This window comes from Rhinolophus hipposideros (genome assembly GCF_964194185.1).
Source record: "Rhinolophus hipposideros genome assembly, chromosome: 17".
NCBI classification, from domain to species: domain Eukaryota; kingdom Metazoa; phylum Chordata; class Mammalia; order Chiroptera; family Rhinolophidae; genus Rhinolophus; species Rhinolophus hipposideros.
Genome location: NC_138063.1, coordinates 10,986,015 through 11,130,193, shown reverse-complemented (window position 1 = coordinate 11,130,193; position 144,179 = coordinate 10,986,015). Strand labels below are relative to the sequence as shown.

Here is a 144,179-nt window from a genome sequence, read left to right as displayed (position 1 = left end):
GGTAGGAGACTGTGCTCAACAAGGCAGCTCTAAATGACCACAAAGGACCTGTTGTTTCACATGCTAAGAGTCACCAAGTGTCAACAGTGACAGTTCCAACGAAAATATGTTCTGTGGCTTTGGTTTCCCATTTCTTTCCCTTGATGCATGGAAAACCCTTTGACCCAAACTAAGCTGTAGGGCAGAAGGGCCCTTTTGTTTCTTACTGGGGGAACATTTAAGGGTAAGACAGAAGGCTCCAAACAGAGGGAGAATGCAAGGAGGTCTGCAAACTAAAGAGTAAGCTCTAGGGACACGCTGGAATCCTGTAAAGAATTACCCTCGGATTTGGGGAAGAGGCTGACGTGGGTGGACAGAGAAGTGGTGCCCCTCTCATGGGCAGAGCCCACGTCAGCACCCGTCTTCGTCCGTTCAGACTGCTGTCACAGAACCCCACCGACTGGGAGGCTGATAAACAACAGAAACCTCTTTCTCACCATTCTAGAGGATGGGAGTCTGAGATCAGGCTACCAGCATGGTCGGGCGAGGGCCCTCTTCCAGGTTGCAGACTTCTGGTGTCCTTACACGGTAGAAGGGACAAGATTGCTCTCCAAAGTCTCTTTTCTTAAGGTACCAATTACATTCATGAGGGCTCCATCGTCAGGATCTAATCACCTCCCAAAGGCCCCACCTCTTAATACCATCACTTTTGGGGTTAGGATTTTCAACATGTGAATTCTGGGAGGTCACAAACATTCAGACCATAGCGGCACCCATCACATGTGGGAAAGGCCCCACCTGTGAGGGACCAATCCATCCTCCATCTGAGGGCAGCTACCCCACCATCTTTCGCAGTCTGCTTCCTTCCCCTGCTCCTCTTTCCCTTGATATCAAGGCTGTTTGTTTTCTTTCCCAACCTCCCATTCCTCCCAGTGCTCCAGCCTCAAAACCTTTGAGTTGATGAGGTAGAATGAAAAGAGAAATTGACCTGGTATTTGAAAACCTCAGTCTGGATCTCAAGACTGTGACTTCTTGGTCATGTGACTTTGGGCAAGTCATGGGCACTTTGACACTCTGTGCCTCAGTTTCTAATCACTGCCCAATCCACCCCTCTGGGGTGTTGGGAGGACCAAATGAGCTATATAAGATGTACTTTGTATATCCCTATGTACATATGGTTTTGTTTTTGACATACCTTCTCACTGGCCACCATATTCCATCAGTCACCAAATCTTGCTGATTCTGATCTCCTTTAGGTCCCTCCTATACGTTTTTGCTTTTCTCTTTTCATCACTAACACTGGCCTCCTAAACTACACATTCAAGTCAACCTGAACCAATGGTCACTCCCTATTGTGATGTCACATTCTTAGCCTTCTGGCAACCTTCCGTGGTTAGAGAGAGTGAGGGTCGGAAGTCTCTTCTCCCACCACCTCTCCACCAGGTTGCCTGTTACCATGAAAGCAAGTCTCAGACGGAATTGTGACACACAGAGATGCTTCTCAGCCAGCAGGAACACGTCAGACAACCTGGTTTGTAAGCTCAGCAAAGTCCCAGCTCTCTAGCCTTTCACTCGAAGCAGATGTCACAAGACGCTCGCAGCAAGATTCGGTTAACTGGTCGGATGACAGAATCCTCCTTAAGTAGGTGGACACAAGATCTACTGGAATTATAAGACCTGGAGGCCATTCCAAAGGAGATGAGCCTCTTATACCCTGCTCAGGAAAGGCGAGGATGCCTACACTTGTCTAACCAGTCTAACAAACATCAATGATTCCACCGATGAGAAACTAAACTCAAACACCCAGTATGCTAATTAATACACCTTCTGAAGTTCACTGGAAATAAATTTACCTGACATGTTAGTGTCAGGTATATATAATATATATTATGTATTCCTAAACAATTCCTAAATAACCCAAGAGTACTAGGAAACGTCAAATGTTAAATAACTACTCCTCGGGTAGCAATTAAACAAACTTAAATACACATCACCATCATTTGTTTAAACAGAGTTCTTTTCTAAAAAAAAAAATTATACATAATATAACAACGCCATGCATAGACTGCTACTTGTCAAATGGTCCTTCCTTCCCCCCTTTGAACATATCCCTTAAGCGTTACTGCATTTCCCCTCTTCCTCTGACTGTACGTAAGGCCCTATTATCTGTAACAACCCTTTATCTCCTAAATGATGCAAACATAACTTTTCCATTCACTTGTTCAGTACATACTCGAACACTTAGCACAACAAAAAAATCATGCAAGCCAGAGGGGAGGGGCTAAGTCAAACAGTGCCCTGACTTCTGGGAGCTCTCTGACGGAGAGACAGACACTGGACCTGACAATAATAATACAAGGCAGCAAACGCAAGGACATGATGAGCACAGGTTTCAGTGGAAGCACGGAGGAGGCCCTCAGGAGAGGGAAGGTATCTGAGGAAGCTTCCTTCCAGAGGAGAATTGTAATAACTGAACTAGAGAAAGAGTGGATGGAGAGTTAGGCTGTGCATTCTAGGCCAAGCTACTAATAGCTAAATTCAAACTCCTGCTCTATTCAACTCCAAGCACTTTTCTAGGTATATTGCCTTCGTCATTTCATTTCCTCCTCACCACTAACTCAAAGATGGACACTATTCCCATCTCCACTGTACAGATGAAAAGCCAAGGCTTAGAGCTTTTAAATCACTTACCTAAGGTCAGTAAGTGGCAGAGCCAGGATTTGAACCAGGGCTTTCTGACTCCTAGGACATTACACTGTATTTGATACAAGCAACTGAGGGTGCCTGAAACTTAAGTTCAAGACAGAATGGGGTAACCAAGTTAGAGAAGTAAGTCAGCCAGAACCTGGGTTCATGGTTCATTTTCTCACCAAGAACGGTAACTACCTGAGTGAGTTACATTTCTCTCTTTCTATCACAGAGTTAAACACACAGTAGGGGCTCAGTAGCACTGAGTGACTGAATTTAGAGGGAAAGAATTTCCAGACTAGATTGCTGCACCAACCACTGGGTAGTGAGTCACTCCTTCTTTACAAAATGAGCTATTTTTTTTTTTCAAATAGGGCTTCCAACACGCCCAGCATCAAGAGATATTTGAGTGCCTTTCATGAGGCATGCACTGAAATAAGCAGTGGGGATTCAGAAGGGAATAAAATAGACAAGGTCCCTTCTGTTAGAGAGTTTAAAACAACTTCCTTCTAATTTGAACTCTGGTTGGTGAAAAATGCCACGGAAATACCATCCAGTAGCCATAGCAGCTCTGACAGCGGGCATCTCCAGAGGCAGGCCCTCCCCTTGCCTGGCCCCAGCATCCTGACCCCACACTCAGGCCCATCTGACCCCTGCCTGGCCCTCAACACCTCTCAGCACTGCTAGACCCCCATTCCCAAGGGGCTTAGCCGTCACTTATCTGGCTTATCCCCTTGTCCAGGGGACATCCTGGACAAGGTGGCCCTGCCAGCCAGCACCTGCTGATTCAACACTGCTGCCCAGAACACTGTGTGCTTTGGCCTAAGAGCTCAGCCTTAGGCAAGGCAGTGGGATTGTTCCCCTAAGAAGAATGCACCTCTATTTGAACCCCACTCTGCAGAAATGCCCACGATGCCAGAAAGGGGGGCAAGGGGAGGAGGAGGGCAGATTCAAAACAGCACTGTGATGTGGATTCTAGTTGTCAGATCTCACTGTCTTTCTTACTCTGAACCCCAAACAGGCTGAATGTAGAGACTAGAAACATTCCCCTTGTTGTGTGTAAACAAATGTGGGTCAGGCCCAGGGAAGGAAGGAGTCTGGAGACTGGAGGTTCTCTCTTCCTTCCCAGCAGCCTGTGGCAAGGACAAGTGAGGAGGCCTCAGCCAGAAGGCAGGGTGGTGGCCATTTGTGTGGGACCTTGCGTGGTGTGTCATAGGATCTACTGACCCAAAGCTCAGGTCTCGGTAGGAAGTGGCCTGTCTTCTAGGCCCATCCTGTGCTATCAGTTTGCTGAGCTGCCTGAGGCCTCCTTCCCCACATCAGTCTCCCCTCAAAGTCCTCTCCCACCTCCAGCCCTGCTTCCCATCTCTCACAGCACTTACAGATGGTGACCTTATCCCCAAGTGCCCTACTCCTGCTTCTCCCTCCTGTCCCTGCCAGGGATCCCTCCTGAGGCTTCTGGGGGCAGAAGAGGTTGCATGCCTGCAACACCAGCATCTCTCAGCCTCAGCCCTGAGACCAGGGCTCCTTTCCTTCCCTGGATCCTGCTCTGTGGGGCCATGGTGAGGATGGCTTGATCCTGAGGCCTGGCTTGGACCAGACACATTGCCGGGTTAGGAGCACAACTGCGTCTCTGCACCCAAAACTGCTAGGATGTTTGTGACACCCTCTCCAGGCTCCCTCTGTCCTCCCAGGTAGTGGGGTCTGCCAGTATACTTTCTGTAAATGGTCTGAGAGCCGATATTTTAGGCTTTGCTGGCCTCATACAATCTCTGTCACATATCCCTTGGCTTTTGAGGTTTGTTTTTGGTTGTTGTTTTTTTTAAATCTTCAAAAACATATGAACCATTCTTAGCAGGGCCACAGGACAGATTTGGCCCATAGTCAGCCAACACTTTTGTGATACTACATAAGTCTTTCTCAAATCCAGTGCAAGTAGGAGAATGATCTCCTCGGGAAGTTCCCTGACATTCCACAAGCTGCTCCCAGGTGGTGGCCTCGCCTGGGTTATGGCGATGCCGTGATCCAACAAAGCAAACATCTATGATCACAACTAAGAGAGACGTTTAACCAAAAGGGAGTGGGATTTCTCATCCAACTCCTCTTTATGAAAAATGGAATTTCTGATCAAAACAGACAAGCCTGGCAATTTAAAGAATAACAGTACTCAAGAACAACCACCACACTAATCATAGTTACCAATCACTGAGGACATACTAAGTGCCAGATTCCATGGGCTGTGATTTACATGTGCGTTCTGCTTTGATTCCTGCATCCGCCTTCCACGTAGATACAAACGCATCCAGGGGTTGGCTGAAGTCATTGTATCATTTGAGGCTGAAATAAAATTGGCTTAATGTCTCTATCTTCAATTCTGTGGGAAGGCCAAGATTCTGGCAAGTTCTCGGGCAAGTTCCCGTGAGTTCCCAAGGCACTTCTGTCTCCATGCTTCTACTCTGTTTCTCTCTGTCCCTTTGCACAGCTCTCGTCTTTCCCCCATCAGCTGTGGCTCAAGACCTGCAACATGGTTCTTTGCTGTGATTTCTTTCCAAATACATTCAAGCAGTCGCTTTGTTTCAAAGTTGACTTTACTGAAAGTTTAAGACAATGGAGAGACCTGGCCTTGAAGCAGCACAATGTCAAATTACCAGTATCTAAAATTGAGCATGAGTCACCCATTTTCCAAATCTTTTGGTCAGCCCATCAAATATCAGCGGGTTCCCATGGCCACATTTCTCCAGAGCCTTCCTCCTTTGCCTGATACTCTTCATTCCACTCTATCTCTCATCTTCTAAGCTTACCTAAATCCTTCCTCCCAAACTCAATGCAGCTCTTAACCCTACTTTGGGCTCTTCTTGTCTATCCATGAGTATCGCCAGGAGCGAAAGTACCACTCCAGGTATCTGAACTGGTTTACCCTCGAAATTTCAGTCTTTTCTTTCTTTTCTCCAGCCATGGTCAACGAGATGGAGCAGTTTAGAAAATATTTTTGCCTTTGATATGAATGATAATACCTGCTTTAGAAAGCAGATGTGGTGAACGGCAGTTTTCAGTCTATTCTTATACCTTTTCTCTCTGTTCAGCTCACACCCCCATTTACCAACGAGAAAATTGAGGCTGATACTCAGGAACTTACTCAGGCTAAAAAGTGGCAGAGCTGCAGTTAAAATCCAGGCCTGCCTAACTCTGGTCCCCTCCATCCGTGATTCTCAAACGTGTGCGTTCCTGAGAATCACCTAGCAGGCTTGTTAAAATAAAGGCTGCTGGGCCCCCTCCTCTTGGAGTCTCTGATTCAGTAGGACAAAGGTGGAGCCTGAGAACGCGCATTGCTAACAGGTGGTACTGGTCCAGGGACCAGACTTTAAGAAACACGGCAGTCGACCATCCACGTTCTTAAGCCACGATGTGTGTTGGGGAAGGGGATTTGGCTATAAGTGGAAATGCTTGCATTTTCCTCCTTAAAGTCTGCACTCGTTATCTCTAAAGAAGAATTTCATCTTGGAGTCTTGTGGTCTGGTGGCCTATGTTGCTTCTTACCCGTTTATTGTCACACCAGGGGTTGACAAACTACCACCCAGTCCAAGGCACTGCCCGTGGTTGTACGTCCCATGAGCTAAGAAAAACTGGTTTTACATTTTTAAAGGGGTGAGGGGAAAAAGAGAAGAATAGTGTTTGTGATACACAAAAATAATATGAAATTCAAATTTCAGTGTCCGTCAAATTCTACTGGGATAGTCACATCCATTCCCTGACATATTGTCTCTGGCTGCTTTCCTGCTCCTATAATAGAGCTGAAGAGTGGAGACAGACACCCTGCGACCCACCAAGGCTAAAATGTTTCGTATTACCTGGGGTTCCCTTACAGAAACTGATCTCTGGTCTATATACTCTTCTTTCTATGCTATGATTTCCCTAGTAAGCTAAATTTAATTCTCTGAGGTTTTGTACAGTCATATGACTCTGTGTTTTTCTATTTACCTTCTATTCATTAGAGTAGCTGCTTGGTTGTTCTCTAGCCACATTGGGACATTGCTTTTGACCCTGGAATGTCACTTGTAGGCATTAGGGTACATTTACCTGTCTTTTCCTCACTCAAACTTGCGTGTCCCTGAGAAGCTACCTTGCCTGTATACAAGTTTGGGAAGCAGACCTTTCAGTTACCTTGTTTCTGTACAATCTGAAATTGAATACAACCATTTCTTTGGCAACCAGAGACCTTTGACCCAGAGCCTCGCATCAGAAACAATCTCCTCAAAAGCACCTGCATCTCTTCCTGTAGAAAAAAATTTAACCCATAAATGTGAATACACACACACACACACACACACACACACACAATCAATGTCTCCAAATAGACGTTTAGAGGGCCTTTCAGGCATTCATACCTCTTCCTACAGATTAATAGAATTTCAAAACAGAATAATAAAACTTTCTAGGAAGCTTAGAACATCTACAGGAAATGTTCAGAGTTCATGTTCTTCTATTTCCTACTCAAGAAAGCACGTCCACCAATACGTCTCCTCACTCAATAAGATGCTGGAGCCCAGCTAGAACTCAGAAAGCTTCCTCGGCCTTCTGGGCAGATTATCTCATAGGTTTTATCTAGGGCCACTTAACAACCAGTGCAAAGGCACAGACTTTTGCAGAACCCTGACAAGAATCAGTCATTCTTTTCTCTGAATAGAAGACAAATTACTTTGCCTAATAATTTTCTAGCTGCTGTGTGAATTCCTGGGGCCATTGTTACTCTTTTCTGGGAGGCCCCATGCATAGGCATTCCCCAGCAAAAGAGAACAATAGGAGGCAGGTAATAAGTTGGAGCTTGTAATAAGAGGAAATAAGTGAGCATTCAAAACCCTCTCCTTTGAATAACCAACTACAGCTGTACAATCCCAGGGCCAGGATATGTGGAAGGTTGGGATATAGGAAATCTGGCCATTGTCTTATGGTGGGGAACTGCAGTGTTTATATAAAGACTACTCTATCATGTGCTCTCAGAATGGATGGTTTTGGCTCATGTGGAAGTTATACGAGCTATATTTAAAGGGGCAACTGTTTTCCCACTAGGGGAAAGAAGAGAACAAATTTCCGTGGGAAAGCAATGGGCAGAAAGGACAGCTTTGGAATAAATGCTTTAGAGAAGCGAGATCCTCAGGGGCAGGTGTCTGCAAATAATTGGTTTAGTACCTTGGTAATTAGCTACTACAGAAAAACTGCCACAGAGAATGGCATTGCACAGCACATGAGTGGTATAGTTCTTAGGTGACAGTTCTATTTCCCTTGAAGCCTATAAACCCACTGTATTTCTTGACAGCCAGGGTCCCAGCAGGGAGGAGACGAAGCATCTCCTCCCAGTAGTCTTTGGAGTTCTCAGAAATCAGCCTGGACTTGGTTTTCATTTTCTTTGAGATTTATCTGTCTGTTTTTTTCCTGATGCAGCCAAGGTTGATCATGGAGTGGATTCATGAATATAGACAAAAGTTCACAGCAAGCCCATCCCATCTGCTGTAACCCTGATTCAAACCCCAGCCAGGGTATCAGGCACGGTTATGGAGTGCCACCCCTGCCACCTGGTGAGGCAATTTCCTCAAAGAGAAATTGGCAAAGAGCAAATTCACTGTCTGAGGCCATAGTTCTGGAGCATGGACCACTAATTCAACGCCTCTTTGCTTTGCTGATCTAGTGGCTTATTTTACTTGTGAAATCTTATCGTGTGCATTTCCTTCCTAAGCCTCGCTCATTGACTGTCCGTGTAAAACAATTGTCCTTATTGCAGTCATTATTACCGTGGGGCAGGGGCAGGGAGCCTTACCACAGCTGTAGTAATATAGCTCGGGCTGGTAAACAGGTCAGAAGAGCAAAGAATGGGAACATATCTCTATGGAGCATTAGAATGTGCCAGGCTGTCACTTTATGAGCATGATGTCATTGAGTCCTCAGCACCTCCTTCCGCCCCCCCTCCAACCCAGGCACAAGTTCAAGGACACTCAGGAACAAAGATTCAGGATACAGAGTCCCCTTTCTATGTCCCTGCCAAATAAAAAAGATGCACCTTTACCAAATTTACTGTAAAAGCAATTATCAGTCCCTCCATTCTCAGAAAGGTTATAATGGAGCAAAAGGTACTTAGGAGGAAGAACAAATATTTTGCAGACATTCACAAAAAAAATTTCCTTCAGCAGTGTTTTGCACATGTGGAAATTGGGGGCTGCGGATCAAACCACAGTTTGTTACGCCGACAATGATGCCTTCTCCTGCTACTTGCCGATAGTGGCTTTAAAAGCAGGAAGAAATGGCAAATACTTGTAAAGCATGAACTGAAATAAACCCAAGTCACCTTAAGTGCGTACGATGTGGTCCTCACAACTCTATACACTTCATGCTCTCATTTAAGGTTAAAAACTCATTTAACCTTCACAAAAACCCTGTAAGTAATATTAGCAGTCCTATTTTATAGATGAGGAAACTAAGGCACAGAGAGGATCAGCCAGCTGCCAAAGGTCATAAGGCCAGTGAGCAGCATAGCCAGGATTCGAACCCAGTCTGGCTGCAGGGTCCACGCTCTTAATAACTATACTATTTTGCCCTCAATTAAACCATAAAGAAATACAAAGCTCCCAACAGTCCAAACTGAACAAAATAGGGCAGCTTCTGCCTTGTTCACCTTCCCATGTCATGGCCAAGAAAACCCAGAGGAACTACTGTCAGCACCAGGCGACATGTGAGACAAGTACCTAATTACTAGAACAAAATGTATTGTTTAAGTCCAGCATACAATTCTCTTTGCAGGTTCTATTAACTTAATAGGAAGCCATTAGATCGTGATGGCCCTAATACTTTGTATCTACATAAGCAAACTGAAACCTAAGCCTGTAAATATAGCTAACCCGAACTATATTAGGTTAAGGAATTGAAGCCTGAGGATACCCAATCACAGCCAAAGAGGCCTTAAGCTACAGCCAATCACATAATTACCTTTCTTTATTTCTGCACCTTCTCTCTCTGTCTCCCCTGGCTCCTGGAAGTGGGCAGCTCCTAACTCACAGTTTGGTGCTACCCGAGTCTAATAGATTTTTGCTCAAATAAATTCTTAAAAGTTTTCATATGCCTCAGTTTACCTTTTAACTGTTCTAAATATAGCTGGCTAAAGGTTCATATTTTAGTTGGAAATGACCAGAGGCAAAGCAACTATTAAAAATAACTTGAATGGGGCCAGTGTTGAAACACTTTAAATTTCACTGGATTTCCTTTTTTAGAGGAATACAGGAGCTACTGCTGAGGTCAAGTAGTTGAATAAATGTTTGACGTTTGCTCACCCGCCCTGTGAAGGGGACGATACCTGAGTGAAACGTAGAGCATTCTTAGTTATACTCCAAGCACCCAGCAATATCCAGTGGCATCCCGTCGAGCTTTGTTCCAGAAATGGAGTCTTGCTCTCCAGCCACCACACTGACCGGGAGTCTGGACATGCGTGTGAAGAGGTGATGGGCAATCAGACACACAGAGGGACTTGCAAAATGTGCCAAGAGCACTGCTACTGCATCCCCACTCCAACACCCTTGTAATATGGAATGATCTCGCCCATTTTCCTTCTTGAGCAGGGAAGTGGATTTGAGGGAGCAGGGCAGGATATACTCAGAGCAGGTAGGTGGGACTGTTGGAATTGTTCATTCCTTCCTTGTTGCTGTAGACTAAATGTTTGTACCCCTGCCAGAATTCAAATGTTGAAACCTAATCCCCGATGTGATGCTCTTTGGAGGTGGGGCCTTTGGGGGGTGATGGGGTCATGAAGATGGAGCCCTCATAAATGGAATCTGTGCCCTTATAATAGAGACCCCAGTGAGCTCCCTCACCCTTCCCCCCTGTGAGGACACAGAGAGAAGCCCGCTGGCCCTGCACCAGGAGCTGGGCTGTCATCAGACACCGAACCTGCTGGCCTTTGATCTTGGACGTCTAGGCTTCAGCACTGTGAGAAATGAATGTTCGTTGTTTTAGCCACCCAGTCTTTGTGTTGTAGTAGCCCACTGGGGGATATTATTTAACCCATGATGTCTGGATAACTAGGAAAGTGGTGTGGAGTGCGTTTTGCATGCAGACTCAACTAGCTGCCCTGTCATTTAACCTCCCTGGACTGCAGTTTCTTACTTATAAAAGAAGGAGTTAAATTAGACAGTGTCTTCCAAGCCTAAAGGTTTGGAATCTGTTTTGTCCTCTGATGTTTCCTCTGCGTTTTCCTTTGGTTCAAGACCCGGGGCTGCTGCCCACAACTGCCCGCCTTCCTTTTCAGTCTGCTTGCGAGTCTTATAGTTGGCAGGGATTTTTGTTTGGTATTCCAGGTCCTTCCCTCAATTTCTGGTATAACGACAGAATAAACAGCCTCTGTGTGCACGCAAATCTCCACAGCTCTGTCCTGGCCTGGCAGCCACGTACCAGGTAACTCATCTCATGCCTTTCATCAGATTTCTGCCCTGACCAGCCTGTCTCCCTGCTCCTTTGATTTATTTCTTGTCCCATTCTCTGGTCTCACCTACACACCTGGCTTCCAGTCTCTCTTTTCCATCCATTGTTTAGCTGCCAGTCGGCTTAAGCACTCTATTTTCTGCCTGTCTCCCCACAAAACCTGTTTACATAACACACACAGAGTTTGGCATCTTGTCTACAGACAAACAGTCTGCAGGCTGCAGGTGGGGTGGCGTGGGCTCCAGGCTGAAACACGAAGACAACGTTTTTACCACGAGGGGATGCTGCTGGTGTGACAACCACTGCCCTGGTGCCTCAGTTTCTCCTGCAGACAATAAAGGACTGGGACGCGATGGGAGTAACAGGCACCAAATAAGCAAACAAGGGTGAGCCGGGGGTGTTTGATATACCCTCCGCCAACCTCATGTTAACCCACTCACTCCAAACTAACAGGCATAGCTTCACATTTGTGGTTCCTGGGATGGGGCGAAGGGGAGGGCTGGGCTTACTTCTGATTATCCAACACATTCCCCACGCATCCAAATAAAAGCTACTCAGTATGCCTGCCTCCTCCCGCCCACCACCCCCAATCAGGGTTTTCAGAATCCTAGGGCTCAAACCCCGAGGCTGCAGGGGCTCTGACTCATCAGTGCAGACCCCTGCATTGAAACAGAACTTAGGCCACCCATCCTGACTCTAAATTGTGGAGGACTTCTGTGAGCTGCTGTGTAAACTGCACGAAATAATGCTGCGTCATATAAAGCGGTGCAGGCAACATCTCTAGGCAGAGGCAGTGTTTACCCTTGTCACATGGGCAGAAGGTCAACACAAATGGAAGTCCCTGCAGAGCCTGACAAGCAAGGTGAGAACAAGGGAGGAGAGGCGGTGGGTTCTGACCACTTTCCCAGCAAACTTATCCAGGAAAGGAGGGAACCATGGTTACCTCGGTGCCCAGGTCTTATGCTGGGCCCTCACGCGCATGATGTCAGTTCAGCCTCATAACTCTTGCAGGCATTCTTATCACTGTTTTTTGTTTCTGTCGTTGCTGACAGAAGAGAGAGTGAATCACAGCGAAAGAGACCGCGAAGATTTGAACGTGACTTCAGCTCATGCTTTTCCTAACGTGCTTTGCTCTCTGTGCAGTGTGAGGGGAAGGACAGCAGTGTGCTCATCTCCAAGGAGCAACACGGTGGAGCAAACGATTCTGTTTTTATGTCAGGAGAGAATGTGTTTGTTGGGGAGGAAAAGGAGCTGGAGGAAGAGGAAGAAAAGGGAGAGGAAGAGGAAGTGCCCTGCACTTGGACCTTGCCACCGCCTCAGACTGGCCAGTGAGATTTCTCCGGCCTCCTTGCTGAGTCATGGCCAAGTCTGCCTAGAAAAGCTCAGATACGTATTACTGACTCAATGTTCATGCCTTTCTCCCTCACCACCCGCCTTTGCTACCCCAGGTGAAGTGTCCGTAAGAAAACAGGGAGATCAACAACATGCAAACAGAAAGAGGGCATAACCTGGACCAATTTTAGTATGAAAAAGTTGGGAAGATATTCCACTTTGGGTTTTGATTTCTCTGCCATCAGTGGTTCTTGGTCATCTGTCATGCAGGGTGTCAGGCAGGTTCTCAGCTCCCGCTCCCCGCACGAGAACGCAGGACATGGTGAGGCCAAAAAGGAACACCCACGGAGCCATAGATAGGGGAGTCATACCACAATAGTCTCGCTGGCGGCTGGATTGGAGACACAGGGAGCAGGAGCCACACGATCTGCAACCTCCGTCTGCTTCTCTCTGTCAACCAACCTCACTTGCTAACTGCAATCCGCCTCTCTGCAATCTGCAATCTGCAATCTGCAATCTGCAATCTGCAATCTGCAATCTGCAATCTGCAATCTGCAATCCACACTCCATACTCTGCCGCTTGCTCGCTCAGCCACAGCAGTTATATCAGTGGCTAATGGCTAACCAGTAACAGCTGATGGCCACCTAGCCACAGGTGACGGCCATTTACTACCCGAGCCAACACCTTTCCACGTGAGGCAGAGAGCCTGGAAACTGCTCTCCTGACTCTGTCCCCACATCATCCTTACAGAACGTTAAAGCCCCAAAATGACCCCTTTTATTACTAAGTCTCCTACACACAATGCTAGATATTATTAGTTCCACTTCAGAGGAAAGGAAACTGAGTCAGGGAGAGCAAGCACCAGACCTGTCTGAGCTCAGTGGAGACAAACAGGCAGAGTTAAATAAGAGCCTCAGAGAAAGGCTGAAGTTCAGTTTTCCAGCAATGGGCTAAGGTATATTATTTTGTCTAGGGTAATAAAAATCAAGATTTTAAAGTGTATTCCCTTACTTACCCTGGAGGGTTCAAGAATTCTTTCTTCTTGCTTTTTATGACTCTGGTTTTGCCTATAGAAGTAAGTGGCACTATAAATCCCAAATAGCTTCCTACCTGTGGTTCCTCCCCACTGAGATTTGAAGTGATTACTAGATATGGTTTCAGGCTCTGTAGAATGACAGGAAACTTTAGAGAGCTTTTTTTCTGCTCAGGTTTACCAGGGAGAGAGAGTAATTTAAATGGCATTTTATTATCTCAAAAGTGGTGGCAGTAAATATATTGTTACCAAGAACAGATACTTAACTAATTTCAACATTACTGGAGATCTTTCTATTGGTATTAGGGTAAAACTCCCAAGTTCAAACAATTTGCCTTTCCTGATTACACAATCATGTACTACATTGTCACTCTTTAAGACCAGTAGCAGTTGGAAACCGTCAATGCTTTGAACAATGGGTGGAGGCAGAGAAGAAAGGAGTTCAGCACCTTATTGCCCTAATTCCTATACTGCCCGACTTATGCTGGACTAAGGAGGGCCGCCTACCCCTTTTAGACGAGAAAGAATTGGTTGACAGTCTGCAAGTTGTCTTTGTTGGGAGGAGGAGGGTTAATATTGCTTTATCACATCATATAAGTTTCAGGTATACAACACTGTAACTCAGCATCTGTATACAGCCTAGTGTGCTCACCACCAAAAGTCTAGTTTTCACCTGTCACCTTGACACCTTCTACCCATTTCATCCTCCCTCTACCCCACTTTCCCTCTGGTAACCACCAATCTGCCATCTGTATTTATTAGTTTGTTTTTGTTTTATTTTGTTCTGTTTTGTTTCTTTGTTTTATATTCCATATATGAGTAAAATCATACAATTTTTGTCCTTTTCCACCTAACTTCTTTCATTTAGCATAATACCCTCAAAGTCCATCCATGTTGTCGCAAATGGCAATTTAATCTTTTTAATGGCCAAATAGTAGTCCATTCCATATAGAAATACATATATACATGTAAATACATATATCTAATGTTATCTACTTCCCTATATATGTATATGGAATGGAATATATGTTACATCTTCTTTGTCCATTCATCTAGCGATGGACATGCTTAAGTTGTTTCCATATCTTGGCTATTGTAAATAATGCCACAACTAACACAGAGATGCTGTGGGGACAGAGCCAGGAGTGCAGTTTCCAGGCTCTTGGCCTCACGTGCAAAGGTGCTGGCTCAGGTAGTAAATGGCCATCAACTGTGATTGGATGGCCATCAGCTGTGGCTAGTTGGCCGTCAGCTGTAACCAGTGAGCCATTGGCCACTAATATAACTGCTGTGGCTATGCTAGCAGAAAATGGGGGCTAGCAAGAGCGAATTGCAGAGAGGCTGATGCTGCCGGTGAGAATATAGTGGTATGACTTCCCTACCTATGGCTCCGTGGGTGTTCCTTTTTGGCCTCACCGTGTCCTGCGTTCTTATGTGGGGGCGGGAGCTGAGACCCACGTGACTCCCTGCACGACAGGTACATATATGTATCTTTTCAAATTAGTGCTTTCATATTCTCCGGATAAACACCCAGCATGGAAAAGCTGGATCATATGGTCGTAGGTTATTCTCAACATTTTGAGGAAGCTCCACACTGTTTTCCGTAGTGGCTGCACCACTTTACAATCCCACAAGCAGTGTTTAAGGCTTCCCTTTGCTCCCACATCCTCTCCAACAGTCACATCATCTTTTCAAGAGAACACCACCTGCTCCAGGCCCCAAGTTACTGAGAAGTACACATTAAGCCAGAATCCCGTTAAAGCTGTCTGACTTACAATGACTGACAGCTGGAAAGTCTCATTATGCACTTCTGCAGGATGGCAGCAAAGCTTTGATTAGCATTTAGGCATTCACATTTGCAGACACAGCATGTTTCTTTCTCGTAAAGAATATTTGGTAACGCTGAGGCCCAGCGTTGGAACTCTATAATGTGCTGAGGACGAGGCCAGTAGCAGACAACACTAAGGTGTGTTTTGGTTTGTTTCTCCTTAATTTCATCCTGTCTAGGTCAACTCTGGTTTTCCTTCTCTTGGACAAAGAAGGAACTGAACAGAAGTTATTCAGCCTGCAATTCGTGCCAGGATATCACAGATTTGGTCTTGACCTCTGAAAAACCTTTCCAAATTCTTACATGTAATAGGAATGAATGAGGAAGCAGGCAGTTTTAAGATAAATAAAAGTGCCATCTTTACTTGCACCCAAGAAAGCTCATATGTATATATTTGGCTAAATAAAATTCCATAGTTGCAAGAAAATTAGCATGTAGTTAGTAAGGGTATTTTCACAGAATCTTGACTTGATGTTTAAAGTCATTGGTGACTAATGGTGACAGATGAGATTTTCCCCCCAAAACTATTACTATAGCAGAACATATGGTGCTATTGTATTATAAGGGCCATGAGTTCCACTCATTAGAATAGTCTTTGGAAATAGTGATTGTGCTGGTTATTAAGCTGTTGCTTTTCTGCTCCAAACCCATTATTCTATATTCTCCTTGGTGGTTCTGGGGCTGGGTGCTGCAAACCCCATTTGTACTTTGTTCTACTCTCTTAAAATAGCCTTTAACTAATACAGCATTTTCTTTTACTAATATCTATTTCAAATTTTAAAATATAAAATATTTTTGTAATCTATTATCGGGAGTGTTCATTCCCATCAAAATTCTTCCAAATGGGGCATTTGATAGAAATGAAATGTGTACGGAAGCCTCTAGGATCAAGGGTCGCACTCTGGGTCAGGCTCCATCAGTGATACAGAGCACGAAGTAGACGAAAAGGCAGCAGTTCCATTGGAGAAAAAGTCCTGCTCTTTCTACCAGTATCTTGTGGAAGATAGATCATTACAGAAAATTATTGCAAACCTCCACAACTACATGAAACTACCTATCCCCAGCAATACCCACCTGCTATGGTCTGAATACCTGTGTCCCCCCCCCAAATTCAGATATTGAACTCCAAACCCCCAAAGACAATGGTGTAAGTGGTAGGGCCTTTGGGAGGTGCCTAGCTCATTAAGCAAGAATGGAGCCCTCATAAATGGGATTCATGTCCTTTATCAGAGAGACTTCGGAGAGAGCTGTGGACCCCTCCACCACGTGAAGACACAGGAGAAGGTGCCAGCTCTGAACCAGAAAGGAGACTCTCACCAAAGAAATCACCAAAACGTGGTCACACTGACCTCTTGATCTTGGACTCCCAGCTCCCAGAACTGTAGGAAATATGTTTCTGTTGTTTATAAGCTACCCAGTGTGTAGCATTTTTGTTATAGCTGCCTCAATGAACTCAGACACTACTCCAGCTAACCATTCTGAGTTAGGAAGAAGGAACCACTGGGAAATGTAGAGGCCTGCAGGGCCCTGAGGAATCTTTATGAAAGTTTTGCACGATGGAGCAAGTTCCCAGGTCACTTTTGTGACCCAAACCAGAGCCCTCTGCATATTCCTAAACAGGAGAGAGGGCAGTCCAAGAGGCTCTGCTGAGTCAAATGGCCGAGAAGATGTGAACAACCAGGAGATCAATTCCATCTTCCAATCCTCCAACTGAAGTTGTTCATTCCCATGTTAGCAACTTCTAATGTATTGCCATTTATGACAGACACTTTCTGAGACTTTCTCTTGAAGTTCCAATATTCATAAATACTACCGATAATTGGCAGGCCACTGAAGCATATGCCCTATAAAACACATAAGAGAAAACACAAAGAAACGGAGCCACACTGAGACTCAGATGCTTGGTAAGCCACTCTGAATGTGGAGACGGGTCCCACTCCCCAGCCTCCCAGGTAAGAGATTCAGATCCTGTGTCTGCAGTTTAAATCCCTGAGTCATGGCTCTTCCAGGGCACTTGTTAATGGTGTCCAAGAATAGTCTAGCATAGTCAAAGCCAAGTTAAATCCTCAAATGCCAAGGGTCTAGTCTGTATATTGACCTTAGCTAGTCTCTTTTGATTAAAATCTAGTAACTAAAGTTCATATAAAGTGAGAATACAGCATAATGTATTAGAAACAGAATGAAATTTGGAGGGTAGGTTTTCCATTTAAGTCCTCGGGCACAGCATTTGACCTCTCTGAGCCTCAGTTTCTTCATCAGTAAAATGGAGCTAATAATGATATCTACTTCCCTGTATTGTTGTGAGGATAATTGCAACATTTCATGTCAAAACACTCTAACACAAGGACAACTTCTGATCCCAGAAACCACTTTAGAGCTCTTGATAACCCCCATGGCTAACACAGTATTTGGCATGTAATGGGTGTTCAAGAAATGTTTGTTGACTGACTGAATGAACGACTGCATTCCATGATTTATTGAAATGTCCTGATAGTACCTCTGTGCTATGAAGAAGTTTATATAGCTCTTAAAGCAGCCTATGTCAGGGGAGAAGCAACCCTGAAATTGAAAGGATCTGGACCATTTAAAGTCTTAGATTGCGTTGTAATTCATTTAAATGTGATCCTTCTTCTGAGAAGCTTTAAGAACTTTCTAAAAATTATATCATTAATCACAAATCCTCCTGATAAAAAAGAATGCAAGAAAAAAGCATATGCCAGCTACAACATCTGTATGACAGCCGAAGAAACTGACACACAACCAATTTACCCTGATCAGCTATCCTGGGCCCTGTGACTTCTAGTACTCATAGATTGACTCTTTACAGAAATCAAGGATAAAAAAGAGCAAAAACCTGTCTTTTGGTTATAAGTAACCTACGTACATTCTTGCTGGCAGGCCATATTCTAATTTCTTCTCTCCTCTTCTGGAAAGGAGAAAAGAAACTGATGTTCTCCACTGACTCCTGGTATGACTAACCTGGCAGTAGAATTTGCTCAGTAAATACAGATGCACGTTCTGGATTTTCTGTAAAACATCTTCAATATTTAGATAAAATAGGGCATGGAAATCATCTGACCAAGAACCACTTAATTCTCTTATTAACATCCATGGCCTCAGTTCCATGCTTCTAATGAAAACAAGACCCCACTGCTTAGAACCTGCAGGGCAAAGGGAAAATGTCTATTTGGTGCTGACTCCCCCCGAACCCCAGCTCTCTTTTACTACCACTCACGAATCCATTACAGGCCAGATGGATTTCCCAAGTGCTATTAGTGAAAATGTCCAGGAATCCAAAGATTCTTTTTATGTTGCTGAAAGCACTGGGTATTACACTTAAACGCAAAGCTATACACAAAACTCAAGCTTACTTATATGTGACGTTATTCTTTCTGAATCTTCTTCCTAAAACACCAAACTCCACCAAGCCTCTCACAGCGCCAGGAAAGGATGGTCCAAGTCCTACCAGCATGAAATGACATATCAAGATGATTTGTTGTTGGAAATAGAAGGTAGTAAGTAATCTGTGATAAAGGAATTGCAAAAAAGATGAATGTTTTCTCTGACCAGCCAGAATGCAATCAAGGATGCTAAAAATAATAGTTTGGGGTTCTGTCCTATAGTCAAGAGAGATTCTACTGGTTCCTAATAATAGAGATTCAGCGGTTCCTAATAATACACGAGTACTACATCTGTGACTGAACATACCATCGTAAGTGAATTACAGTGAGTTGTGCAGGTGCCTGTCACTTTCTCTTGACCATGAGCTTCTTGAGGACCTAACATAGAATAGATGCAGGGAGAATAAAAGGAAAATTTAAGTAACTAAGAGTCATGGTAGGGAAGACCCTGGAAGTCTCTATAGGAAACCCTCTGCTGAGGGTACAAAGGACCATCTAACAAATGGAGGAGAGGACTCTGGGAGGGGCAGAGAGAAGCAACATTCGGGGTACATTATCAAAGGTGACCAGCCCCTTTGAAAAAAGAGCTCAGAAGTCTGCTTGGGACAGGGCAATAAATGACAGAAAATTATGTTTATGTTCAATGAATATTTATGACCACCATTGTCTTAGTTCGTTCGGGCTGCCATTACAAAAGTACCACCGACTGGGTGGCTGAAATCCAAGATCAAAGCACTAGCAAACACATTGGGTGTCTGGTGAGAGCCCGCTTCCTGGTCTGCAGATGGCCTTCTTCTCGCTGTGTCCTCTTGTGGCAGAAGGAGTGAGAGAGCTCTCTGCCTTCTGTCACATATGGCCATTCATCGCGTATGTGAGGGCTCCACCTTCACAATCTAACCACCTCCCAAAGGCCTTACCTCCTAATACCATCACACTGCAGGTTAGAATTTCAACATACACATTTTGTGGGGGGACACAATCATTTGGCCCATAATAACCATCTGTTCCCTTGGCCGTTCTAGACCTGGATGCTTTCTTTCACGTCTTCTTAAGCAGAGCAGTGACCGGAATCTGGGGAGACCAGGGAATCCCAGATCTGCCATTTGCTCCCTGTGGGAATGTAAAGAAGTTACCTCATCTCCTTGAACTTTATTTTGTCACCTGAAAATAAGGATAATAACAACTACCTAGGAATTCTATGAACCTTAAGTGTCCAAGGAATTCACTATCATAGTTTGTGGCACTCAGGAACTCAATTAAAAAAACCACACACAACAAAAAACTATTGTTCCTGTGCCGTATTCTAGCAATCTCCTACTGCTGTGGGGCTGACAGCTGTCAGGTTCTGTAACATGACGTGTGCGCAGAAGAGTTGAAAAATAGGGATCACTGAAGTAGAGTATATATATCATCTAAATACCCACACTGCACCATACTTATCACTCAGCGAGTATTAGTTTTTTCCTTCCTCAAATACAATAAATGATTATAGCTCACTATGACTTTTTAGGGTCACAGAGTGGTGATTTAATGGAGCAAAAGACCCACGAGTACACAAAAGCCCTGTTCCTCCTGTGAAAATTCAGATCAAAATCTGGCCGTTTCATGTAGAATAGACAAATAAAGATGCAAAAGAAGCTTCTCTAATCTATATGCTCATCACTTAATCAAATGATCGCAATGGTCCGTTTAGAAGCACTGGGGAAGAACCGCAAGGGTCTGACGAGAATCCTTCTGTGGGAAGCACCAAGCAACAGTGTGGACGGGAGACCAGAGCCACAGGTTCCCAATCTAGCCCTGCTTTTACTGGCCATAGAACTGTAGGCAGCCTCCTAACCTTGCCTCAGTTTCTATCTCTGTAGAATGGGGTCATTCATATTACTTTGCAAGGCTGTAAGGAGACTTCAATGAGATGAGGCCCATCAAGCCCCCTCTTGAATCCTTCTTATAATGGCATAACACAGGTTTATGCCATATCATCAACGATTAGCTTATTCCATGCATTCTTATATAAGCTGATCATGTGCCTTTTACGGAGGGGCAATGCACATCATTAGACAGTACGCAATTTGTCTAAGAGAATTAAAGAGATCTGGCAATGGTCTCAACAGACCTTCTATGAGATAAGCTACTAGAGCACAAGGAAAATGTGTTACGCATCTTTACACCCCCGCCCCCCCGCAGTGTCAAACACAGTGCTGGTCACGTGGCAGTGCTCAATAAGTGTTTGTGGGAACTGGTCAGTTTGTCTCAAAACATTCAGATCTTCCATTTCATTAGTTCTACATGGCATCCCCAAAAGAAATCATAGAGCGTCTCAGTATTTATAAGACACAACTTGTTCAGTGGTTCCCACCTTGAGCTTTTCAACTCTTGGATTTCCAAAGGAATCTATAGAGGCGAGAAATGTGGGAACCATGATGTCAGCTGTTTGTTCAATTTACTTGTTCTTTCCCCCGCGTTGGGCAAGGCAGTGAGTATAATCACCAGGTAGTGTCACAGGATCCCAGGTCTGCCGTTTTCTCTCTGGGGAACTATGCACACGCATCATCATCTCTTCCAACTCAGATTATTATTCTGATCTTATCCAAACTTATTGTATTGAAACAAAAGGGCTGGATCTATCATTCCAGGGATAAATGTAGTAGTTTCTGCTTCTGGTTGTACTCAGTCTGGCAGAACCGTTTTTAAGTGTAGATTAAAAAGGTCAGTGAATATAGGTCTTTGAAGTGTTCCCTCCAGCCCAACTCACAAAGGAATAATTCCTTATTCTCACTAGCTTGTCCAGGCTTCCAAAATTCCCGGTACTAGAGAGAGATTCATTCTGCAAGGTTAAAGCATTGCCCAACTATCATCCTTTCATTCGATGTCAACAGTCAGTCTCTTGTCTTACAAATTTCCAGAACCAAGTAACAGATACATCTTCCTTCAAGTTTTTGGAGGCACTGGGCACTTTTAGATCTACCAGACTTTGAATTTCTTTCTCCCTACCTGAAAAACTGTTTCCTACCCATCATAACTGCTGTTGTCACCCCCTCTCCACTTTGCCCCATCACTCCTACTTCTTACCCTACAGGTCCACTTTGCCCCAGAAAGCCCTCCCTGCCTTCTGTGTTCTCATAGCACCTGTTTGTTTTCCTATCATAGTCAATTACTAGCCAATGAAACAGGAGCTATTTACGACTATGCAGGCCCTATTACACTAGAAGCCTCAAGTGACCAGGGATATATCTGTCTTATTAGTTATTGTTTCTCCAGAGTCAGAGAGTTTAGGTCTCTATTTACAATCGTATCAAGGTGCTGCCACCGGAAACTATGGGTGCCAAGTATTTTCAGACTTTTTCTCATTCCCCTCAAAATGTAAACTCCAGGATAGCTTGGTCCATGATCCCAGCTAGGGGAAGACAGGACATGTTGAGTAACAGCCTTACCAAACTCCATTAAATGGGGAGGAAATAATTCCCCCAAGGGAACTGAAGTACTATTACTAAAATAGGTACTGCATGCTAGATAGCTAAAAGTATTCTTACTTTCCTAAAACCTGCAGGGTTACCACACCCAGTCAATTAAGTTAGAATCAGAAGCAAATATATTTAACAGGTTTTTTTAGCCTGAATAAACTTATGATGGATAATTGTCTTGAAACAAAACCTTATTTTAATGTACTTTAAGTCTTGAAAATGAGTGACTGGAAAAGAAAAGAAAAAAGACTAACTCAAAAGGATACTAGCAGAAAACAACTCTATTGTTTCCATTTGAGCTGTTTCTATCCCATAAGCTCTTGGATGAACCCTTAAGGGGCTTGTTCCCATATCTGTATCAGGAACGCTTGGATAAGAAAAAGTTCTCCAATCACTTTTAGGACCAAGGACAGCCTCCATTCAGTAGCTAGAATTCTTCTCTGATGTAATAAATAAAACTGAGCTCCATTGAAAGTCCTCACCTCCACAAATTCCCTCTGCTCCTGGCTGAAAGCCTGAGGGGGACAGTGGTTGCAGGACTGAGCTCTTCCCAGTTCCCCTGTGTTTCCCTTCCTCTCCCATAGCTGGGCAGCCTAGATATATAAATCCTTCAGGGTTGAAGGTAGAATCCTTCAGCTTGAAGGTAGAACTTGGGGGCCAGCCACTGGGGAAAAGGAGAAGCCCCGGAAAAGCTTACTTTGCTGCTACCTTGAAGAGTTGCTCAAGTGTTGTGTGACTATGGATGGTTCCTTGCTGACTTCCTCATGGGGCACCTAGTACAAAAACCCACCTGCAGCTCTCTTGACTGAAAAGACAAAGGCTCCCCAGAGCTGTCTTCCTGTGACATTCCTATCAGCTTCTGCATCCAAAAGAGCACCTCCTGCTTCATCTTGGGTGAGCTCTCCCCTCAGTGGCCTATGTTTAGTCTATAGGGTACCTCTGCCTTGCCATCAGCAGAAACCCAGCCTTCTCACAACAGTAGCACTTCAGCAAAGGGAAAACGCCACAGCATGTCAACAAACTCATCCAAAGAATTCTCCCAATGTCTTCAACCCCAATCCTTTTATACACTTAAGGGAACAAGATAGGCTTATAGAGACCTCACTTCCAAGTCCTGCAAAGGTGGTCTAGCACCCCACTTTGAAACATGAGGGTACTTCCTATCTATTATGTTGTTCTGAGTCTTTGAGAGAGTCCCATTTTTAAATGGTGATGTACAAAGACCTATTACATTTTTTGAATGTTGATCATGCACTAGGCACTGCTAGTTTAATGGGAATCCAAAGATAAATTAAGCTTCCTGCTCTCTAGCAGGTCTTAAGATATACTTTAAGGTGTATGTAAAAAACATAATTATGGTAATCAAACCTTCTTAGTAACTATGATCTTGACAAAACAATTGGTCTTTTCCAATCCTTTAAAATCCTTTAAAAATGAGGGGCGGGTTCCTCAAAAGGTTAAACATAGAATCACCATCCGATGCAGCAATTACGCTCCTAAGTATAAACCCCAAAAAACTGAAAGTAGAGACTCAAACATATCTGTACACCAATTATTCACAAGAGCCAAAGAGTAGAAACAATCTAAGTGCCCATCAATAGATGAATGGATAAACAAAATGTGGTATATATGTACAATGGATCATTATTCATCCATAAAAGGAATGAAATTTTGACACATATGATCACATGGATGAACCTTGAAAACATTGTGCTAATTGAAATATTCCAGACAGAGAAGGACAAATATTATGATTCCACTTATGTGAGGTATTTAGAATAGTCAAATTCATAGAGACAGAAAATAGAATGGTGATTACCCGGGACTAATAGGAGAGAGTAGTGGAGAATTATTGCTTAATGGGTATAGAGTTTCTGTTTGGAATGAAGAAAAAGTTCTGGAAATAGATACTGGTGATGGTTGAAAAACACTATACATGTACATAATGCCACAGAATTATATGCTTAGAAATAACTGAAGTAATTAAATTTTTTAACTTAAATTATTAAAATAATTTTTAAAAATTGAAAAATTTATGTTATGTATATTTTATCAAACACAAAAAATGAAGGTCTGGAAATGAGAAACCCCCACATTTCAGTTGGATTGTAACTTTAAATTCTCTAAGTATGGAAATTGCGACTATGAGGAAATTATTTTTGGTTGATTACATATAAAGATAAATGTTCAAATTCTAATAGGAAAAAAGGAAACTATCCATCAAATTCACCTCAACCTGAAAATGGAGAGGTGGGAAATGGAGTCAGATGATGAGGCAACATAATTCTTATTCTCAGAAACCACAGCTGTCAGGGAGCTGTTTAATTTATTCATTTATTGACTGTGAAAACCTCGGCTAAATGTCTGAGGTGCAACTGCTCATCCAGAAAGTTCAATTACATGGTGTGAAGAATAAAGTGAAGCAATGTTTTCTGCTGGAGGATCATGGTAAGGGAACCAAGTTTTAAATGGATTTTTGGAAGGCAGCAGGACTTGGACAGTGAGACTTATAAGCTGAAAAACTGAGAATGTCACCGAGCTGCCACCTCGGGTCTGGAGGATTAATTGGCTATTTTATTTTCAAGGAAATTCCAGCAGACAGTAGATGTGAGAGCCCAGGAATTCGGCTAACCATAATAAAGCCTGAGGTTTTACCACCGGGCATAACGTCCACAACTGGCTGCTTGGCAGACTTAACTGACACTGAATATTTCACAAGTCTCATTTCAAAACATACATGTGTTCAGGCCACAATTTTGTGAAATGTCACACCTCCAACTCCTCAGCATCAGAGTCAGTTTAAAAAAGGCGGTAATTGGAAGCAAAATGGGCCACAGAGAGAAAGGAAAGTGGAAAATGCAGACTTCTGACAACAATACAGAATAAGTCCTGCCCAAAGAAAAAAGCATTTGCCAAGTTTCTAGCAAAGCCTGCCACATCAGAAATCTCTGCTTCTTGCTGAATTCTTATGCCCTAAATCATCTCTGCTAAATTGTTTTTATCCCAGCTCACTATTGAGAGATTAAATTCTGAAGACAGGTTTTCTTCTAAATGAGTAATGTTAATTATCCTTGTCTGAGAGTGGGGGGACGCAGGAATGCCTGCATTGATGAACAGCCTTATCTGTGGAAAGCAGCCTTTCAGGACAGCAAGCAGGATTTGTAGTCTGTCCCTTTGCAGTGTCAGCTGGGTTTTGCTGGGGACTGGCTCTGCCACCTCATACCATATTAACAGCATTAACCCACCAATGTCACTCACCTTGGAACTCTTGCATGACCCTTTTGTTGTATGTCCACTTCCTCACTCCCAGACCATGCTCTATTCTATCCGTTTTGGCCACAGGTTCTCCTCTTGTTGAGGCTGCACATGTCTTTTTGGACTGAAAGTGGCCACCATTTTCCTTAACCCTGTTTTCTCTCCCTTGGTAATGTGCCCTGTGCAGTGGCTGCAGTGACAGAGTCTATACGTCACTGGTGGAAAAGAGGTCTCTGTCTGAAGGACAACTGTATTTCAATTTTCTCCCCCTCAGTTAGCCTTTAACACAATTTTGGAACACAAGTGTGAAACAAGAGAGTTCGGTTTGAATTCCTATTCCATCATTTGCTACTTAACTTGATCAAGTTACTTAACCTCTCTAAGATTTAATATTCATGTTCTAGAAAATACAGTAATAAGACATATCTCAAAGGATCACTGAAAGAATTTAATAAAATGATGTATGTGTCAAATGCCAACAACAGATTAATACATAAATGGTACATCAATCTCCTTATCAGTCAAGGCTTTTCAATATATTGCTAGCCTTGGCGATTATTTGAAAGATTTTATTTTTGTTTGCTTGGCTTTTTTTTTTTTTTTTTAGGATTGTGGCTAACTTTTTTTTTCTTTTCAACACCTTCTGTATTTTTCCAATATTCAAGAGTCAGCATGTATGATTCTGTTATCAGAGATAAATTTTAACATAATAATGGTTAACCTTTAGATTTAGTATACGGACGTAGGACAAATGATCAATATGGAAGTTAAGAGATTCACCATAGTTTAATGCTTTAGTCTGCTTTGCTTTTTTGAATAAACATTGAAACCATCTTATACTCCCACTAGCAATTCCAGTTGCCCCACATTTTTGTCCACATAGCGATTGTGTTTTTTTTAATTTTAGCCATTCTAGTGGACATGCAGTGGGATCTCATTTTGGTTTTAATTTGCATTTCATTGATGACTGATGTAGGCAGCCTCTAAGATGGCCTTCAATGTCCCCCACCTCCTGGTAGTCACACCCTTGTGGAAGGGACTGGACTTAATGACTTGCTTCTAATGAATCCACTACTGCAAAATTGATAGGATATCACTTTTGCAACCAGGTTACAAAAAAACTGTGGCTTCCATCTTGGGCTGCTCCTCTCTTAAAAGCAATCTGCCATGGAATATTCTCAGGCATTATTGTTTTATATATTTCCTCTGTTCCCCCGCCCCTCCTATTTTTTTCACCTCCCTTTCTGGAATTTGGAGGAAATATTATCACTTCTCACTTTAGCTTCCATGTATCTCAACTTCTTTTAAATATTTTCAATCTCTTTGTTTCTCTCTGCTGTATTCTAGATCATTTCTTTGAATGTTTCTTCCAGTTCATAATTCCCTCTTCAGTTATGATTACTCTGCTTTGAAACTTATGAATTTCTCGATTACAAGGAATTTCATGTCTAAAGTTCTACGGGTTCTTTTTTATTTTAAATTTCTTGCTGCTTGTGCATGTTTTCAGTCCATTCTTTTATGTCTTTAAACATTCAGTCAATTTATTTTCTGTATCTGATCATTCTAACCTCAAAAGTAGTTTTATACCTGCTTCTACTATCTGTTATTTCTGCTAGCTTGCATTTACTGGGCTTTGTTTCCTTGTCATATTGTAATTTTTGAACATTTACTCATATTCCTTAGAACTGTGGCTTAACCAACAGAAATTTACTTCTCAAAGTTCAGGAGGCTGGGAAGTCCAAGATCAAGGTGCCAGCAGATCTTGTGTCTGGCGAAGGCCCTCTACCTGGTGTGCAGATGGCTATCTTCTCGCTGTGTCCTCATGTGGCAGAGAGCAGACAATGATCACCTCTCTCAAGTCTCTTCTCATAAGGGTACTAATCCCATTCATGAGGGCACCACCCTCATGACCCTGTCACCTCCCAAAAGTCCCACCTCCTAATATCACCACCTTGGGTACTGGGCTTCAGTGTATGCCTTTTGGAGGAACACAAAATCAGTCCATAGATGGCTTATGGTTTTCCAGTGACATTTATGTGGTTTGATCTTAAGCAGTTGTACACGTAGCTCTAAATCGAGAAGATGCAAAAGGTAAAGGGGAGGTAGATTGTGGTTCCTTGCTCATCTTAAGTAAACCTTTCAGGAAGATACTACTTATACTCCTCAACCTCTTCCCATATCCATTCCCACACAAATAGACTATTAGAATATTCTCAGACATCCCTACTCTGGATAGAATGACCTTTGATCCCTTTGCTTTGCTAAATATGAATCTACCTAGGAAAATATATATGGTATTAGTCTAAATATCTTTAGACAGCTTTACAAGAAACCTGGCTACGCAAATCCTCAAAAGCTCTTTTAGGTTATGGAATCAGAGAGGTTTAGTGCTGGAGGTCATTACTCCAACATCTCATTCATTAGTTAAAGGAGTTGAGGTCTCAAGACCTCAGCTGGGAGTAAACCTGCACACTGTACATTATCTAACTCACAGGAAGCAACTGGGATTGATCAAATGGCTTGAATCCCAGTCCTGTTCTCTTCCCATCTAGCCCTACTGTGAATAGCACTATTCACACAAACTGAGACTCACTCTCTGAAATAACCTTAGGAATTTTGTAATGGAAACATTCCCTCAGAGAGACTTCTTTCCATAGCCTAATAACACACATAGAAATATTGTTAATTTATGATTTAAAATGAACTTCTGCCTCTATTTTAGGTCACATCTTTGATTTGGCCATTTATAATTTTTATGTGCTATTTGTGCATTTTATAGCCCATTGGAAGCCTGTTGTATAAAATGCACAGTGCATTTATGTTCAATTTATAGGCATTACTATTTTAATTAATTGAAGAGGTTAATAGTTTTGTATATTTGATTTTAAAGCACATATTTCACATATCCATTGTTTACTTGATATCACATTTTGGATCAGAAATGTAATCCCCGATTATAATATGGTTCCCATGGGAAAATATAGCTTGCTTTATGACAGTCACTTTATGACAACAATTTCTATAAATGAATTATTGTCTACCTATAATTTATAGCATCAAATTTATGGGTAAAAAAATCAGAACATGTGGCTATAATTTGAGGGGCAGTGTCATCAACAGCAGAATTTTGATACTTTTGCATGGGAAAACCAAGATTTTATGGTAATTTGGTGGAGAGGGGATTGGAAATAAAGCATTCAAAGAAAGATTACACATTATTAACTAATGCAAGATAAAATTATTTCATCCCTCTAATAAAGAATGCTGACTTTGTTACCTTATAGCAGGGAGTCTTTTTCCTAGGGAATAGCAGTATTGGTAGTTTTTTTTCATGGGAGAGGGGACTGGAAAACTTCGCTTAATTATACAATTTACAAAAGGAATAATAATGACTCAGAGGTGGATCTGTTTTAAAGTTGAGAAGGTACATTCAAGATTTAGGATGTTGGAAAATGTCAAGCGTGAGTTATGGAAAAGGACGCAATATAAAAATAAGCAGAATCATAATTCAAAGGAATTAAGTCAAATGCTGACATAGCATTAAATACTTCCAGAAGTTTGTATTTGATTTTGCTTCTTTTCTTGTATCTATAATTCTAACAAAGGCTTCTATCACCATCTAATATTAACAAATCATTGAGCAAACATAATGACCTGTTATGGTCGCCTATGTTTGCTTAGTCAGCTGCAAAATTCTTAACACACAGCATCTGTAAGAGGAGGTGGTGATAGATGAGCTCTATGTTCCTTGAGCAGCAACTTGGCCTCAAACAGTGGTAAGCTTAACCTGGAAATATTGACAACTGGTCATCATCACATGAATAATTAAAACCCATTCTGACCATCTAGTTATCTCTTAATCTGACTAGTACTGCTCACCACATTCCTAAAATAAGTCCCGTGAGACTTTCTCAGTTAAGCCTAGTTGATAACTAACGTAACATTATTAATATGGTGGCCGAGCAGGTTTATCTGTTTCTTTGGGTTCATGAGCAGCCCAGTGATGGACGTGTCCAAGAAGAAGATGGAGGATCTCTAGGGTCCCTTTCAATACTACGCTTCTCGTTCTCTGAAGGAAGTTGTACATGACAATAAGCTAGAGTTGGAGATGCTCAGATGGCTGGAGAGTGTAGGACACACAGAGCAATCGGAGTTGCGGATTGCCACTTTACATTGAAGCAAATTCAGCCTGAAATTGCTGGTATCGCCAGCAAAACATTCATCTATCAGGTATAAGGAGAAAAGCATTGGTTCAAAAGTCAAGAGTTCTAGGTTCCAGTCCCAGCTCTGCCACTAAATAATTGTATGCTCTTAAGCAAGTTTCTTCTGGCCTGAGTTAGGACTCAATAATCCTTGCCAGCCTCAACATTTGCCTAGTACTTGCCTGTTTAGAGTAAACCAACCTATTTCACATTATTCAAGGAGACATTTGTCCACATCAAGGCTCACCATCTCTCTCAGTAGAGAATTCAGGGAAGGTATTAAGAGCTATACAACCTGCCTGCCAAGACTTTATAATCGAACCCATAGATCAGATGCTTCTCACCCACAGGGAAGTCAGAACTAACCTGTACACTGCTAAGTATAAAGAGTCCAAGGCTCTCTTCTTCTAAAATTCAATGCATGTGTTTTAGTCCTTACCTGGATGGACCACCAGGCAGCAGTTTATCCCACTGACATCCTCCTCCTCCTTTAAATTGTTTCTGTCTCACCACACTCCCGATTTGTCTGCTACCTCTCGGTCTCACTCCTCCCTCCCCACTTTAGGCTCCTTCACGGCCACTCTTCCTGTGTGCATAAGTGCTCCCCACCCCTTCCATCCTGGCTTTTCTTTTGTTCTCACTCTGCACACTTTCTGAATGACTGCATCCACACTTTGGCCTCAGTTACCACCATATGCTGACAATGCCCAAGTCAACATTTACAGTTAGAGATCTCAATCTAGAACTTTATACTCATATCACTAGCCTTCTGGACATCTCCACTTGAATGTCCCACAAACCTTGCAAACCCAGCATATTCAAACTCAAGTCCAGAGACTTCACAATAAACACTTTTGCTGCTCTCATGTTTGCTACAAACACTTCCACCATATAACTAATAGGCGTTAAGGCAATTTTGCCATACAAGATAAAATAATGGCCTGACATGTTGGCTTACATTTGGCAGACTTACTGTATTTTGTCACTCCGGTCTCCTTTCCCATTGACAAAATTCTTGCAGTACTCCCTTTTTCATGTTATGTAAATCTTAGCCGTCATAATGGTCTATACAGCGACGAGTAGACATGGTAGCCTTAAAATAGTAGATGATTATCATTATGTATGAAGCCAGATTGCACACGGTACTAGGAAATGACCACATAGCAGTCTGCAAGTCCATCATGAGCACCGTCACCCCTCCCGCCCCCCAAACCCCCAAGTGTACCAAGCTATGGCAAATAGAAGAGGCGGCTACTGATTCATGAGTCTTCAAGAGCATTGATTATAAGTTTTTTCAGTTGGAAATTGATACCTCTCTTAATGAAGGAGGAAATTTTAGGGGGAAAAAAAAGTGCAATGCCAAACAAGGAGACAAACAAACAAGGAAAAAAAAAGTGTAATACTATGAAAAACTGCTAAGATGATGTGTTTTCATTTTTGCAATAGTCTTTTTATTAATCTTTTCATATTCTGTTATGTCCTCTTTAATGTCCCTCTTTTGTTTTTCATTCTTTTATCTTTTATAGCCAATTAGTTATGCAGCTAAAATGCCGGAAGCACATTTGCTTGTGGCAAAAATGTTTACTGTGAAACTACCTAGAAACTATGGTCCAAACTTGAATTCATTTTGGCCCCTCCCACACACACACCAACTCCTCCTCCAATATGCTATTTGTAGAAATGACAGAATTACTATTAAATACCAAACCAAATAATTCCCATTATCTTTTACTTCTTCCTCTCTCTAATGCCTATTTCCCATCAGTTATAATTAGGTCAATTTACTAAGACCTAAAGTGAAATTGGAAAATCCCCAGGTTAGGCCAGTGCTCCTGAGAAGAAACTTTATGACGCTCTGCTCATTCAAGAGGCCATTGATAAGCTTAACAGTGCGTCAAAGGAAATGCTTTATCCGTAGTATGATCTGTGAATTGGGAAAAAGAATTTGAATATTCAGATGTTTGACAATCACTGGTAATAAATGTTTGGAAATGATGTAGTAACCTGGTGTTGAGTATGGTCTTTAAAGTCCGCTTTTGAAACACTTGGATTGTATTTCTTGTAAAAGTATGTATTTAATATTGGCAAATGTGACCAGTTACTTCTAGAAGCCTCAGGAACAACATGTTATTAATTGTAAGGCATCAGTTGCCATGCCCCAGAGCCCTGATAAGTAGCAAGGAGGGAGTCAGCTGGAGGTTGCCAGGAAGGGCTGGTTGAGACAGTCACTGTCTCCTTTTCCAAACCCTGTTGGAGGCTGACTCAGATTTTCAGAGCCCCTTGAAGCTCAAACCCTTGGCTCACTCACTTCAAGCAGGAAATTGCCTCATCCTACCCTCCAAGCTCCTGCTTCCCAGACTACTTGGACCAATGAAGCCATAAAGGGAGTGATGGCAATAAAATTCATGAAACACTGTTGACTACTGAATCATCTTTGCTGTGACTGAAACCTCTTAAAGAATAGTATAGATTGAACTGTGTCCCCAAAAGGTATGTTCAAGTCCTAACCCTTGGTACCTATGAATGTGACTTTATTTGGAAAAGGGGGTTCACAGGTGTAATCAAGTTCAGATGATGTCATACTGGAGTAGAGTGTGTCCTAGTCAATGACTGGTGTCCTTGTAAGAAGAGAGAAATTTGGATACAGAGACACAGGGAAGAATGCCAAGTGAAGACAGAGGCAGAGATTCGAGTGATGTGTCTACAAGTTAAGGACCACCAAGGTTAGCCACAAAACTACCAGAAGCTAAGAGAGAAACATGGAACAGATTCTTCCTTAAAAGCTCAGAGGAAGCCTTCGTTTCAGACTTCTGGCCTCTAGAACTGTGAGAAAATACATTTTTGTTGTTTTAAGCCTCCCAGTTTGTGGCGCTTTGTTATAGCAGCCCTAGGAAACAAAAACAATGGAAAATCCCGGGATGGGACAGAAACAGGAGCCAAACAGAAGGCAGGCCTCCAAAACCTCCACCACAGATTTAAATGTCACCCTAACCAATACACTATATCTTAAATGGCTCTCAGGTTCAACCAGTTCTCCCTAGGCCTTCATGCCATCTTGGCTGGATTTCCTAAGTCTCCTAACTGGTCTACCTACTCTAGTCTTACACCAAGGGTTAGGGGAAACCCTCACAGTAATAGTCGAATTTAATGAGAACTACATCCTGGACACTGTCTGAAGCAGCTCACATAGTATGTAAAAGTACAGGCAGAATCCCAATGAAGACCCTACTCCACCTCCTTTAACTTCATTTCCACACCAGTCCTCTGTGACGAGTAATACTGTAACTACTTGGAGCCATGTGGGGCATGGGGAGACTGCAGCCCAGGGAAGTGCAGTAATCAGCCTAAGGTCTCCCAGCTAGAATTTCAGCTCAGGCTGGGCTGTTACTCTTTATTGTGATACTACTGGATTGCAGAGCGGGCTGGGGGACCACAGTCCAGGGCTTGAAGGAGCAAGCAGAGGCCCAAAAAGAGATGGAGCACCCATCTTGAATAGTTTTTTCAAACCGGGAAGAGGCATCATTCTTATTTCTCAATGGAGACGCTGAAATCGGAGATATGCCTCACGTCCTTGTGTGAGTCAGAACTTGGACCAGAAATTCCACTTTCTACATGTTCTCTCCATCTACAAACCACTGCTTGTTCCTTCTTCGGGCCCCTTCCAGCCTGGGTTGTGAGTAGAGCCTGAAGGATCCCAGGGCCCCAGCCAGCTGCTGACAAGCCTCCAGGGGTGAACCTAGCTCTTTCACTCAGCCAGCGTGTTATCAGTAACTTTCCCAAGAGTGCAGTGAGAGTTAATGTTTATAAAGTGCTCTGAAAGCCTCTGATAAAAGGCATCAAATGGCATTAATAGAACCCATTCTGCAGGCCCATGTCTCACTCAGGGTTGATGGATATGTGTCCCTCTTGCACAAGTAGGTGAACTCTTTTCTTCAGATGAATTGAGCTCATTAATTAGGATACTGCCTGCAGTTTATTGTGAAAGATGCGGTTATTACGGTAATTAGGACCCTGAGCCAACCCTCAGACTATCTCACTGTAAACATATGGGGGGAGGGGGAATGTCTCCTTGAATGCATTGTGCTCATAGTGGCTAAATTCAAGCCCATTATCTTGCACAGACAGGCAGCGGAGGCTCTAGTAAAATAAGTAGATCGCTGATTTCGACAGTGCTTTCTCAGACAATTGGCATTGGAAACACAATAGTGATGAATGCATTGCTTAATAGTGCTTCCCTATTTCCAGACATGAGCTCAATTCTGGACCTGTAACACCCCTATACATCATTTCCACTCAACGTCTAATAGACATTTTAAAGTGAAACCAAGCTTTACCCACTTGCCATCAAGGCGCTAGTTCCATTAGCCAGAAAAGCTGCAGTACCTTTAAGGCAATCCTTCACAAAACCAGCTACACGCTAGAGGCCTCTAGGGAACTTCTGAAAATACAGATGCCTGGGCCTCAGCCTCGGGAATTCTGATTTATTTGGTCTGGGGATCAGGCATCAGTACATCAGTATTTGTGTGTGTGTGTGTGTGTGTGTGTGTGTGTGTGTGTGTGTGTCTCGCGCGGGGTGACAGGCGAGGTCTCTTCTCCCGCTCCCCACTTAAGAACACAGGATATAGTGAGGCCAAAAAGGAACACCCACAGAGCCATAGGTAGGGGAGTCATACTACATATTCTCGCTGGTGGCTGGGTTGGAGAAACAGGAAGCAGGAGCCACACTGTCCGCAAACCTCACTGCTCCGCTTGCTGGCTCAGCCACCATCTTCTTGCTAGCCCCCATTTTCTGCTAGCCTAGCCACGGCAGTTATATTAGTGGCCAATGGCTCACTGGTTATAGCTGACGGCCAACTAGCCACAGATGATGGCCATCCAATCACAGTTGATGGCCATTTACTACCTGAGCCAGCACTTTTCTGTGTGAGGCCAAGAGCCTGGAAACTGATCTCTGGGGCTCTGTCCCCAAAGTGTGTGTGTGTGTGTGTGTGTGTGTGTGTGTGTGTGTGTGCACCTTTCTTCCTTGTTTCCTTTCCCTTTTCTTTCTTTCTTCCTTCCTTCTTTCCTTCTTTCCTTCCTTTCATTCTTTTTAATTAACAGACTTTATTTTTTTAGAGCAGTTTTAGGCTTCCAGAAAAACTGACCAGAGTTCAGAGAGTCTCCACATACCCATATACCACATAGAATATATGTCTTTTAAATACCCAGAGTAATTCAACTGTGCGGGCAGGGCAAAGAATTCAGCTTTAGTGCAATCATTACCTACACAGATGGAATTCAACAGTCTTTTAACAGATAATTCTTGGTCAAACCACAGACCAAACTCTTTCAGATTTTCTCAATACTTTTCCCTAATGTAACATCCCAAGCTTGAGAATGTGACTGGCGTCCATTCAAATGAAGATGACTCTGTTCACCATCATGGTTTGTGCCTTCAGACTGTATAACAAATGGCCTCAGCGGCTCTTACAAGTCTTGGAGGGCTCTCTTCCTTGTTAACAGGAATCTACATAGATATAGTACACGCAGTGGCAATCTAGAACTCTTTAGAATGGTTGATGATTTGTAGAACTTAAGCAAAATTAACATATTCCTTCTAAAAAGGAGTTATTTGCATATTTTGAACAATGGTAGTCATGCTGGAAAGATAATTAAGTAGAGTGAAGGCAGTGATCCATTTGATAAAAAATAGAAAATATGAGGATTTGTTTTACAGCACCCAAGAGGGAGCTACACAATTAACCAAGGCTTTTCATTCATTCATTCAACAAGTATCCATTGAACACTCACTATGTTTCTAGGTGCTATGGATGAACAATAAATCGAACAGGCAATAAAACGGCTCTTATAGAGTTTACATTCTGGTGGCATGTGTAAACAATAACATAAATGGAGTCACTTCAAAATGGAGCCAGAGTTGCCAGGCCAGAGGAACTGCCTTGCACGTCTTATACTTCAAAACTTGGAACATTAAACAGAGGGCAAAATAACCATTGGAATGGGCATAAGCCACCTTATTTCCCAAAGAACTGTTTGCAAAGATAACAAGAAAGTAGTTATGATGACTGCTGCAATGCAAATGAAGAGCATAGTTTAGAATTAACATCACTGTGTTATATTCTCTATACCAACAGAAATGCCTTCCTTCTACTGATGTAATTGTTCTTCCTTTCTCATAAATGCCCATTGCGTTTGTCTCCTATTTCAAACTTTATGTGGACTTCTGCCTGAATTCATGATTCCTGAATACGTATTATTGATCTCAATAAGCGCTTGTTTGCCTCTCACTTCGAAAGGCCCTTTTATTTTAGGTTAGCACATATTAGAATGTATACTCTTCCATGTATCCAAATACTGTTGAAATTGTCTAATTAACAACAGTTGTATATTTTTGGAAATGTGAAGTATTATGTAAATTCTACACGTTATTGATATTGGCATCAGTATGGCCTTTCATTGTACTGACATCAAGATACAAACAACTCTAAAATTAACTATGAAATACTCTTAATTGTTGAATTTTGACTTTATAGAAAGTCAATATGCTTTGATATTTGGTGTCTTGTAACAACTGAATTGCTGAAGTATAAATCATAAATCATATAAAGTATAGAAAAGCAACAAATTCAAGTTCATTCATAAGGTTAATAGCTTATGGGTATGTTGGGTCCATTTAAGTTGATAGACATATTTTAGAATCCTGTTAGGAGGAAATAATACCTTTGTTTATTGAAGGGCACTGGTATCTATCAGTTAGCTTATGCTGCATAACAAACTTCTCTGGAATGAAGTACCTTCAAACAACTACCATTTTATTTAGCTCACAATTCTGTGAGTCAGATGGGAGTTCCTTCTAGATAGGCTCAGCTGATCTCTGTTGGGCACTCTCCTGTGCTGTGGTCCACTGCTGAGGAGACCTCACTCCCATGACTAGTGGCTGGCAGACTGGTTGGTTTCGGGTCCTCCAGCTGGGATGGCTCCTCTCTTCTCTATGTGGACTCTCATCCTCTCTAGTAGGCTAGCCCAGATTCCTTCACATGGTGGTCTCAGGGTTTCAAAAATAAAAATTAAAAAAATAAAATGGGAGAGCAACTCCCAACGCTCAACTCATCTGAGATTGTGTATCATTGACCAAAGCAACTCATGCGGCTAAGCCCAGAGTCCATGTGGGAGGGGACTACTGAAGGGCAGAGAAGGGAATCATTGTGGCCATTTATGCAAATAATCGACTCCAATGTCCCATTGCTAGGGTACAGGCTTTTACGTGAAAATCTCCCAGAAATTGTTATTTCATAAAAGAAGTTCCCCCTTTGGTCCCCGGCCCCATATCCACTCAGGTCTAGTTGTTCCCAGTGAATGCAGCCCAGGGAAGAAGACACCTTTATGCATCACGACCCTTTATGCAGTTCTGGGCTCTGGAGGTGCACACTTCTTTCACCCCCTGGACTATACTAAGTCCCTCTGGGACTGTGCTTGCCTATTGCAAAGTGGCTTCACCAGTTTCATGTATACCCTTAATCTCCATGAGGACCAAACTCCCACAGCTTTAAGAGAAGAGAAATATGCTTGTGATATTTTTGTGAATACCTCTCTCAGGACTTAAACCCAAACTATCTTCCTCTTCCTTAGGCCAAAACTCTGATTGAATTACGTTAGAACCACTTATGGGGTTCTAGAGAGTCAGAATTCATAGGGATGAAGGTCAAGAAAGAGGCTCGGGAAAGAGAGAAAAATATACTACATCCTGAGCAGACTCAGCACAAAGCTCGTCCCTCAGAGACGACAGAACGTGGAATTAGGAGGAGAAAGCCAGAGAGTTTCTTCTATCATCTGCACCTCCTCATTTAGAATTTGATAACATTTATTAAAAATTTTCTTCTGTCTCGGCATTGTATGGCAAGTGTTAATACACGAGCATCTCCCTATACTTGTGCAGGAGGTCGTGTATCAAGCGGTTAGAAGAGCAGACTTAGCAGTTAGGAGAGCAGAATTTCCTCATGTCTACTTCCACCACTTACTACTTATTACCTGTGTAACCTTGAACAAGTTAGCCTATGTAAGCCTCAGTTTTTCCAGAGAAACAGACCAATAGGTATAAATATGGCTATGGATATGGATATTTTATATGTGTGCGTGTGTGTGTGCGTGTGTGTATGCGTGTGTGTGTGTGTGTGTGTGTGTGTGTATATATGTGTGTATATATATATATATATATATATATACATATATATATATATATATATATATATATATATATATATATAGAGAGAGAGAGAGAGAGAGAGAGAGAGAGAGAGAGAGAGAGAAGGCAGTACAGATTTTATGGAACTGGCTCCTGCAATTGTGGGAGCTCACAAATCTGAAATCTGTAGCACAGGCTGCAGGTGAGAGTTCTGATAAAAACGGACGTTGCAGTCTTGAGTCAGACCGCCACAGGGCAGCAGACTAGTCACTCAGGCAGGCTTTTTATGTTGTGCTCTTGAGGACAATTCCTTTTTCTTTGGGGGGGGTTCAGGGCTTAGTCTTTGCTCTTAAGGCTTCAACTCACTGGGTGAGGTCCAAATTATAGATAATAAGCTACTCTACTCAAAGTGTGCTGATTTAAATGTTAATCACATCTAAACAAATACCTTCCCAGCAACACCTAGGTTAGTGTTTGAGCAAACAACTGGGCACCATAGCTCTACCAAGTTGACACATAAAAGTAACTATCCCACTGTCCGTTAAAGGGAAGAAAAATAGTACACACACCATAGAATTGCAATTCAACGAAGCAGACAAAGCAGTGCGAGTGGATCCTAGCATTAATCTCAGTGGTCATCATTTTTATCCATACCCCACAGATACAGTAAAGGTTGGTTATCCATGTACATTAGGGCTGTCTAGTTTGGGGAGCAGAAGCTTTGGTGGATTGTTTTATTCCTTATAAAACCAGGGCACAGCATCGGGGGTTAGTTTTAAATTGATGTTTGTTTTAAAAAAAAAAAGGAATTTTAAAAAGAGCTCTGATCCTTTAAGACTGAACTGTTGCTTTAGAGACCCATCACCTAGCAACAGGAAGATAATACCTTCTCTCCTCCAACAGGTAAACCTCTGGCTTATCTAATTGAAATTTCAGGCTTCCTGCCACACTCCTGAAAAACTATCACTTTAAAGGGATCAAACCGTACAAGCTAAACAAAGTCAGATTTGACTGTACTACTTTTCAAATGGAAGACTAATGAGATTTTCATTGGGAGAAGAGATTTGAAGCTTTACATCTCATAATTTAAGTAGCTTTGTTCCACTGGCATTCAGTGATTTTCACAAAAAGTGTCTGCACCAAAATTCCTTTGTTGACTCCTGTCTGGGGAATCAAAGGTAAGTGTTAGAAGCAGAAACAAAGTATAAATTGTGAGAAAATAAAGAATTATCTAGACTTTTCACTAGGTTGAATTATCTCTTATTCTTTTTTCCCTATCCCCTGACCCTCCCCTCTCATAGTCATTACAAATTCTACTCCTACAATGTCTGCTCATTTTGCGCATTTTCATTCCACTAACACTGCCCTTTTCAGGGCTCCTAATTGATCTCCCTGACCAGATAAACTCTCCCCAATCTAATCTACTCTTCACACTGTTGGTCAGTTTACTCATTTTAAGACAGAGACTTTCCTCATTTTACTTTTCTGCTCTAAAGTTTCATTAGCTACTATTGCTTTTTTTTTCAACAAAGTTCAAACTCCTTGGCCTGACATTTAAGACTCTCTGTGATCTGACCTCAAATTTTTTTAGTTAACTTATTTCCATTCTTTATACCCAGCAATTCTTGTCAAACACAAATTTCTTGTCCTCCTTTTGCATGTCCTATGTCTTTTTTACTTTTTTACCTGTTTACATTAAAATCTCCTCAAATGCCCTCCCCTTGAATTCTAGTAATTCATCTAGGCCCAGATCAAACGCTATTTCTTCCAAGAAGCCTTCCTTGATTTTCTACCTCCTAAGTTCTACACACTCACCTTTCAGTTACATCTCTGTTGTGATATTTATCATACTTAGAGATGTCAACAGGGCACAGTAGTTAAGAGCACAACTTTGGAGACAGAGATCTGGGTTTGAGCCACATGCCCAGTCTAGATGGGCAGCCACTACCCACCTGCTACATAGGAGAGTGGGACCTGTGTTCCTGGAAAAGTTACAACTCCAGATATTTATAAGAAAGAGCCAGATTTTTTTAATATTGGCAACTAAGATAAATAAGGTTGCAGGTCAAATAAAACAGTTTCTGGCTGAATTGGACTGGTACTTTGCAACTCTGACCCAGGTCAGCACAGTGGGGAGCTTGAGAAAAGTTCTTTCTTTTCCTTTCTTGGGAGTCTTTGCATTTTAAACAACTCTAGTTTTACTGTACACAGAATGTATTTAACCCTGCCTAAATTGATAAGATATAGTGCATTTACTTTGCATAATTCTTTAATTTTGAAGAGGAAATTTAAGATATTCTTCCCCCGCTCATAATTTTGTTCTGTCAACAATAATTGTCCTGAGTGGCTGCCACACTGGTAAGAGCTGTTGAAGAAGGGTTGGCTGTGATGAATTAAACTCTCTTTGCTGAGAGCAAATGGCAGAGCCCTCAATCACGCTTCACATGTCTTTGGCCGCCTGAGGAGGAAATTGTTGTCCTGGATTATAAAACTGCATTCCTCCCCCTTTATTTTATTTTTGTTTTAAACTGTGGTAAAACATACACAATATTTACCATTTTAACTATTTTATGGCATTAAGTACATTCACAGTGTTGTGCAACCATCACCACTATCCATTTTCAAATCTTTTTCATCATCCCAAACAGAAACCAGGAACCCATTAAACACTAACCCCCCATTCCTCCCTACCCCCCGTCCCTGAGGACCTCTAGTCTACACTTCCTGTCTCTATGAACTTGCCTAGTCTAGATACCTGGTATAAGTGGAATGATACAATATTTGTCTGTCTATGTCTGGCCTATGTCACTAAGCGGAAGGTTTTCAAGGTCCATCCATATTGGAGTGAACATCCCATTTTTATTTTGTTCCTCTCCCCATGTTTCCTTCACCCCTTTCCCTATTTTAGTGGTTAATATATACAAACATGATAACGCTCTTCCTATAAAACCACCTAGGTACACATCGTTCAGAGCTTTAATTCTCTTTGTCCAAATCTATGGTTTTCAGATGACCTGGACCAGAATCCCAGCACCACCATCAACTTGTACGGTTCTAGGAATGTGATTTAACCTTTCCGTGCCTTAGACTCATCTGAAAAACCAGGATAGGAATAATTTATCTGTGTGCTAATAGCCAATGTGATATGTAACATGTGTATACATGAACACAGTGGCACCCGTTTATTCAAAAAACTTTTAGTAATTACATTTTCTTCAAACAATATAATTACTGAAAGTTCATTTTATATATATATATATATATATATATATATATATATATATATATATATATATATATGTATGTATATGTATATATTTAAATAATTTACTAAAAGAAGTTCTTGTTAGTAAATACAGACTATTTGCTAACCAGGGACGGGTCAGTGACCTTGGACTATTAGTGGTAAGAGATATCGCTGCCACAGCCCATGCACGTCTCCCTGTGAGATACAGGGTGGCCCCATCCCCAGTCTTTACAATGATGTTTGGGAGCAGAGGACACAGTACACAGTAGGATCACAGCGACATCTCTCATAGGGAACGTGACAGAAGTATGTAGAAGGAAAAGAGGAAAGAAGGAACAGTGGGAGGAAGGGTAATAAAAGGAGGACTCCAATCCATTGAATGGGGCCAGTCAATGTAGGGGCAGAAATCCTGACATACCTTTTATTAGCCCTAGAGAGCATCCATTAATCAGGAGAAGAGCAGGCTCAGGGGACTGCAGTTTTTGAAAGAGCACAGTCGCCTTCGTGAAGAGGATAAAAATCAAGTGGTAGAGATAGACCAGAAGGCAGGGACATTAGCCAAGAGTCGACTGGAATCTCCTGGTGAGCATCTAAACTGGGCCATGAGGATGTAGAATAAAAATAAACAGATGCAGTTCTTCTTTTATTATCCCTCACAGTCTTTAGAGTCTTTCTATTGAACAGGTATCTAATGAACATTCAAGGTTCAGTGAAGCATTTCTTTAACACGTGATGTATTTTTAAGCTTTTTGAAGCATTTTTACAAGCTTTATTATCTTGCTTCACCCCCAGCGTAACTATGTGAGGTAGTCAGTTCTATCATCCCTATTTTACAGATGAACAAACTGAGGTTTGGAGTGATGACCTCATTTTCCCCAAGGTTACACTGATAACAAGCTGCAAAGCCTAAGGTTAGACCCAAACCTTCTTACTCTGGTCCAGGTGACATCATAGCTCAAAACAATTTCCCTATGTATGCATCAGAAGGAAATGAAATCTGCTGGGCAATGGGTTATTATGAGTCAGGGAAATGGAAAATTTCAAAGAAAACCGGAACGTTGACCAGACTGTAGCGTTCTCGGAGTCATTGGTCTAGACACAAATGGCCCAGCCAATGGGAAGGCATGCAGGACTGTTTCCAGTTTGCTGTTTAAATAAGCGGTGAGCCGGCTTCTCCAGGCAACCCTGGCACAGCTAATAAGGAGGATTTACAGGGTGCCTGACAGGATGCCTTTGCCTCCTTCCTGCTGCCAGGGTGAAGTCTGCAAAACCTCTTCGTTAGGGGGAAAGGCTAATCGACACAAGGATCTGTCTTGATCACCGAGGAAAACCGAAGGGCATCGGGTGGCCCATTTAGGCTTAATTGCTTCTAGTTTCCTCTGCCATCTGTGGGAGCTGGGAGGTGAGCTTGGTTCTGTCCATTCATACACACTACTTTGGTCTGGTGGCTCCATTCACCTGTGTCCCAAACACAAGGGCCTTCAAACACGCAAAGTCACATCTTCCACCACTTGCTCAGTTGTCATTTGTGGCTCCCAGACCTACAACGTCTTCCATGCTCCCTTAAGAGTTAAACCTGAATGATTCGGCTACTGTATGTATGGGCCTGGGCGTGCGTTTGATCTCTGTACAAAGGGATTAGTCCTGCTGTAACAGTAATAATGTCCACTCAGAGAGCATGTCGGGCTGAGAGGCCTATTCAACCACAGGGATCCGATGTTGCTTTTCTAAAATCAGCCACGTGTCCCATTGAACTTTGTGAAAATGACAAGTGGCCTCCAAGTGCAACCCCCACAATCACCTGGTAGGACGAACAGCCTTGAAGAAGACGATGTTGGCAATTTTTTCCCGAACCCCCACAGGAGATGCTGCCCAAACCTCGAGTTTAGACCCGAGAGACCACCGGATTAGCGGGGAAAGATTGGCCGGAGAAAAAGTAGAGTAGAACTGGAAAGCATCTTAGAAATCACCAAGAGTGTTTTTCAAGTTTATTGATGCCAGGAGAACTCCTTGGACCAGAGCAAATATCTGCTGACCTGCTGAGGTGGCCTCAGTCTTCACCTACCCACCCCCTCTGCTGGTGGCCCCTGGCGTTCCCAAGGGACATTCTTTGAAAACCTCTCCTGCAGACCAACTTTCTCATCTTCTCAGATAAGAAAATAGAGGTCTAGGGAAATCTATACGTTTGGAAAAAATGAAGTTATATATATTATAAAAAAAAGAAACGAAAGAAAATGGAGGTCTGGAGAGGCGAAGCGACCTCCTCAAAGGCTAAGAGCAAGTGACAGGGACAGTGTGGGGTCCTAACAGGTCTCCTCAGTGGAGATGGGGCTTCAAAGGACGAAGAGAGATGGCATTCTAGTTATTCTTTTATCCTTTCTATGTTAGTGCTTTCTTCCTGCGTGGGAACCGTCAGAAGACAGGTAGTTTGGGTGTCTCTCCAGTTTGTTCCCTCCTGACCCCCTGGTAGTGGGGACTAGTATCTTCTTTTCTTTTTCTTTTTCTTTTTTGTCCTTGAATACTGGTTAGAACTACTAGAGACCTTCCAAGGACACACAGAATCATCCACTCCAGAGCCTTCTCCTTTGTGAATCACAAAATCAATAGACATCCGGGGGACAGAGCCAGGCCTCTGGGTACCCCCTCACTGAGCACAGGGCTCCTCTCTGACTGTTCCATCCTCCATCAGGGATTTCTGCTTTTGCCGTGTGTCAAATAAATAGACAAGCAGTGTGAACCTAAAATGTCAGCATCCAAGAAAACTGTAAGACCAACCTGCTTAACCAAGCATTTCTGGAAGGGAAGAGTCCTTTTGATGAATGTTTTCAGACTGTTTGCTTGCTATCCATCTATCACCACTCCTTGTTTGCCAACCCCTAGCAGATCATTTATATGTGCCCAGAATCCCAGGGTAATGGGCATGCTGTAAAAATAAATGGAATAAATAAATTAGGGCTGGAGCTTCTCAAATAAATCCAGTTGAATTAGATGTACCTCAAGTCACTCAGTCTTGAAGAGCAAAGTGGAGACTGGAATGGAATAAGAAATGGACTTCTTGTTCTGGGAAAAGCAAAAAGAGGGGAGAAACCTGACTCAACAGGCATCAAAAAATTCAGAAATAAAGGGAGTCCTATTTGCACAGTTAGCCATTGTTATATTTGAGGTATTGCCTCCCAAATGCCTTTTCCATAGCTTCAATTCACCTTATAATTTCTAGAACCTTCCACTGAGATTTGCATTCAGGTCTTTTCAAAAGTGGAATCAGTGACAGTTACTTGACAATTAATGTAGATGTCCAAAGAAAAGGTAAGGTTGTTTCACCTCAAACAATTACCCCTCAGAAAGGAGGAAGTAGCTCAAATTTTCACATCCTTATTGTCTTTCCTAATATGGGATTCATATACTTGGTTCTTCTTGGGTTAGATACATGAGATAGAAACACACACACACACACACACACACACACACACACACACACACACACAGACACACACACGCTCGCATGCTCACACTTAGCCTCCCTTCCTTCTCCCAGAGCTGGGACTGGGGTGAGGTGGCTGAGGCCTCTCAGAGAGGGAGCACCTCCCAGAGGCTGCACTTGCCTCACCCTCATCCAGGCCTTGCCCCCTCCCTCCTAAACACACACCACATACCACAACTAACTATAACAAAATAGAGCATGATCGTGTATTCAATTGAACAGACTATTGGGAACGCACAACATCTGGAGGTGGTCAAAGTGAGAGGGCCGGTGTAGACTTGACATCAGTGAATTCTGATTAACAAGCCAAGTTGCCAAGCCAGTGAGCTTGAGAATGAACATTTTGAGGAAGAGGAAATGACTTTATCGCAGGAAGACAGCTGAACAGGAACAGCTCATTAAAATGGGTTTGATGGGCAGGCAGGAGAAAGCAAACCATTCCCCACAGCAACAGCAAGAATCTAAGGGCAGAAAGTGATGAGATCTGCAAAGAAGAGAGCCCCAACCACCCAGATATTCCAAAACCGTCAGTGCCTCCAAAGCCGACGCTCCTGAGTTATCACAGCAGACAAGACGACTCACACACTCATTCATTCAGCATAATTTTACGGAGTGTCAGTCACTCCACTGGGTGCTGGGAAAGGCCATGGTGAGTGCAAAGCAAGGCTGGGTCCCAGCCTCTCAGGAACAGACCCCAGGCAGGATCCACAGGATCTCCTGTCAGTGGTCCCCAGTTCAAAACCTCTTGTAAGAGGTCTTTCCCCATTTAACCCCACATTCACTCATTCTGCTTCTCTTCAAAATTTACATATTCAGTCAATCCTTTTTTTAAAAATAAAAGCAAAACCCCATTTGCTAGAATTATATAAATTGAAGTCATGCTGAAATTAATAGTGGTATTCATAAAAATAAAAACCACCCAATATCCTCCTTACAAAAGACTAGGGGAGCTGGGCTGAAATTTTAGGAGGTGCAAACATTTTATTTTGGAACTAATGTTACCTTTCTGATGGTTGGAGGATGGGATAGATGAGTGTGGGATAAAATTGGGACCATTTCTTGGTTGCCCAACATGAAGCTGGGAAGGAGATTTGATTTGTCCTAAATGGTGGGGGCAGGGGAAGGTAATGTAACAGGGAACTGAACTGTGCAGTGGGGACCATGTAATAGAAATTCATAGGAGAGCCTGCAGTCCTTATGTAGCCTATATATTGAGCATATTTGAAAATAAATATTACAACTATTTATTTCATTCCATGAAATTTATATTTCTATTAAAGTAATGTTCTATGAAATGAAGAAATAATTTATTTATGTTTTGCATATGTTTATAAATTCCTTCATTTGCCTAATCCCCTAGCAGTGGTTCTCAAAGTACTGCTCACTGGGGGGCAGGGGGCAACAGGTCTTGCTCAAGGTTGTACCCACCAATCCCAAAATGTTTTCTTAACTGCCTGAATGAGATTAACTCATTAATAACTGCCTACCTATGTTTTGCTAAATTTGGTGTTTTTAAACTAAAATGAATGCTTTTTAGAGTTTAAGCATGGCTCCAAGTCAGTATTTTACTAATTCAGTATTTTACTACTAACACTGCAAGGCTCCTTCTGCATATGGGCATATAGTACAACTATGCAAATTGGTGAACGCCTACAATTTGGGGGAAAGATCCGGATTCATTATCAGTACTGCCTGGAATGATCATATTTTTTAATTGTTGCTCTTCTTGCTTCTTAATAGCAAATTACTGTTAGTTCTGCTCATCATTATCAATTTAGTTTGTTGTGTGTTGTTTGTAACGTACTAATGAATATTTATGAATTTTAGGCTATAATTTTCCCAAACTACTCTGGTATATATGCACTGTGCTCAAGTATGAATCATCCATACCCTTATTACTAAAGCAGATGTTACATATATCCCCCTATCATTTGCTAATATGAGAACATTTCACTAGTAATGTGTGCAGTGCATGGAATTTCAGCATGCAAATTACTTACAATCCACCATCAAGGTAAATCTAACACAAGTACTGGGTTATTTTACATTTGCATGATACTGTTTTAAAATAAAGAAGCAAACATATGAGCTAATGATTTAATCTCATGACATAAATAATAAGCACTTAATGCATTTTTTTGCCAGATTTTATCTGGAGAAAGTCAAAACTATGAATTGTTATTCAGAATTAATATTCCCCAAACTGTTCTAACAATTGTTAATACGTGTTCTGCAAATAATGAATTCTTTACTCAGATAAGTTGGGGGAAAGTGATATGTAATAGGCTCCCCTTTTAGAGATTTGCCAGGCCCTTTAGTATATTGTAATAGTTAATTTTATGTGTCAATTGGGAGAGGTCACAATACCCAGATATTTGGTCAAACACTAGTCTGGATGTTGCTGTCAAGGTATTTATTAGATGAGATTAACAATTAAATGAGCAGACTTTGAGAAAAGTAGATTGTTCTCCGTAAGGAGGGTGGGCCCATTCGATCAACTGACGATGTTAAGAGAAGATTGACCCCCAACCCCACTCCCGGAAGAAGAATTCTGCCCACACGCTGCCTTTGACTGAAGCCACAACACCAACTCTTCTCTGGGTCTGCAGCCTACTGGCCTCCTCTGAAGATTTCGGACTTGCCAGCCTCTACAGTTAATTATGTGAGCCAATTCCTTAACATAAATCTCTCTATAGATGATTATAGACAGATAGATGATAGAGAGATAGATAGATAGATAGATAGATAGATAGATAGATAGATAGATAGATAGATGATAGATACCTAGATTGACAGATACACAGACATATAGACAGATATAGATATGTATATGCTTGTATACTATGTATGATATACTCATATGTATATACGATAGAAATGTATACATGTGTATATATATGTATATATGTGTGTATATATATATATATATATATATACACACACTCTATGTACACATACACATATACACATAAGTAGATCTCATGTATATACATACATACCTAGGGGGGCAGAGAATACACCTACACACACACACACACACACACACACACACACACACACACCCTATTGGTTCTGTTTCTCTAGGGAACTAATCCACATGATAAGCGCTGAAAAGTTCTACAATTTAAAACACTACCTGTTTAACTCAGTGCTTTCCCAGTTTATTTAACCATAAAACTTTTTTCACATGAAACCCCTACTGATATCTCAAAATATAGCTTGGGAAATGCTTTCCTCAAGACCGCCTTACGGTGTCTCCCCAAAAACAAGACCCAGCTGGACCATCAGCTCTAATGTATCTTTTGGAGCAAAAATTAATATAAGACCCAATATTATATTATGTTATGTCATGTCATGTCATGTTGTCATGTTATATCATGTATGTTATGTTATGTTATATTATGTTATATTATATTAAAGACACAGTCTTATATTAAAATAAGACCGGGTCTTACATTAATTTTTTTCTCCAAAAGACGCATTAGAGCTGGTGGTCCAGCTAGGTCTTATTTTTGGGGAAACAGGGTAGACAGAGGCTGCTCTATAGCCTATGTCAGCGAGATCAGTGTCTAAATTCTGTTTGATTCAGAAACTAAGCATAAGTATTAAAACCAAAGATTCCACGTGTCATTTTCTCTGCACATGACGTATGCAGAGGAAAATAGCCCCGTGTTATGCAAGCACAGTGAGCTGAAACGCCCACTGTGGGACTGATCTCACACAGTGATGTCTGATGAAAATATGTTCCAGTGAAATGGAGCCATACTGTGCTTTTGTAAAACGCTCCTTTGTGGATATTCTTGGGGACTGGAGAGTCATACTGAAATATCATCCATTGCAGTGTCACATGGCACAAGGCAATGCCTGAATGGCAGGGAGCCGAACAAGGAAAGCCAACTCTGTCTCCTAAAAACCCTCATGCCTCCTTTGTCTTTTATTGTCCCTTCTTGAATGTCTTTCTACAAACGGTCCTCACTGACCCCAATTTGTCCTCCAGATCTGATGCTAGAAGCCACTTCCTCCAGAAAGCCTTCTCTGACTACATCCCTACCCTGAACCCACCAGGTCAGCTTGCCCTCTTCCCTGTTAAATGCATTCAAACACCACGTATCTCTCTCTTGCATTGGATATGAACATTGTTTAGTTATTAATGCCTGTCGCCCCTACAAGACTGTGAAGCCCATGAGGACAGGGGACATTTTTGTCTTGCTGGTCTCAGCAGCCCAAGTACCTGGTGGTCAGTGGGAACACTGAGTGATTGAAGAGGAACTTCCTTGTCTCTAATTGTCCTCGTGATTCTAGAGAGATACTCGGATCTCTCTCTAAAGATCTTCACTTTTTTAAGCTTAAAAAAAAATCTGTGCCAAGAATCCATGAAATGTTCATGTGTATGTATACACACACACACACACACACACACACACTTATACACATGCACACACACGTACTTCTATACATTCACTTACTCTTGCAAACAATAATAGTAAAAGCAATCACTTATCAAGCACAATAGTGCGAAGAAAGATGGGGAATGCAGGGAGCAGTAGGGATGTGGAATGACAGAATGATTTCAAATACAGCTCTATCATTTTTTTGGGTCAAGTAAAATTGTGCAAAAATTTTCCCACCTGTAAAAAGCAGAAGCTCCGTCTAATTCTAGAACCAGTTCCTCTTCCCTCAGCTGACATTTATCAGCCTTCATGCTACATTGTGTACACCGAAAATGGGCCTCTCTTCCAAGAATTATCACTGGAAACAAAAGCATTCAGAAAAATGAAGGCTTGGCAGATAGGCAGACTTTCATTTCAAGAAATTTGGCTGAGTATTTAGAAGGGGTGTTGTGTACGTAAGGACTAAATGTGAAGGTGACATGCAATGGATGCTGGGACTGGCTCCATTCACACACCCTTCGCCACCCTACTCTGGACTTTCAGCTACTCACACTCAGTCCTCCTTTGCAGGGAGGGCCCAAAGTGGCAATGATCTTGGAGCTGACATAAGCTCATCCTCTCCTTTCAGCCCTATCCCCAGAGGCAGAAAACCTGTGCCATCCAAATAGAATGTCATCTGGAGAAGTGGCCAAAGTGGGTTATCCCCAAATAAGACACACATGTAGGGCTCTCCCATGATGCTCTTTCCTTTGCCCTGGCTCCCATTACGTCTACAGAGATGTCTCCTCCAATCCAGTCCTGGAATGGAGCAGCTAAGACCTGGAGCAGCTAAGGCATCTCTAACAGAAAAGTTCAAGCATGAGCAAGCAGCTCTCTAATAAAAGAATCCCTACCCAACCCCTACCACTTCACTTGAGACCAGGAAAATCCATACCAGAATTTCTAAAATATGCTAAATAAATTTTCACTTTCATAAATCTGGACTCCCTATTACAAAGCTTGCTTTTTGGTACAAGAAATGCATATTGAATACAGTAACCTCTCACTTTTTAAACCATGGGGACTATTTCTTTATTTCTCAGAAAGTCAGAGCATGCCTATACTAGCATCTATGCACATTTGATTATTAACCCTTTCGTTAGAATCAGGCCACCTGCTAAAGAGAATTGAAATTCCTTGAGGTGATCCAGAGTTATTGAAAGACAGGATCCTTTTATTTTAAAAAAGGCTCTCCAAACCCCCCTGTCCCATTGATGAAAACCATTTATTGAAGGATAGCTTCTCAGACTCAGAGTCGAAGCAGGTCACACTGTCTCTCACAACACATGCATAAAGTTGTTCTATACTCAGTACGAGATGGTCCACCTGGGGCCTGACACACATGGTGTCGTTTCTAAACTGTGGAGGATAAAGGTAGGGCCACCAGAAGCCACAAAAACATGCTTGGGCTTCCTCGTTACAAATGAGTTCTTTGGCTTCTCAGAGGAGCCACTTGAAGGTCACCTCCACTTAAAATCCTTGGCTCAGGAGCTCCTTGTTGCTTTATTATCGTAGTCTATTAAAATTCTAAGAGTAGCTGACGATGGAAAATTCCAGGGGTGGGGGAAATGGAAAACCAACACGTGAGTCTATTTGAAATCATTTTATGAATTTTAATCATAGCAAATGTGTTTTAACAGTAGTCATAAAATCAACATTACCACATATACAAAGGACAAGACACCAGTTTGGCATACAAAAATACCATATATTAAAATTGGGTTCATTGGAAAAACTCAGGACTTACTAAGACACCACCTACAACAGAGAGAGCAAGCAAGAATGCTTTTAAGACATTCAGATTTATAAACAGCGGCTGGATATCCCCCTTATGAAGTCAATATTTGGCAACATTTGGACAATATTTTCTACACAGCCCAGCAGCTCACTTATCTGTAGGGCAGTTTGGCCCTTTAAAAGAAAAGTTTCTAAAATAAATAATCCACATAATTGTAAATGAAACACGTCAAGGACTTGAGTTAACAGCCTCTGAGCAGCATAAAACTAGCCATTTGACTGGAGCATCAGTTATCAACAGGGCCAGGGAACCCACCAATGGAACCCTAAGAATGGCAGGAACCCCATGTAGCAGCTGCATGGCTTATGTTGGGAGTTTGTAACATCCCAAGCTGAAACCAGCCTCCCCACCTGCAACTATCAAGTGAGGCAAACAGGAGCAAATGGTGGAAGAAAAAATATAATAAATGACAACAGCAAGAATAGAAACCGAATATTCTTGAAAGAGTCTTCCCAATAGTATTAACCTACTCAAATCAAGATACATCCATAGGCATGGGCGTGCATTCAATGGATAAGAGGATGTTACTGGAGTTTGTAATGATTCAGCAACCAACTCTAGAGCAGGCTCTGAAATTGCCTAGTGTGCTGACAACACAGTGGGGCCTCATGGGACCCTCTCATCAGCTGAGCACATTCCCTTGTATGTCTTCAATTTAAACATCTTGAATTGAATTTGGTAGGCCATACTGGAATGACAAATTATGCTTGGCCAAGTTATTCCCTGTTGTCCTATGCTTCTTTCTCCAGCTCCTATACAATTTGTTTTGGAGCTATAATCCCATTACAGATTTCCTTCCTTTTTATGCAAGTATCTTCTCACTCTCTGGGCAGATCCACCCATCTGTTGCTATCAACCCAAAGCCACATCTCCACCTCTCCTTCACAGGATCTACTTAATAGTTGGGTTGTCCCTCAGCCAGGAATTTTATGAAACACAGTGTAAGATACCAGCTACTCCATCCTCCCATTATTTAAATAGAGATGACACAGATGTCAACTTGTTCCCCTTTCAGGGTCATTTGCTTCATCTGTTCCCCTCTTCTTATATCCCATGCTCCTTCACCACCATCATATCCAAACTTCTACTTCTGCATTCTCAAAAAGCAAATGTCAAATTAAAAACTGAGCATACCTTTGGAAAACTCTTGCTAGAACAGCTCAATAACTCACACCTCCGGAGACCACGGAAGACTTTCACATGGGCTACTAGGGCTAGTAGGCTAGTAGCCCCTACACCCTGAGGTGATGAATTTAGAGCAGTTCTAGAAGAATAGGAACAGCTATAAGAGAACACCCCCAGGGAACAAACAAAGAAAACACATGCTGTTGCAGACTTCAAGAGACCCCTTAGTACATTGCCACAAATATTAGTGATTGGCCCTAAAATGGTCACTATGAATAGTATCAAAAACTTTACACTAGAATAATAAAGTCTAGCTAACGAAATGAGTGTTTTCAAGCACCACTACATCATAAGTGAAATATACATAGTGGGATACCCCAGGCAGTGAATCCTGAAGAAGAAAAAAAAAAATCATTGGCCTGACTGTGCAAGGAAACTTGAGCAGAAAAATCAGAGCCATATTGTAAGAGTTCAGGTATAACGGTGATCCACTATGACCACGTAAGCAATCAAACAATAAGCCATTTCAAAGACAAAAATTAAATGCCCCACTCGCCTACGTTCTTCAACCATCAATGGCTTTCCAGTAAAATGCATGCCAAATCCACCTCTTCATATATTTGAAAAGTCTCAAGAGTTTCGTTATATGGATATTCCCCAAAATGGTTGGTTGGACACAATGTATGCAGCCTATAGAATTTGTTAAGATCTTAACATCTAAATTCAACATTATATAACCCACAAATTGGAAAACGTGTAACAACATTTTTACTTGATTTTTAACCCCTAGTACTGCTAAATTATATATATATATATATATATATATATATATATATATATATATATATATATATTCAAAAAATAAATGGCTTGAATTTCCACTTATTTTTAAGAAGTGTTTCATGTTTAACAAAATTCAGCAAATAAACATCACTTCTGAAATAGACTATTTTCAAAACAGTTATTGAATTACCTTGACTATCTCATTCTTTTTTGGAGTTTGTTTTGGTAAGGATTATTTTGTGAATGATATTTTACTGAGAATGATGGAAATGATTAAGAACAGCTTCTTTCTTCTAGGTCACGGATGACAGATGAACTGACTGATGACCTATCTCGCGTGGAAACAAAATGCTGACTGGTTAGCAGCATCATTTTTCTCAGAGAAGATAGAAATTCAAACCTTTTGCATATCACTCCTCTCATACTGATAAACTTTGGACTTCTAACTTCCTTGTAAAGTCCGAAGAAAAACTATTTTGGCAAAAATTTTTTATTTTTTTTTAATTTTTAAAGACAAGCTGAAAAGAACAGTCAGTACTCATCCATGAGTTCTAGGAGGGGAAAAAAATAAACTCAATTCTGCTAAATTGAAGCAAATGTATTTGGCTTACATTACGTTTAGAAACAATGGAAAGCAGACTAACCAAATTTGACACAGTATGGGTTTTCAAATAAAGCTATGGCAACTCTTTAAACCAAAATCTAGACTGGAATAAATACTGTACTATCAGGAAGAGTCTGATCTTTCCATGAATATATATATATATATATATATATATATATATGTAAAATCAAACTGAATTTTCAGCTACTCTTTACTCACTTACAGAGCAATTTTAGTAACTTTAACAACCCTCAAGGCTTTGAATTCCATGGGCAATGTTTTTTAATGTTAAAAAAAGTGACTTTGTGCCAGTCTGCAAATCTCAATTCTTTCAGTGATAATAAAAAATTTTAAAAACCGAACAAGACTAAAACAATGTCAAATTTCACCCTAAAAATAGTACCTATGTTTTGGTCTGGCAAATGAAAAATGATGCCTACACCAAACACAATGACAAGCTGGCATACTTCAAGGGCAAACAAAAACACTCTCTAAGAACATTGCAAAACATGCTTGCTCTTATACTTCACACCTTCCTAATGCAGCAATGAAGTCTGTGTAAAATGTTGGAAATGAAGAAGGATTTCATTAGGATTTTTTTTTTCTGGCCTAAGACCGCAAGACAGACCCTAAACATATTTTCACAGTACAGGTCATGCATAGTTTGCAAGTCAAACATTTTACAGCTATTGTCTATTATTTTTGGACAACACATTCACATGCAGCTAACGATCCCAGAAAAGGGGCTTCATAAAGTACTCCTAAAGCTTCACTGATCATTCCTTGGCCCAAAGTATGTAAGCAATAATCCCAAAGGGCAATAAATAAATTTTTACTGACATACTTGAGGACACATACTTTTTAAGCCCAGAAACGATTATTTTTTTGTTTTCTGGTTTGTTTTTTTTTTTAACCAACTGCATGTTACTAAACCACTGTCTTCTTACAGTTTAATGCTGTATCCCATTAAACAACCATCCAGAACTGTGTGGTCCAATATGGTAGCCACTAGCCATGTGAGTGACTAAATTTAAATAACTTTAAATAATAAAATACAAAATCCAATTCCTCAGTCGAACTAGCTCCATTTCAATGGCCCCATAACCAAGGTGGCCAGTGGCTACTGTATTGGACCACATAGATTATAGAAAGAACATTTCCATCATCACAGAAAGTTCCATTGAACAGTGGCCAAACTAGAAGATTCCAAGGGCTGCATCAGCACACGGTTTAACCTTCATGGGACCCACTCTTCAGTCATGTACAAGGTTAAACTTAATTATATTCTTAAACAAAATACCTTAAAGCTTTCTGATCATAAAGTGCGACTGGAACTGAGAACTGATTTGCCTTTTCACTACCACTTGTGCCCCAGGTCATTATACAAAAATTTTCCAAAGACAATGCTTTCTGACAGCATACATGGCTCTACTTAACATATTAAGCATTCTCTTGCTTATGTCAAGATCATTAATAAAAATGAAAATTCATGCTTATAGTTTGCTATTTACACAACACTCATTGTCCTTTACATAACGGGGGCGGGAGGAGTGGGGGAAACCAATGGTTTGCAATTTCAAAAATTCAAATTACATTGTTTTCTTTAAAAGTCTATATTCATCCTTAAATCAACCCTCCTTTCATTTCCCAGAGGTAGACGCTAAATAAAATGAATACGTAAATCTACTAAAGAAAAAAACCCAAACTTTAAAGCAAGAGTTGAGTTAGTACAGGGTATTCATCTACCCTGAAAAATACCATAGCCCAACGGAGGTGTCTACAGGCCTAGGAGGGAGCAGGAGGAAACTGCAGTGCAAAGTCCTTGCCTCCCTTTTGCTGAATTACAAACTGCCATGCACCTCTGTGGGCCTCAGGGGACTCGTCTACAAAATGAAACTATCAGAGGTTGCTTTCAGCTCTAACTTTCTGTGCTTTCAGTTGGGATTTTTTCAATGATGTGCAACTATGAATTCTGGCCAATTGTTATCACTGGACTTTTGTCACATGGGGTAGATGAGTTGCTAGTGTTATGGGTTAATGCCAGAAGAGACCAGAGCAATGGGACGCCAAATAACATTAAAACACCATTAAGTCTATACCAATCCTATTAGGCAGGATGAGACACCTCTCTCTCTCTCTCTTTCTCTCTCTCTCTCTCTCTCTCTCTCTCTCTCTCTCTCTCTCTCTCTCTCACACACACACACACACACACACACACACACACACAATGCACCCTAACAAACAGGTACACAAGGAACTGCAGGCAGAATTCACATAAACAATGTTTCTTATGTCAGTAAGACTCACACAAAGAATTCTGATTTCCATTATTGTTACCTTACATTGTAAAGTCAAGAGTCTAGCATAGAGCTGATTAATTTTGCACTGCTCAATTGCAGCTCCAGCATGGGATTGTTTTCAAGTACAAGTTACATGGACATTTTTACACTATGGTTTTACACGAAGAAACACAGGGCACTGTGCTGTCACACACATTAGTGTCTGTGTATACCTACTTAACAAAGAATTCTATCACATACTATACTACATGGCCAGTCATTTCATACTGTACATGAACAATATAGATATCATTTACAAAATTAATTTGAACATGGCATGTACATGAGATGTATTCTTAATGCTATATTTCTGTCGGGTTATTTTTTTTATTTTTTTTCTTCCAAGAGAAATAGAAATTAGGTCAGACATGTGTTACAGCAGCCTGGTTGAGTCTGATAAATTGACACTAACCCAACAGTATATTATGTTATGTAACAGAGGATAGCATTAGCTAATATACCTAAATTATTAATACCAAATAAATCCTAGATTTGTTGTAGAATGCCCAATAGCTTACACAATAAAATGGCATTTTAACCTAATTTCTAGTTTGAGCTTTCAAATACATTTCCTAAAGGTCTTATGAAAAAATTTAAAAACCCAAGTTCATATTTTTATATTGAATCCTCACACCAATGAACAGAGTTAGATTTGGATTCTAGTCATTATATTGTCATTTTATCTCATATAATTTCCATCACTTTAATGTGCATATTTTGTGTGCTTGAAGGTTATAGTTAGCATATAAGTAAATTAAATTATCTCCATCTTACAGGGTTATTTCGAGCCTTGCTTTTTGGAACTAGTCACTGCTTACCTTTCTCTCCCCTATTTTCATGGATTCAATGGAACATAAATAGATATATTTATGAGTGGGTCCTTATCACATACCACTTGTTTCATGACATAAAAGAAATTAGAAAATAACTGTAAAGCTCGCAGCTATTTCTGAATGCACACACATCCAGGCATAGGAATTTATCATTGAATACTAGCAGATCTTTCTTCATGCATATCTACAATTATGCATTTAAGAATATTTGATAATTTAGGAGGAACTGGTCCACTTAAACTGGGAATGTGAGCCATTGGTTTACCTTGCCACTTTCCTCAATAAAAGCATGTTTCAAAATACAAGAAATATTCTTACTTATACAACAAGAGAAAACTGGATTTCTGAATGATTTAACTCTCGTGGAACAATATGTTTCAAAAAATAATCATAGACTGTCTATTAAAATGCCAGCCTGGGTTTGTCATCAGTGAAAAATACTCATGGTGATTACAATACCCCAAAATTGGGAGAAAAGACAGAATCTTCTGTTAGTCTCTGTTTGTGCCTCACAGAATACAGGACTTGAATACACAGTAAAAGAGCAAGTGTTGGAAGTGATGAGTATGTGACATCTTAGTGGGTGGGTCCTGATGCCCAGGAGGTCACCACCATTTCAGACACTGGACACATTCATGTCCTCAAAGTCTTACCCCCAGGATTCTCCCAAAAAATTCAAAACCTGAGGTAAATCAAATTACACCCGCACACATGTGCGCGCCCACACACACACAAATACACAATATTTACATTTAAAATTCGTATGTTGTGAGATGGCTTGAAAATTGGCATATAGTTTTCCTGTGGGATTAGGCGCTTCCCATGATCACTCTGTTCATTGCCCCCTGTTGGGCTTTCATTTAATAAATACATATCGAGCTCTAATTACAAGGGAAGAAAAATGAAGGTACATGACAAAAACACAACACATTGGAAACACTCAAATGTTTTCTTCAAAAATGACTGTCTGCTTAACTTACTTTAATTTGGGTGCCATTCCAAAAGTGTAAAAAGCCTTAGCAACTAAATGAAGACGGGTTTCATTTTTCAAAAAGGAAAGAAACCAGCACTGCATGTCATCGCTGAATTTTTACATGGATTTCTCAGGTTTAATTCTACTTGTATACATAGCATCTTTGTTTAAATCTACCACATTTAGAGAAGATCACATTGTATGCACTTGCACAGTTTAACGTCTAAGTACTTTAATGTCTATCTCCTAACATGATTCTGAAAAATCATAAATTACAGTCCACTGAATAAACAGCTATGAGGACGCATGCAATCGTCTTCGAAGCTGCTGCCATCAGTACTCAGAGCGATCCGCCTGGTACCTTGTTGAGACCTCCCATTCCGCCCTTCATGTTTGTCTTGGGTCCATCAAGGGGCAGCCCAGAGGCTAGCGCTCAGCACCAAACGATCAGCATCAGCGTCGCCCCCATCTTCTCACCTCCTTCCCATCACCAACACCTGCTCGGCCCCTACGTGGCACCCACAAGAGCCTTCCCTGCCGCCCTCTTCAGCCACAGGATATCACAGTGAAGCGCTTCGAAATGCAAGACATGTTATGGAGCACGATGCCCAGAAGGAAGACCAGGACACAGGCCACCAGGATCACAGTGCACACGCCCGACCAGGTGGAGCTTTTCACCACGCCCCGCCTGTCTGGCTCCTCCTCCACCGCCTCCTGGGGAGCCCCGCCCTGCAGGGGTTGCTGCTCGGCGGGGATGGTCACCACCGTGACAGGCTTCTGCTGGCTCCCAGGCAGCAGGCGGCAGCCCATGTCTCCCGGCAGCAGTGCTCGCTCCTTGGAGATGGGCAGGGGCAGCATGTAGCACCCATTGCTGGGAAGTTTGATGAAGACGGGGGTGTGCTCAGAAGCGTGCGGGATGGCAATGACGGCGAGGACCTCGGGGTCGTCGGGGAGTTGTGACACGGAGAAGCCTGGGGGCAGCTTGGTGATGCCCCGGCACCAAGGGCACCTCACGTCCTTTTGGCTCGTCCTCATCTGCTGAAGGCACACCGAGCAGCAGGTGTGTTTGCAATCCAGCAACTTGGGCCTTCGCCGGGGGCTGTAATAATTGAAACAGATCTGACATTCCATCAAAGAATCTTGGGAGAGCGTCTCCATCGTGGTCTGGGAGCAGGGAAGTCAAGGCTCAGGGAAAGAAGCTCGTTCTTAGAGTCCACTACTCCGGCACCTTCCTTCTTTGAGTCTTTCCAAAGCTGTGAGGTGATCGGAGAGCTCACAGGCGTCTAGCACACTCAGGTGTATTCATTTCTGAAGGAGACAAAAAAATGCACACACAATTAGTTACTTCAAACAAGCTGACACGTCAACATAGCCGATGGATTTATGCCACTGCTCAGAAGTCTTGACACTGGGTCAAAAGCGTAACTCGTGAGACTGTAGAATTCCCGTAATGTCCAATGGCAGGTGAACGACTTGTCTCAAATAGCTTGTCATGGCGAATACTTTGCTCATTTCTAAAGAAAAGAATATCTCTGTGAGGCTACGCAGTGCCGCCATATTTCGTAAAGGGGAAGTCTTTTGTTTCTGTTTTGTGCATTTCAGTGGACCTGGATTATTCTTCTTCTAAATACACCGGAGAAATGATCTAAATACACTGGAGAAATTATCTTGCTTCCAATAAGTCTGTAGCATTTTAAAAAGTAAATGTCTTTCCTTCAATCTTCCGACCTTCTTTTCCCGACTCTACTTCCCCTCCTATAAGCATTCATTGCCAGATGCCTGTGGCTTTACAATCTAGGTACTTCATGTAACTAGTTTGCTCATTTTATACAGGTCAGGACTGTTCCTCTCCCGTAGGTCATGAGAATGACACCACCAAAGAAGCACACACAGGCATACGTTATCTTTTCCACCTAATCATGTGAGCCGAGGTAATTCTTGTCAATTGATTTTAAGAGACAAAAATGAAACAACAACAAAACCACCAGCAGCAATGAAGCTTCAAATAGTCAGGATCACAGAGACACACAGGATCGTGAATATTCTTCAGGCAGTTCTTTTAATTTCATTACTATTTAGGCTTGCACCAAGTAGCATCACCACAAACAAAGAGTATGAATGAACTGATCCTAATCAACTCCTATACAGTGAAAGGTTGTGAGAGAAGACTGGCAGACAGCCTTCACCACAAAACAAACAAACAAACAAACAACAAACAAACCATTGAAAAACAGGAATAGTGTTAGCCTCCTGGTATTGACAGGAGGCAGAGAAACTTAATTCAACTTAACTGGGAACCTCCTAGAGCTCCAGTAGTGTTTCAATGAAAGCTGCCCAACTCTGTTTCCTATCGAAAGCATCCAAATTATGTGTACTTGGATGGAGCCATGATAACACTGAGAAGAACTATTCAGCCACTATTGTAGAAATAATTGCTAGCCCTAGAAACTCACCTATACCCAGAGGCAGGAGCTAACAACATAGAAAAGCTCCTTCACATTTTTCTTAAAAGGCGAACCCTCTTTTTCTTTCTAACTTCCTCTGTGAAACTAAAAATGCACCCCTCCTCAATGATATGTGATTTGTTAAAGTCAAAATTAAGAATGCAGAAAAAGTTTAAAATAAAAAATAATAATCAGTGATAAAAATTAATAATGACGATCGAAAGAGCATCATATTTTAAAAATATTTTAGCTGTAGTAAGAGCCCCTAAATTCAATTATTGAAAGCAAAATATAGTAATACAGCATTCAGAAAGCTCATAGCATAATCAACTATTTATCTATCCACTTGTTCAAGAAATATTTATTGAATAATCGAAATTTGCTAAGCATAGAACTCAAATGTTCTCATAAAAAACATAAATAAGCGAGGTAATGGATGTGTTCGTCAGCGAGGTGGTAGGGAATTTCACAATTTACAGATCGATCAAATCACCACGACATTCACTTTAAACAATCTTACGATTTTATTTGTCAATTATACCTCAACAAAACTGAAAAAAAAAAAAATGAAAATAATAAAAGGAATATCTATTGAGTATCTATCATGCACGACACTAGCTCCTTCAAGATATAAAGATGAATCAGATCCAAATCCTACTCATAAGCAATTTAAAGTTAGGTAAAAATGAGTAAATATATTTTCTCTTCCATTCGTTTGTTCATTCAAATTTTCATTGAATAGCTATCATGTGTCAAGCCTTGCGGTATGTGTTTTTATCCCTCATAACAAAGACCTTGTCACTGCCCGTAAGAAACTCCCAGCTGAAGTAAATAGTGGAGGGACTTAAACAGCTATTATATAAATACGAAGCCATACAGGAGCTGAAGGAATCAGGACAGCTCAGTGACACGCCTGGATTATGGGGGAGGATTTAGACATGCAAAATCAGAGGGCAGGTTATTTTCAGGTCAGAAATCAGCATGAGCAAAGGTAAGGAAGTGAGCAATTACAGAATTATTTCTATGGTCTAGCTGTGACACTGGCTAGAGGATTTTTTCTAATCCAAGAGTAATTTAGAGATGCTTTCTCTAAAGTTTTATAGCTTTAGCTCTTACATTTAGGTCTTGGATACAGATGCCTTCTACAAAGTTCTCACAGAACCTGCCAGCACCCTCCCACAGGCCCAGGCAGGGGTGGGGGGCGAGGTCCTCCTACAGGAAGTGGGGAAATGAGCACAGCCAGACACAGGCTATGGGCCAGAGACCACAGACCACAGATAGCCTTGAGTGCCAGGCCACAGATGTGGGACGTTCTACTGGGCAATGGTGCCAGTTCTCTACTCCTGAGAGTACGAGAGTGATTCATCAGGTAGCTCTATTCAGGAGAGATTCCAAAGGCCTGCTGAGAAGCTATTATAATATTAGACAAGAGTGATGAGTAGCTGAAGTAAATAGTGGCAATTAGCTTGAAGAGATACAAACTATGGAAAGGTCTTCCAGAAGTCCAGTGGGATCTGGCTGTGTGCTCTAATGAGGCTGTGAGAGGGAAGGAAAGAAAGACAATGAGTTCTATGTTGGCTATCTTGTATTTGAGGTGCTTGGAGATAGAAGAAATACGTTATTCAGGAAGACATTAAAGAGTCAAAAAGAAGCTAAAAACGTGGGGTTGCTATTGCAGAGAAAAGTCAGGACTGGACCCAAGAGATCTAGGGACCATCCACAGCGAAGAGATATCAGCCAGAAACAGTCAAAACAGAAAAGGAGCACTCGTATTTAAGCCCCGTAGAAAGGAAGAAGGGGGCAGAGTGGGAGGAAACCATCGACATGTCCCAGGCAAGCGACTTCTAAGCAGCATAAGGTTGTGGGGGTGACCGCTGAGGAAAGACCTCAGGGTTCGGGTACCAGGAGGTGGCTCGTATTGTTGAGTGGTTTCAGCAGGTGTGATGGAGACTGGAGGGACGCTAGAATGTAAGAGCCCCCTCACGATGCGAGCCCCTGGGAGGCAGTGTGAGGTAGAGGAGGACAACGGGAGCTCAGAAGGTGGCAAATCAAGAAATGCTTTTAATGCTTTTCATTTTCAGATTAGAGAAATCTGAGTGACAAGGGGCAGAGGAGGCAGGCGAGGGAGCTGAGAGACAGGTGGTCTGGCCTGTGCTGTCCAGCACGGTGACCACCAGCCACAGGTGCAAGAGAAGGTCGTGTGTGGAGCTTAGAAGTGGGAAAGAGCGTGGACCACTGCCGTGGTGAACATGGAATGGAAGAGAAATCCCAAAGGTGCTAGCGACGAGGGTAGAATTCTTCTAATATTATAATCAAGGTACTGACTTTATTTTTGCATGTTGGTTTATTTCTTAAAAGAAAACACAGTGTTTGCTGTGGAATATTGGCAAATTCTCTTATCTATCCTTATGTTCAAGCTCCTTGACAGAGGCTGGCCATGATCTTAGAGACTGTAGCAAGATGGGAATGTGCCTGGGTGGGAAGGATTGATCACTTTGAGCTCCAATGGCAGAAACGACAAATTGGGGAGGGATACCCCCAAAAGCATAGATTTCCTCCAATTTCGTGAATTGGGAGAGAACTTTCCTCAACAATGGCACTCAGGATAACAACATTCAAACTAAATGCAGTTGAGAAACAAAAAATGTGTTGTGACACCAATATCAAAACTGTGACTGTGACCACCGAGTTATTTCTTAACCTTTCTTCTTTCCATATTATTTACCTTCTTTCCAAAAAAAATAATAAAAAGCAGCTTTGCAAAATGGGAAGAATGAAGGTTTGGGCCTCAAAGACTCTTGAGTCATATCCTTGCTCTCTCACTACCGGCTGTGACACTGGCACGTCATACCTCCTTGGAGCCTGCTGCCTCCCTGGCCAAACCTGCTTTCCTTTTAAATTTAATGATGGAGTTGTGGTTGACGGTCACGTGAGTTCAGGGTTCACATACCGTCAGGTAGTGAAGGACTCGGTGCCAGTTCTCTGCTCCTCCCCTCTCCCCACACTGCTGTGTGTGCTCTGCCCGCAGGCACTTCCAGACTCTCAAAGAACCACCATTTTGAACAGCTTGGGAGGACTGCACGTGTTCTCCTTAGCCCTGCCCCACGACATGCCAACACCATCATTTTTCAAGAAAAACAACATGCAATTTTATTCACGAATTTATGTTCCAAGTAACGTTCATTTAATTGCTGCTGAGCTCCCTTTTAAACATCAGATTATATTACTCAGTTTCCAGCTCCATCCAAGTAAGCTCTAGGCCTTACAATCCAGTGGAACACAAAAGGAACAGCAGAATGGTAAAACAGTTCCTATTTTCCAAGCTCAGCCACTCAAGCTACTGTGACAGCAGCCTCTCAGACTTAAACGCCGATTTGTTCTATATTAAGCCAGCCTGTACTGCATTCCAGTTTACGTTCTAGAGCATAACTAGTAATGATGATGACTAGTTAGGTAAAGAGAAGAAAATTTATGGGGCTATAGACCAAAGCTAATGATGAATCATTCTTTCTCCCTTTCGTCATCAACTCAAAAGATGTGCGTCAATGATAGAAGAAAGGGAATGGAAACAAGGCCCACATTAGGTAGAAAAGAAAGTCAGAATCCCTGGTCAAATAAATGCACAAGCACACACTGGCAACTGCTTTAGGCACCTGTGCGTTGGCAAGACGTGATGCTCAAATGAAATACTTATTAAATTTCAAAGGAAAGAGTACCTTGTTGGAATGCATAAGAACAAGCATATACTGAAGTACATTGGAACAATTTTTCACTGTCACTGCAATTTATTTTGAAAGAACCTAAAGCAAAGATCAAAGAGAAAGACCACAGAAAAGAGTCACAGTGGCTAAGGGAGGGCATTCTCAAAATAATTATGGCTTACAGAATAAAATTTATACGTTCAAACACATCTTCCTAAAATGGTACTTAGTTTCATATATAACATCAATTACACAATCTGCAGATAAAAGGCCTTGAATAATCATTGAAAGTGATACTAACACATGCCTTGGTTTTAAAATACTTTAAAAAACGGACTGAGATTCATGTATATGGGGGAAGCATGATTTGGGGGGAAAACTGTCAAAACCCAAAGGGGTGTGTGTGTTGCTGCTGTTGTTTGGGGGCAGTGAATATTTGGTACTTCATAACATTGATATATCTTCACAAAATCAATTTTTTTAAAACCATATCATTTTAAGCATCTTTATAAAAGGTGTGGGTATGATAAAATACTCTCCTGACTTTAGTGAGTGGTAAAATCACAAAGGGTGCCAACACTGAATTTTTATAACCCCAGTTGCTTTTAAAAGTCCAGGCATGAGGATAAAAAAGCCAACGAAATAAATAATCCAGATAGTTTTACTCTTAAGACTCTTCAGACTCATCATATATCCTCATTTAGATTTGTGACAGTGGCATTCGTTATGGAGCCTTCCCTTAGAACTGCTGCAAGAGCCGATATTGATTAAATCTATAATTATATCTGGTTGACCTTGAATTGGTCCATTTGACGGTCTACGTGAGAACCTTAAATTTAACGGTTGTGTTGAGAAAAATCTCAAAGTCAGAGATTAAACTAGACACTGTACTGCATTTCTTATTCTACTAAAGTAGCATGTCTTTCTGATGTAGGCCATTTACTTAATTCTTCGAGAAAATGTAAATATCGGAAATGGGATTCAACAGCATAAGTACAATTCCGTTTAATTTGGTATTTCAGCTGGCAAGACCACTTAGTTATATTGGATCTTACCAAACACTTCAATTAGTGGCAAGAATGGGAACGGTCTGGCGGTGACAGATGTCACCGACTTGGTCCCCTGGTACAAAGAGCAATCCTTTCAGGACGCACCTGCCTAATATACGGAGAGTTCAATTGGTGCAACTACTCCCTTTCTTTTAATGGAAAAGGCAGTGGATTCCAGGACTCTGACAAATCTCGAATGAGAATTTCATTGGCCCAACCTCTACTATTGGCACTGATTCCTCCAATGAGCACCTTGGTTTACTGTATTTGATGGTGCAAAGAATCTAGAAAGTGAAAATGGTCACTTAAAAGTCTTGGGTGACCAAAGAAATGGAGCAGGGGGTGGTGACAGTGCTGGAGGCAGTCTGGCCTTGGTAGCTGAGGTAGGTAGGGTGGGACAGAAAGATCGATGGGTTAAACGGGCAGGATGCCATGGTCAGCCCAGGGCCTTGCCACACTACCAAAGGTCTGGCCCTGCCAGCACTTCCCGCTGGGCCAACCATGGGCCCCATGGACCTGAGCACAGTGTAGGTGCCATCCCTGTCTGCACATGCCCATCCTGATACTGCAAAAACACAACTCAGCAAACAGCTGAAACTGAACCATGGTCTCCAGGAGCATTTCATTTACACAAAAGCATTTAAGTTAAGAAAAAAGATATGTGGAATCTAAAGAAAAAAATAAATGAATGAACTAATCAGAAACAGTCTCAGAGACATAGAGGAAAAACTGAGGGTTGCTAGATGGGAGGGGAGGGAGGGATAAAGGGGAAGGTGAGGGGATTAGAAAGCACAGACAGTAACCATAAGATGGCTACGGGGATACGAAAGTCAATTTGGGGAATGTAATCAATAATGTTGTAAAGATTTTGTAGGGTATCCGATGGACACTTGTCTCATTAGGGAGACCACCTCAGGGATGATGTAGTATATATATGTGTGTATATATATATATTATATATATATACACACACATATATATATATATATTTACAAGAAGTGGAGTACAGCATTAGGAATAGAGACAGTGGAAATGTAATGGCTGTATGTGATGTCAGAGTGGTAGTAGATTGGGGGAGGGGGGTTAGCACTCTGTGAGGGATATAAATGATAAATGTCTAACTACTACATTGTTTTGTGCACCTGAAACTAATTTAAAAAATGTTAAAAAAGATAAAGGAATTTGACCCACCTACAGTATAGTGATACTTATTTAAAATCAAAGTATATTGGAATCAAGACATTTAAAGGCAAATTTCAGTATTGCCATGTGTGACAATAACTACTGGTTTTTGTTGGTTGGTTTGTTTTAATATCTATTGGATAATTATTTATATTAGGAATCAGGAGGTAAGGATTTTAGCTTTAATTCTGCCCTTAAGTAGATGGGTTACCTTAAGCAAATCACCGCTCCACAAATTTCAGTGTCCTCACCTGCGAAGACACTGGACTAAATGATCCCCTAGAGTATCTTCTGGTAAAAATAATTCTACGACCTAAGTAATTGCTAGACACACTCCTGGGTTTTTGACAGCAAGAGCTGTCAAGCTGTTTGTTCTATGCTTATTATACCTGACAGGCAATTTGTAAATATTATCTGCTAACGATCTCATAAGAACGCACATTCACATGAGATAGTAGGCATCTAAATAAATGGCGGGCAGCTTACGCTACAAGTTTCTTCCTTATGCCTTTGGTTTAATGAATGAGTCTAAGTAGAGCTAACACCGTTAACAAATGCCACAACATTGTAGTAACATCAAAAGAATAACTATTTGATGTCTAATCAGTAACCTTCTCGGATAAAGTAAGATATCCCTATTACCTAAAGGTGCTACCAGGTGAAGGTGGTTCCAACTCTTCTTTGAAAAGAAGCCGGTATGGCTGTCCCATTCATGCAGGGGCCAACGTTAACACAGGCATTAATCACACACACTGCCTCACCTTGTCTTGCTCTGATCACCCAGTGACAGTTAAGAAAAAGTTGCGGAGAGTCACAAAAGCAGCAAAGGGATAAATATAAAAGACTGTCAGGGGATTCCCAGGCTCCTTGGAGAGAAGGGGTGATAAAAGATGCCATGAGACAGACAGGTAGGCAGAGCAAATGGTCAGTTACCCCAGCTCCTAGAATTCTGAGTAGAGCTGAAGGAACTGACAAGTCAGGCACATAAGTAAAGCCAAAGAAATGGAAAACAAACAAAAATCTGAAGTCTTCCCAATGGTTGGACATCAACTAATGCAAAACATGTAGTGGGAGGACAACACAAATTACTGTGAACCCACCGTGTGCCGAGCATGGGCCAAGGCACTGGGGACGGCGTGCCAAACAAGTCTGCGACCTCAAGGGGCTTGGATGTGCAACCTGCAGGAAGAGCCGTGTAAAGAGCCACTGGAAGGAGGAAGGGGAGACAGGGCACCGAAAGGATACTCTTCCTCTAGTGATCATATATTTTCAGTTGATCACACATAGGGCTTAGAACCACTAAGCAAAGCACTATCATTATTTATTAGAGCTGGAAAGGGTATTGAAACCCAAGGAGCCTGCAAGCTGGTCCCAGAGACACTGGAGCGCAAGAAAAGTCAGAGGGAAGGACACCGAAATTTCCTTTTATTTGATTAAGCATCACATCTGACCAATGTCGGCACCATCCTAGGCAGCAAAATGGGCTCTGACCCTCTGTCATGGGAGGGTGTCATGGGGGTCTCTGGTCCGGCTCTCCACACAAGAACGCAGGACATGGTGAGGCCAAAAAGGAACACCCACAGAGCCACAGATAGGGGAGTCATACCACTATATTCTCCCTGGCAGCTGGGTTGGAGACACAGGGAGCAAACATCTGCCAGTACCCCAACAAGGGGTCTTCCTGCCCAGTCTCGCTGGTGGCTGCGTGAGACACAGGAAGTAGGATCCACAGGATCCGCAATCCGCCGTCCACTTTTCTGCCTGCCAACCCACCCCTGCTAACTGCAATCCCCCGTTCTAACTGCAATCTGCCGTTGGTAGCATAGGCACTGCAGTTACATTAGTGCTTAATGGCTAACGGGTTACAGCTGACGGCCAACTACTACCCAAGGCAGCACCTTTCCACGAGAAGCCTAGAGCCTGGAAACTGCTCTCTGGGACTCTGTACCCACACCCTCAAAAGATACAGAAGTTTAAGGTGGTATCTCAAGGCCATCTAAAGACAGCCCAATGCCAAAAATGCGCAGTAAGTCATTGTTGTGGAGAAGGGTTTGGGGACTTGGGTTGTGCATTAAGGACTGAGACCCCCAATAGGCGAGCTTCCTGGACAGGAAACGCCTCTCTACTGCGGCCCCCACTGCCCTGCTTGTCATGTGCAGGGCACAGAGGACTACTGAAAGCCCCAGACAAACTTCCAAGGTAAATATTTGCATTTTCATAACAAGAACCATGCATGTGCAGTCCCCACTCCTATTTTTTTACCCAACCGCAAATTCTAGCACAAAGTGAAAACCTTAAGGCGATTTGTTTTTAAATGTTTTCTTGCTACATTTTATCTACATCAAGGACCCCACAACCTTTTTCCTTGTAAAGGGGCAGGTAAGAAGTATTTTAGGCTTCACGGGTTACATAGGCTCTTTCACAAATACTCAACAACTCTGCCATCAAAATGTGAAAGCCGTCACAGACAACAGACAATGTGTCACTGCATTTACAAAAACAGGCCCACCCCGATCTATTCTCATCGGCCCTGCCCTTAATCCCCTAAATTCAGTCTATTACTCTGGAGACACTGATCTTCAAATTAGCATATTGCTCTAACATTAGCCATCTTACCTTGTTTCCTGTCAAGCTACAGAATGCAAAATATTCTCGTAGTGATTTGGGGAGACAAGGGAATAGCAGCTTTTACAGATGCAGCATCTTTTTAAATGACTGTTTCCAGGCAACTGGAGGAAAGAGCAAAGAACATTAAAAATCACCACCATTTGCCTGTCCTGCCAACAGCAAGTACTAAGACCATCAGTAAGAACATACAGATAGACTTCCAAACTTTCTTCACACTTAAAAATGTGAATCTATTTCTTCAACAACACGATCGATGAGTCCAGAATTCATTACGACAGCTCCCAATCACAGGCTACCCTCCACTGGATGGAACTACAGAGACGTGATGAGAATGCCTCCTGATAGTCTGAACTCCGGATACAATTCCTGTGTTCATTTGACTACTTATGGCAAGCCTCGACGGAGCTGAACAAATTTACCTTTGGCCAGGAGAACCTCAGCTTTACCCAGAATAGACATTGGGTCAATTCCCCACACGGAGCATTCTTTCAAAAGTGTCTCAGAATGTGTATTTTTTCCCCCCTCAAGATTCTTCAAATTAACTGGAGAACATTCTATATTAAACACTTGAAAAGAATGGTACATTAAAAACCTGGTGGGTTTTACAGATCTTTCTTTGACTAAGTCTATTCAAAAGTCATTCATAAGATTATTCTCTCTGAGCAGAGTGTTTGTTGCTGCAGTCTCCCCACCTCCCTCGGAATCCATGGTTCATCGCAGGAGTTCAGCCTCAAACTGAAGTTGCAAAGATTTCCTAAAGGCATCCATACTAAAATTAAGCGCCGAGGGGAGTCAGCTGTCACTCTGTTCATTACTTCTGCTTTCTCTTCCTTCCAGCTGCAGTAACTCAATGAGGGTTGATTTTCCATTTAGGCAAGGTAGGAAGAAAAAAAGTACCACCCCCCAAACTCGATACTGAACAGTGGAGCAACCAAATGCCATCAGCCATTTATCCATCTTTCCTAACCAAACAGTAAGTCCCAAAGATTTCTTTTCTTGCTTTCTTATATTTAAGTAACCTTTAATGCAAAGCTTATCAACAATAAAATGCACATATTTTAAACATAGAGTTCAACAAGTTTCGATAAATGTTCACCATGGTGTAAACACTACACCAATCAAACTATTTCCATCACCCCAAAATGTTCCTTTGTCCATCATTCCTATCTCCAGCCCGGCCCCCACGAGCAGCCTCTGTTCTGCTTTCTAGCTTTGAATATTTAAAATCCTACCTATGGGTGTTGGTTTAGGGAGAAGTGGCAATATTCTGAGTGTACTGTCAGATGACCTAGGACCGTGTTTTTGGAAATAAGGTGTTAGTTCAACTTCTCCTTCATATTTCCCAGAGAAATGCTCGAGTAACAAATACTACTACGAATGCATTCATACAAATACGTATTGAGTACGAGATGCCATTTTAGGTTTGGAGGAATCTAAAGAAAAAAAGATGGGGCCTCCCCTGCAAAGATAGCCATGCTAATAACTTCAGCACAATATGATTTGGGCTTAAGATGGGGATCAGGTAGAAGTGGAAGAGAGAGTGCCTGGGTCTGTCTGGAGACGCCAGGAAAGATTTTTCAGGAAAAGACGGCATTTTCACTTCAAGGGTGAGGAAGCAGCATATGCAAAGAGAGACCTGGGTGAGGCAGAGCGAGTATGGTTAGGGGCAGGGGCCAGAGCTGTAGCCTCCTGCCACTGACACAAATAGCTCTGTGACAGGGAACAGTAAGAGCACCCACCTCACAGGTTGTTCAGAATAAAATGCATTAACATGGGGTAAGCACTTAGAACAGTACCTGGCACCCAGTTGGCTCTTCCTGGTATAATCACCATCTGATGAGATGGAAAAAGAAGGCCGGTCTGCCATGCAGGGCGGTGGGGTTGGAGCGTATTAACTAATCAGCCAGTGAAGCACAGCCCTTCCCTCCATGCTCCGAGCCCAGTGGAGAGGCAGGTAAAGAAACACGTGGAGCCGTTAAAGCATGGCCTGGGCGACGCTGTTCTCAAGCAAAACTGGAGGAAACAGCTGGGTCCCAAAGCTGAAATGGCACTTCCTCCTCCTTCACATTCCAGTTCTAATGAAGAGAACAGCTGTCCCCGCAGGCTGGGAAAGGCCAGGTCACCAGGTGGCAGCAGGGGCAGACAGCAAAACCTGACCCCCAAGGAGAGCAAATAGGCTGGGGGAGCAGAGAGGGAAAGAGAGGAGGGAGAAGGAGGAAGGTGAGGAGGAGGGAGGAGAGATGAGGGGGAAGAATGAAACCAAAGCAGGGCCCTTTCCCCTCCTCCTTCCAATCCTCAGTGAGAGGTACTAAGGCCAAGGGGTACTGAGCAAGGCCGAGGCCCCCAGGAAATGGCAGACGCAGTTCTTATGTTTGGGAAAAGGTGGGAAAGAATAGAAGAGTGGCCCCTCCCCTTCCTATTGGGCAGTTCAGATTTTCTCCTGTAAACAGTAGGACCTGTCAATCATAACTACATTATCATCACTTTTTTTCAACCATTTAAACCATTTGAAAGTGCACGATTCAGTGGCATTAAGTGTATTCATAATATTGTAACTATCACCACTATTCCCAGAACTTTTTCATCATCCCTAATAGAAATTCTGTCCCCATTAGACAGTAACTCCCACTTTCCCCCTCCCCCTGCCCCTGGAAGCCTCTATTCTGCTTTCCATCTCTCTGAATTTGCCTGTTCTGCGGCCCTCATATAAGTGGAATCATACAGTACATGTCCTCTTGTGTCTGGCCTACTTCACTAAGCATGTTTTCAAGTTTCATCCATGTTGAACCATGTATCAGAATTTCATCCCTTTTTATAGCTCAGTAATATTCCATTGTGCATAAATTTTTAAAGCTCCTCTGGCAGCAGAGTGGAGAATGAATTAGTTCAAGTGAACAGGAGGGATGGGCATGGCTGGAATGAAAGTAGTGGGGGTGGGGGGCGAGGGGGGTGAGCAAAGGATCAGTGAGTGAGGGAAAGGTCCCAGGTTTCTGGTTCAGGCAACTGGAGGGGCACAGCTCTGATGAAGTGTATTATAGCAAGGGGTCTGAAGGTCAGAGAGCTGGCCAAAACACTTCTGAATCTCGAAATTTCCTATCTACTGATGTCCTGACTTCTATGTGAAATTTAGATAAATACTGGGAAACCATCTTTACCACAATTTTATTTACATGAAGTTATATTTCACTAATTATTAGACAACAAAGAGATAGATTATTTTCAGTAATAGGACTTCTAGAAAAAAACAGCCGAGGGGAAGAGACTGAATCACAAATGTTTAAGTTTATAGCTATTAAACCTTAACAGTGTTCACATTCTCACCTCTGAAAAGCTACAGTAAAATACTTGTCAGACATTCTGTGGTGCCATGCTAGAGCTACTAGGTCATCACATTGTCAAATAGCCACTATCTCTAGGCCCACAGCCATTCCTTGCCTTGTAAATTCCTTTCTCTCTAATCACTGGGCTGTGATTACAGAATCAACAAGGGGAAAAGCTAGATTCACCATCTTTCCCTTTGTTACGGATTCAGTTTGAGCTCCTTCCTCATCCTCAAATAATCATATTCTTACAGATTAATGAAGTTTGCTGACCATGGTAGGTGGTACATAGTGGGCACTCACTTAGTCAATAACACCTGGATAAAAGTGCATGCCTGCCACTCACTGATATTATCTTGAAAATAAGAATATTCAGCTTTCTAAGAATCCCCAAACTGAAAGGTGAGGTTATGGATTATCCCAAATGTTTCTCCCTAAGGCTATGCACAAGTATTTAAGCTGCAAGAGGAAAAAAATTAAGCACTTTCTCGGACATAATGCTTATCCCCTACTCTCATCAAGTTCTCTAGACACAAAAACACTGTAAAAATACAATTTTCATGTCAGATAGAAAGCAATAATTCATTGTATTAAAAATCTTTACATGTCAATGACCTCTATAAAAAATGTTTTCTTGTTAAATATTAACGCTTAAAGGTCTCATCATCAAATAAAAAACGATTTACTTCCAAAACACTGTATTTAATTATGTAACCCTTTAGAATACAAATACATATTCTAAACATAGTCATGTGGGAATGTAGTATATGTGTTATGATCTGTAAGTATATACATATAGACCACATAAAATCTAACTTTTTTTTTCTTTTTGGGAAACTAAGAGATAGACAATTCCTAAGTCTAAAACTGGTTTTGTTATGGAGTTATTGCAAATATTCTTTATAACATCAAATATATTCAATTTTAGGGGAAGTAAAATATCTGTCATATTTTTAAACAGTTGAGAGTTACTTAAGCATCAGAATTAATTAGTAATGGTCAACACTTAAATAGTAATTTCCACCAATGCAAAAGGTTATTTTATTATTTTGTTTGGTTGGGTTAAAGTCTTTCTAAAACATTTTGGATTTGGACCAGAAGGAAAATCTGTATTGTTTTTAAAATATATGGATATTTAATTTTTGTATGGATACTTAATTTGTGTGTTAAATACACGTGTATATACATCTTAACTAAAACTACTTAAAACATAAAAGTATCTATCTTTAGAATACAGAATGTTTATTTGTTCTAAGCTAGTATTTTTAGTTAAATAATTGATGTCTTATTTGTTGAAAACTGGTATCCCAATTCGGTAGGGCAAAAATATTTTCCCAAATAGCCATATAGTACACCCTATTAAAGCACTACACCTTGTTTAGTCTACCAATCCCTTGTTGAATTTCAACTTTCATTTCACTTGCAAAAAATTCTCAATAACTTACCTTCTTAGAATAGGCACAAAACGTGTCCACTAATACTAAGTTCACATTTTCTAAATTACCCAAACCCTACCTTTGAATTTAAAACAGTCTGATTGAACAAAGCATACATTTTGTAAGTAGAATGTAAATGAAAACAGTCCTTCAAGCCAGTAGATAAAATTGATAGGATTTTAGAAACTATCCCAATCTAGAGCTCCCCTGCCTGATAGGAAAAATGTGTTTTCAACCACCAAATAGAAATTTGCTATCGCTGCCGTTGCTGAGCCTTTGTCAGTGAGCTCTCATTTTGAGTTCCTCTAATAACACAGTGAATCTATGCATATCTACTGAATTCAAAATTTTTATCAAGGCAGAAGAAATAGTGAAGCACAACTCAAGTCCGTGTGTCACTTATTCGATGGCAGTGAGCTTCCTCCTATTCCTGACTCAATGTTGCTACTAAAATTCACTGACGTTTACCAACAGACAAAAGGGCCGTTTCCTTGCTTTATGTATATGCTAGCATATACATAAGAGGAGTAAAACAACAAATACAGATTGAAATAAAAATAGACTTCTCTCAAAGCATTAACGGAGGTAGGTCTCGGGAATAGGATTAAATTGGTTTGTTGAGACAGCTGGTCTATTTCAGAAACTAGTTCTCTGATGCTCTTGGTTATTGAGTAACTTAAAAGAAGGTCAAATTGTACCTGCTTTAAAAGGGGAGAAGAGGCAGCAAAGCCTCCAAGAAATTCAGATCTAAGGTGATTCACAGGGACCCACTGCTACAGCTGCAAATCCAATCCCAGCTTCCACCAGAACTCCAGTCCTTCAAATGATTGCTTTAATTATTGAAATTCTGTTCCCATCTAATGGAATGTCAATGAGACCACAGACGCTCTCACACACGATTTCCTGAGGAAGTGATTCTAGAGCTAACATCTGTCTGTTATCTTGTCAGTTTGTTTTTCTTTAGCTAAAGGGAAAGACTCCTCGAGCTCTAAGGCCAAAGGGGCTATGCATTTTTAAAATTCCAACTATCCCTGAAACTGGATTATAATAAGCAGATAAAGAGACAGAAACATCGTGACAACAATTTGAAGAGGTTTTTCTTTCTGTTCATCTATCCAGAATGGGGCAATACATCAGGCAGGTGATCGTCCTCAATTATGGCTACTTTCGTAATCAGATTGTCATTTGCATAAAAAAAATTTAGTTTTATCTACCAGGTAAAATATCAAATACACTGGGAACACCAACTCCTTCTGTTGTGAGTGTGGTTAGCTAGCCACCACTGCAAAACTGCTCTATTCCATAAATCAGCAAGTTGTCATTCATGCAATCAACAATCCAATGCCATCCAATGATTTATTGAGCACCTACTATGAACCAGGCACTGGACCCAATAATGTGGCGTCTAGTTACTTGTCCAATCATCTTTTTGTCATACCCTGGCTTGAATCCCATGCTCCAGCCACTCTGAGCCATTTGAATGTCTCTAAAAGCAACACAACATGCCTCTCTCACCTCTAAACCTTGGTACACACATCATTCTCTTACCTTAGAAGTGCTATCCCTCCCTTTTTTGGCCTGGAAAAATTCAGCCCCAATGTCCATCATCAATTCTTAGAAGTCTGACCTTACCGCTCTAGCTGGGTTAGACAACACTTGCGTGATCTCTGCGGACCCCTTTCTATAATGATCATATTCTGATTACTTGTGTCTCCCCCACTGGAAAAGGAGTTCAGGGCAGAAACCTACACACACACCCCGTATTAAGCCATCTGAGGTGTTTAACGGACTCCTGTTTACCTGCATCTCCCCCAACTAAAATGAAGACGCTAAGGTCAAGGACCAATCTGTCTTGTATTTTTTTCCTCAGAACCTAAGCAATGACTAGCATTTAGTCAGTGCTCAATGAAGGCTCATCAAATGAAAACTAATTGGTATCAGGCCATTTTTAAAAAGTTAAGGATATATGGTCACCAGTATTTGTAGGTAATTCATAAGCATGATAAGGTTCATGCATTAACAGTATGTTTTTATTTACCTCCTCCTCCTGGAATGGTAAGTTTGTTAAAGAAAAGAGTTACTGTGTAGGTAACTAAATATAGATGTTAAACTAGTACTTCTACAAAATATTTGAGTCCATGACTCATAATGTCCACTGAAGACCAAATAAATCAGTGCCTGGGGCTGAAGTCCCAACATACATATCTGCAAAAAGCTCCCTGAGCAATTGCGATGTCAATTGAGGGTTGAAAGCCGCAGATAATTCCTTACTCTAAGTAAAAGGGCTCTACAATCTACCCCCAAACAGACACTCTCAAATGTTGCTCTTGGGGGAAACAAAATGGTAGGAGGAAAATGGGTCATTATCTAATAAAGCTATAGATAACTTTGCCTGTTGACCCAGCAGTCCTAAGTATTCATTCTGGAAATACATCTCCATAGATGTATTTCATATCCACAAGGTAATTCATTTTGTTATTACTTGCAATCACAATTATGCTGGAGTAAAAAGGAAAAAACCTAAATTCCCATTCACAGAAACTAAGTGATATCTGTCCACGTGATAGTTAGACTGTGGCGGCACAAAAGAATAAAGATGTGTATGAACTGCTTTGGAATGACAGCTTGGTTATATTGTTAACTGAAAAAAGCAAGGTGAAAGAAAGAAGGGGAGTGAGAATATATATGTACTTGTTTTTACAAAAATAAACGGGGGACAAAGCAATTAATGTAAATAATCACCAGAAAGGGGGTGAGTGGGAACAGCGAGGAAGGGCATGGGAGAGGCCTCTGTCAGTACACGTTTTATACATTTGTGGCTTTTAAGTCATGTAAACAATTTAAATAGCCAACAAAAGTTAACTAAATCAAAAAGGATGAACAAAATCAAACAGAAACAGAAACAAGTAAACTAAACTCAAGCTGACAACATAAACACGTTCGCACACCCTAAGTGGAATACATTCTTTAATAGGAATAATAACAAAAACTTCCCAGCAATCTCGAACTTCACTTAGTTGCTTTGTTGTTGGTATTGCTGCGAGTGCAGTAGTAATTCTGAAACTGTTTTGTGTATACTACATACTACAACAAATAAGCAATTATATTGATGTTGTTGGGAAACAAGATTTTCTCACTGTGGGAGAAGGAAAATAAAAACACTGGAATGAAAGAAGGTGAGAAGGAACTTGTGTTGAATTTAAATTGGAACCATAATATAATCATGACTTACATGTAGCTATTTCTAAGCTTTGCCCACTGACCAGGCCTAGAAACAATGACAGTCCAGAAATAATGAGCATGCTCAGTTCCTAGATCTCGGTTTTTAAATACCGTTTCTCACTAAAAGGAACCTGAAATCCTTTGGAAATGGTTGGTTCCAGGTCTGGGGCAGGGAAGATACAAAGTGAGCCTGAACTGTTCTATAGCACCACCAAGTAAGGAAGATGGGGACATGCCAAATGGCCATAGGAGATAGGCGTTAGCTGGAAGGTACTTGAATCGTACGGGTCAACTTTGGCAACATTTGAACATAGAAAAGAATGATGGTGCTATCGACTAAATGTTTGTGTCCCCTAACTCACATGTGGAAGCCCTACCCCCCAGTGTGATTGATGGTACTTGGAGGTAATTAGGTTTAGATGAGGTCATGATGCTGAAACCCCCCACATGGGATCAGTCTCTTATAAGAAAAGGAAGAGACCAAAGCCCTCTCTTCTTTCTCTGCCATCTGAAGACACAGTGAGAAGGCAGCCATCTGCAAGCCAGAAAGAGGGTTCTACCAGGAACTGAATCTGCCTGCACCTTCACCTTGGACTTCCCAGCCTCCGGGACTGGGAGAAATAAACGTTTGTTGTTTAAGCCACCTGGTCTGTGGCATTTTGTTAGAGCATCCTGAGCTGAATAAGAGAGAGGTGATGTTTTATAAGACATTGCATCAAAAAACAAAACAAAACAAAACAAAAAAACAAAACATCCCCTGGCTCCACAGTGATACTGAAAGGGGAAAAAAACAGAAAAAGAAGGGGAAAGACAGGGAGAGAGGATTTTTCTTTTTTAATTGACGACTGCTAGCGTATGAAAAACAACTGATTAAATTTTTAAAACCACCATTTTGCCATCTCCGAATGAAGTGACTGATTTAAGTAAAGATCATCCATAGATGCTTAAATCAGTGGGTGAAAGGTTGTTAAAAGACAGGACATTTACTTACTTCGAAGTATCAGCTCACAGATTGCTTATGAATTGGTAAAGAGAAAGGTCATCTTTACGGTGGAGACCTGGCAGATACCACCTTAACCAAAGAACAAACTTAGCACCACCCACTAATGGGGCAGACCGATGCTGCCAGGTACCTCCAACAGTCCCGCCACGGCGAGCACAGCATCACTTATGATGTTCATTTTGAATTTAATCATGAGGGCATGAGACGTGTAGGGCTGGAATGGGCTCCTCAAAACTGCCAACGTCAGGGAAAGAGAAACAAAGAGCAAGGAGACTGTCTTGGATGATAAGAGACCGAGGAGATGGGTGACCAAATACAATGCATAAACCACAGTGGGATCCAGGATGGGTTGGGGGATCTGTATAGTAATAAGAGATTTTTGCACATGGACTGTATATTAAATGATATTATTGAATTAAGGGTTCATTTCTTGGGTGTCATTGATGATGTGATTTTGTAGGAGAATATTCCCAGATTCATGCTGGAAGTGTTCTGGGGTGAAGTGTCATGGCACCTGCAAATGGGGCAAAATGTTAAAACTCATCTGCATTCCACCTGTTTACTTATTCCTTCTATTTCTAAGATTACAGGTGCAAGAAATCCTCGATGCAGCTAAAGTAAGCCTCTCACACATCTAGAAAAGCTGCCAATCACTCTACAAAAATGTGGGGAAGGCTCTACAAAAACAAAATGTTTTGTTATGGGCTGAATTGTTGAGCATGCTTAGTTCCTAGATCTATAGGTTGAAGTCCTACCCTCTCGTACCTCAGACTGTGACTGTTTTTGGAGACAGGGCCCGTAAAGAAGTGATTAAGTTAAAATGAGATCATTAGGGTGAGCCCAAATCTAACATGACTGTCCTTCTAAGAAAGGGACAAAGACTAGTAGAGCGGGAAGACCACAGGACGACACAGAGGGAACATGGCTACCTGCAAGCTGGGGGGGTGTCAGAGGAAACCAACCTACCAACAGCTTGATCTCCGACTGCCAGCCTCCAGAACTGTGAGGAAATGCACTTCTGTTGTTTAGGCCACCGGTCTGTGCTACTTTGTCACAGCAGCCCGAGCAAACTATTAACTGACTTTGTGCTTTTCTTGATTAATTTTCTGTTTTGCCAGGCAGAGTGTCTGGATCACGGCGCCCAAATGCAGGCGTCCCTCCAGACCTCACGGGGGGGAGGGGCACACAGGTCCTTCCACCCCATTCATCACACAGGCCCATCTCCCATCCCCACGCCCTCCCCTTGGCACCAGGACACCCTCCACCTCCCGGTTCCTGGCCGCTGTGCTCTCAGTGCTCCCCCTCATGTGCCTGACAAAGCTGGAGGCTCCCTCCCCCTCAGTCCTCAGCCCTTTTCAGCCCCTGTTAAACCACTTCCCATGCTGGGTTCTAACTGCTGCTTCACTCACAGTCTTCTCCCCAGACTTCGGTTTTTCTAGAGCAGGAAACACATGTGCCTTATCTTTTTTTTAATGTTCCTTATCTTTGTAAACCGCAGCACTTACGCCCATGCTAGGCATTCATATCTTCGGTGAATTAAATTAATATGAAACACAAACAACCCTATACACTTGATTTCAGACTCCCCTACTGGTTTTTCATCTACTCTGGCATGTTCAAGGGACCAGAACAGCAATCACAAAAACGACCCTAAAGATCAGCCCTATAACCAAAGGCACAGGAGTAATACTTAAATCATTCTATTTCGGCCTGTACTTCGAGCCAGCATGATTTTCCAATGAATCTCAGAGAACCAAAATAAAATGGAATGCATCTCAGTGTAAGCTTCAACCAAACTGTCTTTCTAGAATAAACTGTTCTCCTCCTTCTGAAGACCCGGGCACCTCTCCCCTCCCCCCGCCAACTTGGTCCCAAAGCATCTATTGGCGCGTACCCTGACAGTACTAGCAATCGAAGCTAGGAAGAGACAGTAGAGAAGCCACGTACCAGGAAGGCCTTGGGGGACCCGGCGAAGGACAGCACAGATGGACACACGTCTGCTGTTCAAACCCCACTCAGGACCCCTGCTTTCACCTCCACAGCAGATCCATCCCAGCCTTGACCCCACCCTTTCTCAGGACTCAACTCCCTGCCTCCCATTTACTCCCTCCTAGGGCATCTTTGGCCTTTCTGTAGGTTACGTTCCTTTGTCCTAAACTGATACTTCCCTTCTGTCCGTTGGTCCTTCTTATCCCCATTGGAATCTGCTTCTCTGCTGAAGACGAGATAGGCTGCCAACTCATCCTCGACCTTCTTCCCTTGACTGCTATTTGAGCTGACCATTGCCACTGTCATCTACAACTTCAATAAACATAATGATTACCTATGGGACCCCACCTTGTTGCAAACAACAAATACCTTTCTCCCCTCCCCAAACTACGTGATAGTAAGTTGCAGACCTGAGATCCCATTATTCCGGTACGCTCAAAGTATTTGCTACATAACCGCGGAACCATTCGAATCAGAATATTAACACTGGTACACGACCACAGACTCCACAGTTCCAACTTCACCAAATGTCTTAAGAATGAATGCAAAGGGACAGAATCCAGGGTCACACGTTGCTTTCACTTGTCACGTTTCTTTATTTTTCTTCCATCTGAAACAGTTCCTCAGTCTTCTCTTGACTCGTAACCTTGACCATTTGGAAGCTTACTGGAAGTTGTTTTGTAGAATGCCCCGCAATTTGAGTTTCTCTGATATTTTCTCATGAATAAATTCAGGTTATACATTTCTTTTTTTTGTTGTTTTTTTTTTGGTGGGGAGAAGGTAGACATAGAAGTGATGCTGTAATTTTCTCATTCCATCCTAGTAAGTGGTTGTGTTATATTAACTTGATCACTTGTGTTTCCTGGGTTTCTTTAATCCCCTCCCTTTTATATTTAAAAAGTATTTTGTGGAGAAATACTCTGACGCTATGTAAATATCTTGTTCCTTATCAAAATATTTGGCCCACTAATTTTAGCATGCTTAGAAATTTGTTGTCTGAATTAATTATAATATGATGGTTGCGAAATCATGATTTTTAACTATACCCTTTCTTCTACATTTATTAGTTGACATTCTGTGGAAGGTAGAATGTCCTCTTTTCCTTATTTATTTTATTCATATTAGTACAGACTCAGGGATTTTATGTTATTCAATGAATTATAATCCATTACTGCTATATTTATTTTGATGCTGAAAACGCACCCCGTTTGGCAATTGGGAGCTCCTTCGAGGTGGCTCCTGCATTGTTCTGACCTGTGCTCATCACTCTGTCAGCACTTCCTTGTGGCAAAAAAAAAAAAAAGACTTAAGCTCATCTTATACTTACCCTGCCCCAGGCCCAGAATCAGTTATTATCTCCAAGGAATTCGTTCTTTTTAGTGCAGAACGGCATTTAAAAACAAAGACCTGGGCAATAGGTGTGCTCGTGGACATTAGGTATCACTGTTCCCAGCCCTGTCAAAGAACCCAGCTAGGAAATGTATGTACCCTCTGAGCGCCACCGGAGACGTGCAAAGTCTTGTTCCCATGAAGCAGATAAGACTCAACATCAGTAGAATCTCCTAGGATCCTGAGACCTGGACTGGTCTGTCTTTCCTTCTTAACCCACAACCCAAGGAGCTGTGCCTTCAAAGAGGGGGTCTTGTCCAGTCTCTCACAGCCCTCTTCCCTTCCAAAGCCTCACGCAGTGCTCTGGGGGCTCCTACTTCCATCTGTTGTGTCACCATTGATCTCGCTCCTCACCATATTACTCTCTACGTGTGCTTCTAACTTCTTGGCTTCATAGGTGGACTTTCAAAGTCCCTGGGTCCTAGGCAGCCTGAGAGCCAGGCCTGCCCTGCACACAACTCCACCTCAGCTCCCAGAACCCAGGACCCTGGGGACCTGTTTGTCCCAGAGAAGAACTCCCTCTTTGAAAAACAGAACCAAAAAAGGATTTACATTCTTAACAGTGTAGCCCAGCTTACTCTACATTCTTAAGTGTAGTCCAGCTCACTTACATTAATTTCTAATGGATAAAGGAAGTTTTTTGTGGTGCAGCAAAGTGACACGTACCTTTTTAGGTTTGTGGGGGTGATTTTTGGTCCCAAGGTCGAAAATCCTCAGCTAGTTTTGCTTTTCTGAGCTTCTTTCCTTTCTCTACCTCGGACACCCGTTTTCTACAGGCATCCGTGTTATTCCTCCCTACTGATCTGCCATTCCCAGAAGCAGGTATGCATCTAGGTAACCTAGAAAAAACACATACGTCTTCTGGTTCCTACTACCTATGTAGGAGCCTGATATGGGGTGAAGAAGTCCCACAGTGTTATGAAACAGCCCTTCATGGGAAAGACGATGAGAAGTCAGCCTCAGACTATTGTGGATTCCGTCTTCTGCTTTTTAGGAATTCCTACGGGTTCCGGGTTCTGTAAGTGATGGATGTTTAGTAACATTGTCAGTCTAGTGAGCAGTGATTTCTAGTGGGTACTCATAAACAGTGGACCTTAGAGCTTTCATTTTTCCAAGGTGGGAGAGGCACATAATAAATACCTCCAGAACCACAACGTGATACGACACTAGCTATTGCAGCTCAAGGAACCAATATCCATGAAATAGTCTTATCCACTAATCACAGTTACAAAATGGCATATCCCCTAGCTGTGCTGTGCGACAAATCTCATACTCTCTATTTAAGAATAAATAAACAAATGAGTACAAGGGGGCCTAACTTTTTTTTTTGATGTAGGGTAGTGAGACCTTTGTAACCATTCCTTTTCTAGCCTAATGATTCTTAAGTTTTGGGGGTTACCAACCATTCTGAGAAAGTGATAGGGTACCCTCTCTGAGAGGGTAGAGGTGCAAAAAACTACACATATGTACACAAACAGAATTGTGCCTGTGACTTCAGGGAGTTCCATTACTAAAGCCCCAGATGAAGAACCTCTACGCTAGGTCACTGCTTCTGAAACGTTGATGTACCAGTGAATCACCAGTGCTGCTTTGAGTGGCATAGTTCCAAACAGAGATGAACACACTTTTTCTGTACAGGGACCGATGGTAAATAATTTAGGCATTGCAAGTCATACAGTATCTGTTACAACTACTCAACTCTGCCCTTGTAGCAGAAAGCAGCCATATACAATACGCAAACAAATGAATGTGTGTGTGTTCCAATAAAATTTTATTTACACAAACAAAAGGCAGGCTGGATTTGGCCTGGGGGCGATACTAGTAGGCATTACTTTGATGCCAGCCCAGGGAATGTAACAGTAAATCACAGCACTATACTCCGTTCTCATTTTTCTTACGGGTTCACATTTGTTTTCACCATAAGTGTATCAGATTCACTTTGTTATATACTTAACCAGAAATTCCCATGACTACATTTCTTTTCCTACTGAACAGTTTGTTTTGAACAAGCCATTGTTCCATTTTCCAGCCGACACAACGAGGGTCAGAAGAATCCCACATTATAAACATTTCCTGAAAGACCCTTTGTGGCCTAGTTTTCTAACTCACAGCACAGTTCCACTAACTGACAGCTGACCACACGCCAGACATACAAGCAGAGCACATTCTCTTGTGTTCCAAGCAGCCCGTTTCGCCTCTGGAGGCTGTAGTCATTTTTTAACAAGCTTGGCAGCTGTCAGACTCAGGCCAACAGTCACATGGGCTTTGTTTTCCTGGAGTCTTGTTTTCTCAAAAATTAGGACCTGCAACAGGCTCTCCTCTGGTCTATCCCTTCCTTCCTGGCAAAAGACCAAGTGCTTGCCTTTCGAGCGCCTTCCTGGGTGAGCTTCACCGAGTTGCTGTTTCCTGACTGGTTCGGGCAACTCACCTCAATCACAACCATGTGACTCCACAGAATGTAAGTGGTTTAAGTGGGTGTCCTCCCAGGTGTCCTGCATTTTAAAATTCAGACCTGGCGAGGTGCCTGGTGACCTGCTCTATGGGAAGGATTGTAGAATGGCCCACGAGGTTCCAGGGGCACCTCGACAATCATTTCTGAGTGATTGAGGAAAACTATTTTGTTTTCAACTCATGCACACCCTAACAGGAAAGCCAGCTCTGGCTTAGGCCAATGGCATGTTTTTTTCAAGTCAAGCCTCACCAAATTAGATAGTCACTTTCTTCAGGATTGTCAACTGTTGTTCAGAAACCTGTGGTACCGAGGTGTCCAAAAGGCACAAGTGTAAAAACTCTACAAAGCACAAATGACGCCGATCACTTTGCATGAAAGCCTAAATCAAATTCATGAGCAAGCTCCTTTTATAAAACCTCATGCAACTAATCTGAAGCGTATGAGTAATAGGACTTTGGACATCATAAAAACATACCCACTGCCGACCTTCACTATGGCAGAGAACACTCAACATGTCTATCTGGAATAAGTCACATGGGCTCTTGTGGTTTTTGTGTATTTGTTATTGTTGTGTGTGCATGAGAAACACGTTCGGGACTGCAGGATAGTCACAGCACCATTTTTTACCTCGAAGGTAAGCTTCTTTTTCTAAATCACTAGCACAAACAGTCCAACAAATTATTCATCTTTCGTCTACCCAGTAACTTTGGGGTTTATGAGAGAATAAAAGTAATGATAAACAGGTCTGTCACATGTGCTTGAAACTTGTATCTCCAGTGAGGTCAATAAGATGCAATGAAACTTGATTTCTCAAAGGAATGTGCAAAATGCATTTTATCCTAGTTTTTAAAGGCTCTGATGACCTTTAGAAATTCATGGTGGCCTTGAAAAAAGGCATTTATTCACCTACTCAGCCAAGTGATGAACGATTTATGTAGGGCAAATAACAAAGAACTTACTTCATTCATTTTATTCCCTGTTCCTCCTGGGGGCCATAAGTGGATATGAGGGCAGAAAAATGTTGATGACCCTGCAGGGTTTTTATACTAGTAGGCAGGCGAGGTGAAGATGATTTTATTATTCCCTTATAGAGGTGACAGTTTTGGCTGCGCTGTAGAAGCAGGGGAACGCTAGGGATCTCAGGTAAAACCTGGTTAGACAATGAAGCCACTCTGAGTGCCAGACCTCTCTCCAAGCCCACATGCCAGCTCATGCCAATTGGGTACACAGCACATACCATTCAGGCTGCCACTCAAGCCAACTGGGCCACCTGGGAGCTTCTGTGCTAGAAAGCATCAACCTGTCATCTATGAAGGTGCTGAAGTTTGACGTTTATAGTCAAAAAGGTTTCTTCCCTTACAACATGTTTGGAGAATTTTTCTAGCATTTCATCTTCAATGGGTGGGCACATTCATACTTGAAGACATTGCCCAGTGTATGTGATTAACCCTCAAATACATGCACACTCTCCACCCTTCGAGAAACTGGCTTCCCACAGCAGAGGCAGCCCAGCTGACAGTCCTCCCAATGAAAACACTCTTCCCAGTAATCACTTCCATGTGGTGAACCACATACCCTCTCAGACTTTTAGCCAATTCTCAATCCAACCATGCATGCTTGCGCTTGTTCTTGGCTTTTTCCTAACCTTAAAAAATTAATAATAATAAAAAATTTCCCCAAAACCATTCTTGGAGAGTGGCTATGGTATCGTGAAATAAAAAGTCAAAAGTACGACAGTCTCTTCGTCCCAAAGAGTGGACCACTCTATGCACCCTAGACCCACCCACTTCCCTCCCCCGTGCCCACTGCCCAGTGGAACCTCATCTGCTCCAATCTCAGCCTGACCTCGTGTCGCTGTTCAAGCTCTTCCTGCTGCCAAGAGCCTTCCTCCTTCCATCCTTGGCTGGACAACTGTTTGGCTTGGAGGTTAAGGTCGGATGGTGGGGGCCCCAAACAGACTGATGCACTCCCCTCCTATCCTCACACTTTGTTCCCATGTAATTCCTTATTGAGTGTTTGCTAGAGTCTAAGCCCCCGGAGGATTTACTGCCGCCTACCAACACCGAGCACACAGCAGGCGTGCACCATACATTCCAGTAAATTTGTCCCGTGTTCCCCCCAAATGAAGACTAGGTCTTATACCATATTTCCCCAAAAATAAGAGCGGGTCTTATATTAATTTTTGTACCAAAAGATGCCTTAGGACGTATTTTCAGGGGATGTCTTATTTTTTCATGTACAACAATCTACATTTATTCAAATACAGTCATGTTATCTTCTTTTGGAACATCATCAAAATGTCCTAAATGTGTCCGTCTGACTGATGGTCTTAACTGGGGCTTATTTTCGGGGTAGGCCTTATTTTCGGGGAAACACAGTAGAGACATTTATGAAAGAAGCTGGAAGCAGAAGCTTACTCTTCTTCAACAGCAGGAAAGTCAGACGAAGCAACGCCCCGACAGCTAGAAGCACTGAACTGCCTAAAGAGAACTTTGCTTGGGCAGAGCCGAGGAAATTCACTCATCCTCACTAATCCATACTAGAAGCTCAACTGTTGTCACTCACTAGCTACTCGACCTTTTGCAAGTCACTTAACCTCCCTGGGTTTCAGTTTCCTCATCTGTTAAGCAAGAACAATCACACCTTCCTCCAAGTATTGTTTTGAGGATTAAATGGGTAACTAGTAAAGAATCTCGCCCAGTAGCCAGCACATAATAGCTGCTCAGTAAACACTGCTGATCTTTCCCCATACTCACAGTCTAACTTCACTGTGGGAGCAACTGTGGCACTGCCAATAAGAAAACAGAACACACACACAGACACACACACGAGAAAAGCACAAGAAAGGTACCAGAATAACATCTAAAAGAAAAAAATCTATCTAAACGGGCAGCAAAGCTTTGACACACAAGAAAATTGGGACTTTGCTAAACGTGCTATTTCCATTTGCATGAGGTTTGCTTTTGTGGCTAACTTGAAACCCTCATTGCATAATGCCATAACACGCAGCTCTGCTCTAAAAAAGGTTCGGTGCAGCTATAGTCAGAGCTGGTAAAACAGTGCCAACAGTCTCTTGGCTCAGAATAAATTTCCACAAGTGTCCTTGAATCTGTTAACTATGCAAAGATGGTTTTTGCATCAATGGAAAATATAGGCATTGTATATTCTGCCTTGAGGCTTACTCTCAAAATCACTACAGCCATGGTGTAAACATTTCTTTTTCTTAAAACACATCTCAGAGAAAGCCAGCCACCAAGCATGATACAATTTGAAACTCAAAACTATCATTCACACATTGACAAGTAACACATTTGAGATCACCGCTGGGGTTTCTTGTAGACTTAGCAAAGTTAACATGTCCAGAATGGAATTCTTGGTCTCCTTCCAGCCCACCCCAAAGCCTGCTCTTCCCACAGCTCAGTTACTGGCAACTTCTAACAACTCAGCATCACTCATGACTCCCATCGCTGTCATACCTCATAGTCTTCCTACCCCACCAGCTTCACCTTTTCAAAAATATCTCGAATCCAATCACCTTTCCTGTCTCCTCTGCCTCCACCCTGGGCCAGGCCACCACCCTTCTCACCAGTATTGGCGATAGTCTCATCTGGCTCCACGTCCCCTCCTTTGTCCCCCTTAAGTCTGCCCTTGGTACGGCATCTAGAGTGTTGTGACAACAGAAGTCAAAGCAAGCTATCACTTCCTCAAACCTGCCATAGCCACTCATTTCTTAAGAAGTAAAACCAAAGTTCTCGCCTCTCAGATGTCGATGTGCCTTTCCTCTTCACCTCCCACAAGTCTGTGCTCAGATATCACCTACTAAAGGGCCCTTCCTTGACTGCCTTTTTACAAACTGCATACCTCCCAGCATCCCCTCTCCCCTGTCTTTGGTTATTTTTTCTCCAGACACAGTCATCTTCTAACACCTTGTGTAGTCATCTATTTTATTTTGCTTGGAGTCGACCCGTAAGTCTCCAGAACATGAGCTCCGCGTGTCGTATTCGGTGTCGCTTCCCCAGCCTCTAAACCTATCTGGTACATACCGTGTTTCCCCAAAAATGAGACCAGGTCTTATATTAAGGTTTGCTCCACAAGACGCATTAGGGCTTATGTTCAGGGGACGCCATCCTGAAAAATCATGCCAGGGCTTATTTTCGGGGAGACAGGATAGTAGACACTCGATTAGAGAACCACTTCTGGTCTTCCGTCACATTCGCCAACGAAAGCCCTACGAGGTAGCAGGATGAACAGGCTTTTACTGACCCTATCGCTCTCCACCTCCCACCACACCAGTTACACTTTTCTAGGTTTCTCTATATTTTTGCGTCCAATAGTGCTTCTGCAATTTTTGTGACCATTCATAATTACACCACATTTGACCAATTCCATATCCTAAAAGAGAAGCTTATATGTCAGATAGAGTCAAAGAGAAAACATTAATGCCACTCCTGTACCATCAGCTTCCCCCCACTAAACCTGGAAGTCGGTAACGGAATAGCAACACCCATACGCTCAGCACTCTTACACACAGGGATCCAGGACGTGCATGGCATCAGCTGGCCTCAGCTCTGTTTTCCTAAGGAGAATTTGAAGAGAGGCTAAGGAAGGGACTGTGTGCACGTCCGTACTGGGTTGAGGGTCCTGTCAAGGCCCCCGGGCATTAGCAACAGCAGAAGGCCCCTCCCAACCCTGGGGCTAAAGGGCAAGAGAAAGAGCTGTCACTGGAATCAGTAAAAGCTCACAACCACAACCGTGGTGGAACACAGAAGAGGGCCTGCCCAGCAGGAGCTAATAGAGAAAAAGGGAACCAATCGGGGCTCAGGCAGGGAGGGAGCAGAGATGTGGGAGAGGTGAGGAGCGCTCTGACCTCTCCCTCCATCTCCTGCTAGTGGCCAAACCCAACCTGAAGCCAGAGGGCAAGCGAGCCAGGGTGACGCAGCCCAGGAAGATCTGGGAAGGCGGGAGAATGATCTGGAGGGATGAGTGGGGAGTGTCCAGCATGCCCTTGTTAGCCAATGGAGGTTCTGGACTCTTGACCAGGGAAGAGCTTGACTAGGGGTCTTGAAGAGGGCCCGTGAGCTTTCCTTACTTCCTCACCGTTTCCTGTTGATCTACTAGGATTTAGAAGAGAAGTCTGTGCCAGGAATTCCTGCGGGGGGTTAACAGATCAAAACCTACGTGCTAACTCCCTTGTCCAAAGCAAATGGCCTCCAGTACCCAACACACAAAAACTGAGATGGGATTGCTCCATGGTCTCACCAGAGAGTTTCCTTTTCAGAAAAATCTCCATTTCTGCTACCTTGAAGTTGACCCTGAGAAATTTCCCTGGACCCCTGATCACAGTTTTGAGAACTATACTCTCTTCCAAAGTTATTAAAAATGCATTTTAAGTGGCCAATCACTGAGCAATTTATAGCAAATATCTACAGAACTCCAGGTGCCATTAGCACCCACTCTTCCGACCAGCCATGCAGAGGAAGGACGCATCGCCGAGTTGAAGTAACCTGCCCTGAGCAACCACTGACCTCACACCAAAGCCTGTGCAGTTTTTCAAAATATGAAAAAAGAAGTTTTAGAATCTGATGTGAATTCTTAAACCTCTGGTTTCAGATTGCCCAAAACAAAATGGATCTCTCCTTCATTCATTCATTCGAGTTGATGTGGATTCTGCAATTGTGTAGACTGAGTCTTTGTGGAAGGAGTTTGAGGAGAACCTGGCTTCTGGGTCAAATTCCATTGATGATTTCCTTTGTGATCTGAAGAGGTTCTCGATTTCTCAGCAGCTCAGTGAACCTATCTCTAAGATAAATAAATACTCATCCAAACCTGTCAGGGACGTATTGGGGTGAATTAGCTAATAGATCCTTCCTGTCTCTTTTAGAGGCTCTTCTCTCCCAACCTCCTACCAATGGATTTTGCCCAAGGCAGTCATACAGAAGTGTGGAAAGCATGTCTGAGTCAGACCCATCTGGAATCACATGGTAGACCTTCCAATGATGAGCCTTTTCAACTTAGACAGTTTTATCCAAACTCGTGCCTTAATGCCCCTCATCTGTAAAATGTGAACACTAAGGAGGCATGATCCCATACGGTTGCTGGGTGATAAAATGACAATATGTGTTCAAAGCCCTCAGGGGACTGTCTGACATAGAATAACCACTGGAAAACAGAACATAATCACTGTCATCATCATAATCCTCCTCATCATTTTTCATATGCAGTTCTAAGTGGAATTGTTTAAAGTACTGAATTTCTTTGAGCATTCTCTAGAATTATTCTAGGTCCTTAAAATAATTCTCTTTTTTAGTCTTGACAAGAGTTGAAAATAATATAATTGGCTATTACGATCACCCTCAAACTTGATTAATAGCTTTAATCACTAATAAAACCCAACTTATTGAAAAGCAGGGCCAAGCTACATAGAGTTGATTAGAATACAAGAAATTTGTACCAAGGGAAATTTTCAGAAAAGGGGATTTCATTTTGGACCATTTTCTATGAAAAAGGTATAAATTCATGAAAGCAAAGTAAACCTGTTTGTGAATGGTACCCCCAAAATAGGCTAAAAAATAAACAATTTCAGGAACATAAAATACCCAAAGTGCTTCTTTGAGCTTAGGGATCTAGTCCAAGTTTCCTGAAGCTTGTACTCAACATTCGCACCATTAAGTACCCCACACTTGCACTGTGAGGCCTCCAGATTCTTGGGAAACTCCATCTGGGCAGGGACCATGCACCCCCGACAGCTGGCATAGCGGCAGGTATCTGGAAACGCCCAATCACCACATGTGCTTTGACAGATGATTGGTTATGTGGCCAGTCAAATCAGAACCATGTCTACGCCCCAGGGGACCACTTGGTACCTCAGCAACATGCCAACAACTGTCCTCTGGCTGGTCTCTAAGACCATCTGCTGATATCTACATGCAGAACCATCTTATGATCTTCCTCTGGCTGGTGCATGTAAACCATGTAGGGTCTCACATTTCTGACCTATCAGAAACAGACAGGCTTGATTCACCCAATCGCTCCCCATCACCGCTTTGGATTAATATTTTAAATCAAACTTTTAAACAATTAAAGTTCCGGACAAGAGTGTTTACTTTGCATAAAAATTATATCCATAGTGTAGTTTCTAGGGGTAGTAGGTGTCCAATAAATATTTAGTGAAGGGAGGGAAGGAGGAAAGGAGGAAAAGAGGAGAAAAGACTTATCTACTCCTGCTCTGCCTCAGAGTCAAGGGTGAGGAAGTAGAACAGCAGGGCTATAGCAACACACCCAGGATCGGTGCCTTTGCTATTCCTTCTAACAGCCCTATGAGACGGTATCTTTTTTGCCCATTTTACAGATGCGGGAAACTGAGGTACAGAGAGGTGAAATAGCTTCCTGAGTGTCCCCCAGAGAGTAAGTTTCCGAGACAAGATTGAACATGAGACAAATGTAATCCAGAGCTATCCTCAAATACTGCCCTACTATCTGGACACCCAAATTTACCCAGGGCACCTTTAAGAAAGCCAAGCATTATTAATGTTTCCATTAATAGATGAGAAAATTAAACCCAACTGCTTAAATGACCAGTTAAGAAATCTCATGCCATCTAAGGGTACCTGAGCCAGTGCCTCTGCTTGGTCACTAAGAACCCTAGAAAATAAGGATTCCATCTGTGTGCATACATAATTATAATAAGCTTATTAAAAGCTCAGGGTTTCTATCATCTTTCTAACCTCAACCCAGAATTCCTACTGAAAACACAACAGCAACAACTGCACAGCATTTTGTGATTTATAGAAACACTTTTATCTATAATACCCTCCCTGTGACATATATAAGGCAGATAATGTCACCCGCCATCAGAGGCTAGGCGCTCTTAGTGACAGGTGGCCCAGAGATGCCCTTGGCAGCACACTGCAGCTCCAAGCCCCCAGGGACACAGGGAGGCAGTGAGGGTGATTTTCAAAACCCACAGCTTCTGGCGACAGCAGTTCCAAAGGAAGAAATTTCAAAATGATCATTTTCTCCTCTAGATTGGAGACAGAAGGACATACAACATATGTAAAAGCAATACTTATTAAGTCTCAAGAGGCTCCACCATTTGAAGAGAAAGTCTCAACGTCTTCGTCCCCTCCTGTGCCCCACCAACGACTGCTTTTAAAACCCTTTGGGCAATACGAGGAGAAAAGTGTTTGCTTATCGAAACTCTGTGTGCTACCAGGGTACCCCAATCACTGCTAAACATCTGAGGCATGTTGCCTAGTACTTTTTATTTCTTGCCAGAAATAGACCACAGCGCAGAAGCTGATATGTTAATACTGAAAGATACGACAGAGTCCTGGGCAGAGCATTTTGCCCCCCACCCCAAACTCCAAAGAAAATCTAGCTCATCAGACTTCAAAGAGAATTGACTTAAAATCTTACTTAGCAGACACAACACACTGCAATCACCTGGCGAGCTTTAACAAAACACTGATGTTCAGGTCCCACCTGCAGAGATTCCAACATCATTGTACTGGGGTGTGGCCTGAACATTGGACTTTGAAAAGCTCTCCTGGCAAGTCTAACGAGCATCCAGGGTTGAGACCCTGCAGGTACAGAATGTAAGGCACACAGCTGCCTGCTCACGCACAACGTGACTCACAGGCACCATGACCATAAGGAAGTTCACAAATAATTATTTGACAACGTGGGTTTAAATTTGCAGACACAGTCTGTTGGCTGTATAATGGAAACGGACTGAGGATTGTTCTTCTGGTTGGTCTTCCTGAAGTGTCTTGACCACCTTAACCTGGAAACGCAGATGAATATTAAAATTCATTTTAAAAGTACTAATATCTGTGTACCACTTTGAGATTTATAAATACAAAGTCACATTTAACCACTACAAGAACTAGGAGGTAGGTAAGTGGATTCGTCTCCTGTTGCCGCTGTGGCAAACTATCACATGCTCAGTGGCTTAAAACAACAGGAATGTATTCTTACAGCTCTGGAGGCTAGATGTTCGAAATTATTCTTCTTGGGACTAACATCAAGGTGGGGACATGGCTGCGTCCTCCTGGAGCCGCTGAGGGGAAAATCTGTTTCCTCATCTTTTTCAATTCTAGAGGCCACCTGCATTCCTCGACTCATTGCGCCTTCCTCAGATTCCTCTGCTCCCTCCCTCTTATAAGGGCACTTGTGACTATAGTGGACCCATCCAGATAATTCCAGGATCATCTCTCCATTTCCAGGTCCTTAATCCCTCCGGCAAAGTCCCTTTTGCCAAGTCAGGTAACATTCACAGTTTCCAAGGATGGGGACAAAGACATCTCTGGGGGCCATTATTCAGCCTCCCACAGAGGAAAGCAAACACCACCACCAGCATTGACATGATGCCCATGCCCCTTACCCACACCCTCATTTTTCAATTGAAACTGAAGCTCAGGGTTGCATGACTTATCCAGGTCCCACGTCTGGGACAGGGCTGAATTTAAAACCTGATCTCATAACTCCCTACTTCCTTTCTGGCACTCCTGTGGCCTCCCCATGATAAGGTGGTATTTGCAATATGATTTTCTTTTCCAAATTTTCACCATATTTAACAAGAAGTGTCTTCACTTTGCCCCAATCGTTATCTCTGTACCTCAGCCAACACATGCCAAGTGGAAACTTCTAGTTCCATGCCCCACCACTGGTTAACCTGTCTCAGACCAGACTCCTTCCCTGTGCCCCAGAAGAGCCAGCAAGCCCACTAAAGCAGTAATTCATTATACAGATTACGATGCCACAACTATCTGAGAGATCAGTCACACAGGAAAGTACATGGGGGGAAAAGCAAGCTTTCAATTTTAAGAGAGCAAAACCATCTTAACTTACTAAATTTTAATTACACACACACACACAGTGACTGTCTCCAGGAAAATTCGTAATAGGTGCTGTCTGTATCCTCCATGTTTGAAACAACCGATGCAGCATTATGTAGGAAACTGTCCTCTCGGTGACTGTCCATGGTTCCTTTCTCTCTTCCTCTCAACTGAGGGAACTCAAGAGGGCCAAGAGGTGGTAATTAGAGTCTCAGTTAGTGATCTTCTGGAATGCAGTACATTTTATCTGGGGTAATTAGGAAGGGGTGGGTAAGGCTTTCTACGTGAAGGGTATTCTAATACGATGGTCAAACTTCCATGGGTGTCTTGGGGTTTTACATCTCCTCTGCTCGAAAAGAACCTGGTGCTGAATCACAGCCACTTAAACAACAGGAGAATTTAAACAAGCCAAGTAAACCTCACTGCCAAGCTTGTACCATGCCTGAGTCTGTGTTCAGTCTGATGTGAAAATGGTGAGGAAGAAAAAAAAAAAAAAATCAATGGCTCATCAGAATGCAACTGGTACAATACCAGCAACTCATCGACTCTGTCCACAAAACTATAAAATAACAGCAAACAGGGCTTTTAAAGGTCATACAGAAGAATTCAGACAACTAGACTATTATACTATAAATATTAAAAATAAGCTCATGTGATGGAGAGAAGGGGCAGTGCTAAAATATATGTTGTGGCTTGTGTCCATGCCAAATCCATGCCCTGAAGCTATAATTTTATATAATTATAACCAATATTTGGAATGATTCTAAGGGGCAGCAAGATTCCCCGACATTGAAGAGTCAGTTTGGGTCACTAATTCAGAAAAGCAAACCAATGCATTTGGTGAAGCTTTTCAACAGGGTAGCATCATAAGGGAATTCTGGTTTACCAGGAGTCAACCAAAAACATGTAATAAAATTAGGATATCCTAATCCATGTGATTCAATATTTTGGCAATACCATAGCCTCAAACATAACTTAGCTAAACGAAAAGAGAGACTCCCTCTAAGCACTCCTTACTCCATACTTAAATGTGACCACTCGATGTTTCCCTGCCTCCAGGTGGTGGAAGAGCCGAGTTCTTGTCCTGGCTCTGCCATTAACTCGCTGGATAACCTGGACCAGTCATTCAACTACTCAGAGTTCCCATCAGCAAAGTTAGAGGGCTGGACAAGAGGACCCCAACGGCTCCTCCAGGTCTGACTCTTGAGGCTCCCAAAAGATCTCTCACTGGCTGACTTGTGACTGAAATTAGATTCCAACTGAGCTGGTGAGTAAAGTGAAGACAATGAAGCTGATGTTTGAGACGCTTAACAACTAAGAGCTGGAGAACACACACACGCTGGAGAACACACACACTGGAGAACACACACACGCTGGAGAACACACACAAGTTGGAGAACACACACAAGTTGGAGAACACACACGCTGGAGAACACACACACTGGAGAACACACACACGCTGGAGAACACACACAAGTTGGAGAACACACACAAGTTGGAGAACACACACGCTGGAGAACACACACACTGGAGAACACACACACGCTGGAGAACACACACAAGTTGGAGAACACACACAAGTTGGAGAACACACACAAGTTGGAGAACACACACGCTGGAGAACACACACAAGTTGGAGAACACACACAAGTTGGAGAACACACACGCTGGAGAACACACACAAGTTGGAGAACACACACAAGTTGGAGAACACACACGCTGGAGAACACACACAAGTTGGAGAACACACACAAGTTGGAGAACACACACGCTGGAGAACACACACAAGTTGGAGAACACACACGCTGGAGAACACACACATGCTGGAGAACACACACAAGTTGGAGAACACACACAAGTTGGAGAACACACACGCTGGAGAACACACACAAGTTGGAGAACACACACGCTGGAGAACACACACAAGTTGGAGAACACACACGCTGGAGAACACACACAAGTTGGAGAACACACACGCTGGAGAACACACACACGCTGGAGAACACACATGCTGGAGAACACACAGTAAAATACACAGTGGGTCCCTCTCTGGGGAAAGCTATTCTACAATGCCTGTGGGTCCCAAGAGTTTGTTTCAAAGACCCCTGAGTGTCTTACACTAATCAGCAGAAGGGTCCTGCACTGTCATGCAGCCTCCAGCACTCAGGGCCCCCCAAGTACAGGGATGTGTGGCGTGGGGGCTGTCCTTGGGGTGCAGATTCCCCAGGGAGCATTATCACTAGGGCCCTTCTTGCCACCAAGGTTTCATCACAGCGTTTGAGGTCCCTCTGATCCAGGGATGGCTACTCACTGGAGTTGGAAACTGACTGTCTAAGGGATGTGCTGCCAGGGGTGGGGAAGGGGGACAATAACCTTTGTCCTCTTAAGGGTCTGCAGAATTAGCCACAGAAAATGGAAAGTGATTCACAGAGCTGTTGAGCTGTCTCGGGACTCAGATCAATGAATAGCTAGTTCCGTGAAACAAATGGGCTGGCTAAGTAGGAGCCCAGAAAAAAAGTGACAGGAAAATTGAGAACTCTCTATAAAACTCATCTTCAAAAAGCCATAATTATCACAATAGTGTCACCTAAGCATTATTTACAAACGTCCTTCTGCACAATTCCTCCTCTTCAAACAGCCCTCATCTAGATTATAGTGCTGTTACTCAGGATAACATTTTAAATTAATTAAGTAGTAAAACAAGGAAAACCCAGCAATCAAAATTCTGGAGTGAATATAATTAAAATAGATGCAGGGGAGTAGGCATAAAAGAGAGAGAATCTGACTTTTTACCTTGGTGCCAATAATTCCTATGTAGCAGTTGTATAATATGTCAGTTTTCAAATACTGTTGTGTATAACACTCACTGGATAACCCCCAACACTGTACGAGAGAAAGCGTAAGAAATTCTTCCATTTTGTAGATGAGAAACTGAGACGTTAAGGAAAGTAAATGAATCATAAACCCAAGTCACCAAATTACTTATTTCAATGTCTCAAACACTGGCTCCATGTGGTTTTTGTTTTCATGGTGAAACTGAAATAATTTGTATATCAAAAGCTGTCATGTATTTTGGTGGGGCTTGCTTTTGAACCCTCAGAGCCTCAGAAGACTCTGGGTTGAATCCTGGCAAAATGAAGCAAATTCTCAACAGTCACGTAAATGGAGTTTTCTCTACGAGCAGAGACAGACAAGAGAGTGCTTCTCTCAGTCTGGTGTTACGACTGCAGCTCCCCTCCCCTCCTCACCTGCTGTTACTTCTTTTATATGACCACACCTTACGGGTCATGGCCACGTTCTGATCATCCAGGGACACAAAAGTAGCAAAGAATCCCACACTCCACTTCCAAGTCTTCCAGGTTCTGGCCAGCAGTCCAAACCATGACTGCAGGCCTTTGTTCATTCTATATTTGGATAGTACCATATCACCAAAAACCTCTCGCCTCAGCCCTGTTAATCAATAGTCATTTAAAGTAAATTTGTCGCGGAAATGTATAAACATCTACATTCAGCAGTATTTTCCAAAATAATGCATTTGCCCTGTAATTATAGATAATCAGATAACTAAAACAATAGCAGCAGCAGCAGCAGCAGCAAAAATAACTCTCTAGTCTGTGCTGAAGAGGTGGGTATGAGTTTAGCTTTATTTTGGGATCTTCTCTGAATGTATTGAAATAAATGCGGCAGGGCTAAAACTCTGAGACCCTGAGAGGGGCTGGGCAGGGCAATGGCTCCGTCCGCAGCATGGTCTGTCCCAACCTGGAGTCAGGCTGCCCAGCCCTCATTTCTTCCACCTGGAATCCCTTCCTCCCACTCCAGTTTCTAGGACCAGCCCTAAACTTAATGAAGGCATCTAGGTAATTTGGGTGCAACCCTCCAGGACCCCACCCAAATCCCTTGACTGCCAGCTCTGCTGTGACTTCCTGTCCCAGGCACCTCTACCTTCATTTGAGTTCTTTCTGGGTTCCTTAGCCCTCCAGGTCTGAAGCTCCTGGCTGCCCCTCCTTCCCCCAAGCCACCTGAACCTGCCCTCCCTCCAATCCTGTACCCTAGGATCAGGCACCTATCCCTGAGATATCACCACCTCTGCAGATATTCACCAATTCTGTCCCCTTCAACATCCTACTGCAACTTGTCACGCCAAGGAGATGCTTCACCCGCCACCCCCCAGCCCTCCTGCAGTTCCTCCACTTAATCTTCAGGTGGGCGTCCACCCAGGGCTCCCACCAAGCAAGTCGACAGCATGCCTTCTGGGCCTGGCCAGGCCCTGAAAACAAGACCAGCAGCTCCTTCAGCGACCCTCCGCATCTCTGCATTTTTGACCTTGTTCTTACTGAACTAGCTCGGTGCAAGCCTGTTAGACGCTACTGTTTATTCGTGGAGAGAGCTAGCAAGTGGCTGTCCTCATTCTCACCCTCTCTGTTTACTTGAGGCCTGCCAATGGCTGGCAAACAGCAACCTATTAATTGCCTTGCAGACATCATGATGCAGCACATTTCACTACTCTCACACAGAGATGAGAAACCCAGGCTCCCTCTTATGAAATGGACTTAAGATCAGCCGGGAGACTGGGGCAACACCAGGACTAAACTCGGGGTCTCCTGGCTTCCTTCTTACTGAACCCTATTTGCGGAAAGTCATGCTTCTTACACACCAGGTAATGTCAATTACCGAGTTTGTGACCGGCGGGTAGGCCAGAGGAGGAACTTTCTAACCCCTGTGGGCCGATCTGATGTCCCTCGGCCAAGATCCCGGATCACCACCAGGCGTGAGGCTCCTGGTGTCCCAGTCACCTGCCTGCACCATTCAGAAGCCACCGAGTGCTCACAGCACATCACAGAATGGGACAGCATGCATTTGCTCAAATTCCCACCTCAGTACTTCTGATAAAAGCAATTGTTTCCAATAAACCTGGAAGAACTTTTGTACTTCCCAGCGGTACCATCCAAGCTTCTTGGTTTCAGGCTTAGTTGACTTAAGTGAAATGGGCAGCAGAGCATGAGAGGGCCATTTTGGTGCTAATTCAAATTCTGAGTTGCTTCTGGAGTGCTCCTGACTCTCACAGACCACGTTCCCAGGGGCTCCATGACAGTCATCAGAGGCTAATGTCACGGCTACCAGTTCCAGAAAGAGCCAGGGGGCTGCATCCCTGCCCAGGATGGCATATGCTGCCCTTTGAAAATGGGCTTGAAGCTGCAGTGTGAATATCAAGCCGCCTCAGAGAGGGGGGCAAAGGGGCAGAGGAGGATGGTGGTGACAGGTTGAGTGGTGTCTCCAAAAAAGGTATGTTAAATCCTAACCCCCCAGTACCTCAGAATGAGGTCCTGTAGGGAAATAGGATTGCTGCACATGTAATTAGTTAAGGTGAGGTCATACTGGACGGGGCAGCGGGGCTTAATCCAACACGAGCTGTGTCCTTAAGAAGAGGAGAAGTGACACGTGAGGAGAGAAGGCCATATGATGACAGGCAGAGAGCAGAGCACTGCATCTACGAGCCAAGGATGGCCGGCAACACCGGAAGCTGGAAGAGGCCAGGAAGTGTTTTCCCCTACAGATTTCAGAGGGAATGTGACCCTGCTGACATCTGGAATTCAGATTTCCCGCCTCCAGAACTGGGAAAGAATGCATTTCTGTTGTTTTAAGCCACCCAGTGTGTGGTACTTTGTTAGGGAAGCCCTAGGAAATTACTACAAAGGGGAAACGAACAACTGAGGGATCATAAAAACCTCCTGATGCACGGACTAGGAAAGAGAAAATACATGTCTACTCTCAGAACGTCTTTCACAGCATGGCCGCCTGCCTGGTTCGACCGGAAGAAGAAAGACAAGGCCCTAAGTCCCTCTCGGACACGGCACGGCCCTCCCACAACAGTCACCCTGCACTTTCAGGGAGGGAGAGGCTGGAGCACCCACAGACTCATGTCCGACAACCTCTGATGACTGAAGGAACCCCTTCCACAGTTGATAAGGGGGAAGAAGGCAGGGACAGAGTGGGGTGGCAGGTGTCCCGGGAAAGAATAAGACTGAAAGCCTTACGCTGGAAAGCACTGAGGACAAGAAACGTGGGGAAAGGGTTCTCACGCTAATCAGCTGCCTTGTCCATACATGTTAATTTTTTCCATCTAGAAAATACCCAGTCCCTGCTCACCGACAAAACTTGATTTTTCATGCCCCAACCCCTGCAGCCAAGATGTTGGGCCCATATACAGCCCAATACCTACCACTGAGCGCTCTGGGAAATTACACCTACAAAATGACGTTCCACGTTTTGTCAGGTTGAAAATATTAAACACCACTGAAAAAAGGTTGAAGATTTCTTTTTCAGATTTCAATGTCTACTTATTTCAAAATGAATTAGTACTTCTCTGGGCTTCATAATGTTTAATTCATTAATGATAACTACAGCTCGAAAATCTGAAAGGAAATTGCTTCCAGGATAAAATTAAATGCGAAACGCTAAGCAGTGATTCATGTCTGTTCCTATCTGAAGTACTAATCCATGTGACAAACCAGGTTGGCAGCACACAAAAAAGCAATACCATTTCCCCCACTGCCTTTTATACTTTGCTGAATTGTTTTGCAAACTGACTAAACCCAAGTCCCAGATAATCCCCCGAGAGCAGCCTCCATTGCATTGTGGGATTTAGTACTTAGAGCCTCTCTTTCCTCAGAAAGGTTCATAATGGACTAATACTTTGGTGCCTCAGAAAAGAGTTTCCTCCACATTAGAGTTCAGGCATAGAGTCGAACAGATTGTCAAGGAAACGCATTTTAAACGGAAGGCAAACATCCCCCTGGTATCTATCTACACCTCCCCGAAGAAACCTGCAGGAAACTCTAAAAATGGCCCTTTTCTTTCAGTTTGCAAGGAAAGCTAGTCAGCTGAGGTTAAATTTCCTATCTCCCTATTAGCACCAGAGTAACATGTCATCTGAAAGACAAGATCATATAATGCTTCTGACGTTTCATCAGGCCCTGGTTATTCTGCCTCGTACAATTTCTCGTAGGCCTGTTCCTATAAGCACCCTACGCTCGTGGAGAAGCACGTAGGGATGTCCTGACCATGTACCCCCAACTCGAAAGCTCAAAGGATACTGTGTCCCCCAGGGCACACCTTGCTGCAAACTGGAGCCAGACCACACAAAGCCTGCACACCAGGTCCCTCGTCACCAGTCTCTCCCTCACTCCAACCACCCAGGAACTGCTCTGAAGTGGAAAATCCTATTCCCGCCGGTCCTCCAGAGTGCTGCTCCAAGCTGGGGCTTTACATATGGTGACTCCTTGATCCTTGGGATAACTCAGGGAAGGCGCCCCCACCGTCCCCAATTCAGATCGAGAGATGGAGGCAAAGCTGTTCAAAACACTTGCTCAAGATACAGAGCAACGGATTCTCATGCACACTTCCTGCCTAATTTCCCAGGCCTTGAACCATTGGACGATGCCACAACACAGCTTGGAATATTCTGCCCACGTCTCATTACCAACAGAGTGCCGCTCACACACCCACCAGGGTCTCTGGGTCCTCTGGTGATTGGCTTACATTTCCATCTGACCCACACCCCACTCCAGCTTTTCCAAATCCAGGGCACATCCCATTCCCTCTGCCTCTTCTCGCAGAGAGTTTTGCAACACCCTCAGGTGTCTCCCCTCCCCCCAAAGCTCCTTCAGTGCCACATTCATCCTTTTGGTCCACCATTCCCTCCTTTCTACTGAGACCAGGGGTGCTCGTGCATCTTCCCCTCAAGACTGTGACCTTCTCCAAGGCAATAGCTCTGGCTTTTCTACCACTTGCCCCTCGGTCCCCACAGCCTAGCAGGGCATTGGTGAGATGGTCCGTAATCTTTGGAACTAATGAATGTGCTCTAGCAAAGCAGCAGTGACACTTCAAAAAACAAGAATAAAACCAAACGACAGACTTGATGAATTTGTCCCGACTCAGTTGGGTCCCTTATGAGTGGGGATGAGAAGATAGGAAGGGTTTATGTGCACTTTTTAAAAGCCCTGGCTGTCAGGGACTTTTTGTTCCACCAAGCATTCAGATGTCACCACCACGGGAGGGGACAGCACCTAGATATCTGCTCACTCGCTAATGGGTTTCTGAAGCACGGCTGTTTTGGATTTAAAATTGGCCAGAGATGATCCTCAGAGTGGGAACTCAAGAGTGACCCACGCAGTACAAAAGCAAGTGACGACAAACTGAGTCCACAAGTCACACTGGTTTTTATTGGTGTTTCCTGGCAGCAGGAGGGGTAGCAAAGAGACATTTGAAAGAAATTCTTTTTTTGTTTTTTTTTAATTTATAAGGAGGGTGTGTAGCGCACTCCCTGTAGCTCTTCTGTGGCCCCCACCACGAAGTGATCAGGCCGGACTCCCCACAGTACCATCCAGGCATCCATTCCTGACTGAGAGCTCAGCATCAATAAATCCTGACACCAACAGCAGTGCAGCACGAAAAGAAAACAACTGTAACTCATGGTAATAATTTAAAATGTAAAATAATGCTCCTAAATGCCATAAAATGGTTATAAATGTCCAGTGCATGCACATTCTGAGGAACCCTGCAGTACTATAAAAATACACAAATGCACCAAAAAAATACAGCTCTACTCTTATGCAAATTTAACCTTAAACTAATATGCTGCCTAAAACAAACCATATATTAAACCAATTTTGCTCACCTTCTTAGAACTTAACGAGCCCCCAGGGGGCAGTTTGGATGCCCGGGCCTCTTTCTCCAAACCTTCCAAGGCAAGTCACTGTGAGGAGCGGGGGCCGGCTCCCCCATGTCTCCCCCATCCTTCTCCTCACAGCAGCAGCGGCATTCAGAACAGCTGCTGGCTACAGAGGCTGACCTTCAAGTGTTGTTGAAGGTTTACAATACATAACTGTTATGTTCTGGGTGTTTCTCCCAGAAAAAAAGCATTTAAAAAATGTTTTCCAATATTTCTTTTTTCCTCCCAGTTTATTCAATGTCTCCGAGCAGCCACACCTGCTCAGTGTCAGCTCAGAGACCCCAGGAAGGAGGTACGTCCAGCCGGTCCCCTTTAGCTGACCCTGTAGGGCACTCACTGCACCGGGCACCCAGAAAGGCCACTTCAGGTCACGAGGATCAGGACAAACTTTAGAAGCAACTTCGAAGTCTTCCATAAATGAATGAAAAGCATAAATCAGTAGGTTGCCCTGTAGTTATGCAGAGGAAAAATGCAGAGCAGAAAAATGTAGGCATGTAGGAGCAGGCATTACTAAGGCCAGTTCATGAAAGGGCCAGCGACGTACAGGATTCCTCACAGGGGCCTGAACATCAGATTGATGAAGAATTGCCCAGACTGGAAACTGAAGGGTTCCCACCACATTAATGATTATATAGAAGAATTGAAATGAATTCATCATTTGTAAGGACACAGGTCTTTCACAAGCATTTGAGGTTCTTCAAAAAGATTTTTAGAACGTTCTAACATTTTGCAAGTTATCATGTTTGTTCTGTGTCCTAAGTTCTCCATTTCTTTCCAGCGCAGGGAAAGGTCCAGTTTACAGGGAGCACCCCACCTTCCTGTGTCCGTGCCTTTTGCCCCATTTTTAATGCTCACCCTACTCCTCCCACCACCCAGGGGAGGGGCCCTGCCACCGCCCAACCCACGTCTCAGCAGAGCCTAGAAAATGTTACCACCTGTGCTCTTCTTTTTCACATTCCCTCTGTCAGACCCACCCCCATCTGCACCTGCTCCCCTGAGGGAATGGTTAGATTCGGGATTCAAATGATTAGCCTTAGGGATGTAAATGTGTTACCCTTCACAGGGGCACTTACATTTTAGCAAAGGAAGGAAAACTCTAAAGCAAAAGAGAAAGGAACTAATTTATGCTGAATTGTCTGTATACCAGCTTCGGACCTCAGCCCCATCATTTAATTTCTATGGGGCTGCCTCCGGTTCCTACCTCAGATTATTGTTTGAGACTTGAACGAACTAACATATACACAATCCTTAAAACAGCAGCTGGCACCTTGCAAGCGCTCCACGCACAACAGTTACCATTATTAACCTTCGCTGTGACCTCCTGAGACAGGTACTGCTGATCTCATCTTAAATGAAGTCATTTGCTCGGGAGTCACTTGCTCAGGATCACAAGGCTAAAAACTAAGTAGCAGAGTAGGGACACAACCCTCAGTCTACCGAGTGACCACAATTCCTGCTGTTTTCACAGCACAAAGAATGAATCTCTAATGGTAAAACCATGGACACGGCCGCCCGCGGCGTGCGACGACATTGAAGGGGTTCAGGGGTACACCAGTGGCGTACTCTCAGAAGGAAAGGCTGGGGTGCGCACAGAGGGACTGCTGAGGCATGACCCAGTTGAAAAGCTGGCATGTTCTACCCACCTCAGAACTGCAGAGATCATGGACTATCAATTCACCTCATCTAGTCTCAGGTGTTCTGACTATAAAATCAGAAAAATCTCCTCGGGATGTTGTAAGCTCCTGACACCTAGAAATATTCATGACAAAAGCTAAGACTTCTTGCAAGGGAGATTCCAGAAAGGCATCCTACAGTAGGGAGGGTGGTACACTTGGGGAGGTAAGTTACTTCCAACTAGACATGGAGACTTCACAGGACCTGCTAGAGATTAACAACGCTTATTAAAAACAAAAACAAACAAACAAAAAAACTTACTACCAGAGCCAAAAATAGTGCTAGTATACTTGTTGGGTTAAAAACTCTGAATTAAATCTGGACAGTCTAATTTTTAATCTCTAAAGTATTCCTGAAAACTCACCTGCTTCCATTTTATACATATATATATATATTACAGCTCCATAACTGGGCCTCCTTCCTTTCTGGCTTGTCCTACATTTGAAAAGTATTCACTATTCTACTGAAGCTGACTTTCCTCAAAATAACCTCAGTATTCTATACTTACACAATTATGTCATGGATATAATCACTACCATCATGATTTCAGCAGCTATTTGTTGCACTATAATTTCCAGATGAATTTCTGTTGTGGAAACAACATAGCCACAATAAGATAATTAATTACAACTCTATGATGACTAGAGCACAGAGTGAGTGAAATTAAAACTAACATTTTTAGTATTTCATTTTTAATATCATGTTCATCTTTGTAGCCAGAAATTACGTAATTACTACACAGACGCTTATTGTTAGTATATTTTGTTTCTGATAAAAGCCTCTTCTCCTTCTCCTTCTTCTTCTTTTGTACTTTTCAACAACTCCTTCTGCGAAGTTTGAAAGCCCACTGTACTGGAATGAGCTGATAGATCTGTACTACTAGGGATCTGATTTGGGGTTTCCATCCCCAAAATCACTTGGTGTTTGCCAGTTGGCACCATAACCTTGAGCAAGCTCCTAGGCATCTCTGTGCCTCAGTTTGTTTGGTCATCAAAAAAATGGCGATAAAAACAGAACCTACTCCTAAATTATTCTGAGAATTAAATTGGGTAACTTACATAGAGCTGCACAAAATGCTTTGGACTTACTGCTAAGTACACATTAGCAATTATCTAACTTATAAACTCAGTTCAAAGATATTCAACATTTAAATTTTTACTCAAAATTTTACAATTTCATACTTAAAAATGGGTAGGCCTCATATCTTACAGTGGTGGGGCTCCCATCACCATTTGCTTCTTTTTCTGCCAATGTACTAAATTCTGATTATTCAAAAGTCAGGTATGAATATCAGTCCACCTAACACATTCTCTGAAGGAGTCCTTTTGCCATAATCCATAAAGAAAGTGGACTTATTCTCTGAGATAATGGAATGGGCCAGAGAGGATGACAGCCAATTCTAATTAATCGGTACTAATTATTAGGGGTCTTTTGAGGCTGACAGACCTGAGATTATATTAATAAACAAGTCTCATTGAAGGATGAGGAAAGCCACTGCACTCCCTAAGTATTTTCCTAATCTGTTTTAACAGGCATAGTTTCATTCTGTTTATTCATGACCATTCCTCACACCATAGTAAGTGAATTTTGTCTGATTAATATAATTTCAGAAACATAAAACCCAATTTTAGGCTTCCACTACTGTTTTACCCATTTGGGCTCCAAGTGTATTTGGGTTCCTGAAAACCTACCTCCAACATCTTCCATGAAACCAAATGCAAAACTCAGGGCAATTTGCCCCAAAATGATCTCCTTGCTGCCAGTCTCACAGCACATTAACTGATCGAAAAGAAGAATCCACCACAATAGCCAATATGTCTTTTGAATAATATACAAACACAAATTAAGCCAATGGTGGTAACCAACATACTATACTTCTGACTACAGATACAAGATTCAGTTACCAAGACGCTGTGCCACAAAAAGAAGAAAACTTCCTAATGATATGTCCTTAACCAATCAGTAGCATGAAGATACCATAATCAAAATAGGGCAGGCGATTAAAAAAAAAAAAGCATCAAATCACTGCAGTCCTTAAAGAGATTAAGAACCAGTTAGAGTCATAAGATAACTGTCATGACAACATTTAGTGGTGACAAGTCTAATAAGCAGGGTACCTGGGATGCAAAGTCGCATAAGGCAGGCACAGCCCTCAGGGAACCCACATCTATCACGGTTCAGCAGTTGGCCATCCCCAGGGTCTACAGTAAGATCTGTGAGGTGTAGGAGGCAGCAAAAGTCATTTTCAGCTGCAATCATCCATAATTCAGAGATGGGATTTAAGTAGGGTATTAAAGGAAGAATCAGGATTCAAACAGAGGGACAGAGGAAGAGAATGCAGGCATTGTAAAGGAGCCAACAAGGGGCAGGCAGGCCAGTCCCCAGCATGTCTTGGGGTTGATGCGTTAACAGCCAGTTCAGATGAGCAGAGGGTCTTCCAACCAGATGCCCAATATTCCAGGCAGGGTCCCCTATGGAACATTCCTCACGCACAGTCTGTAAAACAATTTGAATATTTTAAATCTAGGAAAAATCATAACCAATTGGGGGGATAATAAATATAAATTAAGCGATACAAAACATGAAGTCACGTTATCACTTGCACTTTTCCATACATGCAAGTGACCTCTGCTCCAAAAAACAGATTTTTTTTCTTTATTCCTACCACCCTTTTGGCCTATGTCCTTTCAGCAGCCAGCTCTCTAGAGAGCTCTCTCCCCCACTTGGCAACGTGGTTCCACCTCAGACTCACAATGACCGTCTGGATGTGGATTACTCTCAAAGGCATAGCTTTGACCTCTCTGCTAAATGCCATTTCCAAAGTGAACTCTAGATTTCTCCCAAATCTGGTCTTTTCCATGCAATTTTATATTTACCATTTATTCACCCAGGACTTCAGACCTGAAAACCTGTTTACCTTCCACCTCGCATTCAATCAGTCTCCAAAATTCTACTAACTTTGTCTCTGAAATGTCTCTTGCACCCATGCATCCTTTCCATTCCTGTCGCCTTCCCCTGGGGTTCAGATCATCTCTGGACCTCAGCTGGTCTCCCCACCTTCGTCCTTTCCTGCTCCCATCCATATTGAGACCTGCCAGATTAAGTTTCTGAAAGCGCAGCTTCTTACCCACATCCTTCCCAGCCCCTAAACCATCACTGGCTTCCTGCCAAATAAGTCCCAAACTCCCCATTCCCACCAACCTTTCTAATCCCTTCCTGCTGGTCTGGCTCACAGCTCCAGTCATAGTGCATTATTTGTTGTCCAGAAGACAAGGTCCACTCTCCCTGACCACCTTGCTGCTTCTGGAATGCCACTCCACCTGCCCACATGTCCGAGGGCACTGTCAAATGCTACTTCTTCAATGATGCCATTCTACAACCTCTGGCGAGAAGTCGCCTTTCCCCCTATGAACTCCAATAGCACGTCATCCAATACCACCTGGCATCTGAGTTCCTTCTGTACATGTATTCCTACCCCTACAGGGATAACAGCCTCAAGGAGCATCTCTGTATGAAAATAATCACGCCCACATTGTAAGTTAGGACTTTATTAGAAGAAAGCATTGTGCCAAGAGTTATGGACAGCCTAAGAGTATCAGCTGGCAGCTACATTGGGGAATTATGTTCAAACCATGCAAAAATCAACAATATCAATAACTTTTTATTCATTTATACAATGAAGTCATTAATATATAGGCCATCTCAGAGAAAGTGCATCTCCTTAACAGAATGAAAAATCTCAGGTAGCATACCACAGTGGCTTATAGGAGCCATTTGGGGCTCTATTCTAACCTCAGCTCTGACTTTTACATACTTTGTGACCTTGGGGAAGTCAGTTAGGCTCTTTGTGCCTAAATTTCTTGTAAATAAATTAAAATAGGATACTAATAAGACCTTCCCCATAAGACTGTGTGAGAATTATATACATACTAGATATAAAACACTTAGACCTTGGCACATAATTAGTGCCATTGTTAACTAGTCTTATCATTATGAAAATCTTTTTTGTGGGGAAAAAACAAACCCCACAAGAATCAGATATTTGGTAATTAGGATGCCTATCAGGATTTTACTAGAGAGACTTCACCATCTTAAAACTGTCAATTCAGATTTGCTCTATTTCCTGACAGGGATCCTTTGACTGACAGACAGGTAGGGTGAAATTCACTGGGGGGTGGCTCTCTGTACAATGGCTATGCAAACTGGGCAGGCTCCAAGACCACTGAATCAAACACAAAGCTTTCAGACATCAAAGGGCGCATCCACAAACAGCCATTGTTGTCATCCAGATGGGTGACAAATGTAGCTGTTTGATTTATGCATTTTGGTCAGTGGCTCTGCGTGGACACAACCACAAATACAATTAACTGTGGCAAAAGAAAACTAGAACTATGCACTGAATTCAGTCTGATAAGCAAGGTTTTGAGTTCAGCTGTTTAAAGGACACTAATTCACAGCATTTGGCTGTACTAAGAATATATGAGTCCGTTTCAAAGCCCATCACGTCATACAATGATTTATTTATTAGTGGTGTGGGGAACAGCTGTGGCTGTAGGGTATCGACATCTGCCATTTTCCCCAAAAACTATTTAAATGCACTAAACATAAATTGCTACAAATATCTCAACTTGAACTTGTGTTGCAGACACATATCCATACACAGTAAAACAAAAACTGCTTGGACACTTGATGTTTTATTACATTTTACTAAAATTATTTATTGCTCAAAGCTACTCATTATGTCAGAATGATCCGAGTGATAGGATAACAAAATCACATTTATCACCATCTTATTTTCTGATAAGACATAGAAATTATAAGAATTATGACAATAAGACTAATGCTACACAAGAAAAAACCAAAAAAATTTGTCCCTTTTTCTAAGGTTGAAATCTGTTTTTACTCACTATTTAGAATATAGGCATGGCTGCTTCAACAAGTTCTCTTCATCCCAAGTGTGAGAGAAGATTAGGCTAGGTAGACTGACTATCAAAATAAACACCCCAAATTTCATTGGCCTAATGCAATAGTGACTTAATCTCCTGTTCACACTGTGTTCAAGTGCAGCTTGGTAAAGGAGGTCATGCTCCACAGGGTCATTCAGGACCCAGACTCCTTCCATCTTGTGGCTCCATCATACTCTAGGGCTTCAGAGTTCTCTGCTGCACACCTACAGCTGGCCTGCAGACCAGAAAGAGAGTGCAAAAATGGCACCCAACTTTTAACTGCCTCTCATCTCCACACACATCCCATTGGTAAAAACCAGTCCCATGGTCCCACCTAGAAAGTAGTCTAGAACAGTGGCAGACTCTTGGGGACATTCAGCAATGTCTAGAAATATCTTTGATTGTCACAATTGGGCAACTGGCATCTATCTAGTGGGCAAAGTCTAGGAATGATACCAAATATCCCACCATGCACAAGACAGTCTCCCCTAAACAAAAAATTATCCAGCCCCAACCATATCACACGTCAATGCTCAGGTCTACTGCTGTTCTCCACTAACATACACTCTAATTAATCCCAACAAATCCATGATAACAATAGTTTGTTTATTCATTGGTTCCTCCATTCTTTGTTCCTCCATTCATTCATTCATCCAAACTCCTAAATAAGAAAAGGTCCCTACAGTCAAAGAATTCACAGTGGAGCAGGGGATCAACCATACACAGCATTATCATACACAGAAGTAAATAGAATTAAAAAAAAACAAATGGGAGGAAAATTAATTCTTCCTGAGAGTTGGAGGAGGATCCATAGGGCAGGTTCAATGGGAAGAAAGTCTTGAAGGAAGCATATAGTATTCACAGCTTTCCATCAAGATGCTGTGGGGAGTGTTTTCTTTTTTTGGGGGGGGGGGTGGGAGGAGTGGAGAAAAGGCATTCCAGGAAATGGGAACTGCATGAACAAAGGAAAGGTAATATAAAAGGATATGATTTATTCTACTTTCTGGTATGGGGAAAAAGAGTAACTAGGGAAGGAGACGTTATAAAAATGCATTTTTGCTCAAACATATTTTTTAGTGGCATCTTCAGCTCCAGCATCTGATCAAATGTCTCGCACACCTATGAGCTCGTACACTGGCTTTCTGTCAAAGTGGTCCTTCAATAAACATTTCACACCACCAGACTTCACAGAAACTTGTTAGCATTGGGTAAAGCTGAGGTAATAGCAGGAAATCTCACTGCAAATTTCCCAACAAAACTATCACCAACTCTTTCAAACGACACTGCCTCAAAGTCAACATCAAATTGATTCAGGCAGATGGTTGACCAAAATCATCCATCTTTGTTCCTGAAGACAGGACCATGTAGAAGTCAGATCTCTTCTTAAATTACGTTACACTGAACCCATTTTGTTTTTGTTTTTAAAGAGTTTTCACCCCTTTGGATTCTTAATTCCAATTGTCAATGCAGCTCCCAGGCTGCAGTTAAGAGCCCAGATAGCCCAGGTCTGGCATATCCAAGCTTTGGCATAGTCACCACGTGACCTTGGATAAGTCATCTAACTTTCTGGGCTCAACTGCCTCCAGATAACAGGCTTAAAGCACTTAGCACTGCACCTGAAGCACATAATAAACACTATTATCTTTGTACAATAGTTAGCTCTCCCAAAATTGTCGTGAACTGTGGATTCTGACATAGTTCGGGAAAGAAAATACCTGGAATAATTTCCATGTCATTTTTGTAGAACAATATTAAGAACAATTTCAGCTTGCTTTGGGCAAGATGTTTTTAATTACAAAGCCAACATCAGCTTGTAAAAAATCAAAAACAACAGTTGTTCTTGATTTTGAAGATAAAATTGAATTTTAAAAAATACCATATACCTACACAATAATTTACCCCCATTATTCTCTTCCCTCACTTGTCCTCATACTGTTGTCTCTCTCTCTCTCTCTACTTTTCTTAACTGTGATCAGCTTTGGGAAAACAAAGTGTATTTAGCTGTTAAGCACTATAGATTATATCAAACAACACCATCACCTAGCACTAAAAAAAACCTCATAAAAGGAAGAAATTTGTTTTTTTACAAGTCAGAATCTCAAAGGAGAAGTTAAATGAGGGAAGCGGACTCCAGAACCCAGAGAGTCGGCATGCTCGGAATCACTTCCTCTTATGGTGAGGCAAGAATTCCAAAGTGCAGGAGATCAAGTCCTTTATTTCTAGGGTTTTAGTCTAAATGAAACCCCATTCGCCTTCACTACAAGTGGAAACAGAATCTAATGGTGCTGGCCTTTGCAATAAGTCAAAGGTAAAGAATCACATTTAGGCTGAATCACATTTAGACTTCAAATCAGAGTGCCCTCCGAATTTACACAGAATTCTAAATTGTCTGGACAGCGCCTCTTTTTCAATTCCCATTACAGACTGGTCTTGAGCCCAACAGAAAGTTCTACTAAGCAGCACGTTCAAAAAAGGGTTTGACAGATAGATCCCATGGATAAGGTGAAGTAAGTCTGGGGTAAAATCTGATATCTTCTTTTTAACTTCTTAGTGAAGACATTTTTTGTTGTAAATCAACAAACTTCTTGTAAGGAAATACAACTGCCAAAGGGATGCAATTCTCAAATACTTTATTATTTTGTCATAAAACCAAAGTGTACGCATGATTAATTTTTGATAGACTTTGATAGATTAATTTTTGATTGACTCCAATGTTGAAAAAAAATAAGTAAACTATGGACTCTGCAAAGAAACACTAACTCTTTGAATTAATATTTAGCATTTTGTATACAGAAATAAAAGTAATTTATTAAATGAATTCTGTTTGCCTAAGATTCTCCTTCCATAAACAAGCTATTCACCTTTTTCTTAGATGAAATAATAGACCACGAAGAAATTTGGCTTATCTTGGAATACATCTTGGTATACATAATGATTATAGGGAAATCTGACTGAAAAGGTGATACGGATGTCTAGCAATTACCTTCGGCTGCTATGTGCATGGGGTTTACAAAACTGGCAACCAGCAAGCTAATTACTCTTCTGGTGATTTGCTGCATGTCCAGCTGGCACCAACCTAACATCCCCAGATAAACAGAAACAAAACACAACAGGTTATTATTTGAGGCATCAGCTAAAGAATAGAAAAATCAGTGACTTATCTAAGGGCCTTATCAGTTGCCATTGTGGAAGAGAAACAAACTTTCCTCCACCATCATGGTTCTTCTGGCTTGTCTAATAATCAAATAGACATGAGACAGATTAGCAAGAGAAAATAATCAAATTTAATATATACGTACGTATGGGAACTCCACATACATGAGAGAGTCAGAGACCCCACATGCATGAGAGCTTCAGAGATGGAAAGGAGGATCTAGGTATGTAAGACATTCTGAGCTAGGGATGAAGAAATGCACCTTGGGGGCCTTCAACGGATCATTGCAGGATGAGAAGAGCAGATGTTTAATAAATAAAAGTTTGCTCTACCATACAGATGGGTCAAAAAGAGATTATCACTGATAACCTTACCATGGCCAAAGTCCCTAGTTCAAGTTCTTCTAGGCAGTTAAGGGAAAGACAGAAGTTTCAGAAACTTGAACCTAACATTGCCCTTAGCTCAAAACAATCCACATACCACAGAAGCACCTCTTAGGGTGACTGGCTCTGAACCCCCACACCATCAATTCCGCTAGTTAACGATTCAGAGAGAAGGAATACTGACAAATTGGAGCCAGGGCTTCACATTATTTCCACTCAGGAGTAAGGCACCAGGCCTGGTTCCTTTCATAAGCCCTACTCGGCATTAACAGACTCATTAGGAAATCCCTCCCGTGTCTTTGGGAGAAAAGCAATGGGCACCGTGTACACAGGTGCCCCCGTCACAGTCCGTACTGTGCTCGTGTTTGCAACATGGTCCAGAAGCATCTGAGCTGCCAAAAGATAAAGCAAGTCATCTGCTAGCATCGTGCGATTCCACCAAGAAGGGGAAAAACAGTCAAGAAGAGCATAAGCGCATACATCAATACACTCCGGATATCAGTGCGACAAGGAACCCAGAGCAGATCTAGGTTCATGCATTTTCACATTAGCTATCGAAGGGCGCAGACGGAAATCCTACAAAAATCAGCAACCCAGCCTGAACTGAACCCCAGCTCTCAAAGTCATTTCTGAAGAATACATTGATTCCACCATTCCTTCAACAAGTAGTTATTGAGTGCCTACTGTGTACCAAGCGCTGTGCAACAATCCTGCCGGGCACAGCAAACACCACTGATTAAGTGGAATTTTTTTTAAAGATCTCATTAACTCTACATTTAAAGCATATAGCCTAGTTCTCTTGCCTTTATTAAAGAGCTCTCTTCCTTAAAATAGTCATCATCATAATAATGCCATCCCAAAAAGCAGATTCATAAATACAGGGACTAACAAAGCCACACTGCCTCCCCCGTTCTCTCCTGCCTCTTCTCTTAGGGTAGCTGTATGTCTAACCGTGTGCGACGCCCACAAAACCTGTTTCAGGATTCCGAACAACAATTGCAGAACAAGGACAGAGCTCCTAAGTAGGGTGACCAACTTGCCCCAGCTGTCCTGGGATTGTTCTGGTTTGGAAACAGGAAACTCCCTCAATCCGGGTATCCTTTTAGTCCTGGACAAACTGAGTCGGTGGCTCATCCTACCCCTGAGAAACCAGACCTGAGGAAAGGGAGGTCCATTACTGGAGGTCCTTCACTTGCTAGGGAGAAGTGAGGCCACAGGAGGATAAAAGCTGCTGTCCTTTAAGGCAGGCCCCGTGGCCTGGGGCTGTCTCAGAACCTCCCAGCTTTCTCTGGCTTCCTCCCGAGAAGGCCTGTCATCTTCAACTCTGGGCCATTTAAGCAAAGCTTTCCAAAGACTCTCCAATGACAAGACTCTAAGGACAGTGACATAATACATAGAAATCCTCATAGAAACACCAAAGGCTGTAGTTATTTGGATGTGATTATTTCTGTGGCTAGTTTCAGAGCTGCTTCTGTTTAGACCATGACTATTCACTCTGAGATTTCCAGAATCCAGCACAATGACTGGTGGATGGTGGACACTGAATAAAATGGACATTAATCACAGCTGCCACTTATGCAGTGCTTATGACGGATAAAGCAATACTTCATGTAAATGATCTCACTCTCACAATAACGCAGGGGTATTGATTGTCCCCCATTGTCCAGATGCGGAAACCAAGGATCAGTCAGACCTTATTTATTCAAGATCGTTATGGCAGAGCTCACATTAGAACCCAAACCCATTTCCCTTCAAAATGTTTTTAACCACTCAACTGAATTAGGATTGAGTAAGGTGGGGATATACGTGTATGGTACAAGATCAAGAAATGAGAGAGAAAAGTATCAGATACATTTCTTTTATTCTCTGCCCTTTTAGCTTTGCCATTATCTACAAAGCAGAAAACCAAATTAATTATGAGTTAAGGTCACACATGAAGCTATGGCAAGGCAGGAGTTTTAGTCAGAATTTTGTAGAATTATGCCGGGCAAACAATATTTGCACGCAACATTTGAATAAATTTAATAAATACAATTGTATACCTAATGCATGGTTAAGTCATCAATGTTCAGTGCTTCAAAGGCTATTTTACCCACCACCATAGGTGAAAAGACAGATTTCTATCTTAGATTTCTGAAGTGTTAGTGTGATGTAGTAAGATGAACAGGTACTTCCAATAAGATAGCCCAGTCATAAATGGCTCTCTACCTGCATGGCTGACTTAGCTGTTACTTAATTAAAATGATAGTAATCCTTATGTCTCAGACAACAAAGGGGCAAATACTCTCCACAAAGTACAGACATCTAGCCATGGGTTCTCCAAGCACTTTTAATTTCATATCAACCTGCCAGGAAACAATTTGCAAACCTACCCCAGAGCAATACAACTGCAAAAGAATATCACACTAAATGCTTTATTTCTGAGACATTTATCTTAGCTCCATTCACTATTCATCAAGCTGAGAACATCATTTTAATGTATTCTAGGCCATTTTCTCCAAGCAGCTGAACACATTTCCTCTTTCTTAATAACACCATCCATAATGGTCAAGCATTCTGAGTGTTAAAGAAGTTTCAATCATGTGAATGAGTATTCCAAAATCAAGAGGTGAGGTAAACCTGATGTCTATCACAAAGACACGTATAATCACCAGTTAATTATTCAGGGAGACGCGATAGCATGTGGGCACTGTCACCCACATGTGTCAAAGCCAAACAGCGCAGTCTGCTCCTTGAGATCGTGGGGTGGTCTGGTGGGGAGTAAAGTTCTGATGCTGCTTGCCGTACGTCACCAAGGAGAGAGTTTTTTGTTTTGTTTTGTTGTTGCTTTGGAAGAAGCAAATCAGGGTTGAAAAACAGATTGTCAATAATAATTCATTTTGTTAGAATGATAATCCTAGGTGAGAATGTTCACCTCCCAACCATTGGTATGCACACTGCGATCTGGCCCCTGTAATTTGATTCAATTCTTAATCATTATTAATGCAAGCAGGCAAAGCTGTTAAAAAGTTTCTCTTAACTTCATTTAAATCTATAGGCCCAAAGCATCTATAATTCCTTTATTGCAGTAGGTCAAAAGCATTTCTGTGTCGTCAATGATTGAGTATTTACTGAGCCCTGACTTTGTACAAACATGGGGATGAATACGAAATTGGGTTAAACTTCATCCAGTCTTTATCTTTAAGGAGATTTCAAGGGACCTGAGATCCTGCTTGTCTCCATCTCTACATGTGACAGCTCACAGGCCCACTTGGGGGGACTGCACCCTTCTCCCCCAGCTGAGTAATGACTGTTCTGCTCACTGGGAATCTTGTGACATGTGGCTTGATAACAAAAGATGTCCTGGAACATCTTTTCAATACACCTCCCTTTAGCTTGAGTGGGTTTCTGTTCTTTGCAATTAAACAGAAAGAAAAAGACATGTCAATCTTAGGTGGTAATTAATATAAGGCAATCTATGATGAGTGCCCTTTGAATGAATGAATGTTGAATGAAATGAAAGATGGATTTTGCCAAAACTTTGGAGGAGTGAAGGATTGCTAAGGACTCAAGTGATGAAGTTAATTTTTTAGAAGAGTCAAGAGCTGAGTCCACCTTTAAATATGGGCTATAAGGAGAGGATATTTTAGGTCACAGAATATTCCAAAATTAAGAACAATACTATGGAAACCATTTTTGAGAAATAGTGAGTAGGTTAACTATCCCAGCTAACAGGGCATTTTAAAGTCAGGCAGAGAAAAGCCAGGGTTGGAAATGAAGTCTTTCTAGAGTTAAGCTAGGTGAAACTTTAAAGACTGAGCAATATGAGCTTTAACACAATCCCCTCCGCCCCCAAAAACAACAAAAACAGAAGCTACTGAAGGTTATTAAGCAAAGGAATGAACAATTACAGCAGCCTATGGTCCTAAAGGTGAGGGTGTTTTGTAATATGGATTTGGGGTGGGAAAGCCAGGAGGTGAGGGTAAGCACTCTAAGAGCCCAGAGAGAAATAAGGTTCTCAGCTAGGATGTGGCATTGGGGATGCAAATTAAGGGAAATGTGGGAACTGTCACTAAGGAGGGACAGTTAATCTGCTTATAAACAGAATGCCAATAGCAATAATGTTCCCTATTTTCACGGTAACTGTCAAAGCTTTTATCAAAAAACTCATCAGTTCTTGGAGATCCTCAGTGCGGAGGAGCGCATCTCGTGTAATTATCTGGATTGATAAGTGGGACCTATTCCAGAAAAGTTACATTTCTTTGGTAGGTAAGAGTAAGACGGGGGTAGAAAGGAGTAGAAAGAAAATGGAAGCACAGAACACAGATTTGTAGTTTGCACTTACTGGAACCTTGCCCCTACCAGTGGCGCGTCCGCATTTCATCAATCCCCTTTTTCCATGAAGGTCTGATATCCAGGAAGCCCATGTGATGTTAGAATAAGTTTCATCATGTAGGATGTTTGCAGTGAGTTTAATCCATGCAGGAATTAACAAATCGAGTGGCGATTTTCCACCTCATCCCCTCCACTCCCAGCAGAGCAGAGGCCGCCCCCCACAACTGTACAAAGAATGTACTCCAGGTCTCAGCAGACATCCAGCATCTAGGCCAGGAAATCACAGTTCTCAAGAACCGCCCAGAGGAAGTGCAAGTCACACATACACGACTCGAGGCCTTCCTCTTTAAATCTTACAATGACAGGAGGTCGACCAGAAGTCGAAAATCCTTAAACATAAAATAAGTACTTATTTCATCCAGATTGTGATGTCAGTCATTGAGGCAGGCTCCTGAAACACACAGTGACGCTCACAACGCCATGAAGGAAGGAGCAGGAAAAGCAACGCCTTCCTCCCTTCCGGTGTCTGGGACTCTGACTGCTGGCGCCAGGAACCGCGCTGACTCCACAAGGGTCCTCTACCTGGATGGCTGGCTTCATTATGAAATTAAGTGGTGGGCAGTCAGAGGTCAAACAAAATATGGAAATGTATTTTGGTGCTTCCCACAATATTTCAAGACTAGTCCCCCATGGCTTCATTTTCCCTCTCATTCTGGACCTCGCTCTCTGCCCAACAGAGGCACCTGGCACTGGCTCCTAGAGGCCAAGGAGGGGCTATTATCTCGTTCTCCCTGCTGGTTTCTTTGCTGCTTATCTCCCACTGCAGAACTTTCTGGGTGCAATACTTTGTCACCTGAGAGGAAGGACCCAAGGGTGGACTCTGTGTGCTTGGGCCAATACTCATGTCCTCCAGTCCCTGTGACACTGGGGCTAACAGTTTACCATGTCACCTGTCTATGGAAAGCTGTCTTTATAAAGATGACTTCCTTCAGTAAGGTGATTATCGAATCAGAGCAATACTATTTAGTTAAATTCCATGCTGAAGCTAAAAGTACTCATCAAATCCTAAAAATTCTAATCCATGCATGCACGTATCACAACATGAAGAAACATATTTGAGGAACCAGCACTTCCCAGAGCAAAATCTTTGTACAAGCCACCAACTGCTTCATCCACAGCCCGTTGCAATGCCTGTTCCATAGCACTCAACTATTTTTAGGGCAAGTGTGGCCAGGAAGGCTTGGAAACCAACCATCATTCGAGTTACCACGGTTGCTGATGGAAGCGTGAGTGCCCCAGGCTCTCTGAGTATTCTATCAGTCTTGTGACCAGAAAAAACTTCTCACGCAAATCGCTTTTACCAAACATCAAAGTACCAAGAAAGAAAGACAAGGCTATTCTACACACATCCCTGCCTTCTCTAGGACCTATCTGTTGCCCTACAGTCCTTGCTGGGCGAGGCCATCTCCTGGGTGAGGCCAGGCCCACTGCCACTCTTTTCCTACCTTGGACTGTTCCAAACAAACTCAGGAAGTCTTAGACAGGAGGCAGATGGTGAGGGAGAGAAACTCTGTAAGTAACACCTCTCTATTACATAATGCTAGCACCGAACCTCCTAGAACCAGCCTGGGAAATATCTCCTGGCTTAGCATTTCAGAATAAGCAACTACTCAAAACAGGCAAAAAGAGAGAAAATTACAATTTTTTATTTGATGACCAGTGTACAGTCATATTAGTAAATATAACACCAATAGATCAGTAAGGAACGGGTTGGGGTGGGACCAGAGTCTTTAAAATATTTATCATTCATTCATTCAGTCAGTACTCGTGTAATACTGAGTACCTACAAAGCACTGAGCTAGGCCTGGTGGGAACACACTTCTTTCCGGTGGGAACACACTGTATAACCTGCCTGGGCCATATCACTGTGGACGTCATCAGTGCTGCTCACCTATATCCAGTTCTCCCTTTTCAGTACAAGAAATACTGAATTGTGGCTGCATGGAAGCACAGGACTGGTTCTGGCTGGTACAACATTAGTCACTTTTGGGTCTGTTCCGATTACTAGAGCCAGACCTTCTAGCTTCCTTCCCAATGCTGCAGTGATCTTGCAGCTACATGGAAGAGCACACCTCCATCAGTCTGGGTCCTTGAGTGACTTGGGTGAGCAGGACCCACCCGCTGACCACGCTGGACACACAACGTGGGAAAGAAAGACACTGTCTTTAGCCACTAAGACGTGGGGCTTATTTGTTATTGGGGAATAATCCAACCTATCTTGCTGATACATCACTGACTTAAAAAAGGAGAGAAACCTGCAAAGTGCCCCCCCATCTGTTTTCTAAATCAGATTATACAGAAAAGCAGAATTTGTTTCAAAATTCAAATGCAGCAGGGACTGAATAATACCTTGAAATGTAGAGGGTGCCAACAGATAGACAGGTTCAAACAACACCGAGGGAGGAAGGAATGAAAACAGAATGACCTTTCAGTAATGGTGAAATCTAACCATTTATGTGGAATTCCGCTAAAGAGTTTCAAGACTATGAAGAAAAGATCACCTTGTAACAACAGGTCCACTCATTTACAAAGTAGTGAGCTCCCCAATGAAAGAGGCATTCAAGTAAAGGCCAAATGATAGTATGCTCCCTCCTCAGAAGTCTAATACCACTCTTTGTTACTCTCTCGAGCTTCCATTGAACTTAATTAGAATCAGATCATCACTTCTCCATCGCCCCTCTAAGCTCCCTTAAGGTGGTTCATTTTTGTGTCTCCACACTCCCCCAACTCTTGGCCCTTATAAAAAAGCCCAATATATGTCAGGTGCCTGATAAACATCTGCTGAATGAAGTAAATGAACGTTGTAAAACCAGCTCTGGTAGCAAAGGTTTGTTTAATACCTCTAGGGCTCCCCCAACCTAAAGTTAAACACTACTGCAGACATCTGGGGGTGGGGAGCTTTCACCTAAAAACAAAACAAAACAAAACACACACACACACACACACACACACACCATAAAACAATTGAACATCAATACACTTTATTATAATTCCTGACTGTATACAATTTAAAACCACAATGAAACCTAACATTGTACTGTGGCCATCTTTGTTCCTGGACGTGCGTTTACATGTGCAGGCAGCTGTTTTCCCATGTGGAATTTTGTGTGTGAGGTATTTATTTTTTTTCTATTTAAAAAAAAACACACAACCACACCCTTTGTTTCTATTGCATTATTACACTCCTTATAAGCCCATCCCATGGTTTTTCTTCTTGCAGGAACACAGCACACACCCTGCATTATTGCTGACAGAAAAATTACTTGTCAAGATACCTCTATCTTAACAGCATTACAAATCTAATCTTTCCAAAGCCTTGGCCTTTGTTTCAGCTGGGACTAGATAATTCGCGTACTTCTAGTGATTCCTGCATGCTTTGAGAGGAGGAGAAATGCCAGTGTCACTTGTTTTGTTTTGTTTTTTAAGTCACCTTTCAAAACAAAAACTACCTTAGAAATGAATGACAAATCTCTCAAGTTTTTTCATTATATTTTTTAAGGGATTTGGGGATGGGGGGCGTGGTGAAAAGAGCATCTACCACAGGCACTGCTGCTGCTACTGCTGCAGTGTAAAAGAGCGGCAGCATAGCCTAGGTGCTCAGCAATCCCTCCTCCAAACCAGACAACCCTGGTGCATTTCCATAACCAGTCTTATCCCCTGCTACCTTGTGTAGGACGCCAGGACTCAGCCCTCTAGGAGAGAACACCAACGCCAAGGTGTCCTGATCCGTCTGAAGGTTACGTTTTCATTGAGCTTTCATTGATCACGATTAACCCCAGATCTGGTTGGGCTGACAGCAAAACAGAACTATCCTTGGAAAGAAAAGAACAGGCCAGAGTTTTTGGAAAAGAACCAAAAACCCAAAGATAAAATGCAGACTGAGAACCTAATGGTTCACAGCCATATACATGGAAACTTAACGAAAGCTGCTTTCTGCTCCCCCAACAGCCCTCCCTTCCATCTCCCAGTGACTTACAGCTGGCATGTCCCTCTTGATATTGTGAACACTATTCCAAGGAAGGGATAGGGAGAGAGACAATATTTCATAAGAAAGTCACTACATTTGACCAGTGCCCTAATTGAGCACTGGTCAAATTTATAATCAGCCTTACAATGACAGCTTTTCAAACAAACAAACAACAACAAAATAAACACTATCCCACTTACAGACTGAAGCCAAAATACATTACTACAGATAAGAAAGCAGGCATAGTTCCAAACCCTAGAATTCAGATACAACTGCCTATGTATTGACTATATCAAAATTATTATCAAAGGAAACCAGGTGGAATTTATACAACCCAAAACGCACCCTGCTCTCAATGACTTCTTCAAAAAGAAGGTTTAAAGTCACAGGCAATTTCTTTCTCGGAACCAGGAGTTTCAGCAGGCCCCCACTGCGCCTCCACAGATGGGGATGGAATGGTGATGCAGAAACCACCCAAACCGCCCCGTGCAAGCCCTGCTGGCCCAAATGACCCAAAGACACCCGGGCGGCTACTCAGATTATTGGGGTTACCTGAATGTGTCACCGAGTCCCTTTCACCCCCTTCTGCGTGATGACATCAAGTGGAAATGGTACGCGTTTGGGAAGCAAGAGGCTGACAGGCAGGAAGCACAATTGAGCCTGAGCTTTGTTCAGCCTGCAGTGAAATACATGCAGTAAGGGTTAGGGACGCGCAGCAGCGAGGCGTCCACGCACCTCCTGGCCAGCAGCGGCGGTGGGTGCCCTGGGAAGGTGGGAGAAGGCGGCGGAGGTGAGCAGGGCTGGCGGGCCGCCGAGGGGGCGGAACGCTTCCTAATTGTCTCCGCGGGATAAATAACCGCCTCCCCCCACTCCGCTGCAGTCTCCCCCGCCCCCAAGTTCTCCTCTGGTGGTAGCGCGTCGGCTAGCGACTGTGATTCCTCAGAAAGAAATGCGAGAAGGCGGAGAATCACATCTCGGGTCAAATACACACGAGCAGTATTTACTAGGCAAACCCGGTTACATGGGAGCGCGGGGCGCCGCGCCCCCAGCCCGGACACGCACAGCAGAGCTGCCTCCGCAGGCATCCTTCCTCCTTTCAGCCCGTCGGCCACCTCAGCAGCGTCACTGTCACTCTATTTTGCCGATTACTCTACTCTGTCCAAAACCGAGCCATGCTCCCCTGACCCACCCACATCCTAGGCGGGATCAGGGGACGCCGCTTCCCGAGCAGCGTCCCAGGAGTCCCGCCTGCTTTGTCCTGCTTTGTCCTGCCGCTGCCCTTCCAGGAACCAGGAGCCCAAAGCGCGTGGGTCCGCACAAAAGACCCCCAGCGTGTGGCCCGCCACCGCCCGTCTCCTCCTGGGAGGGGCCCCTGGGCCGCCGAGGGGCGAGCAAGGGTAACTTCTGCCGCTGGGGAAGGCGCCCGACGAGGGGCTTTCAACGCCAGGACCCACACGGGTGTGCGGGGTGGGGGCGCAGCTTGGGCGCGCGCGCCCACGAGGCGCGGGCACGAGACGAGCAGCGTCTTAGGACCACAGCTCCAGGGGGCATCCGAGGACTCGGCAGAGCCACTGACAGCGCCACCCCCCACCCCCGTCCCCAGCCGCCAGCCCAACTCCACCAGCGCTCCGGGGAAATGCAACTGCCTCCCTCGCGCTCCTGGGCCGCCCGCCGCACCCCCCGGTCCCCGGGACCCCCGCGGCCCCCCACCCCCATCCACCCGCCAAAGGGCACCCCTTTTACACCAGGCAGGGGCTCCCCTTTCCCGCTTCTCTGCTCTGCATGCGGCCGCTCACATCCTTTTGCACCCCTCTCGCCGCCCGGGACCCAGAAGGAGCAGAGCAGAGAAACAAACCGAAACTCACCGACCTCTCTGGGCAGCGGGCTCGCGTGCTGCCCACAGGAGCGCCCGCATCACGGGGTGGTCCCGCCGCGCCCGCCACCAGCTCCGCCACACGCGCGGCGCGGTGGCCTGGCGGGCGCGGGGAGCGCGGCGTCAGCGCCCGCAGCCCCGGCTCCTGCTCCGCCCTCCGGGAGGCGCCCCACCTGCCCCGCCGCCCTCCACGCTCCGGGCCGGACGCCGCCGCCGAGCAGCAAGCGGAGCTTTTGGTGTCACCGCCCAGACTAAGGCCCCGAAGGGCTGGGGGCGGGAGGACGGGCTCGGCTCCCCGCGGCACCGCCCCTCCCCCGCGGCTCCACCTCCTCCAGTCCCCCCACCTCCATTTGTCCCAGACGTCGATCTGTCCGTCGGGAATCTCAAAACCCCCCGGGGGTGAGGAGCTGCCCACCTTCTCGCGCTCCCTCGGCCTTACCCTCAAGTGCCCAACCTCGGCAGGGACCTCGATGTCCTTTTCCACGCGTGCAAGTGGGAAGGGAGCTGGAATCAGGTGTGAAAGGAGGCGGAGCTCAGCCAGCAGGAGGGCGTGCCGGAGGTGGAGGCCAAGGCCGGCGGGAACCAGTCGGCTCCCAACTTGGGAACGGGTCGAGGGAGGAGTTGAGGTCGTCAGGTCTGCAGACACTGCCTGGCTCCGTGTCACCGCGGGGACTTTTTGGCTGACCCTTAAAGTTCACACAGTCCAGCCAGGACAGGCCCTGCTTTCGTGGACCGGATGGGTTGCCCCACTACTTGGCTCCCTCGGATGGGTGCTGGGGAGAGACGAGCAGGGAGGTGCAAGGCCTGAGGGTTCTAGAGCAGCGCGAACCCCTGACCTGGGGCCCACCGGATTCTCCACCTTAAAACCTAACTCAGACCGCAGGGACGTGCTTAGAATGTCTAGTTCTCCCGAGAAAATCGAAAGACGCGGTCTCTTGTTAACTGCAAACCAGGAGAATAGAAGAGGGAGGTGGCTGGTAGAGGATGGTTGCCAGGCTCTCCATGGTAGAGGAGGGTGTCTATGCAGAATAAAGATCCAACCCTCTAGTCTATGACTCTGGTAAAGTTAAGCCTGCCAACTTAACTGGAGCGCCAGCACTAGGTTCAACGGACTGTTGCCTTAGTCATCCAACAGAGGAGTGGGCAGCCTTTCCCAGATATCTGCATGGAACTCTCTTTATGTCCTCCAATCTTGTCCAAAAGGAGAGAATTGTCATTGTAATCTCTCCCAGCAGCTCATTGAAGTGCTTCTGCCACGATGATGAAAAGGAAACCTGATGAACCAAAGGGGGCTCTGTGTGACCTACCAAAATTCACAATGTACTCAACTGCCTATCCTTGTCCCACAAATGAAGCCGGTTAGTTGTGTCTCCAAATGTGGTGTCACTCAGCACATACAGAAATTGGCCACGAAGAGACAGATAAAGCCTGACGAGGGTCACACCTCTCCAGGATTTCAATTACAGCATTCACCTGACTAATCCATGTGCTTTTGTTCCCTGAAGTTATAACCTCTACTGTACACTTGGCAGGAGTGAAAGCTACATGTGTTTTAAAAGCCTAAGGTATTCTTGGAGGAGAAGACTTCAAGAGTCTTTATTTTCAGCCTCAACCTTATGGCAGAAAAAAACTCTTTTTTTATTTTTCAATGAGAAGCAATGAGAGTATTGAAAACTCTGATGTTGGCTGGGAACTTGGAATAGGATGGTGAGTTATAACAACCCAAGATTTTACTAGGTAAATTTAGCACAGAAATATTATGATTATACAGGAGGGACTTTAAAGACTGCTTTTAAGAAGCTAATTTCAGGGATCAGTAATTATTTCAAAATGTTTAAACTCTTTTTTTTCCAGCTGCTTTCAAAGCAGTTCTTTGGGAGGATTCAAGCGTTCAGCCTGGTGTGGGGTAAACGTTTCCATCGTTAGTCATTCATTCCCACTGGCTGGTATTTTAATTCACATAGCATCATGGGTGTTCTGCCTTCTGTCCAGTCTTGTAAGGCTATCACACAGAGGAGGTTAATTAACTGGGGCATACTGGGATAAGCCAATTCTTAAGACTAGTTGGGGACCAGTGTGGGGCAGGCAACAACAGGCAACAACACGTAGAAACAGATTCTTCAGGGCGGCAGTTCCAGGAGCAAGGCAACTAAAACCGGGCAGTGTTCTGAGCTGCTAGCTTGTGGGCCGTGGGATCTAAGTTTTAGAATCACATTCTAGACTAAGGCACTGCCCATGCTCGGGGTTTAGATGGGATCCAAAAGCATCCCAGGTCTTGAAAAAGTAGATTGTCAGGATGGGGTCCCAGCACTGGGGAACAAGATAAGGATCAGGCATTCATGAATTCATTCAACAAATATTCCTTGAGTTTGGACCATGTACCAGGAACCAGGCCCTAGGATTAGGACAGAGAAGAAAACAGACCCAAATCCCCACCCTTGCAGAACTTCTATTCTAATGGAGGAAACAGAGACTACATCACATAATAAATAAGTAAAATAAATTGTGTGTTAGAGAGTAGAAAAAGGAAGGGGAGAAAATCAAGCAAAGAAGGGGGTTATGAAGTCTCTGTGTTGGAAGAGGGCTGAAATTTTAGCTCAGTGAGGAAGAAGGTGGTTTTGGAGCAGAGAGCTGAAGGAAGTGAGGGAGTAAGCCACACCTGTCAATAAGGGAAGACTCCCCGTTATTAGAAGGGGTACAAGACGAGATCTGTACAGGCACGCCTCAGAGATACTCTGGGTTTGGTTTCAGACCAGCACGATAAAGTGACTCGTAATCTTTCTGTGGAAGAGGGTCTTGCCTTCAGTTTGTATAAAAAAAAAAAAAAAAAAAAAAAAAAAAAAGGCAACATCTGTGAAGCGCAATAAAGTGCAGCACAATAAAAACGGGGTATACCTGTATTTCCCTGAGGGCAAAGGTCAAGACACTAGAACTGGGTCACAAGGTCAGTCAGACCAGTAACACCGATTGATACTTAGTCACCTGAAGTTAATTAAAGGTGCTTAAATCGGGACAACGATGAATTCTTATTTGTGTGTCCACAGCAAGGGGCACAGGCACCCAATAAATGTTTATTGAGCTGAACCCTTACATTTCCCAGGACCCGGGTGGACTGAGGTCAGTGTGACTCCTTAATACTCCAGACAGCCCTTCTATCGGGGATGACACTTCCACAAAAGTATGTCTTGATGTCTTTCATTGCTTTTCGTGACTATCTTCCTGATCAGGGCAGCAATTATCTTTCCACTTGTACCTAGTACACTAAGTGGGAGGGAGAGAAGGAGGGATGAAGAGAGGAGGATGAATCTGGACAGGGAAACAAACCCTACCCTGCTCCATGTGTAAGAGCCTACAGATCGTAATCCAGCCCAGTAATGAGGGTTAATGATGGTGAGTTTTCTGTTTAACGTATTTGAGGTTTACATGTTAAAACTGCATCTTGAAACCGAATTATGGTGACAGTTGTATACCCTTAAAACAAGTGGATTTTATGGTATATAAATGATAGCTCAATTAAGTTGTTTAAAAACATTGAAGCAGGCGCCTCTGGTTAGACAGCTTTCACATGCCATCAATGATAAGCCAAAGAGGCATATTCAACCAAACACATTATCATCCTTCCTAATAGATGTTTAACCAAATTGATTTGTATGGAATAAAAGCATATATTGGTCTCTTCCCCTGGTTGCTGGCGCAGAGCTCCTAAAACCTTTGTAATTTCCTAAGTGATAAGAGCGCTAGGAGCTTCTTTTGTTCTAATATTTGGTCTTTGATCCTGGTTCCTGACACTGAGCTCCTGAATCCCTTGGGATTTCCTGGGCGACAGGCGTGTCTTCTTGTTCTAAGGAGATGACTCCGGGTGAGCTCCTCGACCGGGGCTGGTCACCAGAAAGACCAAGGCATGATTAGCAGCCTAGGATTCTCAGCCTCCCTCCCCCCGCCCCATTCTCCAGAGAAGGGAGAGGGGCTGGAAATGGAGTTAATAATCCATCATGCCTACGTGATGAAACCTCCATAAAAATCCCAAAAGTATGGGGTTCAGAGAGCTTCCGGGTTGGTGAGCATTGGAGGTGCGGGGAGAGCCCCGCGCTCAGAGAGCATGGAAGCTCTGCCCCTTCCCTCACACCTGGCCTGCACAGCTCTGCTACGTGGATGCTCGTCTCTAGCCTTTATCGTATCCTTTTATAATAAACTGGTAAGCAGCAAGTAACAGTGAGTTCTGTGAACTGCTCTAGTAAATGAATCAAACCTGAGGAGGGGTCCAGGGAACCTTCGAATTATAGCTGATTGGTCAGAAGCACAGGTGACAACGTGGACTTGTGATTGGCGTCTGGGAGTGGGGAGCAATCTTGTAGAACTGAACCCTTAACCTGTGGGAGCTGATGCTGTCTCCAGGTAAATGAGTTCAATTATAGGACATCCAGCTGGTGTTACACAGAATTACTTGTTGTGGGGGGAAAAAAACCACACATTTGGTGAGCAGAAGTGTCTGAAGTGAAGTGTTCTGTGTGAAAGTAAAGGAGAAAGAAATATGCAGGAGGAAGAGCGACTCTTTCTTACTCAATTTGAAAATTTATTTTTCCCTTATGTAGTATTTGCCGCCTTAAAGTATATATAGTCTTTTTAACAGTCTAAAAGAAAGTCTTCAAGCACATATAGTCTAAGATAGATTACGAATAATGATTGCTAAAGGTAGTACACATTTCAAAACTGGTTTTTATTTTAGGGCCCTACTTAAACCAACCCCAACAGGCCACTTACTCTGATAAGGTGTTCTAAGTGAGAGGTACTACACGTATATATAACACAGTGTCTAATATCTTACCTCTTCAGAACCAAGCACTACCTAAAGACAATGAAGCCTCATCTGGAACAAAATATTGAAATATTCTGGAAACCCCAAAGGATTTTCCCAAGAGCTATATTCAGATTGCGTTTCTAAAAGCGGTGACGGGCTGAACAAAGCCATCTCTCTTTTTCTTTAATCTTCATACGAACAACACACATTGCAAAACAGCTGGCTAGAATTCTACGACCGTAGTCAGGTGTGATGGTCAACATGTCTAACAGACTGTGGGCAGAGGCACCCACCACTCCTTGGGACAACAACCCTGAACATTATGGCCATTTTGGTGTGTCCTGGCTGATGTCAGCTGAGATTGTGATGCCACAGTCCTCAAGACACCCCCTCAATGACAGGGGTCTGCTGTGTTCTCATCGTATTTGTGCAGTGAGGGGCTAAGGTCCCCACACCCACTGTAAGTTGCTAATGTCTTTGCTATAAGTATGGTAGAGGGAAGTTATTCTAAACTCAACTCCATTCCTGTACAATCAATGTGAGACACTATTCTTACTGCCTAATGGCTTGGAGTGACCCCCCCCCCATCAGCCGGGGAAGGACTGGAAGGTGTAGCCCCTCTAGTACCCCTCTGTTCCTCACCTCCATCGTCTGTCCTATTCTCCTTTCTTCCAAGTCTACCTCACCTTCTATTCATCCATGCTATTCCTACTGTCCTTTCCATCAGCTGTCAGGATTCTGCATCCACTTAGCTCCTCACCTTCTTTGGCCACAAAATCTGCTGCTGCTCCAGCTGTCAGAGAGTGAAATGGTGCATCTTTGAGACAGAGAAAAGGAACAACAGAATAAAGAGGTTCCACTACTATTTTTAAAGACTCAAGTCTGAATGTAATGCCATTCCTCACCGGTCCCCAGCAGCTGGCTTCAGTTCCTCCAGAATCCATTCCTACCTAGCCTGCATCTCGCCCAAGTTGACCTGGCACCCCTGTACCTGCTTCAGGTGCAGACCTGGCTTTACCCAGCTGCTTCTCCCCACTGGCTCTTCCCTCAGCCACTAATAGCCACAATCATTCCAACAAAAGTGAACAAACATCTGTTTCTGTCCCTTCTGGATCCAGAGGATCAAGTTAGGGCACCCTCTAGTGGTCAGGAGGAGAGATGGCAACCTCTGGCATCACCCAGAGGTCAGAGTTTGCAGAGGTCAAGGAAGGGCAAAACCTAATTGGCCGTTCTCCGCATACCTTCTCCCTCTTCTTGGTTTAATGTCTGAGGTCTACTATTAGTTCCATTCCCTTCCCAGTGGGTGGAGTGTGCTGGAAGGGGGGGATGGAGTAAAGCACCCCCATTTGATTCTCAACCTTGTTCCTTCAATTTCTTCATATCTCCCCCTTCACAATGTCCACAGCAGTTTGGCATGTTAACATATTAGACTGTTTTAAAGAACACAAATTATTCTGCCACAGGGTAAGGGGACTTCAGAATATCAACCACGCCCCAAACCAGTAAATAACGATAATTTCTTTCCTGTTAGTGAATGGTGTTGAGCCCGTGCAGCAGATAGTATTTCTCACCATCACCTGCATCCTTTCCCTGCATCCTCGCAAGAGCCTTAGAAGTAGTATGACCATCCCCATTTTATAGAGGAGGAAACTGATGCCTAGAAAATGTAAGTACCTTGCCCAAAGTACCACGACCAGTAAATGGCATAGAAACGTGACCCAGGTCTGCTGAACCCAAAGCCCTTCCCCTGAGTCACTGTACCAGGACACCTCCCAGAGACCTCAGCTGTCAAGGCAACGCTGCTTGATTTGGCTCCAACGCATCTCAGTCTCTCCCAAGACTCTCCTATTGTAGCTCAGGGTCAGCAAGCGGCTTCGAAGTCTGGCATGTGGCTCCCAGTACTCCCCTGCCCCAAAGTTACTCAGAAATTCAAGATTGGGACAACAGAGCATTAAAGTAAGTGTGGGACCCTTCAGAGAGCAGGGCCTCTGCGACTGCACAAGTCACACATCCATGAAGCCAGCCCTGCCAATTCTTGTCATCCTCAAAAACATGAGAACTAGACATTTTACCATTTAGTAATAATGATTTTACAGTCATCTCTTAAAGTTTGTTCAAGAACCACTTAAAGTTGAATTTGCTTTGTGTACCTCTTTGCCTTGGAGAATACAGAGGCAAAGAGATGGAAAAATTAAAGGTGTCATTGGAGATTACAGTTAACTAAAACTCATCATTTCTATGAGCTTCTAGATGGTCAGCTCCTTGATTTCACATGCCTCTGGTTCATCTTTGTATTTTCTCCCAGCACTAGGATGATGCTGCCATCTGATCGGAACTCAAAAGTTCGCTGGCTGGCTGGCTATACTTAGGAAATAGAAAATGAGTGAGAAAAGTAGTTTGGGGTTTCAACTTGAAGATGTCTAGAGTAGGTGGACTTTGTTTGGAAATGAAAAACAGGATAGTTTTTGAGAAAATGTGTGATTTAGAAAAGCTACTTTGGCCCTGGCGTGGAGGAACATTTGAAGACAGAGATACTGGAAACAAGGGGCACAGCTGGAAAGCCATTACACTAGTTCTCAAGAAGTGATCAGGACGAGAACAGAATAGACGGGTGGCAGTTAGGGTATGGTCATCATAACAATTGCACCTAGTTCTTCACAGGTATTATGCCTTTTCATACCACTGTTTCATTTGCTCCTTCAATAATCGGGCTAGGAAGGTTTTATCACATTCTGTAGAATTGCAAATTGAATCTCACAAAATGTGAATGATTTCTACAAGTCATAGTAATTAATGGCCAGGTCAACACCAAATGCCAAGGCCATGCCCACCTGTGGACACCACCAGCTAGCTATACCTTAGAATCACAGGGTGACCTTCTAAACAATAAGATGTCTAGCCACCCCCCTACCTTGAGATTCTGATTTAATTGGGCTTGAGGAAGGCCTAGGCAGGGAGTTTTCAAAAGCTCCCAGGAAATCTCATCAGCAGCCCTGTAAGGAACCTCTGCTCAGCAGCACCAACCAGACCACTTTGGGTGGTTGGGGGAGATTTGACTGAAAATGGGAGACCATGGGAGGCAGAACTGATGAGACAGACTTGATAACTAATTGCAGAAAGATACTATTGTGATAAATCCTTCAGCCTGCAGGACTAACCTCAACAATCTCATCTCACCAGTCTCCAATGGATGCCTTACACCCGGGACAGCTAGAATCTAGGTTAAAATAAAAAGAAAATTGCTCCTTGTGATCTAAAACAGCCATCACAGATAGTAACAAGTGCGTGTATGACAAATGTATGTGTGTGTGTGTGGGGGGGGGTGGCTAACTATAAAGGTAGAGACATGGCCAATGCTTCCTCTGAATTATGCCCTGAACTTCCATTTAGTGGCACTAAATTTTTTCTTGGAAATATTCCACAAGAGAGTTTCCTTTTGGATTCCCACAACTATCTCCAGATAAATGGCCCATGGGAAAACAAACTGGGTGGTGAGGATTCTAATATCATCATTTTGTGACTGAATATCCAGACCCTTCTGCAATTTGGGCTCTGACCCTGCTCGAGTGACTGAGCCCCACTGCAGTTTAAATCCTGGCTCCGTCTTCCTGATGAATTGCATTCTCTGTATTGTCTGTTTCACCACAAAACTTGTGTTACTGATTTATTTTGCAGACTCCAACAGAAACCGAGGCATTGGCCCCTGCCTGTGACCACCCTGCTCCCCTGATGACCATGTCTTATGACGCCAACTGTTGGCCATGAGTCAACCGAAACTACCCATTGTTCTCCTCTCACAACCTCACTTGCTGACCACTGAGTCAGCCGACCCTCGAAAGCCCAACTGCCCCCACCAATCAGAAAATGAGTGATGCAAGTTGATGGTCTTGCTTCTCTAACAACCCCTCTCTTAGACTCTGGCTTTTAAAATCCTGCCTCATTCTTTCCCACTTCAGATTGTGTCTTCAGTTCATGCCGAAGGCTACGTTCTGATTTGCAAATCATATCAGAATAAAACTCTCTTTAATTCCTCCATAGAGTCCTGTGAGACTTTTGTTTACTATGGTGATGATAGTAGCAGTGCTATCCTTGAGATTTGAGGCAGTCAGTGAAGGAGGATGGCTGGAGGGAAAGACGCATTTAGAAGCCAGAAGTATTTGAGGGCAGCCGGTTGGCTCAGTTGGTTAGAGCGGTGCTCATAACACCAAGGTCACCAGTTCGATTCCCACATGGGCTAGTGAGCTGCTCCCTCCACAACTAGATTGAAAACAATGACTTGACTTGGAGCTAATGGGTCCAGGAAAAACACACTTTTCCCCAATATTCCCCAATTAAAAAAATAAAAAGAAGTATTTGTGATGCTGGTAGCATATCCAGGTGGAGAAGATCAGCAAGCAATTGGGGATGTGAGACTGAATCCCTGGAGTTAGGTCTGGGTTATATTTTAAAGCAGTCTTGGTAGAAATTTGTTAAAACCACAGATGTGAATGAGATCACCAAGGAACTCCACGAAGAAAGAGAAGAGGTCCAAGAACCAAACTGTGGTCCACAAATTTGAAAGAAAACAAGCAAATTACAACACATCTGAAAAATTAAATGAAATGAAAAATAAAAATAACACAAATTTAGAAATGGTAAAGTATGCAACAGCAAATACAGAGGGGATTAAATAGATTAGCATCATAAAAACTCTTAGCAAAGTGGGAATAGAGGGATTACATCTCAGCATAATAAAGGCCACATATGATAAACCCACAACTAACATCATACTCAATGAGGGAAAGCTAAAACCATTCCCCTTAAGATCAGGAACAAGACAAGGTTGCCTACTTTCAACACTTTTATTCAACATAGTTCTGGAAGTTCTAGCCACAGCATTCAGACAAGAAAAAGAAATAAAAGGCATCCAAATCAGAAAGGAGGAAGTAAAATTGTCATTATATGCAGACAACATGGTACTATATATAGAGAACCCCGAAGACTCCACCAAAAAACTATTAGAACTGATAAATTAATTTAGTAAAGTAGCAGGATACGAAATTAATGTTCAGAAATCAGTTGCATTTGTATACACCAATTATAAACTATCAGAGGGAGAAATTAAGAAAACAATCCCATTTACAATTGCTTCAAAAACAATAAAATACTTAGAAATAAATTTAACCAAGGAAGTAAAAAACCTGTACTCAGAAAATTATAAGACATTGAAAAGAGAAATTAAAGAAGATACGAATAAATGGAAACATATACCATGCTTCTGAATAGGAAGAATATAGTTAAAATGTCCATACTGCCTAAGGCAATATATAGATTCAACACAATCCCTATCAAACTACCAATGACATTTTTCACAAAACTACAATATATAATCCTAAAATTTATATGGAACCATAAAAACTCTGAATAGCCCTGGCAATCTTGAGAAATAAGAACACAGTGGGTAGTATAACGATACCTGACATCAAATTATACTATAAGGCTACAGTAATCAAAACAGCATGGTACTGGCATAAAAACAGACACATAGATCAATGGAAAAGAATAGAGAGCCCAGAAATAAATCCATCCCTATACGGTCATTTATTTTTTTTTTATTTTTTTTTTTAAGGGTCAAAACATTTTATTCTCTTCATTTTTGTCTTTTTTAATAAAGTTAGACAAAACAAAAATTCACAAGCTGCCTCCCTGTCCACCCCCCACCGCCCTCCCCTACCCGCAGTCTTCGGCGCTGGCTCCCTTTCCTTCACCCCACTCACAGACACAGGGCATCCAACTGAGGAAACGTAACTGCTCTAAGTACATGGAGACATGATGAAGGGAGGAGGTGAACTGTGTCCACATTCAAGGTTACACTGAGCAAGTCTGCATTTTCTGGGTTCTGGATGATTTCCTTTCATTAGCCAAATTGAAAAAAGAAATTCCCTGGACCAGATGCTTCAAAGCTGAAGCCCCCAGGACCACCGAAGAATGCCTTGAAGATATTGTTTGCATCAAAATCACCCATATTCATGCCCTCCTCATCCAGGTCCTGTCCACTGTCATAGCGCGTCTTTTTCTTGGGATCAGAGAGGATGGTAAAAGCTTCTCCTACTTCCTTGAACTTTTTCTCCTCCTCCTTCTGAACTTCGGCGCTGGCTCCACTGTGCCGATCTGGATGGTGCATCAATGCCCGTTTCCGATAAGCTTTCTTAATCTCATCCTCAGAGGCATTCTTGTCCACTCCCAGAATCTTGTAGTAATCTTTCCTCTTACTCTTCTTCAGTTCCAGCTGTGCATTTTTCAGGAGCTGTTTGTGTTCTTTTGTTTTTTCGGTCTGATACACTTTTTCATAGTCTCGCACTGCTTCTTCATACTGTTCCGTGTCCATGTAACACTGAGCTCTTCTCAAGTAGGCTTTTATGTAAGTGTCATCGAGCTTCACTGCATTTGTGCAGTCTTCTATTGCATCATCTAGTTTCCTAAGCTTGGAATTAACCGTACCCCGATTACAGTAGAGTTTAGCATTTGTTTTTATATTGTTGGGGTCTATTCCCAGGGCTTCTGTGTACAGTTCATATGCTAGCTTGTAATTTCCTTCTTTAAAGGCTTTATTTCCGTCTTCTTTCTTTGCTTTAAGCGCTTTAGCATTTCTGCAAGCAGCACAGGCCTTCTCGTGGTCAGGAGCCATCCTGAGAGCCTGTACAAAAAACTGAACCGCCTTCTCAATACAATCTTCATAATAAAGGCAAAGACCTCGTACGTACAGAGCATCTGCATTGGTGGAATCCATTCGTAAAATATCACTGACCACAGACTGTGCTTCTGGATAACGACCCAGCATTGCTAAACATTCTGCTTTGAGGATTCTGAAGCGATGGCAGGCAGGAGCAAATTCTAGGGCACGGTCCATGCAGAAAACCACCTTCCGAAAATCCCGTTTCTCAAAATCCGTTTCTGCTATTTTCTCATACTCTATGACTGCATTAGCATTCTTGAACTCCTGCTGTGCCTGAACATTTTTGTGATCCAGTTCTAGGGCTCTCTGGAAACTGCGACATGCTGCCATGGCATTCCCTAAAGATAGGTGGCATTTGCCCTCTCGTAGATGTCCCCGGACGAAACTGTCATCCAACCTCACTGACTGCTGTGCATCTCCAAGAGCTTCCCGGAACCTTCCGAGCATCATCAAAGTGGCTGCTCGATTTCCGTAATAGCTAGCATTTTTAGGACACATATCTATGGCTTTTGTATAATAGTTATAAGCTTCATTATAATCTTTCTTGGCATAGTATGCATTTCCTTGTTCCTTGAAAGACTCCGCTTCCCTCTTCGCTTCTGCGTTGTCGGGCAGCTCCGGCTCTGGCGCCGCCATTACCACATCGCACTCCGCGGCAGCCGCCATCTTACCGCCGAGCCCTATACGGTCATTTAATCTATGACAATGGAAGGAAGAATTTACATTAAAGACAGTCTATTTAATAAATGATGCTGGGAAAATTGGACTGACACATGCAAAAATATGAAGCTGGACCACCTTCTTAGCCATATATAAGAATAAACTCAAAATGGATTAAAGATTTAAATGTAAGACCTGAAACCATAAAACTCCTAGAAGAAAATATAGGAAGTAAATTTTCAGACATTACCCTTAATAGTATTTTTACTGATGTATCCCCTCAGACAAGGGAAGTAAAAGAAAAAATACACATGGAATTATATCAAACTAAAAAGTTTTTTCACAGCAAAAGAAAAACATCAATAAAACAAAAAAACATCCTACTGAATGGGAGAAGATATTTGCCAATGACACATCTGATAAGGGGTTAATATCCAAAATTTATAAAAAACATATACAACTCAATACCAAAAAAACAATCCAAGTAAAAAATGAACAAAGGACATGAAGAAGCTTCTCTCTAAAGAGGACATAAAGATGGCAAACAGACATATGAAAAAAAGCTCAATGTCACTAATCATCAGAGAAGTACAAATAAAAACCGTAATGAAATTCTACCTCACTCCAGTCAGAATGGTATCATCAATAAATCAACAAACAATAAGTGCTGGCGCGGATGTGAAGAAAAGGGAACCTTTGTGCACTGTTGGTGGGATTGCAGATTGGTGCAGCCACTATGGAAAACAGTATGGAGGTACCTCAAAAAATTGAAAATGTAAATACCTTATGACCCAGCAATTCTACTCCTGGGTATCTATCCAAAGAAATCCAAAACACTAATTCAGAAAGATATGTGTACTCCTATGTTTATTGCAGCACTATTCACAATAGCCAAGACATGGAAACAAGCAAAATGCCCATCGGTAGATGACTGGATAAAGAAACTGTCGTAAATTTATACAATGGAGTGTTAGCCACAAAGAAGAATGAAATCTTAATCATTTGCAACAACATCGATGGACCTAGAGAATGTTACGCTAAGTGAAATAAGATATAATTACCATATGATCTCACTTATATGTGGAATCTAAAGAACAGAATAAACCAACAAACAAAATGGAAATAGACTCAGATATAGGGGAATAAAACTGATGGTTGCTAGATGGGAGGGGAGTGGGGATGGGGGAGAAGGTGAAGGGATTAGAAAGTACAAATTCATACTCACAATACAGCCACGGGGATATGAAATACATTTTGGGGAATATGATCAATAATGTTGTAAATATTACGTAGGATGCGACATGAGCACTGGACTTATTAGGGAGATCATTTCATAGACTGCGTAGACGCTGACCATTGCATTATACACCTGAAGCTGAAGTTGAATAATATGGAATGTCAGATATAACTATATATATATATATATATATATATATATATACACACATGTACATATTGTGTATTATATATATTATCATTACACACACACAGTCATGGGATGTGGTATACAGCATAGGGAATATAGTCAGTGAAATTGTAACGTAACACAATGTAATGTATACGATGTCAGGGGTTCGTAGATTGGGGGGGTTATCACTTTGCGAGGGGTATAAATATATAACTATTACATTGTTTTGTACACCTGAAATTAATAATAAATAAATAAATAATAAATAGATTAGCATTGACTTGGATATGTGATTCTCATATCATGTTCAACTTTATGCTAATACATTTCAAAAGCTGGCAGTTTTCTGAAAAATGTAAATTTCCAAAATTGAAACCATATATAAAAAATGTACTGTAGCAAAAACAATAAGCTGCAAAAACTATCAAAGCACTACTTCCCCAAAAAGAGGCTCCAGAACCAGTTTATTTCACTAATAGAGTCTTTCAAGTTCCCGAGGAATAAAAGTTCACATCCTCCGTCATTTGTTCCAGAGCATGTAAAAAATGGAAATCACCCCCTTAATTTTGAAATCTTTCCCTTCCACTTTGTTTTCCTGCTATCTCTCACCATTTATTTCTTTTATTGGTCTTTTACATTCAGCTAACCTCATATGCTATCAAATTTGCTGCCTCAGAAAAATGGTTTAAAAAGTGTTTTTGCTTCTAAGGAGTTCAAACAGGCGGCGAAACATGTTTATAGACAAGAAGTAAACAGGAAGATGTTTTTCTCATCCTGTTCAGAATCCAAAATTACAATAATAAATATCTACAACGTGGGTCTATCTATCCTGCTTATTCAACAAAGGCAAATGGTGTGTGATCATTATCCTATGGTTTTGTATTTTAACTTGAATTAATTTAATTAAATTATTAACATTTTTTGGTTTAGTTTAGTTTAGTTTAATGTTCTTTCCTTTTAAAATGTCTGCTAATATTCAAAAGTCAAGGCCAAAATCTTGACTTTCCAATTCTTCCATTTGCAATGATTTTGTAATCGTGAGTGCAGGCCCTCACTCATTTTCTTTTATTTCCTGTATACCAACTGTTTAATGTTCAGGATCGGGTCCTCAGTAAACAAGACACAGTGATGAGCACGTGACAAAACCTGCCTGACTGCAAGAAGAAGATGGTGTGGGGGCCGGAAGTGAGTGTCCCCAGAATGTGCCACCCTGGCATGCAGATTATTTTAAACTGAAATCAATTAAATTCAACAAACTCAGGAAGAATTTTTACTTCCTCTTTTTCTTAAAAAGATTTACGTAGAAAAACGTGCTTCAGGAAGGGAAACTTGGTATAACCACTTCAAGCATTTTCACCCTAGCATCAGTCAGGGAGACTCCAAGCACGGTGGCTGGATTACCCCGTGTCCCATTGTTTCTGAATTGCCTAGCAAGAATATGTGTGTCACATGTGTCCCACTCTTCCTCAGTTACTTTAAATCACCCATCTTCACTTCTGAAATCTAATACGCCATCCACCAACTTTTTGTCCTTTGTCCAAAATGTCTTATGTACCCAATGTTGCCTCACTGTCTGGAATATTCATGCTTCTGTGAATTCCCTGCGCTGACGTATTAAAGATTGGATTTTCTCCTGTAACTTGCTGTACGTTGTTTAAATTCTTTGACCAGCCAGAGGAATGAAAGAGGTAATGGGAAATGTTTCCCTGCCCTAATAGTTGCCACCATGCTTGGCACACTTGCTGGAAACTTGAACAACCTGGAAACCTCAGAAATAGTTCCAATTTGCAGAGCTGCGTTCACCAAGTTCAAGAGCAAAACTAGTGAAAGAAAAATTTTGCTCCCATAGTTCCCTGTTGTGCCTCTTCCATGGAGGTGGCGGGAGGACCTTCTCCATCCATTCACAAAGATTTGAATCCTTCCAAAAGGGAAGGGGCACAGTGTCGCTGAAAGTTTTTAAAGTTAATTCAAGGCACCGAAAATCATATATTAATACTCAATCTGACAAGTGCAGGGGGGGCCTGCATAACAGGCAAACAAACCCGGACACCAAAGTAACCAGGCAGGGTGGTCTGAACGTCAGCTTCCTAACCAGAAGGGTCATGGTGGGTACTGACATCCCATGCCTGTAACTTCCTTGACAAAGGTCAATCTAACTTTGAAACTGTCTACTGTCTTTGTGTATCTTATTGCCTGTATACCATCTCTATATGCTCTAAATGTTAGCTGCCCTGTACCTGCCAACATAAAAGAAGCGTGTGTCTCTGTGATTTTCTTTTTACCCACTCTCAGAGATTTCTCTCACTTCTCTAATCTACCACCAGTGGATTTTCTGTAACCCTCCTTACCTCTCTTGAATTCTAATTCATAAAATAAGCTGTAAAACTGTCATTCTCCGGAGAATTTTCTCAATCCACTGAGATTTTGCTTCCAAGCAATTGTCATCAGTTTGGCTCAAATAAACTCTTATAAGACTTTTTCTTAGGTTGGACATTCTTTCGTGGACACATTAAAGTTTACACAGACACACACACACACACACACACGCACGCACGCACACGATCTCTAGATATCTGAAGGGAGGTACAACTCAACTTTTCGTCCCCCAGAGCCTACCACAATAACTAGCACATAGTTTGCACTTAATAAATGTTATTTGAAACGAAATCAAATCAAATTGAATTGAATCTAGATGAAATAGAGGTATAAAGAAAAAGCTATGGGAGGAACAGAGGAAAGCAGTTTCTAATTCTGCCTGGGGGAAATTAGGAAAAGTCAAAACAAAAATAACACAAAATGTGTTTTGAGGAGTTACACAAACCATTTTGACATGAAATTTAATTGCATGGAGCAAACATTTATTTAATTTTAATAATAAATGCTTACACATTTTTTACAAAGCATTGTAATCTTTGAAAGCCTTCCAGGCGTGGAATAATTGAATTTTCTAGATTATATTCTTCAAACATCTTCCACATTGATTCCCAACAGAGTAAATGAAAATATAAACAAATTAGAGATAGCACAAAGCTCAGAAATAAGCGCCTAACCATAAATTCAGACCACACACTACCCAGGAGGTCGTAACAAGAAGAGACAGGTGGCTCTGATACTGTCTATGACAAATGGGAACCACCCATGTCGATGTAGACACTGATGTCACCTTATCACATACAAAGGGAGACAATCTAAGAAGTCACTCAGATCCTCTAGGCCTTACAGCGTAAAATAACAGCACCCGAAGCTCAATATTGGCTATTCTCTCAACACTCTCTAGTAAACAACAGAATTTCTAGGAATCGTGTTGATCTCTGATCATGTGAAGTTGCTACGTGGGAATCTATCTTGCTATGACATAGGTATCTGTAGAAAGACGTGTAGTGGGGTTTTTTTTTGTTGTCACCTATTGTGAGTACAGCCCCAGTGCTGAGAACAAAAGAGAAAAACCCCTGTAGTCCACCTCCAGCTGCTTTAAGAAAGATTAGAAATAGGAAAGAGTCATTGGAGAAAGTTATTAAGTGGCAGATTGACAGCCAGGCCTGCAGTGGGAAGCCACCATGCTCGTGGCTGGGGGAGGCAAGGTCTTCAAGAAGACGATGGGTGGGCAGGAAGAAGGGTGCGGGAACTGGCCCTGTCCTGCTGGTTGAGGCCCAGGTGGGAAAGACAGAAGCTTTGGGTGGAAGAGGAGACTCAACTTTTGATTTAAGTTAGAGGGGACCTCTTAACATTTGAAAATGAGTCACAGCCGCCACCAAAGTGAGATTGTTCTTAGAACTAAAAGCCACCCAAACCGATGAGACCTGCCCACAGCGATGTCACAGGTCAGGGAACAGAGATCCGACAAAGCTGCGAAGGGAAAAAGAAATAACGCCACGTCCTGTTTGTATCCACTGAGATCATGTCATTTAATAAACTGGTTACATAACCTTAAATCATGACCTCATTTTTCCTAACATGGCCAAAATAAATATGCTATTACATAGTCGATTCTGTTAGCTGTTGTAATGACCCAGTTGGCTTCACTACGTGGTATTCCAAATAATTGTGCAAAAAGCAAATGAAATAAACAGCCACATAGAAAGAAGGTTAACTGAGTGGCCATATACAGCTACAGCGTTAGACTTGTCTTCCTTTTTTCTCATAATACAACCCCCAATAAAACGGAATAATAAAATTTAGATCAAGCTGTCATTAACATGACATTATGACTTGTCTGGACAATCAAAACCTGGCAGACATTCAGTGTAATTGTTGTTTTAAACAAACACTTCTGGTTTTCCACTGGGAAACAGGCCAAGGGGCTCACTTCCATGATTAATAAGGACAAAGATTAGCTGGAGAAACAAATTTCAGCCAAGCCTTCCATGTCCCATGCTTAAACTACTTTTTGTAAAGACAAGATGCGTAAGTGACATAATCCAATCCTCGCCAGGTTGGAAGGTGGAAACGGCCTCTTGATTTTGAATCACGGAGATGCTCAGGTCTCATTCATCCCCTGTAAGAACTTGGAAACATTTTCCTTCACTATGAACTGCTGTCATTTTCACCTGTTGGGTCACTAATCCTGACCAAATGAAATTAAAATAAAATACTGATCAGGAGATGGCTAAATAGATTAACTAATAAAATTTAGAATGCTTTGTAATTGCATGATAATGGTAGAATCTATAACAATAAAACAGCCCATAATTTAAATTTACAATCCCTACGTACTCCACAAAGCCATAGTATTTTAGAGGCGAGAGTATCTATCCACAAGGTTTCTGCCTAACTCATGTAAGAGGATTTTATTATGGGTAAGCTGGAGACAAAATGAGAGTTTTAATATTATTATAGGTCAATGATTTTTGAATTGTTAATGTATAAAAGACCCAGGAGGCATATGCTGAATGTGCTGTCCGTGAAAGACAAAATTAAATAAACAAAATACAATTTACAACATGGAAAACATTTTTCAGTTCTCATGGAGCGTTATAACACATGTTCTATAGCATCCAACTTAACGGGGCTGAGCTGACAACGCAGAAAGGAGGCAAGTACATTCATTTTGCTTCATAGGCCCAGAATTAAAAGAAAATGGTTTGTGGCAAAGCTTTTAAAATTTGAAAATATGAACCACGGGAGTAAATACATAATTTCTGAGGGCATGGAAGCTGCTCAGAATGAGATTCATCATAGTGATAAGATAATGAAGATGAGACATATTTATTTATGTTTGCTGTACCCTACCCACTTCGAGAAAGGATTTGCAGTAAAAATCCTGGGGAACAGGGATATTTTCCGTCTGGATCAAGCAGTGTTTTGAACATATCTGCAAGGCCATCACAGTATGGTACCTGTGAGAGGTCTAACACGCAGCTTCCCCTTTCATCCTACAAGGATGACCTTGGCCATGACAACTAACTTCTCTGTTTTGTTGACGATTGGCCCTGTAGTTGCTCATTTAGGCCATCGATTTCTCATTCTAAGATGCCTATCTATCTATTAACAGCAGTCAAGAGGAGAGAGGTGACCCTTCCCATCACGGTCACTGCACATTCATTGTGGAATTGCTGGGAAGAAACACACAGAACTCTGAGAAACTTTGTTCCAGCTACACTCTGGTTAATGGTTTAGAAGCAGGAGACATGGCTGAGTTGGGTTATGAAACTTATCAGAAATGGTCATTATAGGCTCTCAGATTCTCTGATTCTCTGCCACCAACAGGGTGTCCAACAATTCAATTCAATTCTTACACTGGACTACCCAGAGTTAGCATCCGATCCCGTGGGCGTAAGGGCTCAGGCCCCCAACACTGCTCTCCCTTCAAATGCCAGTCTTAGATGGGATGCCCAGGCTGCTCGTGCTTTTCTCCAACTGGGCTACACATTCCAGGGTTCCCACACCTTCTTTCAGGTTCAATAATTTGCTAGAACAACTCATAGAACTCAGAAAAATGTTGACTTATGATTAAACTTTATTATAAAAGATATAAGTGAACAGCCAGATGATGGGGCACGTCTGGAAGGGTCCCAAATGCAGGAGCATTTGTCCTTGTGGAGTTGGGTGTATCACTCTCCTGGCACATAAATGTATTCACCAACTTGGAAGATCCCTGTACTTCCTCATTTGGGGTTTTTTATGGAGGTTTCTTTAGGTGGGCATGACGGACTGACTCACTGGCCACTGGTGATTGAACTCAAACTCCTCAGAGGTCAGGGAGTGAGACTGAAAGTCCCAACCTTCTGATCAAGGCTTGTTTGGTCCTTCTGGCTTCTACCCCCCATCCTGAAGTTATCTAGGGGCCCCTGCAAAGCGTCACCTCATTAATAAAAACTTAGATATAGTTGAAAGGAGCTTGTTATGAAGCACCAAAGATGGTCCTGTCCTACCACCTCATCACTGAGGAAATTCCAAGGGTTTTAGGATCTCTATGCCAGGAACCCGGGACAAAGACTAAATACATATTTGTTACTATACCATGTAGGCTTATCTTGCGTTAAACCTAAAAGGCCTCTGTGAGATCCTCTAATCCCAACCAACTGTCCCATAGTAAGATCAAATGAGGCCCAATTCTTTTTCACCTCCAGGAGCACAGAGAGTGGTGCTTTCAATTTCGTTGCATGACCATTTCCTCTAAGGCTATGACACATGTCAGACGCTGCCGAGAATAGGAGAGGGCGAGCTGGAGAAGTGCAGACCACTGGCTAGCATTTATACGGCGCAGCAGAGAGCCCCCTCTCTGCTTTATCCCGTTCAATTCTGTAACTAGCCTGTGAAGTAGGACCCATTTTATAGACGTGAAACCTGAAATGTAGGGACGTTAAGGGCACATGCTAGTGAGTTACAGAAATGTCATTTGAATTCAGGTCTGTCTGACTCTAGGGTCCTTGCCCTGTACGACGCTGTCTCCCAGCCATCATGAGAGAGCGGACTGCTGTCTCAGGATTAAAATAAACGGCACTAATCACAAATAACACGAGTGAGACAGGTCTTCAAACATGATGCCCTGCTAGTATGGCCCTCAAGGTGACAGCTTTGGCTCCCATGAGCGGGCACCTTCAGTTATCACAGATATCATGGACGCAAGCACAAAAAGAATGCTACGGAACTGAAACAAAGTTTTTATAAAAGTAAAGTTTTATTCAAAATGAAATCTTGTTAATTCAGACACCACTAATTCATAACTAGTGTTACGTTAAGAGGAACCAGGCTGAATTATAGCTTACCAATCCTTTCCTAATAAATCAAGAAATTAATGGTATGGTTATGTGAGATTTATATTCATTATTGGGTTCCAGAACACTTTATTATTTTCAATTAAAATTCTGCAATCCTATTTTGACTATTATCATCATTATTATTCTGCAGCCATACTTGCAAAACCCAACAGAAAGGCAAAATATAGTTCCTAGTATATGTAATATAGAGTATAGACATTAGAAATATTTATACAGCAAATGTTTGCTTATTTTTCCAAACTTTACATAATCAGTTTAGCAAGTTTATGTTATATAAGGCATGTATACAGAAAAATCTATACTTTTGTGGTATATTCAATATAATCCTTACAAAGAATGTGGTTATTTCCTAATGACATCATTCATAATAAAAACCAGAACTTCTAAGATTTGGTAGCATTGAGATTTAAAAGTTACTTAACAATAAAACTCTAGGGATACCCTAAGGATCCTTCCAGGCTATAAAATATGTTTAATTACTTCACTAAAAGAATTTTCCCCCTTATTTTAGGTTCACATGAGTTTCTAGGTCAATTTTTAGCTCATAAGCCACCTGGACATCAGTGGGTCCCCCTGGAAGAGTTGGACCTCTAAAGACCTGAGATGAATACAAACACATTTGAAGTCAGTTCCCTGTATGAATTTTCCTGTTAAAACAAAACAAAACAAACAAACAAAAAAACCCCTCTGTGTTAAAAAGTTGCCAACCGTAGTGATGGAAATAAAGTTGGATCCTATAATAATCTACTAAAATGGAGGCAGGTTTTGTAAAACTGAAAATAAATTTTAATATCAGTGGTTTAGGAATGAAAGAAGAAGATAGAGAAAAAATTTTGGTGGGAAAGGGGGCCCCTTGTGAAGGTTTGATGGCTGCTATCAGGAACCCCCCTGGGCGATCCCATGGGAACCCCCTGTGAGGGCTGATGCTGTCCTTCCTTTAGTCAGCTCAGACCCCCATTATAGAAATTCAGATTCAGCGAATCTGGCATTCGAGAGACTTCATGACTCCATGGTGTTAATGCTGAGGGAGCTGAGCAAGCACCTTATCTAACCTCATTTCACAGATGGTACAGATGAGAAGCTGAGGGCAGCAGATGTTGAATGACTTGTCCAAGACCACACAGCAGGTTCCTGGAGAGAACCTTTTCCTGTCTGCCACCACCTCACACTAGGTTCACAGTCACTGCTGG

At 42.6% G+C, this 144,179-nt stretch overlaps 2 protein-coding genes across 8 annotated transcripts; both read right to left on the bottom strand.

Moving 5' to 3' along the window:
* Positions 1–52,736: 52,736 nt before the first annotated feature.
* On the bottom strand, positions 52,737–122,693 carry RNF152 (ring finger protein 152). Of its 7 annotated transcripts, XM_081078070.1 has the most exons (4): positions 122,181–122,409; positions 120,868–120,991; positions 68,428–68,540; positions 52,737–58,743 (listed from the first exon to the last, which is right to left on the bottom strand). In XM_081078070.1, the coding sequence occupies exon 4, from the start codon at positions 58,591–58,593 to the stop codon at positions 57,982–57,984; it is 612 nt and encodes a 203-aa protein (XP_080934196.1). In that variant the 5' UTR covers positions 58,594–58,743; positions 68,428–68,540; positions 120,868–120,991; positions 122,181–122,409; the 3' UTR covers positions 52,737–57,981. The 7 variants fall into 7 exon arrangements, with proteins under 7 accessions (XP_080934196.1, XP_080934193.1, XP_080934194.1 ...); XM_081078067.1 differs by lacking the exon at positions 68,428–68,540; XM_081078068.1 differs by lacking the exon at positions 68,428–68,540 and having other exon boundaries at positions 122,185–122,409.
* A 9,904-nt stretch (positions 122,694–132,597) lies between these two features.
* LOC308509826 (dnaJ homolog subfamily C member 7-like) lies at positions 132,598–134,371 on the bottom strand. Its single transcript, XM_081078371.1, has one exon. The coding sequence runs from the start codon at positions 134,365–134,367 to the stop codon at positions 132,883–132,885; it is 1,485 nt and encodes a 494-aa protein (XP_080934497.1). The 5' UTR covers positions 134,368–134,371; the 3' UTR covers positions 132,598–132,882.
* Positions 134,372–144,179: the final 9,808 nt, after the last annotated feature.

Excerpts from the sequence above, each read along its gene's own strand:
- RNF152 (XM_081078073.1), bottom strand. The coding sequence starts at position 58,593 with ATGGAGACGCTCTCCCAAGATTCTTTGATGGAATGTCAGATCTGTTTC.
- LOC308509826 (XM_081078371.1), bottom strand. The coding sequence starts at position 134,367 with ATGGCGGCTGCCGCGGAGTGCGATGTGGTAATGGCGGCGCCAGAGCCG.